This window comes from Lissotriton vulgaris, chromosome 3_1, assembly GCF_964263255.1.
Source record: "Lissotriton vulgaris chromosome 3_1, aLisVul1.2, whole genome shotgun sequence".
In the NCBI taxonomy this organism is placed as follows: Eukaryota; Metazoa; Chordata; class Amphibia; order Caudata; family Salamandridae; genus Lissotriton; species Lissotriton vulgaris.
Genome location: NC_141689.1, coordinates 2021384934 through 2021529112, shown reverse-complemented (window position 1 = coordinate 2021529112; position 144179 = coordinate 2021384934).

Sequence of the window (144179 nt, the reverse complement as noted above, 5' to 3'; positions counted from 1 at the left end):
TTGACCTTTAAATATACATATATAAAAATATATATATTTTTCAGAAAGACACACATTCATTGGATAATGTCATCAGTGATGTCATCAGTGATGTCATTTGAGATGTCACCAGTGATGTCATGAGGGATGTCACTGACCATGTCATGAGTGATGTAATATGTGATGTCATCAGCAGTGCATTGCGGGCGCGCGAGTTATAGTTAGTTGAACTAACTATAACGGGGGAATTTCAATGGTTTTGTATGAGTAAAATGTCCGGCTAACTATAACATGTGTGAAACCTATGGAGTTTTTTAGTGAATCTCTAAGGTTTTTTAAATGCTAATTCCTAACTGCAACGTGGCTGAAACTTATGGTTTTTTCAGTCAATATTGTATATATATATATACACATTAAATACTATTGCTTACTGATATTGCCCATATAAGACCAGGGGAATGTTTTAGCTGCCTTCTGTTGGGACTTTTAAACTTTGCTCACAGCAGGTCCCGTCTTTTGGTTTTATGAATTTTCATGCCTGACTGTGCTCCATGGTCGGATTTAGCCCATTCAGGGTGCAATAATTCTGAGCACTCACACCTGTTTCATATCTCTTTAAATACATTGAGATTATAAGCCATTTTTTCATTAATATTATATAATCTCTTGTCTTGATATTTATCGCGGCAGGTTATGACTAATGGGCACGTAGATGAAGATAGGTATATTATTACCTTGGGTTTTCTATATACTTTTTTTCATTTCGCCAATGCATTATTGATATATTCTTATCATTCTAATGTTTACGTTTTGAAAATACAATAATGTGCCATGATTCAGGTGTATAATGCTTTTAACATGGTGTTCTTAATGAAATTGTGTAACATGTAAAGAACGCCGACTTGAAAGTATTGCTATTGGTATTTACTGAACCTTCCTTCATGTTTACCATTGTTTTTAAATGTGCACGTGCAATTTTTCACTTTTAAATGGTATAACTTTATCAAGGACATTGACAAAGCCAGGGCGCGAAACGTGTCTGTCAACGCTGGAAGGGGGTTTCAATTTTTGAAATAAATAAATTTTGCACCAACTTGCGGTGTGCTCCTGCTTGTGTTGGCTGACACATGATTGCGGACTGTGCTTGTGAAGTTTATGCGGCTCACCAGAGCGTTCACGAAGCACCCGAGGTGCGGTGGTGCGACTGCGATGATCCTACACTTTTGCTTGGACATAAATATATATATATATATACTATAAAATATATGAACAATATTTAAAAATCTTAAACAATTAAATTGAAATATTTACAATAACTTAAATAGGCTTAAAATGACAATTAACAAACATATGAATATAATAAGACCATAAATCAAACATACACTAAAAAAGACAATCAATATAAAAAAATACATTTAAATAAAAAAAAAACCATTCATAAATAAGGTAACCCTAACAAACAACATAAAAATAGAAATAAAACAACAAATAGTGTTGGACTTACAAGCAGCTAGATTTAAGATTCTAACTCTACGTTAAGCAAAAGTAGGGAAAGTGTTGACCATGGAGGGGTTAGATTTGATGTTTACACTCCAACATAAACAAGAACAAGAACATTATTTAACTTCGGTTAGGGTAAATGTACTAATATTCCTTCTCCAACCTGAGCATCCATTGGTAAACTGATATGCTTTGTAGTGGTTTGATTTAACTATTCGAACGCCAATGTTACCAAATTCAGGGAAAGTGTCAGAGTAACAGTAGGGAAAGTGTTGGACTTTGGAGGGATTAGATTTGCTTTTCTTACTCAAACATAAGAAAAATCAGAGAAAGTGTTGGTCTTTGGAGCGGTTTATTTTAGTAGTCCATCTCTAATCTAAGCAACAATAGTAAAAGTGATGGACTTTTGGAGGGGTTAGATTTGATATTCCCACATCAATATACATAGCAGTAGGGAAAGAGTTGGACTTTGGATGGGTTAGATTTACTATTCCCACTCCAATCTAAACAATAGCAGGAAAACTGTTCTACTTTGAAAAGGCTTGAATATACCATTCCAATGCCAAAATGTTTTTTTAAATACATAACAAAAGAAAAATATTTAAACAGATTTAATTTAATAAGTATATGCATTATATAAAAAACTGATTTCACAAAACAAACATCATTAAAAACATACAAAACAAATACAAAATATGTAAAATACATGCACTTCCATACTACTACCCAAAAGAATCCCACCAATAAACAAAAAATACTAAGATTTATATGCATATTTCTTCCTTTTTGCAACTGTCCCTCAGAGCCTCTCCACTATCTCTATATATTTTTTTCTAGGAATATTTTTTTAAGAAACCTGTTTTGACATTTGCATTATTTATTCCCTTCCATCCACCAAGCTTAAAATGGAAAAAAAACCTTGACTGGGATTAATATGCAGTACTAGAGCCCACAGCATTTGGTAGGCATACCAGGAAGTAGTTCCACTCTGGGTGGCCATTTTTAGACAGTCGGCATCCTAGCCTTTCACAAACACGAGGACACTGATGTACGACTGGGTCCCGCAGATTTACTCTGTGCTGGCACCACGCGCCAGCATCCTTGGAATCACAGCGGTGGTGTTCCCTGACCTAGGGAGCAGCCTTGACAGACTAACTACAGTGGAGTCTTTTTCCTAGCTTTTTTAGGTTATGCCTGCACAGCGAAATCTATTGTATTTAATATAAATCTTAAAAGGGACTCACATTAGGCATGGGTGGAGCTCGCAGACTTTTACGCCACGGAATTCCATGGAGTTATCAAAATAATCCACAAGATTCCACGAAGTTCCTCAAGCAGGCGGAGTATCAGACTCCCTCTCGATGAGCATGCTGATACTACACACTTCTAATGCCAAGCACCATTTGTCATATAAATTATGACTTCTATGAGCTGCAACAGGCCAGATCCTTCCCAAGTGCTACACTGAATACCTTGTACAAGCTGCAACATACCAGTAACTTTAAACAAGGCAGCTAACAATAGATGTAATGCGCCTGTTGCCTTCAGTGAGCAAAAGAGAACAGGCACCTTTTTGAGGTCCAAATGGAATCCACCTGAATGGGCTGCTTTTCCGGTGGATTACGTTTCAAGGTGCAATGGTGATGGTTTCATGACCTGGAGTCCAACTGCTTCAGCTACGGCTTTGAAAAACGCGTAGCTGCCTGGGCTTGTATGATGCTTTGCTCAAGGAAGAAGGTTAGCCATGCCGTAGGTCGTGCAGTGTGTGGTGTACAGTATACCGACTGCCCGAGCACGACACTCCCGTGGCCCGGGCTGCTCGTGCGTGGAACTCACCTGATAGTCATAGCAATAGATGCACTCGGAGCGGTGGACATGTAGGTAGGGCCCTAGAACCTCCCCAAGGGCCATGGCCATTTTTGCATGCCTGTGTGCTGTTCACTTGACTGTCCTCGCTGGCAGGCGCGAAGTGCACTGGCGATTGTCCACTCCCAACAAGGCACCAGTCCTGTCCGACTATAGTGTCCTCTTCTCTCATCTGCGGTGCAGCCTTCCGATGTCCACTTTATAGTGCCCTGGGTCACAAGCAGGGACCTACTGGAGTGCTTCTCTATCATGGCATACACTCATTAGTCCCCCTGGGGCACATGCAGGCACCCTCTACAGTGAACAGAGGGAGACCAGATGACTACGCGTCCCTGCCCCATCACGATCACTAAGCCCTGACAGAAGTGACATCACACAGTATCGTAGTCTGTGGGTCAGGGCAGAGTCCTATCTGAATCCGCCTGCAAGAGAGAGGAACAGGAACCAAAGAGTAGAAGGAGTGGAAACTGCTCCTCAGAGCCGTGATGCAGACTCTACTTGCGGCACAACCCTAGGAGGTAGAGGGATTGAGAGAGATTTCCCACTGAAGCAGTCCTGCGCTCCTTCGTGGGCGGCTCTGTGCTTGCATGACCCATAGTGGGTGAGCACTCCGGTGGAGTGCAGAGTCGTGAAAACTCCACAAACTGCGCTGGTGGAGCAGAGTCTACTGCTCAGCCCTAGCTCACATCCCACCCCCTTGCTTTCCTTGCTTGTCATTGGCTTCTGTGCTTGTGACTTACTTTTGCTCCATCCCTATTAGATGTAACATACTGTTTCTCAGTGTTCATCTTCTCTTATCAGTTTCCCGTTGCTGAAGTACTGTTTCCATTCGCTTTTCTGGAACAGTATTTTAAAGGTTTTTAACTATTTTTTCCCCCACAACTGCTGGGAAATAAAAAGTTATTTGCTATATTGAGAATTCCCAGATTCTGTGCAGCGCTGCCTGAGTGCAGTGGTCTCAGTGTACTGCTATTTTTGCTGTACACATCCTCCAACATAGTTTTTTCGCATTGCGGCCCTAGCAAGCGAGCACGACCTGGTGCCCCTAGGGAACAAGCAGACACCTATGTGCGTGCTTTCAGGCTAGAGTGCACTCAGTAGTACCCCAGGGGCCAAAGCGGGCAAACACTTTGGTGCCCTCTTTCCTGGCCCAACATGCAGTGGACATGTTGCCGCAGCTTCGGCGCAAAGACTCTCATTACAATGATGGCATATATATTTTAAATTTGAGACTGAAATAGTCTGATTTCTTAGTCGCTTCAACGTTCTAGTCGACAGGTCGAGTGTTTAAAGGTACAGCGTCGCTTTTAGTCTGTGTACCGTATTGGCTGGGGCTATTGATTTTCCTCAACCTATATACAAATGTTATATATCCTCACCTACCCCTCTTTCGGTTTGCAAATGTGGCTTTTTAGAGTGCTTTGTCCACATTTATCCTCCATACATTCAAATGTTCCGCAATGCCGCTGCCCGCGTCCCACGCAGGGGGACATTGGAAGGGCAGCCACCTTAGTGGCCACTAGTCGCAGCCCCCCTTCCCCCTGTCCAGGGCTTCGTAGGAGGTGCGGTGAGCCTTGTCTGCCCCTCCGCACGGCCAGGGGAGGGCTTACCAGTGGGTCTGTGGGGGCGGGCCAGGTACTTAAGCCCCGGCCGCCCCTAGCTCTGCCTCTTTCCTGCTTCGGTTTCCTGTCCGCTCGCCTGAGCGCTGCACGTTGTCGTCCGGTTAGGGTTCACCGTCTGTGTTAGGTGAGTGCCACTCTCTCTCCTCCACCCCGCCCCGTCCCTGGGTCAAGCCCAGGTTGCACAGGGGCCTGTGGTTGGATACCACGGGGGGGAAGACGTGGCCAAATTGCGGTCTGGACCGCATGGGCAGGCGGGCGGCGGGCGGTGGAGCAATTCGAGTTGCTCCTCGTTTTAAAATCCAATTCCCGTGCGGTACATGTGCCGAGGAACTTCGTTCTCCTCAGCGGCTGTCCTGGGACACACAGGAGGCACGAAACCCCCGCACATACCTAGCTCTGTAAACCGTCTCCCCACGTTTTAACCATGAATGTGGATAGCTCGCTCATAGGGACCCCTGTGCCCGGGAGGCATGAGAGCTCGCACGGAAGCCCCGCACACACACTAGCGGTGTGCACCGTCTTCCTGCCATTGCCTATTTAATGCGGACAGCTTGCTCGAAGGTAGCTGTGTACACCGCCTTCGAAGGGAGCGTGGCTGAGCGGTCTAAGCCACGGAATTAAAGCTCCAGCTATCTGAGGTGTGAGTTTGTGTCTTCACTGTCTGCTATCAATGTCTTTTCCACTGTTCCGCCATTTACTTAGCAATGGCGTGGCTGAGCGGTCTAAGCAACGGAATTAAAGCTCCAGCTATCTGAGGTGTGAGTTTGTGTCTTCACTGTCTGCTACCAATGTCTTTTCCACTGTTCCGCCATTTACCCACAATGGGGATAGCTCGCTAAATACTTATTTACATCCTGCACCACAAAAAAAAAAAATTTCAACCATGAGTAGGATACAATGTCATGTTAACGGTCCTACAGGTTAGATCCGTTTTCTATTTCCTTTATGGCAAACCCACAAATAATAATGATTTTAAGCAACTATTTATTTACATTCTGCCCCACAAAAATAATTTTCAATCATTAGTTTCGAGATCCTCCGATCTCGCCTCCAGGGAACTCAAATGTAAAGCAGGACCACATCAACTTTATATATACAACGAAGTGGAGCAATACATTGCGTCTGTCTTTCAGTTTATGGCAACAACTGCTGCTGTGAGTCTCTTAGTAGGGCGGGTTAATCAATTAGCGTGTCTCAACCGGCATGACTTGTAAAGTGAGAAAAGTTAACAATTTGAGACTTGTGTAAGATTAAGCTGCAAACAGACCCTATAACCAACTTAGAAACGCCATATTGTCAAGGAGAAATGGGGTGTTTCACTCCGCTTACCGATAAAATAGAGGTTTTCAGATAGCGTTTTCGTGGGATACAAATTCAACCCACATGTGTGGGACTTAAAAGGCTGAGAACAGAGAGATCAGAATATTGCGTCAAACTCCGATATAGAGTTGATAAATTAACATAGTAGCATGAAGTAATCTAGTCTACGACCACACTGGAGTATTTTAGAAAAACATAGTGAATCTCAAGCACACACAGACTGACGATATCAATCCTGAGAAGAATCGTTAAGTTTGTGTTGCCAAAGTGAGGAACATACCTCTGTGTATGTTCAAAGCAGTACTCTGGTGTTTGTAGTGACAAGTCCTTCGACGAACGCCCTACCAAGGAAAGAGGAGACCTAACTAGTAGAGAGGTTATGAACAGACAGCTAGTGGCGCCGAAACACAGTTATGACGCTAACTCGAGATAAATACAATAAAGTACCATAGACAGGTAGAAGGTATACTGCTGGAACTAGCAGACCCTCCAACCACAAGCACCACACGGGGACGACATTTCCGTAGTCAAGGGGAGTATAAGTTTCTATATTAAAAAGGGTTCCCGTCAGATATGAAAGGGCACCAAGTAAATTTGGAAGTGTCTTTGACTGATGAGAACTTTGAGGTCAGTTTAAAGGCCTGGAGAGGAGAATAGGGGGATGAGTTCAGGAGCGACCCAAAACCACACACCCCTAGGGCTATGGTCGTTAGCAGAAGGAGCTTGTGGATATTTGACTTAGTTCAAGACACCACTTCTGCAAAGCGCTGGAGGTATGCAAGCGATCCTGCTTCAACATTCTTCGCATGCTCAAAAAAACATTTCGCTGGATCCCCACCGAAACCAGGAAAACAGTCACCCATGCTCTGGTAACGAGCCGACTGGACTACGGAAACACCCTCTACGCAGGTACTACCGCTAAACTCCAGAAGAAACTCCAACGAATCCAAAACGCCTCAGCCAGAATCATATTAGACATCCCGCGCAACGAACACATCTCTGGTCACCTGAAAGACCTCCACTGGCTACCCGTCAATAAGAGAATCACTTTCCGACTGCTAACCCACGCACACAAATCACTCTACGACATCGGACCAGAATGCCTCAACTCACGACTGTCCTTCTACACCCCCTCCCGCCAACTACGATCTTCCAGCCAAGCCCTCGCCACTGTACCTCGCATCAACAAGACCACCATGGGAGGCAGATCCTTCTCATACCTGGCTGCTAAAACATGGAACTCACTCCCTACTTACCTTCGCCTTACCCAGAACCACCTAGCATTCAGAAAGCAACTTAAAACGTGGATATTTGACAAATAATCCTCCTCCCCTTCCTAAGCGCCTTGAGACCCTCTGGGTATGTAGTGCGCTATATAAATTCTTTGACTTGACTTGACTTGACTTCAGATGAATGGGTAGACTCAATGGGGCAATGTGTTAGGGTCGGGGGACCCACGTTCTCCCCAATACTGCCCTGGATGTGGGGCAGGCTGGTTACACTCATGAATCTTGATAAAATTAGTACCGGTGAGTAAACATTAAAAGCAAATTATGATGGTACGGGGTGTTATCCGCTGCTATTGGGTCAGGATTCTGCTACACATGCACAACATCACACATATTGGGCTGTTGGGGCACATGCTATATGTTCACCCTACACTGAGGAGAGGTAACCACACACCTTCAGCACGGCCAACCTTGACTCGTCTAGGGGGGCGGGTAGTGGTTGCAATAAGACACCGTCACCAGTGAGTGCTTCTAGGCGGCAGTAAGAGGAAGGGTGTATAGGTCTGTCACCTCCCACTACCTTCTTCCTGGTATACACGAACAGTGATGTGGCGCAGGGCATCGCACTCCGGAGTTCGGTCAGGAACAAGGTGACCCAGCAGCTATGTACCGCTGGCAGATGGCGAGGGACCACCAGGCTAGGACAATGTTAGGGCGGAGGCTATTTGTGTGTGTTAAATTTCCGAGGGTCTCACCAGCCAAATGCACTGTCATGACAAAGGTAGCGCAATAGGGGTTTCAGCAACCTAGAACTCCATAGTTCCAGGACCATCGGTCATGTGAGGAGGTGTGAGGTTTGCTGACAAATTAAGATAGGAGTGCAGTGCTGGGCTAAAAAGGGAGGCATGCGCGACCACAGCAGAGGGAAGCTGGTGCTCACTACTGAGATAGTTTGGTTGGGATCCCCAGCATGCGCTGGAACAGCTTGCGATAGCAACTGCGACAATCTTTGGGGGGGAGTGTTCCCCTCCACCATCAATTTGGCCAGGCAGGACTCCACTTCCCTGGGTAGGGCGGCACCGCAGTAGGCACATGGTCCTCCTTGGGTACAACGAGCAGCAATTTGTGAGTATTAGTAATGGAACAATAACTAAGGTGTGCAGTGTTCACGAACAATTACACAAGTGGTGACTAGATGGCCTTTTACTCATCAGGTGTCAGGTAGGGCTGCGGGAACACTCGTACGCTGCCAGGTTGACATAGCGCCATTGTATGTGGGCTACCCCAGGACGGGATGGAATAGCAGGCGAACACCAGCTCCCTTTAGAGGACCCCCTCCCTTGTCCCAGTTTCCCATGCATGGGGCAAGGACTAGTAACCATGGGGCAGAGAGCACTTCTGCAGGCTATGCAAAGTTATATAGCGGGCGATCAGCAATAATTGGGGCCATGCAAGCTTGTGTGGTTAGAATTGCCCAAGTAAGGAACGGCGGGGTGCCAAGTCCTCAGCTGCGGTAGAGCATTCATACAAAAGGGCTCAATGTGGCGACGCAGAGGCACTAGTGTAGGCAAGAGTGGAAGGCTATTATCAAAAGATGGCGTGCACTGTCCAAAGTCAGGATGGATATGTTTCTCATATAGTTTGACTTATATGTTTGAGTCTCTATATGATTTTTATCTATGTCTAATTAAATATATATATTTTTTAAAATACACATTAGGTTTCGATAATTCTTTTTCTCCACTGGTCCTAGCCTTTATGGTCACTTATCCTGTGGATGGCCTAGGATTTTTTACTCACATATGTTTCTCCTGGATATATGGACGCACAGTTAGCTGCAAGATGGAAGTAGGGAGCCCGGAGGTGGGGGGCCTGTCATCGACGGTAGCCTCCTCCAGAGCTGTGGCGGAGTTACAGGGCGATCTGGAGGCAGACGGGTACAGTAAGGGTACCTCTGTGGCAGACTGGTACAGTAAGGGTACCTCTGCCTGGCACAGTAAGGGTGCCAGAGCCAAGGACCTGGAGCCGCAGGAGGTTCCGGGAAAACGTGACGACGCCCCGTTAGTCCTTCGGGCGGTCGGGGGGCCTGAACCGACTGGGGTTGTGCCATACCGCTCCTCCCTGACAGGGGGGCGGGAGTATAAGATAAGGATCTACAAGGTGCTGCACTGTCCGAGCGTCGACTCACCGTGCAGGCGGGCTCATTAGGTAGGCGGGACAGTGAGGGGCTGCCTGCCTTGAATCGCCCGTAAGATAACCCATCAAATGTCATACGCTTGTTGTATGAAAATAAACCTGCAGCAGTTCTCACCCAGAAACAATGTGTCCAGTGTAATCATTATATGGGTAAAATGTGTATGATGTTGGGTGGGAGCAGATGACGGTGTGGGTACTATGCATCTCTGTGTTCTGGTGCTTCCTCCCTTCACTTCTAACCCTCTGAATGGGCTCCACTTCCTCCTCTCTGCTTCTTCCTGGGCACGTCCTTCCCACACCCTAGCTCCAGTCTCTGTTATGGTTGGGAATCTGGGAGGAGCCTCCCTCACCAGCACAGCCGAGCTCTGCCTGAGAGGTGTGCGGTTAACAAAGCAGAATAAAAAACAACACCATCTCCAAAGGAATAAAAAAACACACAAACACCACAAATCCATTTTTCTCCATTTGAATGTACTGTTAGTGTTTTTAAAGGGACGGTGCACAGATTTCCCTTCTCTCCGTCCTCCTCGGATTTTAACCCCTCGCTACTTTCTAGGGAACTACAAGCTAAATGGGAAATGCATACTGCAAATAGTTACCTCGATGCTGTGTGCCTACAGTTTGCAGTTTTTTTTAGGTCGAGCCTTAGCCGCGTGCATGCGTTGCATACAAGACCTGCTGTATTCAATCTCCAGAGGGAAATTTCGCCTGCTTCTTACCATTGGGTCACACCTGTGTTGGTCTTCTTTGGTGCGTCCTTATTGGTTGGCACTCCTATACATCACTTCTGTTTTCTACTCAGAAGCACCAGCCAAATACAGTTCCCTTACGCATAGAGCAGGAAGATAAAGGCTGTGTCGCTTACTCACTCTTCGTTTCCTATGAACACTTTCACTTTTAAAAAGGCAGCGTGATGAACGCTTACACTTTTTAAAAAGTCTTGCTTTTTTACACTGCTGTAATTTAGTGTGCTGTGAGTGCCACTGTTGATGTGTACGTGCCAAGAGCTCTACCAGGTTGTGAGCAAAAAATGTGTGCAGGAGACGCCCAGTGCTAGGTGCTTCAAAAAGTGAAAGGAAGGCAATGCTTCTCAACTAAAGAGCCGCTGTTGTGCAGCGAGGAAAACACACTTTTGCTACAAATATGCATTTTGCCGCAAGATAAAAGAATGGATCACAAGTTAACCCTTAGTTAACTGTTCTGGGGGACCAGAGCAAATAATACAGATATACAGTTTGTAAGATTTTTGCAAAGAACGTAGGTTACCACCTATGTTTTGCTTGATGTAGGAGTGCTAGACTAGGGGGCCGATTCCGTCCGCCATCCTTGCCCGTCCGCCACCTATTTCCCCGCCATATTACAATGGAGGGGGGACCGTGGCGGACAGGAAGACCATCCGCCACTTTTCCATTGCGGTCACCTTGCGACCGGGGCGGAAAAGGTCTAATATGGTGGCAGTGTCTATCAGACACCGCCAGCCATATTAGGATGGGCTGAGGGAAATGCCTTTCCGTGGCGGCAATGCATACGGTCCTTGCTTTGGGGGCCCGTTGCGGGCCCCCGGGGTGAAGGAGGGGATGGGGGTGCACATGGCGTTTCACAGTACAACATGGCAGGCACCGCGCGGTGCCTGTCATGTTGTGCTGTGAAACGTACAACATGCATTTTTGACATTGCGGCGGACGGTACTTTCAACACTGTCAGTCGTAATTTTAAAAATGAGGGATGCACCCGCCACTGTGGGGGTGCATCCTAATTCGGGGCACGGTACCTCCTCCCTTGTGGCGGATGGTGCCTGCCCCAAACAGTCTGTCCGCCATCCTAATCGACCCCATTGTAACAGCACTTCTCGTGCAACCAAGATTCCCCCCTTCCATTCAAGACCCCGCCGCACCCACTGCCCTAGACAGGCTTTAAGTGGGATGAAAAAACTGGGGGGCTTCTCAAAGGGGCGTGGCCAATGTAATTAAGGGTGTGGCTTAAAACACATGAGCTAAAAATCTGTGTTTAGCATAGTGTGCCGCTCGATTTGTATTTTTGCTGTTTTTGTCACTGCATCCAGATACATGATATAGCAAGTAAAATCATACCTACAAGTCAGGGCTATTGGCTTTGTTAATGGTTGTTAGTTGCAAAAGATAAATAAGCAGCAACTATGGCTTTTATATATTATTGAAAAAGCTTCCACTTAAAGCCCTGGTGACACTATCACGATGTTGTTGCTCCTGAGTTTCAAAAGGGAAGGGAAATCCAGAAGAAAACGACACTCTTTTAAGGATTTCCCTTCCCCTACAACACTCACCTGGCATGACCGTAACCTCCACCATTGAGAAGTGAGCAGTGTGAGCACGCGCACATCGATGTGCCTGCTCTCACTGCAGTCCGGAAAAAAATGGGCTGCCTGTGCCAGAACACATGAAGGGGCAGTAGCGGCTCCTGGAGGGCGTGCTGCGGGACGTGGGGCTAGGGGGAAGTTGGGCGGGGGACAGTCAGACTGGGCGGTAGTAAACTCCGGCATACAGTCGATCAGAGTTAGGTAAAGAAATAAATAAATAAAACAAATTAAATTGCGTGTGCTGCAACGCCAAATGCGTTGCAGCGTACGCAATTTCATTTGTTTTATTTATTCATTTCTTTACCTAACTCCGATTGGTCATATGCTGGAGTCAGGGCCGGTCCTAGAACTCCTGGGGCCCCGGGCGAAAGAGAAGATGTGAGGCCCCTCTAATTTGCATATATCTTCCAGTCGCAGCCGGCATGACTCGCGGGTGGAGGATCTCGCGGGAGTTCGGAAGGGGGGGCGGAGAACAGGAAGCAGGCAGCCTCCCTCCCCTCCCCTAAGCCAATTATAATGCTGCAATGGCAGCGTTGTGATTGATCAGGACGCCGACCAGCCAGGCGCCTATGGGAGGCCATTTTCCCCATGTAGGCTGCATTGCAGCCTACATAGAGAAAGGCCAGAGTGTGCATGACTGGTTTGGCCGAACAGTCAGCGTCCTTAGCAGTTGGCAAGGGAATCCTCTCCTGCCCTAAAACAGACCCGCCCGCCCCCAACGGAACACTTCTGCTTTCTCGCAGTGCTCGTTTTAGCATTTTGCGTTTCTGCTTTTGCGAGAAAGTAGTGGGGCGTCGCTCCTCCGCCCTAGTAAAGGAGCCGCTCTTGGTAACATCACAAGAAGTGACATCATAAAAAGTGACATCCCAGGACTATTGATCTTATTTGGCATCCCTGAAGAGACCTAACGTGGATATCAGTAACATGGACAAAAAGATAAATATACAAATGAAATAAGTCCATATATTTTAAAACTGTTAAATGGATTACATTTGTCTCATTAGATGGAAAAGCTAGGTGCAGGTCTCACAAAGATGTATATTATTGATCACCGGAGTTTCATGACATTTTTGTTGTTGCTGAAAATTCCTGGAGACCAGGAAGGAGGCAGCAAGTGCTTTTAGAAACATAATATATTCGCAAACATGACCCAAAGTCAGCGCTCAATGCGATCTCACCGTTTGCACCGCCCTAGAGCCTCCCTGCTCAAGGGTCCTGTGACCTCAATAACAGAGTCACTGTTGCTCCAGGGTGTGCTGCTTCGTAGGCCTGCCCAAAAGACTTGCGGAGGGCTTCAATAGGGATTGTGGTAGACAGGCCTTCAAGGTTAACCCACACTTGCCACTGCTAGGGTTAACCTGCTGGTACTAAGACACCAGGGCTTCTAAGGTTGTGAGGGTCCTTCCAAGGTCTAGCATGGAAATGTGCTCCCTCAGGGAGATTGGTCTGGTGGACTGTTTATAAAGGCTGAACCTGGCTCCCCAGTTCCAAATTCGGCAGCTCTGACCATAGTGCCACATCCTCTCTCCACTGAACACCATACTACCCCACTGAGAGAAACTCGCACTGCAACTACAACCCAATTGTGCCCCGCTACTAACACCTAGAGGCGACTCATTTCAAATTACGCACTAGACAAGAGCAATATGCTGCCTAAAAAAAAAGTGACAACATTCTGGAAAAAGCAAACACTCATAAGGAATGTAAGATTAATTAAAGCATGTGAAATGTAAGCAGGAACAACATGGTTACCTTGACGCTTTAGCACTTATTCAGAAATGAATGAGTGCTTTTGCGTGAAAAGTTAAGGCCATGACTACAGGGCAGGAACGGACCTGCTTCAATGCCCATTGAATATATCCTTACAAAACAAAAGCAATATGGTTTAAAAAGACCACATTTGTGAATACATAGCAGTGGTATGCATTTTATTTTCCAGTCCGCCCATCAAGGTGGTATTGCAGTACATCCAGAAATGGTGCTCTTCCCCACCCGGGGAAAACAATGCTGTTTAGAGAAAGACAAGAAAACAAAAGTAGCGCTTCACTGGTAAACTCTGTGTAGTGGCACTAATGTGATTTGGGTGTGAATAAAATCAATCTGGCCCCTTTTCGACCCACTCTGTCTTGCTTTAGTTATTTTTTACAGTTTGAATTTTTTATTTCTCTCTTTCCCAAGGCTGCACTTCGGAAGTGAAAAATGTCACAAAAAAGATGACCTTTCCAGTAAAAAAGTTTTTCTTTTTTGGATTCATTTCACAGGGGAACAAATAAAGGAAAGGAAAAGAAAGAGGGAGTAGTGGCTACAAGGCGCTGGGAAGGGGGCCCTCACACCCTGACCTTGCAGATTTCTATAGTGCTTAGAGGCCCAGGGAAAGGGGGCCCCACACCTGGGCCTGAAGCAGTAACAAGGCCTTTTTTAAAACACTGCCCCAGCACCAGTTGATCTGGCTGCTCCCTCCTCCCCTCACCCACTGCTCCTAACCTGTGTCAGGCTGGTCCTGGAAACAAAGGGGGCCTTCTGTCACCTAGCAACAAAATGCAGACAGGAATGGCGGTACTTAAGAGAGGTGTTGCCTCGCCCCTGACACTCTGAGCATTAATTGATGGCCCTGCTGCTTTGACTTCCCCACTCTGTTTGTCCCTCCCCCCCAGCCCTGCACCCCCAGGAATGCCACCACGCGGTCTTCGACACCAGACATCTCTGATGTGTATTGTAATGTGTGGGGAGGGGGCCCTCAGGGGGCCCCCTGCCTCTCACCTGAGCGCGAGGCCCTGGGCGGCTGCCCATGCTGCCCATGCCTAGCGCCGGCCCTGGCTGGAGTTTACTACACCAACCCTGCCCCTTCCCCGCCCTGCAGCACACCCTCCAAGAGCCGCCACTGCAAAAGGGAGCCTGCTAGAGACCCTTTTCGAGGCCTCCTTTAAAAAACTGCCGTTGCTCAGTACCAGTGAGGACTGGCTCAATTAAAGCCATGAACCTAGCCCCTCAGCTCCTCCGTACCGCGGCTCTTCAGTTCTCATCCTTCTTGGTATGACCTTTCAACTTCAGCGTCTAACATTAGTTGTTTCCATTTTCCAGCTTCTTAATTGCAAACCAACTCTTCCCAGCTATCTCTCGGTAGGAGGAATATGCTTGCCCATTGCCCTCTCATAAAGAAAGAAAAAAACATAAAGCCTCACATGCTGTAAGTGAAATATTTACTTATTTCTTAACTGCCAGGTGCTGAGCCTTGCTTCCTTCCTGTGGCAGTTCGCAGTGCCGTGCTCTTTAGCTTGATCTCAGCTCGCCACCTACTGGTGAAATCCAGCAAGGTCAACACACTTGAATAACAATACAATTCAGTAGTAGTGCTTTATAAGCTGAAGCTGTTAGCATACATCTTCTTTACATGCACCTACATCTTTAGGTATCATATTATTTGCTGCAAACTGTGAACTATTATGCAGTCTTTTCATCCAGACATTATACAACAGCTCTAATATATCATTGAATGTAAACAAAACTTCGGAGATCCTTCTATTAGCATATAACATAAACCAGGACCTTTTTATTACCTAAATGGTACCTATATTGGTGCATAAGGAGGCAATAAAATACCTAACTCTTTCTCTCACACAGCTCACGGCATTAGGTTTGCTCATCAGCTCGTGTAAGTCCACTCACAATAAACACAACCCATCGCATCATCTCTGATATAGTAATGAACTTTTGAAATCATTCATTTCTAAATAAATGTAAAACCATATTGCTCCTGCATATATTTTACATGTTTTACTTAATCCAGCATTTCTCATAAGTATTTATTTTTTTTTCCACAATGTTCTGACTTTTTTTACCAGCCACCATATTACTCTTGTCTCCTCTCCTTCATAACCCATTTCCCATTTTCTGGTTCTCCAGTGCTGCAAAGTCATACAGACGATAATAGGCTACACAAATATCATCACTCCACACCAAACAACAAAATAAAAATATATATCATTTTCAACACCAACAGCTCTAACTTGTACAAATGGGAGACCTATTGCATTGCAAATGCTTGTCTTATATAGCGAACTTGACCCAAAGGTATTGGAGTGCTTTAAATGACCACCAGTTACGTTTCACAAGGACATATTCATTTTTCGCAGGCACTGGGGGCCTCATTTATGAGACTCCTCGCGCCTCCGGAATGCCACTTTTTGTGACGTTCCGTGGCACAGAAGCCTGCGTGATATTTATCAGGCAAAACTAAACCACTTTTTTTGACTTAATGCTGTCCGATAAATATCAGTCCCTTCTCCGTTAATGGGGAATGCAATGGGTGTTCCTGGGGCGTTCCCAGCAACATTCATTGCGTTTTGACACTGCCCCAGATTTACGAGAAATCATAAATCTGAGGCAGCGTCAAAAGCTTACGCTTCCCTAGGGGAGACGAAAGGGAGGCACAACGAGGAGAAATATCTTTATTTCGCCTAGTTTTTTTTCTCTATGTGTGCTGCAGGAAAAAAGCCTCTTGTGATTATTTTTGGGCAGAAAGGTTTCCCTTCCTGTACAAAAACAATCATCCCCTCAACGTAGGCACCCTTGTACCATGGTGCAAAGGTGCCTGCGTTGGCACACGGCAGGCCATTGTGCGCCAGCACAGGGGAAAAGGACAGGAATGAGCTGTATCTTCTAGATACGGCGCATTCCTGCCCTTTTCTTTTGCCGTAGGGAAGCACAGCAGTAAGGCCTGCTGCTCTGTCCTACGGCAAAATCTCATAAATGAGGCCCTGGGAGATTAAGTGACTCATTTGCGCAGACTCGCAGGATGTTGTCAGTCAGTCAATAGCTTTATTCGAAATGTAAAAACAATTCATAAAAGCATGTGCAATACAATCACAGAAACATAAAAGGTAAATTTCGATGTAAAAATTATGAAAAATCATAAAGGCAACAACAGTACATAAATAAAAACAAATACATCAATACGTTTAATTTTGTAAGAAGTGGCGTGTGTTAAAAAAGGATTAAATCAATAAGATAAATCAACTGATCATTGAGAGAGGGGGAGTAAGATAAGTTAATTAAGCGTGGAGATAAAGCGACCACTCAATACACGTCCAGTTCTGCCCGTCCAATGATTGTTATGTTCTTTTTGGCAATGCGACAGAGCGTAAAATGTTCTGGGGTAGAAATCAGTAAGACTCCAGATGGATATAGGCCCATCTCCTAACTGTGGCTGTCGAGATTGAAGGTATGAGACGACATGTTTATTCCTAAATTTAACAAGTACCAGATCGCCCGCATTATGTTTTGGGAGAGGTCCTAACCAGCCCACCCTTCTGACGCTTAGTATGGTACCATCAATGTTGGGTGGGAGAGGTCTATTTTTAGATAGCAAGAACACTACCTTGTTTCTTAAATCCTGGTGGCTTTCGTGTTTCCCCATTGGGAGTTCTGGTACACCTGAGAGGACGCACACAATGGGAGCGGCCTCTGGTGCCAAATGTAGATGATTGTTTTTTTGTGACATATTCTCACAATTGACCACTATTCCCTTTTGAAGTGACATTTCTTTGTTTGGCCCTTCTCTAGGGTGGGAACTCCGTAAAGTTGTGACTGCCTTCGAGGGGTTTATGTTTTTACTATGCAGGGTTACTGATTGATTATGGGTGGTCTTACTATGTATGGTGGTATTGGGCATTTCTGTGGGGGCTGGACACGGTGGATGAGAGGGTCCTGCCTTGGTTCTTAAAAGTAGAGAATTTGCCTTAATTGCTTCCTCGACCCCCGAGAGCCTATCCCCTAAGCTAGTCATTTTGTCAATTAACGGAGAAATTATTGACTTTATCATATTTTCAAGCGAGGCCAGTAAAGAGGCATTGGTAGATACTTTTGATGTTACAGTGCTAGGAGTGTTAGGGAGTGAGGAATTTGTAGTTAGTGTTTGTTGCTTGGCCTGCCTCCCCGTTTGTCTGACCCCTTCTCTCTTCCTTTTAGTAGAAAAGACCTGGGTAGAGGAGACCTGGGTAGCAACAGCGGATTGTGAGTTAACTATTGGGCGTGTTACAGGGGGAGTACCCTGTGAGATTTGGGTAAGTTGAAGTGAGCAGCTAGTCCCAGGGCTAGTCATTGCTATAGGGGAAATAGGAGGACTAGATTGGAGATCTCCTGATTCCACAGGAGCATAAATGGATCTACACATATTATTTAGTTCCTCCAGTATTGATATTGCTTGGGTTGCATCGGCAGTCTGCGGAGACGAACACACACTCGGGGAACTGTCCATAGCTGGCGAACGCTCTATTCTCTCTAATTCGCAGGCAATAGGGAGAACAGAGCTCTTAATGTAATAATGCATTGTTTCCCGAAGCGAATTGCTCTGGTTGAAAGATTTTCTAATGCCCCCCTTACAATTCATAGCAAACTAGCTTTTGATAATGGACACTGAAGCAATATTACCTCCCCAATAAATAGTTCACCGGTTCTGCTACGGTGACACTTGGGAGAGACCTATATGGAAGTAGAGATAGTCAAAGGGTGTCTGTACCTTAGGTCCTTTCCCTTCTTTTCTTAGTTCAGTTCCAAGGGGGGTGCCCCGGCCTGGCCTCCTCTGGCCTACGATGGCCTTAGATGGTCCCCCCCTTGTCCCGGGCTTCTCCCGGCTGCTTCCGCCTGCTCCCGCGCGCGACTCGCGGGACGAGAGGCGTTCCTCTAATTTCAAGCACCTCCGGGCACGTCTGCGGCGTCACAGTCTAGCCGGGGCAGCTGGGAGCTGTGGTTCTCCCGCTGCTGCTGGTGGGTCCGTATTGCAGTATGAGCCGTTCCCCTCACGGCGGTCCTGGGGGCAAGATGAAGGCCGTTGCCCTCACGGCGTGCTGACAGGTAAGTGAGTGGCTGTGTGTCCCCCAGAGCGCTTCGGCGCTCCGCTGATTTCAAGTGCCTCCGGGCGCGTCTGCGGCGTCACAGGCTAGCCGGGGCAGCTGGGAGCCGTGGTTCTCCCGCTGCTGGAGGTGGGTCCGTAGTGCAGTTTGAGCCGTTCCCCTCACGGCGGTCCTGGGGGCAAGATGAAGGCTGTTGCCCTCACGGCATGCTGGCAGGTAAGTGAGTGGCTGTGTGTCCCCCAGAGCGCTTCGGCGCTCCGCTGATTTCAAGCGCCAGGATGTTGAACCGACACTGAGATTAAAACCTGGTCCCCAGCTTTCGAGTCGGCAGATCTAATTGTTATGTTACATCCTCTCCTTTAATTATGTAACAGAAAAATTATGGGGCATATTACCAAGGGCCCTTATCGCCACTTTAGCGGGACTTTTTCCCGCTAAAGCGGCGATAATTTGATCGCCCTATTACCAAGCTGTCGCTAACACCAGTTAGCGACAGCTAATAGGCGATAGCGAGCATCTTGGGGTCCACTTTGCATGTCAGCGATATTTATCGCTAATGACATGCAAAGTGGGCATGCCAAGATGTTAGCGACTGAAACCAGTCGCTAACATCGCTATCTCCTATTACCTACAAAGGTGTAGTTTTGGAAATATTAGCGCTAAGCACGAATATCTCCAAAAGCTAACACCTGCCCAGAGCAGATCTTAGCCATGTTAACCAATGGGAGGTGGATAACATGGCTAAGAGCATTGTCACGATAATGTGTGAATATCGCTGTATTTCCAGTGATATTCACGCATTTCGAATGATTTTTATCATTTCAGAGATAAACCTTGATGATAGCAAGGTACCTCAGCGATAAAAATCGTCGTAGCGCGGCGATAAAATTATTCCCGCTAACCCTGCTTAGCGATATATATCGCTATTTCTAGGTAATATGCCCCTATATTTTTAAGGACCTCATGGACCACTGAATTGCTACTGAGCATTGCTTTAATCTAGTTTTAAAAACCCAGTGCTACCTCTTTCCCATCAGCAATTATTTTTACAACGCTGGAGATATTCTGCTTCTTCTTTATCCTCTAACTCCCTCGCTATCTTGATTACGTTCTTTTTCATCACTATGCCACCTGGGTGCTGAAGGGTCCCGGCTTTGACTTCTGAAATGAATGACAGCAGGTGCCTCCTTTCTTCTCGCATAGGTGCAAACTGCATTGTTAACTTAGTCATTCTTCCAAACCTGTTGCAGGACTCATAATTATACCTCTGCAGTGGACATGTTGCTGCAGCTGGGGCGCGGAGCCTCTGATTACAATGATGGCATGCTGCTACTGTCTTCTGCTATCTATACAGCTGGGATACAATTATGTGTCACAGAACTCTTTTTTTTTTTGCGTTTTCGCTGCATTCTCAAGGATATTTGGGATGAATCAGCCACGATGTCTAATTGCAGAGCCGCGCTGCACCGGTTCATCCCTTCACAAGAATTCCTGAGTATGGTACACCCCTGATTAGAAGCTAGATTAACCGTGCTTGAGTATTCTGCCATGTCATCTGCATACATTAACGCAGGTGAAGAATTTGGAATTTGCTTTTTAATAATTGCTTCTATTTCCTTAACCTGTTAACCGTAAAGTGAAAATATAAGGGAAGGCAAATATTGCAGTTCGAAAAAGAACGAATGTTTATTTTCCTACTATTATCACATGAGCAGACACTGACCCGTAACTTCAGAAACACCACAAACAACAATACCTTTGACCGAAATGCATTTTCTATTACTCTGTATCTGCCTTCTCGATACAGTATTTGTATTTAAATGAGGCCCATCTTATTGTATCGGTGCCCTGACTACCCCTGCCATTTACTTCATTTTCGCTCCCTAAACATTTTCCTTTTAGGTTATGTTGATGCTAGTCAAAACATTTCCGTTTTCATAAAACTATTTACAATGTACTTTCAGTCAGTCCTCTTCATCCATTGGACTGTTGTTGCATCATTCACATTTTCTTCCATTACTACAGGATACAGCATGGTTGGTCAGTGCACTTCAGCGACTGGTTGATTTTAAAACAATGAGAAAAGAAAACGAGCATTAACAACTCCAAAAGGCTTGCAGCCAATGCAAGACCACTTGGCTTTTTAAGTGTTTGTTTATATGTGCTGCCCTAGTGGATACCTGGGGCTCTGGCATGTTCGAAGTCATTGCTGGATGGGGGGGGGGGGTAGGAATGCATGGATGCAGTATTACCTTATCTCAAGGGTGCTTTATTCTCCTTCCTCATCCCTTCTTCTTTGGATTCTGAACAAGCCTTTGTTTCCTAGGCCCTTATCTTGTGAGTCTGGCCTGCAGTTGCACTGCATGACTTATAGCCTAACAATGTGTAATGTTATAGGTTAAACAAATATAAATATTTACTCAACTCACATGACCATAGTCCTTCATTCATGCACCACTCACCCTGCACAGAGAGCACTCACACTATTCTCCCTGTACTCATACACTGCTCCCACACCGCTTAACTTATTATCAATGCCAGAGGCGAAACCTAATGCATTTACCAATGCTTGTTCTCATTCCTTTACCTCTTGGATTTGCCTGAAGGCATAATGCTCAATACGACCTTTCCTTTTCTCACACAGAGTGTGACTAAAGGCGTCCCTCTCTCCCGTATTTGGACTCATAATGCCTTATCAAAGCTTATAACATGTATGCTTTTTTTGTCAGTCGCGACAAACAGAGATATGTGTGTGTTTGTACCTGTGAATATGTTACTGTGCCTCATGGATTTATGGTCTCACTAGAAGTGCTCACTTATTTTAGCAGGAAAGTATATCACATGTTCCACAATGGTGTACTGTTTATAAAGCATAGCAGGTGCAACATGGCAATCGAGCCATTTTTTACTAACTCTTTCCCTTCATGTATTTTTGCTGATTTCGATTAAATAACACCAATTAGGTGCGGTGTGTCTTGATATTTACTCTTTTAGTTTATCAGCAAGCAGTGAACTGCAAGATAACAGGAGTGGTATCAGGAAGTAGATATATTTGGTCATGAAGGGAAGCCTTGGGATAGGTCTTGAAATATGTTGATCAGTGAAAACTAAGGACATTGAGTTTCTTCCCCCCCCCCCCCCCCCCCCACACTTTTTAACCATACCATATAAAGGCGTGAATAAATAGTATTTTTCCTACTTGCCAGGAATTTCAATTTCTCTTAGAACCTCCACTCATATTCTTTCATCTGGATTAGTCTAATATCATCAGTGCTCCCACGTACATGTATGTCACAACACGCCCGTTCTGCAGCGGAACAGGAAGAACCCAATGATGAAGCATGCCACCAAGGGGAAACCCCAGTGGGTGAGGGTTATTTAAAGAAATTGTTCTGCCTCCCAGAACATCTGAAGTGTATTAAAGAAGATTCTAAAGACAGAGTGACTCTCTTTGTTTTTCAGCACAACGATTTGGAGGACGAGTCCCTGTATTTATCTCCTCTACCTCCCCCCTTTGTTGTTTCGTAATGGATAGATCTTCACCAATGTGGTAAAATTGCCTCACTTGCTGTATTTTTACAGCACAATTCCTGAATGCCTGCTGGACAAGCTAGTGACAGGTATAATATGGACCAGGCATATAAATGAGGTGTCTGTTCACTAATTCCAACTCCCCAATCAGGCGGGAGGTCTGGGACTAATGACAAGAAAATCGGTAGTGGTGCTTCCTATGAGGAAAGAACCTCACATACACTAGCTTTCATGGAATTAATAGTAGTACTGGGTTTACAGTGTAAACTGGAGTCTTAAATTGAAGACGGAGTGCTGCACAGATCACTGTCACTCACTACCAAGAGTGACTACTGCCCGTCAAAGACTGGCAAATACAAAGCTATACATAGGGGTCAAGAAGAGCACAATCCTTAGGCACCGATAGGCATTAAATGACTTAATAGTCACAATACACAAACAAATAAGTCCAGTTGAATGTCTTGAGATCTTCCTTGTTAGACAGGATAACAAAACCAAAAGTTCATATTGTAAATTTTCTTTATTTGAAGTTGCGTCATGTAGATTCAACAAAAACAGCCGACACGTGTTTCATCAGTACCATCAGTAGGTACAATGACTTTCTCAAGGCTTAACAGGCAGAATTGCCAAAAGATACGTCGAGGTCTGGTCTATATAAGAGTATAGCTTAAAAGGCAGGAACCTAGCATGAGTATGGTGAGGATGAATGCCAGGAACTGAATATCAGTCGGAACTAGGAGTCCCAGGCAATGGACTTGATAATACAAAGGTTTCACCCTAACCGTTGTAACGTTCCACTATGTAAATCTGCAATGGTGGTCGTCCACACAGTGTAATATATTTGGTATCAATGTGGCGTTCGATATGTAAACCAGAGAACGATAAAGTTAAAACCCCGATCCAGTTAGAAGGGACAGCAGGGTCGTGCGAAGTATCGGAATAGAATGAACTGTGGCAGATTAGCAGATCGCATAACGTCAGCGAGCCAAAGCGCTGTCCCAAAATCTCTAGATGCTGCAATTAAGAAGTAGCGGTACAAAAGGGGGTGGTGATGGACGGAGCATCTGAATCAATCAAACACTCACACCCAGTCAAAAGATCTGGGTTTAATCCATCACCGCTCTTTAGCCCACTCTGCCACCCCAGTTCAGACATGGCTATATGCAAATCAGTCCGACCCTGTGCCTCATGGGAACAGTCCAGCCCGAACTGCCAAGCCATGTCTTCCCTGGACCGGAAACAAGCTTCAGAGGACCGGTTTCTGGCATTCCAGCCCTCTTCAGCCCGGCTTGCTTGAATCCAGTGGCAAAGTGAGCAAGGGACTCACGTCTGAGCATACCCTGCCACACTTATGGCGGCCAAAAGCGGTACAAAAGGGGGTGGTGATGGACGGAGCATCTGAATCAATCAAACACTCACACCCAGTCAAAAGATCTGGGTTTAATCCATCACTGTTCTTTAGCCCACTCTGCCACCCCAGTTCAGACATGGCTATATGCAAATCGATCCGACCCTGTGCCTCATGGGAACAGTCCAGCCCGAACTGCCAAGCCATGTCTTCCCTGGACCCGAAACAAGCTTCCGAGGACCGGTTTCTGGCATTCCACCCGTCTTCAGCCCGGCTTGCTTGAATCCAGTGGCAAAGTGAGCAAGGGACTCACGTCTGAGCATACCCTGCCACACTTATGGCGGCCAAAAGCGGTACAAAAGGGGGTGGTGATGGACGGAGCATCTGAATCAATCAAACACTCACACCCAGACAAAAGATCTGGGTTTAATCCATCACTGTTCTTTAGCCCACTCTGCCACCCCAGTTCAGACATGGCTATATGCAAATCAGTCCGACCCTGTGCCTCATGAGAACAGTCCAGCCCGAACTGCCAAGCCATGTCTTCCCTGGACCGGAAACAAGCTTCCCAGGACCGGTTTCTGGCATTCCAGCCGCCTTCAGCCCGGCTTGCTTGAATCCAGTGGCAAAGTGAGCAAGGGACTCACGTCTGAGCATACCCTGCCACACTTATGGCAGCCAAAAGCAGTACAAAAGTGGGTGGTGATGGACGGAGCATCTGAATCAATCAAACACTCCATCAAACAGTCAAAAGATCTAGGTTTATTCCATCACCGTTCTTTAGCCCACTCTGCCACCCCAGTTCAGACATGGCTATATGCAAATCAGTCCGACCCTGTGCCTCATGGGAACAGTCCAGCCCGAACTGCCAAGCCATGTCTTCCCTGGACCGGAAACAAGCTTCCGAGGACCGGTTTCTGGCATTCCAGACGTCTTCAGCCCGGCTTGCTCGAATCCAGTGGCAAAGTGAGTAAGGGACTCATGTCTGAGCATACCCTGCCACACTTATGACGGCCAAAAGCAGTACAAAAGGGGGTGGTGATGGACGGAGCATCTGAATCAATCAAACACTCAAACCCAGTCAAAAGATCTGGGTTTAATCCATCACCGTTCTTTAGCCCACTCTGCCACCCTAGTTCAGACATGGCTATATGCAAATCAGTCTGACCCTGTGCCTCATGGGAACAGTCCAGCCCGAACTGCCAAGCCATGTCTTCCCTGGACCGGAAACAAGCTTCCGAGGACCAGTAGGGTCCGCATAATGACGAGCCCAAGGAAAATCTTCTGGGAGGTCTGGGACTGCCTAACATGGAGTGCTACTTTCCAATGGGCAACTAGATGGACGCGGACATGAACACCTCAGAAATTCAATATATGCATGAAGTGGAGTATGGAAAAAAGATACTGCTGCATGTTCTTGCTAGAAAACAAAAGCACCAAGATGTGTCCCAGTTACTGCTCAGAGCCAAGCACTGCTGGCTCAGGACCCTGCAGAAACAGGCACAGTGATAGCATAGGCGTTCAGTCTTCCATTGCAGTGCTGCGGAAACCCTGTGAAACTGGCAAATTATGTAACTAACTAGCTGGAAGCAGGTGTGATGTCTCTAGGTACACGTATATGTAGGAGAATCTTTGCACACATTTCAGATGTTGCAGGAGAACTAAACCATTTCAGTGGATCAATTTCTAAAGTTTGATGCCATGGCAAGCATTATCAGATGGAATTTGTCATGTAGTACGAAGGATTTCAAAACACGCTCTGTACGGAAAACATTACTCTAGTCAGTTATGGGTAGAAAATGGTTGCCCAAACTTTATTTAACCTTGATGGCCATGGGGGTATCACCTCCTGAACACTTGAAAAGACATGGCCTGAGGACATAGGGAATACTATAACCGACACAAGACCAAAACATCTACTTGGTATAACTCTGAGTGCAGAAAGGCCAAAACTGACCTCATCACCGCAGTCAAAGAGGGGGAACCCCGGACCAGGGTGTCCGCTTTGGGGCGTCAGTACAAAGACACCATGGCTCGTGTGAGGTCTGATTGGGACTGGGATAGATGGCAGGACCTCTCAGCAGCTCTAACAGCCAAGGACTCAAGAAGATTTTGGTCCCTGGTTACTACCGGCTCAGGGGAACCCAAAGCCGCAGTAGAACCCAATATAGCAGCACAAATATGGGAAGATCACTTCGGGAAACTCTATGCAGATGTCCATGAGAATACTGATGCCACTGTTGCAACACTCCTCTCCCTTCCTGGTGATACTCTGGAGTTCACGCTAGGGGAAGTGGCCAGTGCAATCGATGGCTTAGCATTGGGTAAGGCACCTGGCCTTGATAAATTACCTGGTGACCTTTTCAGGTCCCATTCTGAGATCTGGGCGCCTTACCTCCTTATCCTCTTCAACTCACTTGCATGTGGCATGGCGATCCCCTGTACTTGGCTGGGGGCAGAGATAGTCCCTATCTTCAAGAAGGGCTGTCCTCTGCTCCCATCCAACTACAGGCCGATCAGCCTGATAGATGTCCCCCAGAAGATCTACTCGCGTATCCTACTGGACCACCTGTTGGTCTGGATGGAGGATAATGAAATCCTAAGTCCTCTCCAGGCTGGCTTCAGGAAAAATACGTCCACCATGGACCAAATCTTCCGCCTAGTTCTCCTCTTTTGGAAAACGGTGACCATCGAGGGCGGAAGGTTGTACATGGTGTTTGTGGACCTGAAGTCAGCGTTCGATTTGGTACCGCGAGGAAAGCTCTGGGAGGTCCTTAAGGAGATGGGAGTGCCCACCAATTTACTCCAGGCTTTAATTAGACTTCACCAGGGCAACTTCGCTCAGGTACGCTGCGGACGGGGCGGAGCACTGACAAATAGGTTTCCTGTTTCCCGGGGTGTTAGGCAGGGCTGTGTCCTTACCCCTACTCTTTTCTGTTTATATGTGAATAGCGTCATCTCACACTTAGCTAACGTTGAGGACAATGACGCCCCAGTCTTGGCAGGCAGGCAGGAGGGTACCAGCGATTATGTTTGCTGATGATACCCTCCTGCTTTCCAAATCACCCATGGGAATTCAGAGAATCCTTGATGGCTTCGATCTTTTCTGTAGGCAGCATGGCCTTGAGATAAACGCAGGGAAGACCAAATACATGATTTTTAACCCCTCCTCTACAACTAGACCTAACCCAACCTTAAATTCTACGGTCCTAGAGAGGGTCAAAACATTTCAGTATTTGGGTGTTACCCTTCAAGAGAACCTCTTATGGGGCCCACAGATTGCAAGCTCGCGATTAAGGCTTTCCCAACTGTCTGGGGCTATTTTAAAGGTTACTAACACCTCAACATATAAACCTATAGCTCCTGCAGTTGAGATGTATAAAGTGCAAGCGAAACCGGCCGCACTTTATGGAAGCGAGCTGTGGGGGCACCAAGCGGCAACTGAGTTGGTTAGTGTTGAAAATAACTTTATGAGGCATCTCCTGGCCCTCCCAACTGCAACTCCCCTACTTCCCATACGTCTGGATCTGGGTCTACCTTCCATCAGAGAGGATCTCAAATCTAAACCCATTAGATTTTGGCATAGACTGTGGTCAACAAAGGAGCTTAGTCACTACAGGCAAGATCTGGTAAATGTCATGAATTTGAATCACAATGACAAGATACCCTGGCTAGCCTTTGTAAAAAAAGAATTGTTTAGGCTTGGTTTTAGCGAGCTTTGGGTGACTCCAGAAATAGGCTGTAGCAAGGTACCCCGGAAAAGACTAGTGGAAGTGTACAAGGAACAAAATCTTACATTTCACATGACTGCACTTAGCACTGTTTTATCCAATCCAAAAATTCATACAAGTTTGAAACTTTTTTGGATTTTATATACCCAACCTTGGCAAGGAAGCTGTTTTCACAGTGGCAGTTTGGCTCCCTGCCAATCAAATCCTTTACTAGTAAATGGACCAATGGGGGGGATAAGTTATGCCCTGGCTGCAATCTGTGCGATGAGGACGAAATCCACGTTCTATTCTTCTGCCCCACCTATAAATCCCCAAGGAAATATTGGTTGGTGCCCCTATGCAGGAACATGGCCATAAGGAACTGTCTGTCATCCTATAGAATACTGAAATCCAACTCTTCCCCCCACATTGTATTCGCAGTTTCTAAATATCTCTTTGCCATGTGGCGTATGAGGTCCAAGCTGATTAAGGATAAACTAATATAGATTGAACATTCTGCCACTGTCTTATTGTTATTTACGGCTTCCGTTGTAAATGTCCTTTACCATAATGTCAATTTTACTCTTATGTAATGAATTGTGTTGTTCTCTTTTATGTATTTTATCTATTCGATTTTAAAATGGATAAGTAGTCTCGTAACTTGTATCTGTGTACATTCCTATGATGTCTTTTTATACTGTTGTATGTATTTGAATGTCTCTTTTATGGCCTAAAAGGCCGAAATAAAGATCTTTGGATTTGGATTGGATATAACCGACACAGAATGGAAGTAGATCACAGGATACTCATAGGATACCAAAAGAGGTACCATTTAATGCCACACATGCCTCTTCATCTCACTGATTCCCACACACCAGTTCAAGTACCACCACCAAAACCTCTCCTTGTCATGAAACTGCTTAATTCCATGACCACTCTGAAGCTATATTGTAGTAAGCCTTATTAAAATCCAACAATTTATTCTACCAGGCCAGGCCTGCCACAAATATTAACCTACCCTAGTCACCTCTGCATCCTCCAGAGAATGCTCCACCCACTCGCCTTTTGTGTTGCTACTGTCCATAACCTCCTCCACTCTTACCACCACACAACCATCATCCTCACCTCCTATATATTTTCCATTTTTAAGTGTATCATTATCATAGTGTTTTGGACACCAGGTGCAAAGTCAATCTTGAACACTAATTCTTGTAATCAAAATAACCATTTGTTAACCTCGGGTTGAGTTTGGCCAACTCCCAGGTGGTGCATAGAGGAACCAATGGTGTGCTTCTCTGCTCGCTTTTTCTTTCCTGTGGTGGTTCTCCTTACCAGCTCTAACTCACCCCTGGTGGGACGAGGGTCCCAGGGGCCGTGCTGAGTTGCTGCAACTGCTGCCATCAGTCTCATCCCAAAGCCTTCACACTCTGGGGCGGACTTCAAGCCCCAGAGTGCAACGCTGCTTCCTAAACCTGCTCCACACCTGCCGCGAGTGAGGGGGAGGCGGGGCCAACGCGCGCATAGCGCAGCCTCTCCCCCTGCGGCGTGGGTGCTTCTCTGCTCGCTTTTTGGTTCCTGTGGTGGTTCTCCTTACCAACTCTAACTCACCCCTGGTGGGACGTAGGTCCCAGGTCCGCGCCGAGTTACTGCAACTGCTGCCACCAGTCTCATCCCAAAGCCTTCACACTCTGGGGCGGACTTCAAGCCCCATAGTGCAAAGCTGCCCCCTACACCTACTCAGCACCTGCAGCGAGTGAGGGGGAGGCGGGGCCAATGCGCTCATAGCACAGCCTCTCCCTAGCGGTGCGGGTGCTTCTCTGCTAGCTTTTTGGTTCCTGTGGTGGTTCTCCTTACCAGCTGTAACTCACCCCTGGTGGGACGAGGGTCCCAGGGGCCGCGCTGAGTTGCTGCAACTGCTGCTATCAGTCTCATCCCAAAGCCTTCACACTCTGGGGCGGACTTCAAGCCCCAGAGTGCAACGCTGCTCCACACACCTGCTTAACACCTGCCGCGAGTGAGGGGGAGGCGGGGCCAATGTGATCATAGCACAGCCTCTCCCCCGCGGCACGGGTGCTTCCCTGCTCGCTTTTTGGTTCCTGTGGTGGTTCTCCTTACCAGCTCAAACTCACCCCAGGTGGGACGTGGGTCCCAGGGCCACGCTGAGTTGCTGCAACTGCTGCCATCAGTCTCCTCCCAAAGCCTTCACACTCTGGGGCGGACTTCAAGCCCCATAGTGCAAAGCTGCTCCCTAAACCTGCTCCACACCTGCCACGAGTGACGGGGAGGCGGGGTCAATGCGCTCATAGCGCAGCCTCTCCCCCCGCGGTGTGGGTGCTTCTCTGTTCGCTTTTTGGTTCCTGTGGTGATTCTCCTTACCAGCTCTAACTCACCCCTGGTGGAAGGAGGGTTCCAGGGGCCGCGCTGAGTTGCTGCAACTGCTGCCATCAGTCTCATCCCACAGCCTTCACACTCTGAGGCGTACTTCAAGCCCCAGAGTGCAACGCTGCTCCCTACACCTGCTCAACACCTGCCGCGAGTGAGGGGGAGGCGGGGCCAACGCGCTCATAGCACAGCCTTTCCCCCGCGGCGCGGGTGCTTCTCTGCTCGCTTTTTGGTTCTTTTGGTAGTTCTCCTTACCAGCTGTAACTCACCCCTGGTGGGAGGAGGGTCCCAGGGGCCGCGCTGAGTTGCTGCAACTGCTGCCATCAGTCTCATTCCAAAACCTTCACACTCTGAGGCATACTTCAAGCCCCAGAGTGCAACTCTGCTCCCTACACCTGCTCAACACCTGCCGCGAGTGAGGGGGAGGCGGGGCCAACGCGCTCATAACACAGCCTCTCCCCCACGGCGCGGGTGCTTCTCTGCTTGCTTTTTGGTTCCTGTGGTGGTTCTCCTTACCAGCTGTAACTCACCCCTGGTGGGACGAGGGTCCCAGGGGCCGCGTTGAGTTGCTGCAACTGCTGCCATCAGTCTCATCCCAAAGCCTTCACACTCTGGGGTGGACTTCAAGCCCCAGAGTGCAATGCTGCTCCTACACCTGTTCCACATCTGCCGCAAGTGAGGGGGAGGCAGGGCTAACGCGCTCATAGCGCAGCCTCTCCCCCCGCTGAGCGGATGCTTCTCTGCTCTCTTTTTGGTTCCTGTGGTGGTTCTCCTTACCAGCTCTAACTCACCCCTGGTAGGTCGAAGGTCCCAGGGGCCGCGCTGAGTTGCTGCAACTGCTGCCATCAGTCTCATCCCAAAGCCTTCACACTTTGGGGCGGACTTCAAGCGCCAGAGTGCAATGGTGCTCCCTACACCTGCCGCGAGTGAGAGGGAGGCGGGGCCAACGTGCTCATAGCGCAGCCTCTCCCACTAACCTGAATGAAGCCCGGACCAAGGGCGGACCTGTCTGTGCCCGTCAGGGACCAGCAGAGACTGGACTTGGCCACCCCTCTGATAATTGCACACTGTTAGCCTATGTAGTAAGCTTAAATACTAGCACCAAAGTGTACTCATAGAGTGGGTCTAATGAACCATTGAGAAGGTCCGCCCCTATTCATAACGCTGTGTTGTTGGTTGCAGATAAAATATGAGCAAACACAAGGGCCCTGCTACTACACTGGATGCTTTTATCATCAGGGCAGAGTCTTTACTAAATCATGAGATACACATTTTATTTAGCCTTTATGGCCATGGGGGGTATCACCTCCTGAACACTTGAAAAGACATGGCCTGAGGACATAGGGAATACTATAACCGACACAGAATGGAAGTAGATCACAGGATACCAAAAGAGGTACAGTGTAATGCCAAACATGCCTCTTCATCTCACTGATTACCGCACACCAGTTCAAGTACCACCACCAAAACCTCTCCTTATCATGAAACTGCTTAATTCCATGACCACTCTGAAGCTATATTATAGTAAACCTTATTAACATCCAACAATTTATTCTACCAGGCCAGGCCTGCCACAAATATTAACCTACCCTAGTCACCTCTGCATCCTCCAGAGAATGCCCCACCCACTCGCCCTTTGTGTTGCTACTGTCCATAACCTCCTCCACTCTTACCACCACACAACCATCATCCTCATCTTTTATATATTTTCCATTTTTAAGTGTATCATTATCATAGTGTTTTGGACACCAGGCGCAAAGTCAACCTTGAACACTAATTCTTGTAATCAAAATAACCATATGTTAACCCCGGGTTGAGTTTGGCCAACTCCCAGGTGGTGCATAGAGGAACCAATGGTGTGCTTCTCTGCTCGCTTTTTCTTTCCTGTGCTGGTTCTCCTTACCAGCTCTAACTCACCCCTGGAGGGAGGAGGGTCCCAGGGGCCGCGCTGAGTTGCTGCAATGCTGCCATCAGTCTCATCCCAAAGCCTTCACACTCTGGGGCGGACTTCAAACCCCAGAGTGCAACGCTGCTCCCTACACCTGCTCCCCCCTGCCACGAGTGAGGAGGAGGTGGGGCCAACGCGCTCATAGCACAGCCTCTCCCCCCGCAGCGCGGGTGCTTCTCTGCTCTCTTTTTGGTTCCTGTTGTGGTTCTCCTTACCAGCCCTAACTCACCCCTAGTGGGACGAGGGTCCCAGGGGCCACGCTGAGTTGCTGCAACTCCTGCCATAAGTCTCATCCCAAAGCCTTCACACTCTGGGGCGGACTTCAAGCCCCAGAGTGCAATGCTGCTCCCTACACCTGCTCCACACCTGCAGCGAGTGAGGGGGAGGCGGGGCCAAAGTGCTCATAGAGCAGCCTCTCCCACTAACCCGAATGAAGCCCAGACCAAGGGCGGACCCGTCTTTGCCTGTCAGGGACCGGCAGAGACTGGACTGGGCCACCCCTCTGATATTTGGACACTGTTAGCCTATGTGGTAAGCTTAAATACTAGCACCAAAGTGTACTCATAGAGTGGGTCTCATGAACTATTGAGAAGGTCCGCCCCTATTCATAACGCTGTGTTGTTGGTTGTAGATAAAATATGAGCAAATGCAAGGGCCCTGCTGCTACGCTGGATGCTTTATTCATCAGGGCAGAGTCTTTACTAAATCATGAGATACAAATTGCAGAAAGGCGCTTATCTCTTGATCCCGCCAACCTCCCCGCACTTAGGCAATTGTGTTCTCCAAAATTGAAAGATACCCCGCAACCACCACCATTAAGACCCACAATACCGGTCCTAAATTAGTCATCCCCATCTAATATTTCTGTTGCTTCTTCACCCGTGGGGCAAGATGAAACAAATAATATAACTAGTCTGGGAATGGCACCCAGACTACGGAAACAAAGAATGACAGCGGGGAATAAGGGGGATGATCAAAGGGTAAAAAAGAAAGTTAATCCCCTTACAAGGAAAACCAAGAATAAGAAAGTAGGGGGGCAGTTCAAGGTGCAAGATTAAACGGTAACGCATATGCGCAAATGGTAATCAAAAAAACGGTTTGTACACAGACCGATGTCAATTATGATTCATATGACCTAGAATCAGGGAAAATTACCAGGGACAAGGAATGAATTATAAAAATGTACCTCGAATCAGTGAAGAAGGCCATGCTAACTCAGATTGAGGAGAATATAAATGAGAAATTTAAGTCCTTGGAAGGTCAAATAGAGCAGTTGAACACTACTATAGGGAACTTGCAGGACAGTAGCAACTCTATCTGCCCTACTGCTCAGGAGGGAGGGCTATAACCAACACGACAACATCCACACCCACAATCATTACCACAAGCGGAGGGTCGGGCTCCACCCGACAAAGGCAATGCACGCTTTAGGTGTAAGTATGGGCGGAAAATTAGTTCCGCTCGCGGATTTTGCGGATTTTCAGTAAATTCGCAATCCGCGAGATTCGCGAATTTCCCGCAAAATCCGCAAATCCGGGAGCAGCGGATTTTATGGCTTGCTCGCACTGTTCGCGTGAGTTCGCGGCTTCCCAGTTCAACTTCGCGCCCCGCGAATAAGCACTAAATTGCAGAAATACGATCTTAGCAAAACTGAAACTACTTACCAGGTTCAAAAGTTCAAGCTCATCATTAGTAGCCATTTCCTGTAGTGCTTTTCTGAGGGGCCCCTCCAGAGTTCAGTTGCCTACTTGCAACTATTATGTGACCCTGCTCTGACCCTCAGAATAGTTACACATATGCCACAAAGGTCCTGAATTACAGCTAAGTGAGACAAGCAGGAGCCAGGCTGGAAGTTCAAATCCAGTGACACATTAATCAGCCCCTAATTCATTATTGTCAGTTGGGGCAGGGCAGGTGTTGTAACTAATTTTGCAACAATGAAAGCACTTAGCAAGTGCAAAAGATCACTAAGCAGGAAGCACTAAGGAAGCAGGTGCCAGCTAAAAAAATATTCTGTGACACATTAATCAGCCCCAAATTAATTCAGGTTACTTGAGGCAGGGAAGGTGTGTTTTGCTTTGCCACAATAATGTACACTGGACAACCAGAGGGTGCTGTGATGAAACAGAGGGTGGCATGGGTGAGCCAGAGGGTGGCATGGGTGAACCAGAGAGTGGCAGTGGTGACAGAGGGTGGCAGTGATGAAGAAGAGTGTCCCAAACAGGCTGGACACGTAGAAACAACAAGTTCGCAAAACTTGCGACCCGACAGGTAAGTTCGCGTTTGCGAAATTGTACAAAAACCCTCGCGACCTGTCAGAAACCCGCGCGAACACAAAAAAAAATCCGCAAATTCGCGAGAATTCGCGGATTTTGCGGATTGCGAGTTCGCAAATCCGCAAAATTTGCGAACGCGAGATTCGCAAAATTCGCCCATGCTTATTTAGGTGTAATGTGTCTAAGGACATCCCTACACCAAATTTTAAACAACAGGGTGGATAAAAATTAGGGTGGGTCACGGGCCACTGTTGTGACTCGAGGGAGCCCAGTTGGTAACCAACATGCACAAATAGCCCTGATAGACCTGTTACCCATTCTGGAAGGTAAGTGACACACAGCCCAAAAGGTACAGATTTAATACCGAATAGTGAAGTCTTACAATTACCCCCTACCTCATGCCCTAGTTGATAATTTTAGCTGGAGTTCCTGTTTTAAAAAGAGACCAGAAAGAGACATTGTATACCCTAAGGAACAAAATAGTTGATTGGTTAACAAAATTTAAACACTTGAATCCATTAAAAACTGAAGATATCCTTATGGTTCGTAGGGTAGGGTGGGTGGGAGAATCTAGAAAGAATATAAATGGTGACTGTGTGGTGATACATTTTAGACGCCCCCAGATGGCTCGGGATATACTAGACATTAAAGAGGAGACCTTACTTAGGAATACATGTGATTGTGCCCTTCCATTGGGTTATTTCTATAGACCGTCTCCCAGAAATAATGCCAATGATATAGACATGTCGGTTTCACTCTCAAATAGATATGAGGGATTATCATCCCTAGACGATCTAAAATGACAACAAAAGTTTCTCCATCATAGAGTGAATGTCTTGGCAAACCCCCAGACGAATGACTCTATGGCTCAGCCATTGGGCATAGAAGTGAATAGAGTAGGAGCCCCTCAGAATGTTCTATTGACGGCTGGGACTAATGAACCTTCTAACCAGGAGGGAGTAGGGACCGCCCAGAGCTCATGAGCCTCTAGCATCGAGGTGCACTTAGACATTCCAGTAGAAAGCTACATGTCTACCTTGCCCAATGGAAACATGGGGAAAGGGTCATTGTCAAGTATATAGCTGAGCAGGCACTTGGAAGTACGACTCATCTTCTGGAATATAGCGGGATTGAAAAGGAACTTAATTGATGTGCCATGGAACGAATATATAGAGCAGAGTGACATTTCACTTCTACAGGAGACTTGGTCACTGGAAACACCCCACAGAGTAAGCTTTAAGACATTTAGCGTGGATTCCAGCCCGTCAGCAAAAGGTAGGACGTCAGGGGGCTTGTTTATATGGATAAGGATCCCCCTGGAAATTGACATTGTTCCACTAAATGTACCTTCTCAAGACATGGTGGACCTAAAATTGGTTTCACAGGATGGTGATTCTTTACATGTAATTAACATCTATAATAGGCCAAGTCCCGCTAATAAAGAATCACTACTAATAGAACAGCTTGACTCTTTCTTCGATACATTAGGGCCTAAACCGAGGGTAATTGTTGGTGGCGACTTTAATTGCAATTTTGAACCTGTACTGGGTTTTGGTAATCTCCTTGAGGAGGAATATATGGCAAACAATATTCCTGCCATAGAAAGTGATACATTTTGAAACTTACAATGAGTCACAGTCTGAGAGCATGCAATGGCTGTCTGCCTTCCGATAGACCAAATGCATACACATTTTGTAGAGGCAACTCCCTGAGCAATATAGATTATATATTGGTGACAATAGAGATTTGGCCACACGTTCTTGACCTAAAAATTGATCCCAGAACGGAGAGCGATCACCGCCCTCTACGGCTGATATTAACATCAAAGTTTTGTCTTCCCACTTAAGTGGGCAAAAGAGACATTGGTATTATTGAGGACGATATCATAATAAGTAACAACTGTCGAGCTGTAAAGTGGCCATGCATATTAGGGAATCTCCAATCTATGATAAGTAATTATACTATTTTTACAGATAGTATTACACCTTTCTTAAACCAACCAGTAGATAAAATTCCAATGTTAGAACTACATACCACTATGGTAAATGTTCTAGCTCCGGTTCTAAGCAATACATCCAAAGAAGTAAATGCAGGAGCCAACTACCGGAATTACCTTGGAAATCCCTGGTATAATAAAGATTGTCTGGTAGCTAAGAAAGAGCTTATCCAGCAATTAAAAGTTATAGTCCAACTGCAATAAGGGAAAAAGGGTATAATCATAAGCGAGCCCTGGAAAAAGCAAAGAAATTATGGGATGAGGATATCTGGTCAGGCCTAATTAGTGCATCCAAATCTAAGGATCAGGCAGACTTTTGGAACTTGATAGCTAAAGGGAGAAAAACAGGAAGGAACCCAAAAGACCTATTCCTTGATGAAAATACCTAGGTTGCACATTTTTCCCTCCTCTATTCAGAAACTAATGGTGTGCAATTTGTGATAACTAAAGATATGAAGCTGACTGCAAAGGCTGCTAATCTGCACTTTAGTCTAACAGAAACAATACAGGCAATAGAGGCAGTTAAATCAGGGAAAGCCTGACATCGGAGTCTGTGGACATATATAAACCATCTTTGCAACCCAATAGTCGGATTTGCATCAATACCAGAAACATGGAAAGGGGCAGAAATTGTTACAATTTTTAAAAAGGGCAATTGGCATGATCCAGCAAACTATAGCCCTATTAGTTTGATTGATATCATACAAAAAAGGTCTGCTACGCATATTTCAAGCAGACAAATGGAGTGGATTGAAGAGGTCAAATTATTTTCAAGATATCAAGCTGGGTTCAGGAAAAAACAGTACAATTGACCAAGTTTTTAGATTTACGTGTATATGCTGAAAGTACATAAACATAAGGAAGGGCAGCGTGTACATTGCCTTTGTGGATCTAAAGGCAGCATTCAATCTGGTACCCCGGAACCTGTGTGGAATTCATTGAAATCTTTAGCAGTGCCAGTCAAATTGCTCGTACAAATAATACGGCTCTATGATGGAAACTTTGCCAAAGTAAGATGGGGGCCGAGGGGAGAACCTACTAAGGCAATACCAGTGAGAAGGGGTGTACGCCAGGAGGGGTGTGGACTGACACCTACCCTCTTCTCATTTTATGTAAATGATATCCCCCAATACCTGGAAGGCTGTAATAATGACTCGCCCAAGTTGGGAGGCAAAGTGGTACCAGCATTAATATTTGCTGATGATACCATTTTAATCGTGCAAACCCCTAGGGGATTGCAATGTTTAATGGATTCCTTTTATACGTATTGTACTAAGAAAGGCCTCAAAAATAATTCCAGGCAAATTAAATACATGTCAAAAAACCCACATAGATCCTTTAAAAGGAATTTAGTGCTAAATAACCATAAATTGGAATATGTGCAAAGTTTTAATTAACTAGGTATAACATTAGATACAAAACTGACCTGGAAGCAACAAATGGAAAAAACAGGATAATTTTGCTTCAAAATTCAACCCCCATCCTGAAGAAACATGGGGCAAGTATCTCAAAAGCAGTATCTTCCGCTCTAGAGGTTTTTAAATACAAAGCCCAATCAGCTGCTCTATATGGAGTAGAAATATGGGGGCCATACTACAAAAAGAATTTTGAACTGGGAGAAAATAACTTCTTTCGGAAACTATTAAGCCTCCCAAATAGGGCACCATTGATTCCAGTTGTCATGGATCTTAACATCAAACGAACAGACCACCATGCTTTACTACTTATCATCTTATTTGGGGTGAGGATTTGGTCAACGCCAGAGTTATTACACTATAAAGAAGGTCTTGGGGAGATCATGAAAACTGACCAAAGTAAGGATATCCCATGGCTTAAACATGTTGCACTGTGGATGAAGAAGATAGGTCTATCCCACTTCTGGGGTGAATCATCTCAGTTGACCGTGGCGTGCAGGAAATTGCTAAAGTCATCCTTTTGGGCCTACATTAATAATAATGTGTTACATAGTTCTAGTATGGGATCTTTAACATCAAGATTCCTTCTCTTCAAAGATGCAGCACACTTTGAACCATTTCTAGATGAGGTACGACCCCAACTAGCAAAATCCCTGTTTTTGAAATTTAGATACGGGGTGCTCCAGACAAATGTTAATACATCTAGATGGGGTAATATCCACGGCAATAGGAGTGGTGATTGGTGTATGCTATGTTCAAAAGAGGCCAAGGAAGATGGTTTACATGTATTATTTTTCTGTCCCTCATACGATATCCCCAGGAAAAGATGGATTAAACCAGTCTGTACATATTTAAATGTGAGACATTGCAGAGAGGCAGAACGTATTTTGAAGACAGATACGGCACAACTGGTTGTTTTTAGTGTAAGCAGATTTTTGTTTAATGTGAACATTATAAGAGCTAAAACTGGACTGAAACTATAATAGCCAAGATCATCCAACTATAGTTAACACTCTTATAGATCTTTGCATTTTGCACTTTATTGATCTATGGTCGTTTATTGGAGAATTTCGATTTTGTAAAGTTCCACTCTTAGCGATGATATTAATCAAACTCTGTACAGAATGCATTTATGGTTTGGCGACTCATGGATTTTAAATAATGTGGTATCTTAAAAGCCTAGCTTGTATATGGTTCTTAAATGTTTTATAGTATTTATTGAAGTGGTTAAGTTTTAATGGAATAGCCAGAATGGATCATGTAGATGCACCGAAATGCCCTACTATGTTGTATTAAAAGTAACTGATTGATAAGCTTATATTTAATGGAGAAATTTTAATATGTATCTTTTATGGTTGAAACTGACTGAAATAAAGGTTTTGAACTGATACAAAGAACTTGAAATGTGGCACCCTAGCGGCTCTTTTTCCACCACTCATATATTACTCCAAGTTCCTTGAAAACTTAGCATCAGGATTAATCACCTCTGCTCCATATTCTTTCTTCAGGACAAGCAAGGTACCAAACCCATAATTACTGAACTAAGGGGCATATTTACAAGGGCTTTATCTCCACTTTTTTGGCTTAAAAAGCCAAAAAAGCGAAGATAAAACTATCACCCTATTTACAAGAGGGTGCTAACATGCATAACTGCATGTTAGCACCCTTTTTTCCAATGCCTCCCTTGCACCTCTAATGAGATGCAAAGTGGGAGTCACTGGGCGTACCCCGGATGTACTACCTTGCAAATATCGCTGATGTTCTCCAAAAATTAATGTCTGCTAAAATGCAGACTTACGTATCCCTAACATTGGGGTGGATCATGCTGATACGACCCTGTGGGTCGTAACAGCAAGGTTATGGCTGTTTTGCAGGGAACATCGCTGGAAAACCAGAGATGTTCCCTGCAAAACGTCAATAACCTCGCTATCTCTGGAATTTTTATCGCCCCAGAGAAACACGTTGTTAATAACGCGCTACCAGGGCGATGAATTACAGAGATAGCCTGCGATGACAAAATTATCACTAAGCACGGCCAGCGATAATTATCGCTGGCCGCTGATAATATGCCCCTTAGTTACAATTATAGACACACAGCCCATGTAAAGGGTATTGAGTGCTGGTGCTTTATATTTGTCACTCTTACATCTCATAAACTTGGGTTCTACTCATCAATCCATAGAAACCTTTCAGACTTTTTTTTTACTTCCGTAAATATACGGTGTTCTCTCCAAGTCTGTCATATTGGTATAATATTCTGTAATACATTGGACTAAACATAATTGGTCCTTGTCATAAGACGCTGGTGCTTCGATAGTAGGCAGGAGAAAGCTCTGCTTTGATTTCACACAATTCCCATCTAGATGATGACCCAAATAAACCCCTCTCTTTCCCTGCACAATGCACCTGTATGCTTTGATAGTCATGCTGCTTGTCTCCAAAATCCACAATGCTTTCTGCAATACTGAATCACGCTCCTCCCATTTCTTAACATATACAAAAATATAATCTTGCAAATATATCAAAGTTGTTTCCTCTTTGGAGCACTGGTGATGCCAAAATCAACTCAAAAGGTTTGCATCAGTATATAAATGTTCCTCGGATTATGAATGAGAAGTTATCTTTAAATAATATCTGACGTTAGGCAGAGAATAAATCAATGTGGATAACTTGTCATTAATGTTTGAGTATGGGCGCTGGTCCACTCTTGTCATTAAGATGACAGAGGTAAACACAGATCCAAATATTTCAAGTGGCCTTCCTTGTCAGCACCACATGAGCCGGCCACTTTGAAGCCTCTGGTTCCTCAATTGTTTCTTCTCAGCATTGTTTGTCCAGTTCTTCCTCAAGTTCTTTTCGTAACATCACTAGCAAAAGTCACACGTTGCGCACCTTTGGTATATCACCACTTTTCAGAACAATTTAATGTTTGAATGCTTTCCACTTTCCAGGTTTTTTAATAAACAGATCACAGAAGGCATTTTTTCATGTTGTGAAAATGGCCCTTTCCTCTCCAGCCACACCTCATTAAAGAAAGTCACGCATGCGTAGCTTAATCCAGGGGAATCTAAAATGAAGCTCAATGCCCATTGTTGTGGCTATCCAAGCAGACAAATTACAGTTTTATATTGACCCGAAAGTATCAGAGCACTTTATATGAACACCAGTTGAATTACAGACGGACAGATTTATTTTTAGGCAGGGTAGAATTAAGTGATTTGCCCAAAATCACAGGAGGTTTTAGCCTCTCACCACACTCGAACCCGGTTTCCCAGCTTCAAAGTCGGCTGCCATAGCTGTTACGCCACACCCTCTCCCCTTTTTAACAAATCATGCTAACAGCCATGCTCCTTCCTCAACGTTTCCAAAAAATGATAAAATTTGGGGTGAGGTTTGCCAATTGTGTGGTTGAAGGAGTTGTGCCATCCCTCTATGGCATTGTTTGTCTTTGCTCCTCCTTCTAAGCAGCTCGAGTAGCAGTTCCACCACTCCACATGGAAATGTGGCTTCCTCCTGCGACCCGACCTGCTTAGATGCCCAATCCATGTTGCTTCAAAATAATATAGTAAGGCTGCCAATTTTTCTTTGTGTGTAAAAGTCTGATTCTGTGCTTGCAGTGTAGTACTCGTCTACACTATCAGGAGGAACAAAGCAAAGTGCAGTTAGTTTTTTTAATTCGAATTGCAGTTTGCTATTCGATACGTAATCCCCAACTAAGAATGTTTTTAGTATATTACACCAAAATGCCTGGAAAAAATGGAAAAAACATCCTTGAATTTGGGTATCCGTGTTTGTTTAGTAATAACATTTATCATTGCGAATTCAAAATCAATAATAATTTTCCTAGGACTTTTATTTGATGTTTTGGATTTTAACACTGTTAAAAATTCAGTGTAAGTTCTGGATAGTTTATCAGGTAGCAAACTGTAAACTAAGGGGATTACTGTATTGTTTATTTTAGCATGAATAGTGTATATTTGGGTGAATGGATGGGGCGTGCTTTTAAATGTCCCATCCATCATCCAAACATCACTATTCTCTAACTTTGCTAAATTACGGGGTGTGCTAAAGATAATTATTCGTTTTTGAGGGTTTTTGTTGTCATGCACTACAAAAGTTTTGTTAGATAAAGAAACAAAGAGTTCAGGAGGAATTAGAATATCAGAGTATGTTTGAGGTGTAACTCTTTGAGGGTTACTTGCCTGTTTTTTTGCGTTGTATAATTCCTCTCAGATTAGGTATGATGGGCATAATACTAGCAACATGACTGGGGACATGCTGGGCAACCTCCCTCAAAATGAAACCAGAGGAGTCATTGGAGGTGCTTGCAATATCTTTCATTTCATTTATTGTTTCTCTCACCTCAATCTCTATTGCAGAGGCAGATTGGTTATGCTCTGTTGTTTTTACAACAGTGTCACCCAGAGTAACCGCTCTGCCTGTGCAACAGGTTGAGTAGTATTGCACACACCTCCAATGTATCCTTGGTTCTGTAATTCTCTCCGTGCAATAAATATACCCTGCATGCTTCAGAAGTCTGTTTCCTTTGCTCGATGTAATATAATGGGCTGTCTTATTCGTTGACATTATCTGAAATGATAAGAAATACAAGAAAGATTGTCAGAATTAATATTATATGATTTGTTATCATTTTTATGGTTCTGCTTCTTTTGGAACAGTTGTTTAAAAGCACTTATATATGAAACATTATATGCTTGCTTGGTTTATATTCTGATTTTTTAAATTCTTCCTCTTGATAGAAAAATACATTGTAAAATTTGTTTAAGTTTTTTTCACCTTTTTGGTTGGTTGCTTGTTCGTTAAGATGGATTAGGTTGTTCTGCTTGGTTCGTTGACTTTTCACAATTTTATGCTGTAAGATAATAAGATATTTTTTTGTTACATTTATATTGTGGTTTTGCTATGTTGGTCTATATGGAGAAAAGGGGTTAATTTAAATTTCTTTACTTTTATGTAAAATAATTACCTTTAGTATTTTTTTAGGATATAGTGAAGATGCTGGTGATTTTCTTTAGAAGGTGTTCTAAAGCAGGTGTTTTTTCTTCATTGATAGAGCTCTGTTGTAAATGTTGTTATCTGTAGTAGGATATAATATATATAGAATATTAATTTTGATGTATTAAATCCCTATTTATAGGTTTAAAATATTGCATTATTACAAGGTAACAGGTCATTACTTTATAAAAAAAACTGCAATTTTCACAGCAAACATTTTAAAAACATTTTTTTTAAAAACATAGAGATATCAGTGAAGGAACAGATGCAGAAATGTACACGATTTTATTTTTCAAGTTTTTCACATTGCTTCATTATTGCACATTTTTAATGAGTTTATTATAAATGTATTTACCTTGAACAGAGATGTCCTTCTTTGATATTGGTTTAGTTTGTTGTTTCAATTTAATATTGATATGGTCAGAAATATTTTCTGTGTGCTGGAATTAAGTAGAAATTATAGGAATTAGCTTTTTTTAAAACAAATTATGAGGTGAATTTTTTTAGATCATTCTTTTTTCGGTAAATTAATATGAAACACCTTTTTTTATTATCATACGACTCTGATTCATTCCAACATTTTAAATGTAAACTCATTTTCCTTTTGGGGACGAAAAGTAACTTTTTTTGTAAAACCACTCTAAAATGTATTTAATTAATTCTCTTACTTTCAAGTTTAGGAATCGTTTTCAAGTATTCCGCTCCTTAGATAAATGTCTGTCAAGTTTGCAAAAAACTGAAAAATAATATGTATTCATTACATTCACTTTTTTATGGTTTAATAATTAAAGTTAATATTTAATTAGCAATGTATTATACTTACTTGCTTGTTGAGAATGGTTGAAATTACAATGCCACTGAGTTAGTTTCTGTGGGAGAGTGGGAGGCACTGTTAAAAGCGTGTGCTCTCACTGGTAGTCAGGTGACCACTGAATTCAAATTGGTGGACAACTATTATTTATACCTTTTTTGTGTCTCACCTTTATTTTAGTAAAAATAATAATTTTGAATCTAATTTTTTTTGGGTTCATTTCATGTGAGAGCTGATAATTGAATTAATCTTTAATAAAGTGCCTGTTTATTGGGTTTGTCAGTGTTTACTCCTCCATTTTGTTTGCTGGAGGCTCTATTTCTTGTCATGAAAACTGTTGTAGGACTTGTGTTTGAGCAAACCTCATAAACTGGTGGATCGCTTTGAGCTATTTTGTTTCTTTTCTCCGTTGATTATGTTTTTCAACGATTTGTAAATATATTTATCATATTTCTAAATTAGTTTCTGTATTTTTATTTAAAACTGTTGTATTTTTATCATATTTTCGATGAATGCACGAGTATTAAAATTAATACACGAGTATTATTTCCAAAAAATGTGTCCATTTTTTTAAAATGATGTGCTCAGTCTCATACATAATTTTAATACACTTACCCACCCAAAACCCCTATTTTCCCTGCAACCCGTGCCAGAAATTATTTTACAAATTTAATTGAAAATATATATTTTTTTGCATTTTAATGGTATGTGTAGTATTGTTTTGCGCTGTAATTGCACTTTTAATTCTTTCTCTATATATATTGTGTTGTAATGGTATGCGTTGTTAAAACATTCGTTGTAATAGATTTTGCATTGTAAAGGCATGCGTTGTAAAAGCATGCGTTGTATCATCATACATCCCTTGCTACCTTTGTCGTGGATATGCATGCTTGCACTGTATATTACTTAGCACATGTGCTGTGAAGCCAATAAAATGTTGTTTATAAAAAAAAAGATAATATGGTTCTGAAAGAGGATTCCACATCAATCCATAAAGGATAATGAGGGAATGATTGAGAATGAAGCCAAAAGGTAGCTTGTCTTAAAAAATCAGCAAAGTGATAATTTCTAAAATCAGGGAGCCTACACCGCTTTTCTGTTTAGGGTTTTTAAGACATGGAAGAGCCAATCTGGATTTTTTTAAAGTTCCATAAAAATGCTGATAAGAGTGAATCAATCTTCTTACATTGTTTGAATTGAAACAGGAATCATAGAAATCATATATGAGAATATAGAAGTAAGAACCATTTATATAGAATCTAATCTGCTCGACCATGATAAATAAAGAGAGTGCTATTGTGTAGTAAAAGTAGTTAACTTGTGAAGAGCGTCATCAAAGTTTAATCGTGTGGACTATTTAACCAGATTTATAAACTAGAGACCCAAATATTATATTTTAGAAGAGTTCCATAAAAAGTGCAAAGATTCAAATGGGTGCCTGGTACAAACTTTGTTAAGAGGTAAAACCTTCTGTTTTTCCCGAATCATGTTTGTATCCAAACAATCAGAAAAAGTGCTCCACTACCTCCAAGAAAGAAGGTAATGAAGATTCAGGGTTTGACATAACCAAAATTGTATAATTGGCAAACACTGACATTCTAACATGTCCATTACCTCAAATAAAAACAGAAATAGCATACTTTTGTCTTATTATAGACAGAAAAAGTTCAAGGACAATAATAAAAAGGAAGGAAGGGAAGGGACATCCTGCCTGACTCCTCTTTGTAGTGGGAAATAATCACATTTCGAACCATTCACAAATTTAGCAGCTTTGGGTGAGGAATACAGAATTGAGATAAGAGTAAGCATCATATGACTAAAACCAAACCATTGTAGTATCTTAAATATAAATTGCCAGCCAGTCCTATCATAAAATTTCTCAGCATCTAGGTTCAAAGCCGGCATGGAACAGATCGTTTACAAATCCATTTAGCTTTTTTCCGAAAAGAGCTGGTAAGGGAGGTTCAACATGTGGGGCTACAATTTTAGCAAATATTTTGTAATAGAAATTCACAAGCAAAATTTTTCTAAACATTTCACAAAGTTGTAAAGCTCTATTCTCTTTTGGAATAAGGCAAACTATTAAAAAGGCTTAAGTTGCCTTTCAGGATGTAAAATAGTAAAACAAGGCAAAGAGTTTGCAAAATAAATGTTTTGTAAAGTGGGAGTGAAATTCTACAGTAATCCACATCAGCTTGGGGTTTTAGTCTTTTTTTTGTAAATTAACCACCGTGACAAGTTCAGCATTAGCGATAGGAGTTTAAAAAAAATCTTAATCAATGGCATTCAACTTAGGAGGAGTTATAGAATTCAGATAATTAGTAATAACAGAATCTAAAGGAAAGAATTCTGGTGTATAAAACCTTTTGTAAAATAAAACAAACTCCTGTAAAATATCTGTATCTTTAAAAATGGGAGAACCTTGTTCTGAAATTATGGAGTCAATTTCAGTTCAATCCTTCTGGGTTTTAAGTTAGTTGGCAAGTAACTTCGCAAAAATGTATTTTGACCCCTGTAATATCTGATGTTTTGTTTTAATATTTTAATATATAAGCCAATGTATTCTCTACAGAAGGATTATTAAAGCGCAATTTAGCTTTAATAAGTGTATTTAGAGATTCATAAGATTTTGAATACCATTAAGAATATAAAAACATTTTAATAATTTTAAAAAGTGCATTTGATTGAAAAATATTTTTTTCTGTTTAGTTGAAGTATATTTAATTACAAAATGGTGAGTGACTGCTTTGAAGAAATCCCATACATTAGAAATAGAGGCCCCCTAAGGGTTGTTAAGGTGGAACAATTCTTCTGTGAAAGTATGACATTTGAGGGTAACACTTTAATCTAACAATAAGCACATATTGAATAGCCATCTTTTAGGATGGGGTTAAAAAGTGATTACATTAAAGCCGGTAATTACCAGAGCATGATCAGAAATCAGGAAGGCGCCAATTTCAGCCTTAAGTATGTGCTGTGATAAAGCCTGAGAAGTAAAGAAATAATATGAGATTGAGAATGGTGGGCAGGGAGAAAAAAAGTCTGTTCCCTCAAAGTGGGATTAAATCATCTCCAAGAATCAAAAAGAAAATTTTGAGACATCGCAGAGTGAAACCCCTTTTACATCTTATTTGGAACATAATTAACCTTAGAACTTCCTTCTAGAATAAAATCAAAAACATGGTTGCAATCCCCACCCATTATAAAATAATCAGCATTATAAGTCATTAGTTTCACGGATCGATGCAAAAGGAATGATTAACAAAAGAAGGACCATAAACATTAAAGTTTTGTTTATATGTAAATCAACCACAACCCACCAGCCTTCCTCATCAGATCCTGAGAGTTAACATATGTCTAGCGCTTTATTAAACAATACAGTAACACAGTTTTACTTGTGTTGTGCTGGGGATATAGAAAGCGAGCCCACCCACCATCTTTAAAGTTTCAAAGCTTCAACGTCTGTGAGATTGAATTCTTGTAATAGCACCATTTCAGCTTTGAATTTGTCTAAATGTGAAAAAACTCTTTGCCTTTTCATTTGGTGACCCGATCAAGAAATTAGGTTTTAAACTTTTGCCAATTTAAAGGACTATGAGAGGGTAAAGAAATTCCAGAAAGAGGATCCCGACTCTTCTAGGTTTCACAGATAACTTTTGACCTAGTCGATGAGCTCTCTGATTATTAAGTGTGGTAGTAGAAGGTATGTTCAAAATCTTCAGTATTAATGACTAAAAAAAATGTAACTGAGTCAGAGCCTTCTGTATTTTCTGAGAGACCATAAATTTGTAAATCATCACAATGTTTCTGCTTTCTAAATCTTCTGTGTGTCATATGTAAATGATCAATTAATTAATGCTTGATCCTGCAGATCCCTTACTCTTCTTTTAACGTCCGCTACTTTCTTTTCAAAATATGGCCACTTTATATCCAGATTTTTTAAGGTTTTATTTGGGTCTATCATAAAAGGTGTTACGACTCTGATTTCCTCTTGAAGTAACTCCATGGAGACAGGTGATGAAGATTTAACTGGAGAAGGAAGATCTTTCTTAGGTCTCTTGGTAGCCGGTAACTGTGCATTCAACGTCATAGTTTTTTTTTAATCACCACAGATGGAGGGGTACATTTATTGCCATCCATGACAAGCCCAGGAAATTCAGTAGACTCCTGGGTGAAGATTGGGTCAGAAGTTGGAGACATATGTCATAATTTCAACTTTCTTGTCTTGCCAATAGGAACAAAGACAATGGCAGAGATACAAGCATACATTATATGCCTAAATCCTCAAAAAAGATATGGTCCGTGGAGAAACTGTATAGGTATTTGAAAAAGAAAGCCCAGAAAACCTATCAAACAGCATATTGTTCTGTTGGTAGAACTAATATATGCAGGGTTGCACACTAGGAAAGTCATAAATAGTAGTAATAGGATAAAACTCACAAGAAATCCAGTGTTATAAAGTTAGATGGAGTGCCTACACGCAAAAATGCAATGTAAGGTAAAAAAGCAGGAAAATAGCTGCCACATCTCAAGTCGGTCATATAAAAAGACCTGCAACAAATTAAGAATGCACTCTGAAAAGATTCCCATAAAACTATATAATCAGCTGGTATTATTGTAGCCACAACAATCTGGTAGACATCAGCAGACAAAGCGGCACTTAAAATGGCAGGCGCTTCCCAGAGAACATAGAAGTTGGGAGACAGGAGCTTACAGAAACCCCATTCACACATTCCAAATGGCGAAAAAGCAGGCTGCACAACTCAAGAGAACATCAAGTGCCTGTTTAAATAAAGAGAGTCCTGCGGATAATGAGAAATGCAGCATGCTGCGCCCCACTCACAGCAGAGATCATGGAGTGGCCATCTTGTTTGGCATCCAAACCAAACACCCCTCATGCCAACTTTCAAGGTCTGCAAACTGGATGCCCCTTCTCACTTCGAACGGTGGGTTTACAAAAAACTGAAATTAAAGTATATATAACATTAGAGTTGTGGACATGAGTGAAACGCTGTGGAGTACACAGTTTCTGTGGGTAAGGTCTCTGATATGAGCCAAATGTTTATAGTACAATGATTTGATTGAATTTGTAGTGACCGATGTCTCTCCTTTTCGAGGAATTGGATTAATTACTACGTCGATTAGGCCCTGAAGAAGTCCCTTTAGGTTGGGACGAAATGCGTAGGCTGTACCTTGTTATACATGTACATTGATATGAAGATTCATGAATAAAAGAAAAGAATAAAGATACAGACTCTTCCAAAGAAAGAAGTTGCTGTGTTGTCTTTTCTTATAAAAGAAGTCTCTATTTTGTTTCCTTAAATGTGCTTTCTGCCTTGTAAGATAAAGGTTCTTGTCAAATACAAGTATTACGTATGGTTACTGTACTCTTCTACCCTTGTGTTTTGCACCTCATGCCAACTTCTTACTAGCAGGAATTTTGAAAAGAATAAGAAATGCCCCAATAGTGCCTATCTCTGGGCTACATATTTCCATATGACATGGCAATGTCCTTAGATCAAGGGATTATGATTGGAGGTTTAGAAAAGGGTAAACGATAATGTATCTAAACATTTGGAAAAGATTCTTTAATTATAAGAGTATGCCTGTTGAAACTTAGACCAGTCTATGAATGTTGGTCAAGGGAAAAATAGTAATGCCTTGGAAATCTCCAAAATCACCACACAAGGAAATGTGGGCAGGAAGTCCAAGACTGGGTGGTATCAGAAGTAATAAACATTAGATTTGTAACAAAGATGAGAGACTAATGTTGGATCTAAGGCTCTGCTGAGAATTTGTGACAGCCTTTTACTTAACACTTCACACCGACAGCCTGTATCTTGAGGAGTTACTACCACTTCTTTTCCCTATACTTTAACTGACCAATGAATGTGTATTTTATTCTTTGAAACTGAGAAACCTACAATGGCTGTTTTTTTCATTACTAAAGCATTGTAGTAAGATGCTTAAATAATCTGTTGTTATTCAATGGAAAACGCAGATTGTAACCAAGGAAACAATAAAACCTAAAATACTAACAAACCCTGCAAAGCTCCATGTGAAATTTGTAGCATCAAGCAGCGCATCAGCACAAATACTCTTTAGGTATCAAAATCCTAACAATAGTACTAAGCACCTGGGCGAAGCTGGCGTAGTAGTATACCGGGGAATTTCGCGGAGTTACTACAAAACTCTGTGAAATTCCACACAGAACTGTGGCACATATCCCCCCATACCCTTCCGCATCACCGCTCTAAACCCCTGGCCCCCACCCCCACTTCTGGTAAAACCCCCCAGCACCCCTCCCACTTAACCCCCTGTCCCCCTCCTCCTGTGTATTGTAAGGCCTGCACTGCAGTAGTGCTGGCCAGGCAACTTACCTTAACTTCTTCCTAGTCCCAAGGTGTCTTGCTCCTGCTTCTCCACTTGTCTTCTGCTGTGCTGCTCTGCCACTCTGGAATTCATTAACAGGAAACCAGGAAGAACTGCAGGGCGCATGGCGTACTGCCTGAAGGCATGCCTGACGTCAGGCATGCCTTCATGCAGTACGTCATGCGCATGGCAGTTCTTCCTGGTTTCCTGTTAATTCATTCCAGAGTGGCAGAGCAGTGTAGCAAAAGTCAAGTGGAGCCACAGGAGCAGGCAGGAGCAGGACACCACGGTAAGTGCTATTCCGCTCCGCTGCTATTGCTGATTTATGGAAAACTTCGCACTACAAACAGAGTGCGGAGTTTTAAAAAACTGCAAACTGCGCTGGCGGAGTGTAGGTATCCGTCCAGCCTTAAGCACTGAGAAACAACATGGACAAGTTCAACAGAACAATAACCTTACTTCCAAAGCAACACAGATGTACCTTCTAGTTGGGTATCCCTGTGCTAACAATGGCAATATTAAAAAGCAATAAACACAACATCCAAAGGAACATGTTAGACAGAACAAGTCACACATATCCTAAATAAAACAGATATATAGTTGGCTCACAATGGTTGCCAATTTCTCGACATGCCACACATAAATCTTTAAAACACTTTGGAATAATTCCTAAAGTAACTCCTAACATTTATCCAATAAAGTTCAGATACATCAGGGCATGTCTTTCATAATCTCATGAAAAGTACCCAATACTTTCAATTACCTAACTCAAATGCTCTGCCTGGCAATGTGCATGGCAAATAAGCTAGTCAGGCTTGCATCCATCTAGAACTTTGATCACACACATCAAACATTATGGGTTAGATTAATGAAAGTTTTGCATGGGCGCTTTTATGGTTCAACAAATCGTGGAACATAGCAGCAGTTTACTATACATTATAGAGCAGTGCAAAATTATGTTGCACCAGAAAACTACCCAAGGAAACATTAGTAAATCTACCACTACAACTCACTGAAATATCAATGATTAAGACCTCTTATGGGAAAAAGTAAAAGAACCAACAGTACACACGCATGGTACAGCTTCAAATGACAAAGCAGGCGCTGGTCTGTGATGGAATATGCAAAATCAAGGTTGTAAGGCCCCTAGGCTCCCTTTGTGCATCAAAGGATCAATAATGGAAGAAAATGAGATATACAAATATTCTAACGTAACTTAATACATACATGAGGACACCAATTAACAGAGTTAGGGGCATGTTTACAAGCCCATATCACCACCACAATGTCACTATCAGTGACGTGATGGGTATAGGGGCCTCGCCTTATTTACAGGGCAGTGTTAAGCAACTTAATGTGGCTTAACGCTGCCATGTATTTAAGGTACCCTTTAATGCTGTATTTAGCGTGAAAGGGGAAGGTAATAGGTGTTGCGGTGGGCATTCCACCGCAACACCCATTGATTTTGACGCTGCCCCATATTTACAAGCGCAGCATAAGTAGGAGGCAGCACCAAAATTAAGACCAGTGAAAACCTGATCTTAAACAGGTTAAACGAGGAGAAATGTTTAATTTCTCCTCGTTTTTGCTCTTTCCATGGGTCAGAAAATTGACAATGATTGTTGATGTGCAGGAAGTTCCCCATTACTGCACAGTGTTTGGGGCCTGGGACACTAGGAATGCCAATGCATCAAGAGACACAGCAGATGGTGTACAACAAGATGAGGTTCCCACAGAACCCCCTTGAAAAGATATACTTCTTAATTTGGGAATACAGGATTTGTAGGGAGCAACTATTACAGAACCCTCACTCCCTGCCTGGCCCTAGCGAAGTAATCAGAATGTTATCGACACTTCTAGAGCCACTTTATTCAAAGCAGGCTCAACTACAATTTCCTGCTTTATCTGATTTGGGCCCCCGGGATAACTTTAGTGTCAAACTTTGGTTTTTTTGAAACAGTATTTCTTTGGCTAATATAACTGTTGTTTCAGGAATTTGTTAGACTGCTGCTACAACTCTCAATTGTTGATACATTCATGGAGCATCGAAGTGTTTTACCTAAATAGAATTGCCATAAGAAATTATTGAAGTGAGATAAGATTTAAGACTGTATACGATTTGAAACCCACTGTTAGACCTGGCTTTTCAGCGGGTTTATCCCAATACTTTTTGCTTTTTGGCTTTCTGTTTTTGACTCTGGTTTGGTTGTTTTTGTGACTCTGAGCCCTTTACCACTGCTAATCAGTGCTAAAGGGTAAACATTGTTTACAACGAAGTCGATACAATGCATGCCATTACAACACGGCCATTACAACAACCCCATTGTTACATCGCATTCCATTAAAATGCGAGTCGTTAAAATGACTTGCTGTAGGGGGGGGCAGAAGGTGTTCAATTTTAATTTCAACAACTTCTCTACTGTTACACAGACTGGAGTTGGAATAGTAAATTATACTATTCCAAACTCCAGGGCCCCCCTACAGCAAGTCTTTGTAATGATTTGCGTTGTTATAGTATGCGTCGTAACAACGCAGCCATTGTAATGACCGTGCTGTAATTGCATGTGTTGTAAACGTGTGCGTTGTAACATGTCCTATTCATGCTACTGTGCATATGCTCTCTATGTAAATTGTTATTATGGATGGGTTTTTTCATGATTGGCTTATTTGACTTACTACTAAGTCCCTAGTACCATGCACTGTGTGTGCTAAGGGCCTGTAAGTCAAATGCTGCTAGTGGGATTTCAGCACTGATTATGCCACCCACACAAGCAGCCTTGCAAAATGTGCTCAGTACTGCCATGTCGACCTGGCAAGTGCACATGCCAGGCCCTAACCTTCCCTTTTCTTACATGTCACCCCTAAGGCAGGCCCAAGGTATCCCTGTGGACATGGTGCAGTGTATGTGAAAGGTTAGACATGCCCTGATGTGTGTGGCATGTCCTGGTAGTGAAATACTGCCAATTTCGTTTTTTACTATTGAAAGGCTATCTGTCCCATAGGATAGACTGGGAGTTCATTCATAATATCTTATAAATATAACTACCTATTTGGACAAGATAGGAAGGTGAAGTTTAGGATGACTGAACTCAGAATCTAAAGATGCATATTTTAGTAAAGATGTTTTTTACATTCTGTGCTTGAAAATACAACTTTTACAAAGTAGGTATTTTCCTGCTTAGCCATCCTGTGTGCCTCTGCTGGTTTGTGTATTGACTGTCTGGCTTTGGAGTGGCTGGGTATGTGCATTCACTGTAGACAGCCAATGGGGGGGTTGAGGTGTGTCCTGCCTTTCCTGGATGAGTTAGGGCTTGGCTAAATAGACCTGGACAGCATTTAGAGTAGGGGGAGGAGATTTCCTTTCACCTGAACAGGTCTGGTCTGCCTTACACAATGCTGTCTCCACCTCCTGCCGGGAAGCTGCACCAGAGAGGACAGAACTGGTTTGGACTGAGCACAAAGGAACCTATGCCAAGACGAAAAGCAGGAGAAACTGAAGAAGTACCACCCCTTTCCTGTGTGCTGTTTGGAGTTGGCCTGCGGTAGCTGTTTCTGCCAAGTAGAGGATAAAGACTTTGCTGTGTGCTGTGTCTCCTGCTTGAGAAAGAGCTTCAATGGCTTGAAGTAGAGCTTGCCTCCTGTTTTGGAGTCACGGAATACAAAGACTTCACCACCAGCTCCCCTGAACTTCCTTGCTGGGAGTTCAGACCTGCCAAGATGTGCCTGTTGCTGAATTGGGCCTCTGGAGGTTATTCCTGCAGTTGGGAGCAGAGAAAGAAACGTAACTTCAAGATGCGGAAAGCATCTGCATCTGTTTCCGATGCATCGCTGAAGAAACCAACCCAGCGCCTGCCCACGGCTGGAGAAATTGCCACATTGAGTGCACCGATCTCCGAATTCCAAGATCATCGCACCAATTCCGGCGCAGGCCCTGCTGTGAGGCTGCAAGAACCAACGTATTGTGGGCCCACAGCTAGAGAAACTAATACAGCACTGTTGCCGGCACTGCATCGAGAACCAACGCATCCCTGATCCTCATGCATCATGCCAGGGCGCCAAGTCTACGAGAATGCCGGGACCGCAGTAATAAACCGACGCATCACCTCCACACACAGTAAGAAACCGATGCATCACCTCCCCTGCATGACAGTAAGGAACCAACGCATTACCTCCACTGAAGTACGGAATCAATGCCTCGCCTTCCGTGGACATAAGGAACCGACTCATCACCTTCCCTGCGGCAGTTTTTTTTATGATTTTGACGCATCCAAAGTACTTTTTGTTGAAAGTGTTACAACTATAGTTTGCTATGGACAGAACTGTTTCTATCTTTTAAAAGTCATATTTTGATTACTGTATCATGGATTTTTGTCATTTTGCTCTTGTTTGGTTTAGATAAATATTACGTATTTGTCTAAACTGGTGTGTTGTCCAGTTGTAGTGTTTTCACTGTATTACTGTATGTGTACACAAATGCTTTACACACTACCTCTGAGATAAGCCTATCTTGTGCGTAGCTACCAACGGGGGAGCAGCGGTTATTTTAGAAGTGTATCCCCCTTACCCTGACTTGGAACAAGGGTCCCTACTTGGAAAAATGTGCAAACCATTGTCAACTAGAGACCCCCATTTCTAACACCCACTATAACCAAAGTATCTATGTGATTGTTTTGTTACCCTGACATGGTCACTGACTTTAGAAAACCTAGCATATGCTACTGGTATTTCTTCAGGGATGGTAGACGGAACAAAGTGTAAATAATGTTTCTGGTGTGGTCCACACTGACTGCTATGTGTCGAACTTTGTCCTTATATATATGTCTGTATCATTGTTATTTAAATGCCAATAACAATTTTTCCAAACAAGGACATCGACTGAAATGAAAGCATAGCTTTCTCCATATTGAACTAGAAGTGAAATATTTCAGTATAACCACAGGAACAAATTTCATGCTTTATTGAGAAAAATCCCCTGACATTTGTCCCAGAAAGGCAGAGTAGGAAACGTTGCCATTTTTACATGTACACAGATCTTTCCTAAAGTTGCCTTCACTTTTTTCACATGGACTTTTGACACACAGTTGCATTTGTGACATTGGGTTAGTTTCTTGGAAAGACTAACCTTGCTTACACAAATAAACTTTGTGATAACACTATCATACTGACTTGAAATTGTGTACAAGGCCTATATGTACGATTGCGAAAATGTGCTTGTTATTTACATCTATATGGCGAGTGGCAACACAGCTATCTGTAGAATACAAAAAATGGCATCCTGATCATAATCACACCCCAAGGATGTCTTTTTCTATATATAAACATCTGTTTGATTCACCAAATGCCCTTCAGCTTTAGGGATGCACACAACGAGCAGACAAAACCAAACGGCTTCATTTTCAGTAAGGAAACTTGCATCTTTATTCTGGGTAATTATTTGAAGACCTGACGCGTTTCGAGGTTTGAATCCTCTTTTTCAAAGGTCACTGACGAAATGCAGGGCTCGCAGGGAGTTTAGGCATCTCTATTTGTGGTTCGTTTTAAAGTGTTGCCCCCAGTGGGCGTGGCTTAACGCACTTGTTTCTCCCGGCATGCTGGGACCGGTAGTCCCGTTCCGGACAACTCTGTAACCTTAAGTAGGTATTGCTTGCACCAACATTAAAAATAAAGTCATTGTGAAACCCTCAGTGGCATATAAAGGCATATAAAGACAGGCACTGATTTTTTAATTGACTCCTGAACTCACTGAGAGGTAATGACATTCACGCATGAGAGGACTTCAAGCCCCAGCAATCCTAGTGTGCGCTGCACTTAGCTTACGCCCACTATGGGGCTTGAAATAAAAGAAGCCTTCTCAAACTCATGCGCATCAGGTGTCATTAGTGTGTAGCCCTGGAAGAAGGGGTCCTTACCCTGAAACGCGTCGGCAAACCCAAGAAAAGTGGAGCGAAACGGCAATGCTGAATAGAGAAGCCCGGAGGGCAGGGAACTGTCGAGTGGCTCCCTAATGCTTAGGGCATTTTGTTTGAAAAATTACTGCGCACGGCGGCCCGGCCGTGAGGGAAGCACCATGGGCAGCTTGAAGACAAACAATGCATCAGCTGTCTGAGGCCGGAGCACCAAACGGATTGCCAGCGATGTCGGCACAGTTTCCCTTTCAAATTACAGCATTCCTGATTGCAACACAGCCTACTTAATGCATATAAAGACAGGCACGGATTTTTTAATGAACTCCTGAACTCACTGAGAGGTAATGACATTCACGCAAGAGAGGACTTCAAGTCCCAGCAATCCTAGTGTGCGCTGCACTTAGCTTACGCCCACTATGGGGCTTGAAATAAAAGAAGCCTTCTCAAACTCATGCGCATCAGGTGTCAATATTGTGCAGCCCTGGAAGAAGGGGTCCTTACCCTGAAACGCGTCGGCAAACCCAAGAAAAGTGGAGCGAAACGGCAATGCTGAACAGAGAGCCCGGAGGGCAGGGAACTGTTGAGTGGCCCCCTAATACTTCGGGCATTTTGTTTGAAAAAATAAACATCTGTTTCTAGCCATAGTCAGAGGAGGCACTTCTGCTGACTTCTAGCGGTCTCTACATGCTGAAGCTTTCACCCAGCAGCTGACTCTGAGGGGTTTGTGACCCAGATGGGGTCCTACATCCTTACCCACCAGGTAACTTGGTTGGATCATCCAGTAGGGAGTTTATTCGCAGAACATACACATACACCATAGACACGCAGGTTCGGATTTTGCATTGTAGCAGCGCACTAGATTGTTATATTATTTCAAATGCTTGCATATATATGTTGCTTCAGCACAATGGTGCTGAAGCTTGAACTTTTCATTCTGTTCACTGTCCTAACTCGTAATATAACTTTCATCTGCTTCTGTCTATTGGTCGTTGCAGCACATATTTTCTATGTAAAAATCACTTCACTTCAATAAACATTGAAAATGTCCCTTTGTGTATTCTTTGTATATTTCTCTGAACAAATGAGAGCACAAGTGTATGAGCAAAAGGTTCTAGGTCTGTCACCACGGTTCCTGGGGGAACAGGGTTGTCATATTCAGTAGTTGCCAGAACTGTTCCCACCCTGTCTAGGTTAGGGGGGCTTATGGTGGTACTGTGAGGTAACTAGTTGTTCTGGCCGAGTTTTTGCCCCTTTTTTTGAGTGAAGATGACTGAAGGTGACTTTAGCCTGCTATCATTCTAATAGGAGGACTAGAGCCTTAGACTGGGCCTATTTATAAGTAACTTGATGCAATTCCCTACCCTTTTCTTTATACTAGGGCTTATAAACCTATGTTAAGGGATAGATTCCTTAGTATTAGTATTAATCTGTCCTTTTGTAAGAGTGCTAGTATACTTATAATGGAGTTATGCTCATTTTGGGCCTTGTAGGCCTCGAACGGGAGAGACTCCATCTTTCTTTCTGCCTCGGCAGCTTGAGATGCTTTTAGGTCAAATGTAATGTTTTAGTTATGAGGTGTTGTTCGCTTGGAGAGAACCGGCTCAGGCTTGCCCTTATCGAAGAACTGTATTTTTCATCGTATCGAAGACATAACATCAGGCCGGACGGCTGAGAACGTGTCCTTGGTACGGGGAGGTACAAGAATTTGGTGGGCGGCAGGTTACTGGCCGTAACTTTCCATGCATGAACAAGGTTCCATATTAGCGAATGCATGAGGCAGTCAGAAGTCAGTTCGTAGGCAGCAGCTAGCCGTTAGAATCGTTGCAATTAATCATCTTAAGGCAGACAATCGCCATTTTGAAGTCCGAGAAAGACCGAAAGCTAATACTCTCTTAGAAAGATTGAAGTTATTTTAGTTGGAGCAGCTGGCGAGCTTTGACATTAAGATCAGAGCATGCAGAGTGAAGCAGTTAGTGGAGAGAACGACTACCAGAGTGGTAGAAACTGATTTATAAGATCGAAGCTGGAAGGTGAAGACAGTCTGCGATTGAGAGGAGAGAGGAGTAGTGCAGAACAGCGAGAGTGCAGCTGACGAGACAGAGAATAAGAGGAAGGTTCCAGTGACTTGGAGAGAAACGGAGGAAACAGAGCATAGCGGTGCAGACGTGTATTCGTGACTGCAGGGGTGATCCTAAGACGAGCCAAGGCACAGACGAGAAGGGAACCCAGATGACTACCGACTCCAGACTTCATACTCATAAGGTGACGTCGACCCTTTCTTATTAGTGTACACACACACATTCTAATCTTTCCTTTTGCTTTTCAGGCTATGTGTGATATTGTAGTGTTATATTGTTGATGTTATTAATGAATAAAGATACCCCAGTTCTTAGCGAACTAGTGCGTGATAGTTGTTTCCTTATGATAAAGTTAACCTTTCTTCTAGTCAGATGCTGTTATGTGAACGGATGCGACTCCCGTCCAGGTAAATGGTAACTGAGCAAGGGGGTAGAGGAGCACTCAAAATAGGGAATAACCTTTACACAGTGTAATTTGGCCGTTTTTGTGAGGGAGAGGATTTACCTGTCTATCTATCCCATAATCTATAATATTGTATTATTCCTAGTAGATGAAGAGAGAGTTCCCAATATGGAGAAGGTATTCATAGGAAAGTGATCGTCGTTGTGTAGCGGCGTTAATGAGAGCACTGATTGTGGTCAGTGTGTATACCCACAGGATTGTGGCTTGTGTATGTATGAAATAATGAGAGCACTGATTGTGGTCAGTGTATATACCCACAGGATTGTGGCTTGTGTATGTATGAAATAGTGAGAGCACTGGGAGGACACAGTGCGTATACCCACAGGATTGTGGCTTGAGCGAGCACTGATTGTGGTCAGTGTGTAATGGTAAGTAATCGGAACTGCCTCAGGATAGTCTAGTCTGGGCCTATGTTGCCGCGAGACTATAAGGTATGAGTGTGGTGTGGAATAGTCAGTGAGTATTGCTAGTAATCCCTATAGATTTAGTGGTGTTTTTGATGATATGAGCTTGTATTTTGCTAATTCCCCATCCTCAGGTAGGTACCCAGGTGCCTGGATAAATAGGTCCTGAGGAGGGAGATGGTTACCTTTTGGCTGGGTTAGTGGTGTTCTAGTCTGATTCTATCTGGTCCGAAAATCCGGTCGTTACATCTGGCGTCACGAACCGTTTACGAAAGCCTGTTTGCGCTGTGTTGTTTCTATCTTGTTGGTTTGCGCTCGGCACGTACGGTATTAATTTTGTATATTATTTGTTTATAGTTGTATATATCTTTTTCTCTTGTCACAATGTTTTTGAGAAGGTCTAAATCTACTTTTAAATTGCCTATTGAAGTTCCCGGCTGGGAATCAACGCCTTACGAGGCTTTGGCCCGTGAGTGGGCCGATTCTACTGGTCTAAGTGAAAATTGGAGTTCCTGTTTGGAACTGGCAGAGCCGTCTAACGTGATTGCTTGTCTACAGAAAGCGCCAGTTGTGAAGGATGAGGAGCTTACTATTTTGGGACTCAGAGGTTGGATTGTTTTATTTGCGTACAGGATTGTACATGAGAAATTTTTGAAATTACAAAGACAATATGCGGATATGGAAGAAAAGTTTGTTGAAGTGCAGAATGCTCACACTCTTTTGCGATGTCAAAATAAATTGCTTGCCGACAAACTTGAGACTTATCAGACAATAGCCGAAAGGGCTGCTGTTCGTATTGCTAAATACAAATATAAGAATCGTCGTGGTCGAGTTTGTAAACGGAAAGTGCGTCTGGTCGTGGCGAAAGCCGGACTGGATTGGAATCCTGATGAATGGGATGGTAATATCTGGGACTCGAATGATTCTGGCTCCTCGGCTGAGGAGTCTGACAAGCGCGAGTCTTCTCGCACCGGAAGTGATTGTAAATCTAATACTTGTGACAAATATGATGATTCCAGCGACCGCGGTCGCTATTTTACTTCTGATAATGTTTTTCAATCTGACTGTCCCACTAAGTCTGTTGATCGAGCTTCTTCTGATGCTCGTCCTGAGGTTTCTGCGCATCCGGTTTTTCGACGTAAATTACAACAGGCTCCTGGTAACCCGAACGGTATTCCTTTAGATAGTTTGGAGGATTTTACGCAACAGGAGATTAGTGACATTTTGCAACGATTTCGACAACGCCCCGGTGAGGCCTTGCTTCCATGGATGGTACGCCTTTACGAATTTGGTGCTGCGGGCATCATGTTAGATGCAGGAGATGCCTTGAAATTTTGTTCGTTGAGTTCTGATTCTACTGTTCAGGATCATTTCCGTAACTATAATGTTCCTGGTCAAATTAGTCTGCTTCAGTTGGCGACTGAAGGTTGTAATAACAAATACCCTACTGAATCTGATTGGCCCCCGAATGACAAGCCATGGTACACATTGCGCGATGTGGCGCAAAGGCTGAAAGAGGAAGTGATGAAAACTGCAATTTTTCTGGGTACACATGACAGATTGTTGGATGGTTTATTGACATCTTCTGTGCGGAATCGCATTATCCGTTCTTCCCCTGTTGCTTATAAACAGGTTATGATGACTTTGTTGATTAATCAAACTGGCAATGCATTGTCTATGGTGCTTGAATCTGTACGTCAGCTTGGAGAGCTGGGCGAATGGCTTAAACCTGAGAGACAATCCAGATCTGAGGATCGTACTGCTGGGAATTATAGGTTCACTAGACGTGATATGTTTCTTGCTCTGTTGGATGATGGTGTGAAAAGGGAAGACATTGATGGTGAACCTAATAATCGCTTGTGGGATTTGTTTCGCAAACGTGGTTTGGATCGGAAGGAGGGTGCCCGACGTGTGCGAAAGAATGAATGTGATCGTGAATATCCTGATAACAGTGGGGATGATGGACGTCGTGATGATTCAGATTGACGTGATGGATGACGGTATGAGCGACATGTGTCCCCTCGGCGTGAAAGACAGAGAGGGCGTGAGGGGGAAAGAGAAAGGGGGAGAGATGACCGTGTTAACAGCAGATATAAAGATGAAAGGGATCAATCCTCCGAAATAAGGAAAAGGGAGGATCGACACAGATTTTCTGAACGAAACTCACAATACCATGCAGATGACAAGAATCCATTTCGTAATAGGAATGGATATGAACAGGACATTATATCGTCCCAAAAATTTGAGAGCATTTATCCTGATTTGTCTTGGTTGTCAGAACGAAATAAAAATGATTAGGAAATTGGTCAAGCTCCAGTACGCAGGTGGGCTCACAAAGACAATAGACCCTATGCAGATATTGAAATTTTTTGGAAACATCGTAATATCCAAAGGGCCCGAGCATTGGTAGATACAGGAGCGGAGGCCGCTCTAATTCATGGAAAATCGAAGAAATTTAAAGGACACATTTTCACAATTACTGGTTTAGGTGGAAAGGAAACCCCGCAGTACAAACAAAAATTGAAATGAAAATAGGTAGAATTCCTCGAAAAGAATATTCTGTTTTAGTTGTGCCACTTTTGGAATACATAATTGGAATTGATATTTTAAAAGGTATGACATTGCATTTGGATGATGGTTGTTATCAATTTGGGAGTAAAAGTTATATATCATCCAGACATGTACGAGTTGGTCGTTTGAGAATGCCCCCTATAAAAATTCCTCAGGCTACAAAAGTTGTTTCCCAAAAGCAGTATCGTATCCCAGGTGGTCACGAAGAGATTAGTTCTACAATTCAGGATTTAGTGGATGCAGGAGTTATAACTCCAGTTACTTCTGCTTGGAATAATCCCGTTTGGCATGTACATAAAAGTGATAATTCTTGGCGCATGACTGTTGATTAGCGCGAATTTAATAAACATACACCCCCTTTGACTGTTGCAGTACCAGACATGATTACTTTAATTGAGAGAATTCAGAAGCATCCAGGAATATGGTATGCATCTATTGATATTGCTAATGCTTTCTTTTCAATCCCAATTGCCCCTGAGTGTCAGAAACAGTTCAGTTTTACGTGGAATGGACGTTAAATGACGTTTAGAAGTCTTCCCCAAGGCTATGTACACAGTCCTACGATTTGTCACCGGCTGGTGGCGGAACATTTATCTGAAATACCCCTAAACCCACAAATTCAGATGTGTCATTATATTGACGACATTTTGATTCAAGGTGAGACACAGGATCAAGTTCAGACTCAGTTGGATCAGGTCATTGATCATTTACGTGAAAAAGGTTGGGAAATCAATCCCTAAAAGTTGCAAGGTCCGTCACAAAGTGTGAAATTCTTAGGCATCAATTGGCATAAAGGTAACAGAGAAGTGATTCCACAAGTAAAGCAGAAAATTCTTGATTTTGCGGTTCCTCGAAACCGAAAAGAAGCCCAAAGCTTTATTGGTTTATTTGGTTTTTGGCGTCAACATATCCCACATTTGAATCAGATATTGGCCCCTTTATACAGAGTTACTCGTAAAAAGGATGCGTTTGATGGATTAAATCACAGCAGGATGCGTTTGATTTGGCGAAAGAAGCAATTCAGTATGCTTTGGATTTGTGGCCCGTGCGCGATGGTGATGTGGATCTGAATGTGTCCGTGCAAGGTCTTTATGCAAATTGGAGTTTGTGGCAAAAACAAGGCAGAAATAAAGTACCATTAGGTTTTTGGACTAAAAAGTTACCTGATGCTGGTGAGCGTTATACACCTTTTGAGAAACAGTTACTTGCATGTTATGGGCTCTGGTGGATACCGAGCAATTGACTTTGGGGCATAATGTGGTATTGAGACCTGAAATTCCTAATATGCAATGGGTTTTGAGTTCGCCGAAAACTCATTGAATCGGACATGCTCAAGAAGCGAGTGTGATTAAGTGGAAATGGTACATACAAGACAGGGCACGCGTGGGACCGAAAGGTGTTGCGTCGTTACATGAGCAAGTGGCGCAGGCGCCATCGAATGAGACTGGGAGTGATTACTCCATACCTATAGTACAGGAATCCCCTGTTAAGTGGGGTAAGCCATTTGATGATCTGTCCGCAGAGGACAGAAACCATGTGTGGTTTACGGATGGTTCAGCGAGGTACATAGGAGAGAAGAGGCATTGGAAGGCAGTGTCCCATAATCCCGTCACACAAAAATTACTGAGTACAACTGGTGAAGGAAAGAGTAGTCAATTTGCTGAATTATATGCTGTTTACCAAGTTTTAAAACAAGAGTTACCCGGTACATGCCATCTTTTTACTGATTCCTGGTCTACCGCTAAAGGACTGGCGGTTTGGTTACCAACCTGGCATTCTCATAACTGGGAATTGCATTCTAAAGAACTTTGGGGTAAAGAATTATGGCAAGAAATTTGGGAGCTACTCCCACAAAGTACTGTTACAATCTTTCATGTGGATGCTCATACATCAATAGACTCCCTTGACAAATTTTTTCACAACATTGCAGATGAGAAATCTAAAATTGCTGAGGCAGTGGTGGACATGCAAGATTCTGATTTGGCGGGATTGGCGAAATGGGCCCACCAGAAAGCAGGACATTTTGGAGAGACAGCCACTAGCAGGTGGGCTGCTGACCGAGGAATTTTTATTCCTTTAAATTTGATTAAAGATACTATACTGCATTGTCCTATCTGTCAACATTCTAGACAGCGAAAAGTGCCTCAAATTGTTAAAGGACATTTACACCGAGGAAAATTGCCGGCTCAAATTTGGCAGATTGATTATATTGGTCCACTACCTATGAGTAAAAATTGCCAATATATTTGCACCATCATTGATACGTACAGTGGCCTTTTAGTGGCCTTTCCTTGCAAACGAGCTACCCAAGTAAACACCATTAAAACCTTGGAATTGATTATGCTGTACTATGGTGTTCCGTTTCAAATTCAATCTGATAATGCATCCCATTTTAAAGGAAGATTGGTGCAGGAATTTTGTGTGGAGAACAACATTGAATGGGTGTTTCATATACCATATTATCCACAGGCAGCAGGCCTTATTGAAAGAATGAATGGTTTGTTAAAAGATCAATTACGTAAATTAACTGACAATAAATATAAGAATTGGAGAGAATATTTGTTTCAGGCACTGTTGATTTTGAATAATTGTCCCTTTTTAAATGCTGAATCACCATTAATGTGTTTATTTCCCCCAGCTGTTGAAGCCAAACCGAATACAGTTAGTAATACTGTAATGTATTGGGAGATTTCCCCTGGAGCCCTGGCTCCATGCAGAGCAACCCCAGGTTCCGCAGGCTTAGACCTGCATGCCATGAATGACATTACTGTAAAAAGCAGAGATCGAGTTATCATTGAACCTGGCATTGGTGTCTGTAAACCAACTGGAAATTTTGGCCTGATTGCTCCTAGATCGGGCCTGGCCTTAAAAGGCATTCAAGTGCTTGGAGGAGTCATTGACAATGATTATCAGGGAGAGGTTAAGGTACTCCTGCTAAATAGCAGTGAGGTTGATTTACCGATTCAAAAGACTGACCGAATTGCTCAATTGCTAATCATGCCTGTTTTCAGTGGTGAGATTCAGAAAGGCACTGCCCCAACTTTGTTAACTGTTCGAGGACAAAAAGGTTTTGGCTCCACTGATAATCCAGGAGCGAGAGTATGGGTGCAATCGCCTAAAAACCCCCCTGAGCTGAAATTATTGCAACCGGTCATGATAACACAGTACTCGTTATGAGACCAGGGAAAGATAGCTGGGAACCTGTCCCAGCTGACAAATGTTATTTACGAGAATGAATAATGCCTGTATTTGATTTTCTTACAGATCATTCTTTGGACTGCTGTTGCAGGATGTGCCGGCGTTGGACTCCTTTTGGCCTGCTACGTTGGGAAAGGAGGGAACCCTCAGACTTTGGTTGATTCGATAACCCGAGTACCGCGTTCCTTTGCTGCGTGGGATTCATCATCTAACTTTTGGACTACCCTGGCACGAAGGGTGACAAATTCCCCACATTTCTGTTTAACACCGATGCGTTCGGTGACTGACATATTAGCGACCTGTTTGGTTGCCGTCCCCGCTTCGTTGGAGACCCTGGCCCATATTTTCAATATATCGAATGCCCGTCCTAATATTATTCTTGGTGATTTCGCGACACATGAATATTGCCCTCTATGTACTGTACTTTCAGATCCAGTACCCCCAATTCATTCCCAAATAACTACATATAATAACACGCAGGGTGATTTATGTTTTTTCCTTACTTGTGATCCAAATGCTATAACTGAATGTGTGCGATTGAAATTGAAAGGTGCTACTTCATTCACAATTCATGAAAAAACGTTATGTTCCCGGAGATCACCGAAGTCGTGTATTTCAGTCAAAAATAATACGACCTGTAAAAGTCTTGTAGTTACCCCTAGTCACTATCGTACAATGCTATTACCTTCTGGATGGCTTTTCTCTTGTGGCAATACATCTTGGCCTTATATTCCTGCAAATATTACTGAAGGACCTTGTGCCATTACCAGATTGAGTTTATTAATATTTTCTTCACATCCTAATATGCATTCCCGTGTTGTCCGTGATGCAGTGATGTTAAAAGACAATTGTGACTCTACACTGCATTTATTTTCTGAATCTGAATATCTTAGTTTAGCTTTTTCCATTCTGGGTGTCCCTGCTTTAGCGGTCTATAATGCTAAATCCATCGGGAAAATGGCCTGTTGGATGGTTAAATCTATTAATCACACTTCTACAATTCTATCTGACATGTTACTGGACGCCCAGGGTGAACGTAGAGCTATTTTGCAAAACAGGGCTGCAATTGACTATCTTTTGCTTAAACATGGGCATGACTGTTCTGACTTTGAGGGCCTTTGTTGTTTCAATTTATCAGATCATACTAGATCCATTCAGGCTCATATCGACAAACTTCATGACTTAACCACAGAAGTTAGAAAACACATTGATCAGGGCTGGTTTGACTGGCTCTTTCATTGGTTACCAGATTTGCATTCTTTACGTCAGATATTAGGGGGTATCCTGATTACTATTTGCATTTTAGTTGCTTTTTGCTGTTTTATTCAGTGCATTCCTTCTTTACTCCAAACCTGTAGATGTGGTACTAGAAATAGATCAGTTAGTTTTGTTTCATAATATTCCTCAACAGATGTTAGTTCCATTTAGCGAATGATTAGTAGCCTAAAGTCAAGGGTGAAGTGTTCTGACCGAGTTTTTGCCCCTTTTCTTGAGTGAAGATGACTGAAGGTGACTTTAGCCTGCTATCATTCTAATAGGAGGACCACAGCCTTAGACCGGGCCTATTTATAAGGAACTTGATGCAATTCCCTACCCTTTTCTTTATACTAGGGCTTATAAACCTATGTTAAGGGATAGATTCCTTAGTATTAGTATTAATCCGTCCTTTTGTAAGAGTGCTATTATACTTATAATGGAGTTATGCTCAATTCGGGCCTTGTAGGCCTCGAACGGGAGAGACTCCATCTTTCTTTCTGCCTCAGCAGCTTGAGATGCTTTTAGGTCAAATGTAATCTTTTAGTTATGAGGTGTTGTTCGCTTGGAGAGAACCGGCTCAGGCTGGCCCTTATCGAAGAACTGTATTTTTCTTCGTATCGAAGACATAACATCAGGCCGGCCGGCTGAGAACGTGTCCTTGGTACGGGGAGGTACAAGAATTTGGTGGGCGGCAGGTTACTGGCCGTAACTTTCCATGCATGAACAAGGTTCCATATTAGCGAAAGCATGAGGCAGTCAGAAGTCAGTTCGTAGGCAGCAGCTAGCCGTTAGCATCATTGCAATTAATCATCTTAAGGCAGACAATCGCCATTTTGAAGTCCGAGAAAGACCGAAAGCTAATACTCTCTTAGAAAGATTGAAGGTATTTTAGTTGGAGCAGCTGAGTGAAGCAGTTAGTGGAGAGAACGACTACCAGAGTGGTAGAAACTGATTTATAAGATCGAAGCTGGAAGGTGAAGACAGTCCGCGATTGAGAGGAGAGAGGAGTAGTGCAGAACAGCGAGAGTGCAGCTGACAAGACAGAGAATAAGAGAAATGGTTCCAGTGACTTGGAGAGAAACGGAGGAAACAGAGCATAGCGGTGCAGACGTGTATCCGTGACTGCAGGGGTGATCCTAAGACGAGCCAAGGCACAGACAAGAAGGGAACCCAGATGACTACCGAGTCTAGACTTCATACTCACAAGGTGACGTCGACCCTTTCTTATTAGTGTACACACACACATTCTAATCTTTCCTTTTGCTTTTCAGGCTATGTGTGATATTGTAGTGTTATATTGTTGATGTTATTAATGAATAAAGATACCCCAGTTCTTAGCGAACTAGTGCGTGATGGTTGTTTCCTTATGATAAAGTTAACCTTTCTTCTAGTCAGATGCTGTTATGTGAACGGATGCGACTCCCGTCCAGGTAAATGGTAACTGAGCAAGGGGGTAGAGGAGCACTCAAAATAGGGAATAACCTTTACACAGTGTAATTTGGCCGTTTTTGTGAGGGAGAGGATTGACCTGTCTATCTATCCCATAATCTATAATATTGTATTATTCCTAGTAGATGAAGAGAGAGTTCCCAATATGGAGAAGGTATTCATAGGAAAGTGATCGTCGTTGTGTAGCGGTGTTAATGAGAGCACTGATTGTGGTCAGTGTGTATACCCACAGGATTGTGGCTTGTGTATGTATGAAATAATGAGAGCACTGATAGTGGTCAGTGTGTATACCCACAGGATTGTGGCTTGTGTATGTATGAAATAGTGAGAGCACTGGAAGGACACAGTGCGTATACCCACAAGATTGTGGCTTGAGCGAGCACTGATTGTGGTCAGTGTGTAATGGTAAGTAATCGGAACTGCCTCAGGGTAGTCTAGTCTGGGCCTATGTTGCCGCTAGACTATAAGGTATGAGTGTGGTGTGGAATAATCAGTGAGTATTCCTAGTAATCCCTATAGATTTAGTGGTGTTTTTGATGATATGAGCTTGTATATTGCTAATTCCCCATCCTCAGGTAGGTACCAAGGTGCCTGGATAAATAGGTCCTGAGGAGGGAGATGGTTACATTTCGGCTGGGTTAGTGGTGTTCTAGTCTGATTCTATCTGGTCCAAAAATCGGGTCGTTACACTAGTCCAAGGGACAACATATTCTGCAGGGGTGTATGGAATCAGACTGGCATCATCCCAAAGTTTATGTCATCCACAAATGTGCAGTTCCTACTGATAAGTGGAAACTACACAACACCGCCTTCTGCCCTCGCTCAACAAACAGCTATCAGCAAACTCAGCACCTGAATAAAATGCTGTTCAGGAGGAGAAATTACCCTAAAGCCAAAATTCTGCAATCATACAAACTTCATCAGTGATACATACTGGCACACTTACAACAAAAACCTACATCTCCATATAGGACCACATCAACATTTATATCACTTGGTAAAATAGTATACAAAATAACTTTGCTATGACGGATTGACACCATATAATTTCACTGTTGGCCTACAGATGCCTGCAGAAAGATTGGTTTTCTTGTTTTTACTTGGTTAACTCTTATAAATTCACTGTTGTCTTAAAAATAATTGCAGAAAGGTTCACCTCACCCTCTTGTTGCTAATTGGCTGGCTCTGTTTAAATTCAAACCTGGATTAACAATGCCTGCAGAAACGTTGGTTGTAATGTTGCTACTTGCTTGGCTCCATATCATTTCATTGTTGACTTAACATTTGCCAGCAGGAGTGTTCAGTCTATGGTTCTTTCTGTGTTGACTCCGTATAGTATCCATGTTGGATCAATGATGCCTGCAGAAGACTGTTTTAACAGTGCCTCCAATATGTTGGTATGGAGTTTACACTGTTGAGAGGACCCATAAACAGTAGTGGACACTACTGGCCTTCGTGCTCTCTCTATATACAATATGTCCACCCTAAAGATGCTAAGTATTGCCAAGGGAAGCTGTGTCTATTTATCACAAAAACTCAACAGCCAGATACATTTTTGTGTCTTGTTTTTCCAGGCTACTTGCATCGCATATGTGGATACGGGCAGCGGCAGGCAGAGGCTCCAGATTTAGCTAGTCATAACAGGAGAGCATCCTATTCACAAGTGCCCTAAGGGACCCTGACAAACAAGGACATGGGTCATAAGCTGGAGAAGATGTAACCTCTAATTTATGGTATGAAACAATCCACAAAGTAAATTGACCATTTTTTTAAGAGGCATATGTTAACTAGTTTCTCAATGTTATATCCCTAACTGAATAGATTAGGTTTACAGAGCAAGTTCCTGATTGTCACCTATTCCTCTCAGGCATTGTATGTAAGAAATATTTTGACCATACGCTGGAACTCTGGGGCCATTGCTAGCCCATTAGTTCCACAGATTGTTTTTAACCTTAACATGGACATCTGCTTAGAATAAAATCAATTTGGTTGTCCAAACTTAATCATACAAATCACCATCCCAATCTATCATCCTTAATCACCTTCAAAGGCTTAAGGACAGTTATCTCCTGTCTTGGAAAAAAAGACAAAAAAAGATCTATGGGAAACCGCCCCTCCACTGGGTCTGTATGGTTTGCAGCATCCACTGAATGAGGAGCACAACCCGATGATGAAGCATGCCACCTCGGTGGGTGAAGGTCCATGCATCCTAAAAGTATTTTCTTATTTACTAGAAAGGGCCCATTGACTATGCACGAGTAAGGTTGGACCTACACCACAGAACTGCACACCTTTTTCTGATAGATTATTCATCTTAGGGAGCACACGTGCTTCACCGATAATGCTGCTTACTTCAACCTTATACCATTTTTGCAGGATTCAATAAACACCAGTGGACCTGCCAATGTACACCAATAGCACTCGCTGCATACAATTTGTCCACTCTAAAGATGAAAGGTACATGGAAGGGCAACTGTGTCTATTTCTGTTGGGCACGCTCACAGGACGCACCCTGGTATCTTAACGGCGCGCATGCGCCCTGAACACATACAGCTGCTGACTTCGAACGCATCGGACAGATGTGCCCACACTTACCTTGTATTGCTGGCCCTAGTGGCAGTCCCTCCTCTATGTTGGCTATTCGGGGTTAGACTGGTGTCCTGGCAAATGCTATGCTTCCCATGGAAAGCATTCTAACTGGAACTGACAACGCCATATTGGGGTGGTGCTTACTTATTATCTACCAATCCATCATGGCCACTGTCCTATTCATTTCCATGGGGATTGCACAGCCTAAGCGGAAAGCAATTACCTCTCTTGACACCTGACTTCTTCCAGGTAATTCCTTCCTATTTAATCCCTCTGGAAGATTTATCAGTGTGTCACAACGCTCCCGAATTTCCTATCCTGGTATTTCATTGTCCTTTAATCGTGAACTGTTTGCTGTTGTGGTGATGAATATAGCGCGCTTTTTCTACTTTTTAGGTGTCGCCTGCACAGTGGAGGCTCTTATCAGTTCCCAAACCTGAATTACTGTATTCATGCGATTTTTTGTAGAACTTTTTTTTGTGAACATCCCCTGGATGTGTGCATTAATGATACTTCTACTAAAGCTATTCACACTGTGACAACTTTAACAATATGCTGGAATGCTTTCTTTTTATGACTTGTGTAAAGCAGATGCTCAGCCTGAGAACATTGGTGGCATTTCCTATTCATGCCTCAGTACCTTTCTTTGCACTTTATAGGCATTATCAGATTGATTTTTTCAACTTAATCTATTTGGTAATTAAGATCAAATTCTAAATGGTGTAATAATCATTGCACGTTAAAAATAAAGTTAATATACAAGAGCTATGCTATATTGTACTACTAAACAGGCAGCCAAAACTTTAGTTATCTTGCAGACAGCAGCCTCATAATTTGAATGGTGCAGCAGGTGCAGTCGCACCTTGCCCAAAAGTTGCCAGAATTACTTTAAATACATACTATTGCTGTATTTGGATTAAGGGTGGGCAGCCAGCTACGTTCCGTGCACGGAGTGCGCATAGTGCCGTCTCCTACGCATTTTGCGTAGCGGGCGTAGCCAGGCGGCACTACGCGCGCTCCGCAGACGGTGCGTAGCCGGCCGCCACCCGGCTCCCTCCCACCCTCCCTAAATACTTAAATAAAAGGATAGAAAGCTTTTAAAAATACTTACCTTGTCCGCCGCGTCCCCGGGGCTCCCTCTCGCCGTCCCTGGATTCGCGCCGCCATTTCGGATACTAATGCGCATGCGCGGGCGGCCGCGCATGCGCATTTCTCATGAGAAATGCGCATGCGCGGGCGCCCGCGCATGCGCATTAGTATCTGAATCGGTGGCGGCGCAAATCGCGGGACGGCGAGAGGGAGCCCCGGGGACGCGGCGGACAAGGTAAGTGTTTTTAAAAGCTTTCTATCCTTTTATTTAAGTATTTAGGGAGGGCGGGAGGGAGGCGGGCGGTGCGTAGTGGGGCTACGCAGAGTGCGCGGGTGGGCGTAGTTTTGTGCCCACTTCGCGTAGCTCCGCGTAGCTCCGCGTAGCCCCACTCCGCACACTACGCCCAGGGTTAATTTGGATACAAAATAGGCAGTCACAATTGCATTTACCTTGCAGTTAGATGGGACTTGCTTTGAATGGTGCAGCATGTGCAGTGGCACTGGGGACAAAAGCTCTAGGCACCCCTCTAAACACCAAATATTGCAATAGTTTACTACTAAACAGGCAGTCACAAGTGCAGTTACCTTACATGCAATAGGTTCATGATTTGAATGGTGCAGCAGGTGCAGTAGTACCAGTACAAAAAGATCTTGCCACTCAAAATTGCTATATGTTACTATTAAACAGGCAGTCATAAGCGCAGTTACCTTGCAGACAACAGGGTCATGATTTAAATGGTGCAGCTGGTGCAATGGGCCTGGGCCAAAAAATTGTCAGAACTCCTCTAACTTCCTAAAAATATTGCTATATTTTATATCTGAACAGGCAGACATAAGTGCCGTTAACTAGCAAGCACTAAGGTCATGAATTTAATAGTGCATCAGGTGAAGTGGCACAGGGAACAAAAACTCTCAGCACACGACTAAACACTTAATATTGCTATATGTCACTACTAAACAGGCAGTAATGAGTGCAGTTACCTTGCAGACAACAGGGTCATGATTTGAATGGTGCAGCAGGTGCAGTAGCACCAAGCCCAACAGTTGTCAGAACTTCTCTAAACACATAATATTGCTATAGTTGACTACTAAACAGGCAGTCACAATTGCAGTTACCTTGCAGTTAAAAGGGGCTTGATTTGAATGGTGCAGCAGGTGCAGTGGCACCAGGGCCAAAAGCTCTAGGACCCCACTAAATACCAAATATTGCTATATTTAACTACTAAATAAGCTGTCACAAGTATAGTTACCTTTCAGGAACTAGGGCCATCATTTCAATGGTGCAGCAGGTGCAGCGACACTGGGGCCCAAAGCTCTAGGACCCACTCTAAGCACCAAATATTGCAATATTTTACTACTAAACAGGCAGTCACAAGTGCTGTTACCTTACAGGTTCATGATTTGAATGGTGCAGCAGGTGCAGTTGCACAGGGGCCAAAAGTTGTCATAATTCCTCCTAACCCAAAACAGTGCTATATTTCACTACTAAACAGGCAGTCACATGTGCAGTTACCTTACAGGCTATAGGGTCAGAATTTGAATGGTGCAGCAGGTGCAGTAGCACCAGGACCAAAAGTTGTCAAAACTCCTCTAAACACATAATATGTTTATTTCATAAATTCATTCTATCACTTCCCTCTTTCATTTCATTTTTCAAAATGTTGCTATTACTCAGTGGTGTCTTCTCTGCTAAGGCGGAGGACGTCTCCCCACGGGAAAAATAAAATGATAATAATGCAAGGTTATTATCATTTTGTTTTTCCCTAGTGGATCTCGAGGTGTGGGGCGGGCTGGGCTGCGTTGCCCAAGGAGCAGGGGAGGAGCAATAGGAACTCCTCAAGTACGCATAACTGCTTGGCCGGCCCTCTCAGGCCAGCCAAACAGTCATGCACACTATGCATGTTCCTCACCAGGCTGCAATGCACACTCTGGAGAGGAACATGCCCAGGCCCCCAGGCCCAATCTGAGCGTTGTGGATCAGCGCTCAGGCCAATCACGACGCTGCTATCACCAGCGTAGTGAATTGGCGAGAGAACTCTGGAAACCTAGGTGCTTCCTGTTCCTGCCATCAAGGGAGAAGAATGGAGAAGAGGCGGCGGCCGGCAAGGTACGTTATTTTTTTTCTTTTAGTTTTTCTTTTTTAATTCTTCCCATGCCCCCACATCCTCCATGCCCACCCCTCCACTGATGTGCAGTAGCAGCGAAAAATGCTATTACTTACCCACAGTATACCACTAGAAACAGCACAATATATTGCCTTTTTGTACATAAAGTCATAACATTTTAACAGACTTTCTGTAACTTATATTGTTCAACTACTCAGCAAGCTACAACTTACAACAAAAACAGCTTATTATTAATCACATAGGTAAAGCCTAATGAACTTAACAATGCTTATTACTTTTTCCTTCTGGTGGTTTCCTTAGAGGGCTCATTCCAGCTTCATATCTCCTTCACTGGTTGGTGAGGTGGCTTCCGAAGGCGATCATCCAAGCTTCAGATCCAGAACCATCAAATTAAGGTGACTATTCTTGCATCTAGTTCATGAGAATTTCTCACAAGAACTCTGAAGTTCAACACATAATACATTTTTTTGTCCAGTTTTCATGCCAATTTAGCTTTTTGGGTAAGGTTAAAGCATGCTGTTACAAACTGATTTTTGGGCCTGTTTTGTGCCAATTATTTTAGTGTTTAATGCCCATTTTACCACCAGCTAATAGTAAAAGAGAGTTAAAACTGACAAATCTAAACTAGTGTTCACGACTAATTGCCATTAGTGATAGATTAGTGCCAGAAATCGCATGCCCTCATCATACCTGCCAACTCACTCAGTGCCACCGTGTGACACATGATATCGGCTCCCATCACACGGTCTCCCGGTGAGGAGCCAATATCACACGGTGGCAGGGAAAACCAGCCTTTGAACTGCAGACGTACATTATGGGGTGTGAAAACACCCCGGGATATCGACACCAGCTCAAGCATTCTTTTTTGGTTTCGCCTGCACAGCGCTTGCGCTGGGCTTGAGAAATCTATTGTTTTTCATATGAAATTAAAAGGGACTAACATCCTGCCGCCTATCTTTCCAGGCTTCTCATTGGTTCCTGTGTGTGCCACTTACCTTTCCTCCATTTCTATTGACTGTAACATATTTTCCTGCATTTACCAATGCTTTTTCCTGGTGTGCTTATCTTACATTTTCCTGCCACTGAAATACTGTTACGATCCGCTTTAGTCGAACCAAATTTTCATAAAGTTTTGCCTTTTCCTGTAGCAGCATATTTATATAACAATTTATAACTCAGAGAGATTATGTGATTTGCATAGAATCAGAGGATATTGCCAGTAGGATCTCCAGCTCTTGAGTCAGCAGCTCTGGCCCCTGTGCCACATCCTCTCCATTAGCCATGTTAACTGTCAGGGAGATCTTTCTTTCTTCCAGACGATGATTGATAAAAACAGCTCTTTATTCATTTCATAGGCAAAACCGATGCATTTCCTATGATTGTTTTTTTAATTTCTGGAAAGGCGGGGGTTTGGGGCGGAGTGGGGTTCATCAATAGTAGCTTATAGATACTTCTCAGCAGAAGCCTTGCCCTTCCTCACACGTTGAGTGTGTTCTTCAAATTAGCAGGTATGCCACATTTTTGCATAAGCGTACACTCGACGTCTTGCTTTTACTCAGAAAAGTTCAAACATGTTTCAAGTAAAGAAAATGTCCTACACCACAACGATGAACTTCCTTATGAACTGCATCGGCACAATTGCACAACCGCACTGACCTCAAGGTAGTGAGATTCTGCAGGTGTATTAAGCAACCAAACTGTTTTGCCAGATATAAATCCGCAGAGTCACAACGTTAGTCTTCATAAGTAGTGTTGGACTTGGCCCTTGTTGCAGGGTCGTCCCTGAACTTTTTGCCTTCATAGTGTATTTTTTTCTGACCTGTTGTTGGCTGTTTAATAACTATGGGCACTTTAACACTGCTGATCAGTGCTGAAGTGCATATACTCTCCCTATTGTAAATTGATGTATGGATTAGTGACTCCATGATTGGCTTATTTGGTTTACTTGTCAGACCCTAGTACAGTGCACTGCTTGTGCCCAGGTCTTGTAAACCAAATGCTGCTGTTGGGCTTGCAGCACTGGTTGTGCCACCCACAGAAGAAGCCTGTAAAAGTGTGTCTCAGGTCTGCCATTGCAGAGCTTGTGTGCAGTCTGGTACTGCCATGTTGACTGGGCAAGTGCACCCACTTGCCAGTCCCTAAGCCTTCCCTTTTCTGCATATTAGTCCCCCCTATGGTAGGCCCATTGGCAGGGTGCATTGTAGGTAAAAGGTAGGACATGCCCTGGTATGTGTGGCATGTCCTAATAGTGAATTACAGCCATTTTCGTTTTTCACGATTGCAAGTCTACCTGTTCCCCATAGGCAAGAATGGGCAGTTTGATTATTACTTCTTGTAATCCTAACTGACTCAGGGAACTAGGTAGGAATTCGAGTTTAGTATGCCTGAACTCAGAATGAGAAAATACATCTTTTAGTGAAGTTGATTTTAACATTATGTGTTTGAAAATACCACTTTTAGAAAGTAGGTATTTTCTTGCCTAACCATCCAAACCTGCCTCTACTAGGTTGTGCATTCCTTGTCTGGAGTTTGAGTGACAGGTGATGGTGGATTCCAGGAGACAGAGTGAGTCAGCACAGGGCTGAATATAGAGATATGCATTCTGATGGGAGGAGGAGTTGCACCTAGGACCTGAATAGGGCTGTGCCTTCCCTCCACAATGCTCACTCCACCTCCTGTGGTGCGTCTGATGTCCCTGGCCTGCACTGTGAAAGGAAAGAAGGAGTCTTGTCAACAAAGTGCTTCAGGACTGACAAGAACCGGTTTGGACTAGGCAAAGGCCTCTCTGACTTCAGAGAACAAAGAGAATAGGTGTATTAAGGGGGGGGGCCCAAACACCAGAACTTTAGGTCACTTTTGGGAAACAAGAAGAAATCTTTGCTGAGGAGAGGAACCAGAGAGACTGAGGAGAGACTATCCCTAAGCATGAGGGATTGGCCTGCAGTGGTTGCCTGACTGCCAAAGAGAGGAGAAACGACTTTGTGCTACTTCCATTCAACTTGTGAAGTATTTCCAAGGGCTTGAGATAGAGCTTGCCTCCTCCTGAAGTCTCAGGGACAACAGACTTCACCCACCAGCTCCCCAAGAGTTCTTTGGAAGTGGCTGCAGTTGTGTTGGGCTTTCTGAGGGACTGCTTGTCGCAAGGAGCTGGAAGCGCGACTCCCGAAGAAGAAGAATGTCGTCGCCGAAGCCACAGCCCGTGGAGGGAGTTCCGTGGGGCAGAAAGGCGGGGCGGTGGAGGGGCAGGTTGGGGCATGCTAAACACTGGAATATGGATAATGTGAGGTAAGTAAACAATTTAATAAATAAAAGAAATTTCGTAGCGCGCCCTGCATCTCAAAATGCAATGCGGGGCGTGCTACGAAATTCGTTTTATTTATTAAATTGTTCACTTACCTCACATTAGCCATATTCCGGTGTTTAGCAACCCCCACCCTGCCCCTCACCCGCCCTGCCTTTCTGCCCCACGGAACTCCCTTCACGGGCTGCGGCTGCGATGTCGTTGTTGCTTCACAACGTGGAAGTGCCTCGCATCGCCGGAGAAGAGGATCGACGCCGCACCAGACGCCACCGCATCATCGGAGAAGTGTGTTGCTGCCACAGCCGCCGTTGTCGCATCACTGGGAAAGGTTGCCACCGCTGCAGCTGTCGCATTGTTGCCGAAGCAACTCGCATCGCCGGAGAAGAGGATCGAAGTCACATCACACGTAGCAGAATCACCGGGATGCGTGTCACAGGGCCTGTCGCGGCGTTACGCATCCAAAGGTACATTGAACTTAAAGTGTTGCATTTGACATTTAAAGAGAACTAAGCTATTTCTACCCTTTTTAAAGTACAGTATTTTGGGTTTTTGTTGTTTGTGGTCTTGTGTTTAGTCTATATAAAAATACTTATTTTTATACTACAACTTGTGTGGTGTCCATCTGTAGTGTTGTCACTGGGTTACTGTATGTGTTCACAAATGCTTTACAGACTGCCTCTGAGATAAGCCTATCTGCTCGTGTCAGGCTGCCAAGGGGGTGAGCAGGGGTTATTTTATGAGTGTACCCCCTTACCCTGACTAGACGCAAGGGTCCTATTTGGTCAAAGGTGCCTACCTCTGCCAACTAGAAATCCCCAAATCTAACAAGTAGCACTACAAAAAAGATGTTCTTTAAAGTATCTTCTGATTTAGACACAAGTTTAACGCTTATTAGATGGGTTCCGATTTTTGCCCAATATTTTAAAGATTGAAATTATAACAAATGCGGGTGCTGCTGACAGTGGAATTGGCTTTTTTAAAGTAAATTAACAGAATGTATAACACATAATACAGAAACAGTGAAATAGAACTATAATTCCCAGCAGGCAACAGTGCATTGTATGCGCTATTCCAACCAAACAGAACACAGAAGAATGAACATTCCTCCATCGGAACCTCACCTTCTGTGATGCAGAGGCCCATAACTAAGGTATTTTCTTTCTCGGGTGCATTTCCATATCTAAGTAATTGAATGCGTTAGCCTATTGTCTTTGATATAATAATTTGCAGGTGACAGCTAGTATGTCGATATCTACACTGATGAAGGTTTAGTTTGCTTAGCTGCTCTCTCAGGGGCCTGGATCTACCACTGGTCTCAGAAGGTAACCATGACAGCGAGGCCTCAGAAGCAGCTGCAGAGAGTCTGAGTGATTACGAGGATAAACCTATGGCGACCCTGTTACTGACTCTCTCACGAGGTGCTTCTTGACTTTAGGGGTCTAGCTACGAAGGTTTCAGAAATGATACGTTTTTGGAGGCTGTTTTGTTTTAATGAAGAGATGTGTTGTCTAATGGTGGACAGGTATAATGAACCAGTTCTGTCAGCTACTATCTTGGCTTGCAAATGGAATGCCTTCGTTTTTTACTGCAGTTATTCCGTCACAGCAAGTTGATTTGGGTTGAATGGAGGGCTGGACTTCAGGCTGTCAAATAGGGGTTTCTCACCCTGGCTTGCGTTCTGGCGCCCCATGGAACTGTCCTTGCATTCTACGGTCAAATTGTTCATGAATAAATCAGCAAGCAACAAAAAGTTAAGAGGGATTCCGGTCATTTTCCTTCCCTTAGGTCATCGTCAGTATCAAATAGAAATGTTGTGAGGGTCGGGATAGAGGTAAACTGAGGGTCGTGGTAGAGCGAAAACTCTGGAATGTCACTTCCGCTATCGCTTCTGTTTGGTTATTCGGCCTCAGTAAGTGAAGGTGTTGAAATAAAAAAAATTCTTTCATTTTGTTGTTTGAGGATTTTATGGATTTTGTTGGGGTGCCTTTGAGGGGTCTGGCCGAGGGCTTTGGAGGTGACCCCAAGGTAGCTTGAAACTGAGACAGAAAGGCTCAACATCTGCTTAGCAGGAAATACGTCTGGTCCAGCATGATCCTTTTTACATTGAAAGTCCACATATGTGCGAAAATTAAAGGGCACTACAAATACAGATGTGATATCCTGCATGGCAACGTATTTTTTGCAAAACACTCTATACCAAATGTTTAGGTTCGCCATATTTGAGTATCCTCACACTTCAATGTGGGATCTGAGTATTTTAAAATGGTATTCTATCCCGTGATCCACCGTAACAAGATGCTAGAACACTCGCAGGTATTCTAGAAGGGGAAGGGAAGAGCAGGCGAAGATGTACAACAGATGACCTACCTGGCCTAACAAATAATTCCCGCCTATGTAGAAAATAATTGATTAGCACCTAAAAGGCATGAACAAGAGGAAAAACGATTACAAACATTACCTGTGGTCATTGTTTCCCAAATCCAAATGATACTGGACATGCAGTCAACAGCAGTGACAATTAGACATTAGTCTCCAGTGTTCTGTGCATTGACAACTGTTAATTGCAATGCCCATGAATTATGATCTGAGCAAAAGGAATGGGTGCATAGGGGGGAAAAGGCAGAGTGCAGCTAATGTGATCCAAAAGATATACTCTTGGGCCCAGATTAACTAAGGGCTTGCATTGCTGATGTATCATACAAGGCGACGGAAGGAAAATAATGCCCTTATGTCAGATTTACTAAGCCACACAAAGCCACCTTGCATGGCTCTGCGTGGCTTAGTAAATCTAGAATAACACCAGGCAGCTCAAATCATCACCTTGCATTACTATGTTTTGTGAACATGCTCAATGGGTGGACTGTGGGAATTCTCACGTATCAATTTATGGATTTTGGCACAATTCCAAATTTACTAAGGGTAGTATACCTGGGATTGCATCCAAATGCACTGTTATCCCGACAGAGGCGAGTAACAATGAGAAATATCTTTATTTCTCCTCATTTTTTCTTATTTCTACTTGTGCTGCCCTTTGCAGCACAGGTAGCACGAGGAAAATGCCTCTGAGGATTGTGTTTGTGCAGGATTGTGTCCCTTCCTACACAAATATATCCCTTCTGCTTTGGCGCTAAGTGGCTCGCAGTGCACCAGCACAATGAGAGGCCTGGAATGTGCCATATCATAGTAAATATGGCACATACTTGCTCTCTCCCTTTGCCGCAGTTCAGCAAGTTGTCTTGCTGCATTGCGTTGCATCAAATGTTAATAAATCTGGAAAATGATACTTAAAAATATGACAGTGACATGTAATCTCAGAATGTTTCTGTGATGCATTATTGTGGGGGCAGTAGGCTTCAGAAGCACAGTTTTACAAATTAGTTTCTCAGCGTGTAATTTACATAAAGTGCCTGTCACAGTTAGTGTCGTGTAGTTCCTATATTCCCAATAGGCTCTGCGCATTGGAATAATATATCCTATAGATTAGACGTAGGACTGAGGTAGACTAGGTCTCTATCGAATATAGTCAACTTAATAGTGAATGCCAGCTAGCTCAGAGGTCACTAGAAACTTTCTCAAATTCACAAGAAGGGGTTAGATTCTGACAACCGCATAAACATGACAACTTTGTTTCCCAAGGATAAGAAATATATTTCTAGAGTCGGGGAAACAATAGATACGTTTTCACTCAGTCACTCGTGCATGCTTCGTTTCTACAGAGGTGCCGAGAAATAGAGAGACGGGCGTTTTCAATAAAAGGTTTTATTGAACAGTCTTCTTTCTCATGCAAGTAAAGTGAACTGCTACAATCGTAATGCAGACTGCAAAGTTTGATGCGTACAGCGAGAACAATATTATAAAATAATATTGTAAGAGCAAAGTATGGTTTCTAAACCATATATAAATACATACATAAATAACAATGGCTAAAGGTAATCAACTGGTGCTTCTAAACTACGCCTACCCCAATGTACCTAACCTATGAGTGGTACGCGGAAGGAGTAAGTGTGGTGTAGCATAGGTTTAGTTTTTCTTTGCCAAGAATCTATCCCAGGTTTCTCTAGGTTCTAATCTGCTTTATACCTTTAGTTTAAAATGAAGAAGGTCTGGTATTTCAGTCTCGGGACTCGATTTCCCAACACCCCCCAAGGGGAGCTTGGAAACACTGGAGCTGGATTCTCGCCAAGAGAAATGCAGCCTCTCGATCAGTGCGTCAGCTGGAGGACAAGTAGATAGTCGAACTGCTCCGAACCACTGTGTCGTGCTAGAGCAAGTGAAGGCATATTTATACCTCTGTCTAATTTGACGTAAAGTCAGGCATATTAACATCAGGAAAGAACCCCCAGGGAATAGTATTTCTTTGTAAAGTACATTAGTTCTTGGACAAATCAATATTCAAGCAAAGGAAGGTCCCTGATTGCTTAAACCGATTTTCCAAGAAATCGTTGTGACGTTTTGGTAGGGGTGGAAGTAGCCATGCCTGTATTTGGTCTGCATGGGCTATGTCTAAATAAGGGAATGATTTCTATGCCTATATTAAGGCAGTGTGAATTGTACCTATATAAGGGCATGAATCAGGAAAATTCACTCAGATCCTGAAGCGCCATACAACATTAGTGGATTCATGGAAGTCCTCCTGCACTAGCTAGTAAATGGTGTTAGCCTGTCTGGAACAGAGATCATGCATGGAGGCTCAGTACATGCACAGGTGACACTAGCAAATTTATTGATGGTATACTTCAGATGCTTCAAATCTTTTTTATTGGTTTTTACAACGATACACAACATTTGTGGCTCAAACACGGTCTGATCCCATGCCTAGATCATCAGTTATCTAAAGACAATACACAGCTGTTTCACAAGTTTTAGGCATGGCTATTAGCGTTTTTTAGGCGCATAAGTGCCATCATTACAGCCCCTTGCATACACAGGCTGCATGTCTCATGTTGCGCCCGGACTATATAATCGGGAGCTAACAAATTAAGCACAACTTAAAACAATTAAACATTTCCGTGGCACCCCATGTATATGACCGTAAAGTGATTGAGGGGAGTGGAGAGCGGGTGCTATCCAGGACCCAGAGGACCCACGGGGCCCGCTGCTTCAAGCTCGGGGAGGGGGAAAAGGACCACTCTCGAAAGGGTCAGTGGAAGACCTAGGGAGTCTGGCCTTCAGGAAGATAAAGGCTGGGGCCAAAAATGTTATGTCTGAAAAAGGTGGAAGGCCCACAACCTGGACCCACAGCACATATCAGTTTTATCATGCATATACACTTAGAAAGAGGTATTCTAGTGTCCTCAACAATTTAGTACGGTGAGCCTCACATTGAGTGCCACAGGAAATCAGCAGGTAACTCACTAGGGTATGGTAACTCTTGGGGCTGGAGTTACTGGGTGATTATAAGTAGAAGCCTGTAGGTTGCCATAGAAATGAGGACATATCTCGAGAATTGGCAAAACTAATTCTGATACCCCAAGGAGATTTCCTTGTAACCAGTAATCAAAACCCTTTGTGGTGATTTAATCTGAGCAGTCGACCTGCCAGGGTCATTGAGTTCATGGCCTCTGCTACCTCTACAGAGGACTGTCCACCTAGAGAACAGACCTCTGCTTACGCAGCAGGGATTTCTGAGCTGTGAAAGGAGCTGCTGCTGTGGTGGCTTCCTTCACACCTCTGAAGAATTTCAAAATAGGCACTGTTATTAAAATGGTTTTATGTCAGAATATCCTTTGCAAAATTGTTCTCCAATTTGGTGTAGATTTTGTATTTTCAACTTCAAAGGGGCACTGTTTATCTAAACGCTATTTAGGGCACTATATTTATGCCAAACGGTATTTAGGTTTCAATATTCTGATGAACTACTCAAAAGAAGATGAAAGGCTGCTTGCAATGAGTCAAACCACTAGCAGTAGCTCGGGGTATCACTCAAACCCATCCTTCTTTTGCTCACCATGCCACCTCAGCTTGTAGCCAAACATATGCAAATTAATCTGACCCTGCTCCTCAAGGGAACAGTGCAGCCCGAACTCCCAAGCCAAGTCCTTGCTGAACCGGAAAACAAACAACCCAGGACAGGTTTCACACTAGCAAAGGGCTCAAAAGCCGGGTACAACTTGGTCTCAGTGACATAGTGAACACAAGACCCACGTCTGGGCTGCCCATGCCACTTAGGGCAGTGCATGAAACACACAAAAGGTGATGGGAGGCTGCTTGCAGTAAGTCTAACTACTGATAATAACTCAGGGCAGCACTCCAACCCATTGTTCTTTTGCTCATCTTGCCACCTCAGTTAGGACTCACAAATATGCAAATTAGTCTTGACCCTGTTCCTCCTGGGAATGGTCCAGCATAAACTACCAAGCTGGTTCCTCCATGCATTGGAAAAACAAACAACCAAAGACCAGTTTCACCCTAGTTATGGGCGCATCAGCAGGATACAGATTGATTCCAGTGACACAGTGAGCATGGGACCCATATCTGGGTATACCCATGCCACTTAGGGAGGTACATGAAACACACAAAAGGTCATATTAGACCCAGCCATATGCAAATCAGTCTTGACCCTGCTCCTAATGGGAACAGTCCAGCCCAAACTGCCAAGCCATGTCTTCTCTGAAATGGAACACAGCAAACACAGAACCTGGTTCACTCAAGTTATGGGCTCATCAGCCCGGTACACCTTGGTTCCAGCAACACCGTAAGCATGGGACCCAAGTCTGGGCATACCCATGCCACTTACGGCAGTATATTAAACACACAAAAGATGATGGGAGGCTACTTAAGCAAATCTAATGACTGGCAGTAGCTCAGGGTAGCACTCCAACCCATTGTTCTTTTGCTCACCATGCCACCTCAGATGGGACCTAGCCATATGCAAATCAGTCATGACCCTGCTTCTCATGGGAACAGTCCGGCCCGAACTGCCAAGCCAAGTCCTCCCTGAATTAGAACACAAGCAACTAGGTTTTGCCCTAGTTATGGGCTCAACAGCTGGGTCCAGATTGGTGACACACTGAGCATGGGCCCAATGACTGGGCATACCCATGCCACTTAGGTACATGAAACATACAAATTGTGATGGGAGGCTGCTTGTAATAAGTCTAACTACAGGCAATAGCTCAGAGAAGCACTTCAACCAATCATTCTTTTGCTCACCATGCCACCTCAGTTTGGACCCACCCATGTGCAAATCACTCTTGAGAACTGTCCAGCCTGAACTCCCAAGCAAGCCAGGTCCTCCCTGACTTCGAAGAAAACCAGCCCATGACCTTTTTCTTCCTAGTTTGGGGCTTAGCAGCTAGATACCGCTTGGTTCCAGTGGCACAGTGAACATGGGACCCACGCCTGGGCATACACATGCCACTTAAGGCAGTACATGAAGCACACAAAAGGTGATGGAAGGTTGCTTGCAATAAGTCTGGCATTAGCCTGGGGTAGCACTTTGACCAATCATTATGTTGCTCACCACGCCACCAAATGTGTACCCAACCACATGCAAATCAATCTTGACCCTGCTCCCCATGGGAACAGTCCAGCCCGAACGCCCAAGCCAGGTCCTCCCTGAATAAGAACACAAGTAGTCCAGGACTGGGGTCGCCTTATTTATGTGCTCATCAGCTGGGTACACAGTGAGCATAGGACCCACGTCTGGGCATACCAATGCTACAAAGGGTGATATAGGAAGCATACACAAGGTGATGGGAGGCTGCTTGCAATAAGTCTAACCACTTACATTAGCTTGGGGAAGCACTCCAACCCACCGTAACCTAAGTTTGGACCAAGCCATATGTAAATCAGTCTTGACCCTGCTCCTCATGGGATCAGTCTAGACTGAACAGCCTAGACAGGCCCTCCCTGAACCAGAACACAAGCAACCCAGGACCGGTTTCACCCTAGTTATGGGCTCATCCGTGGGGTACAACTTGGTTCCAGTGACACAGTGAGCATGGGACCCACATCTGGGTATACCCTTGCCACTTAGGGAGGTACATGAACCACACAAAATATCATGGGACGCTACTTGCTATATGTGTAATCACTGGCAGTAACTCAGGGTAGCACTCTAACCCACCATTCTTTTGCTTACCCTGCTACCTCAACTTGAACCCAGCCATATGCAAATCATTTGCGACCCTGCTCCTCATGGGAACTGTCTAGCCCAAACTACCAAGCTGAGCCCTCCCTGAATCGGAACACAAGCAACCCAGGATTGGTTTTGCCCTAGTTATGGGCTATTAGCAGGGTACAGCTTGGTTCCAGTGACACAGTGAGCATGGGACCCAGTAATATTACAATGAACTATAAATCCCACCATCAGAATGGCAATCTCAAGTGAAAACCTGTGATAAAATAATGCAGATGTTAACTACACTGTTCAACAGTGATAACAGGCCCCTGACTAAATGATCTATACAATGCTTGCTAAGCTCTAATGTTAGCAAACCTTTAGTGTTCACCATACTCTAATGCTTGTGAAGCTCAAAAGGAACCTGGGATGGACAGACAAGGTACCAATATAATAGTGTTTCTGGACTTTTGTCACTCCAGAAGGACTCTGTTACAATATTTGTTATGTGCATCATTGATCACTGTTGACAATCAGTTTTCTGCCTGCCATTTAATAATGCTGCAAACCTGATCGTGATTTAACCTGTATTGATGATGCTGTTGTTGCACCTCAACACATGGAGTAAAGAGGAAAAGAAAGACAGGGAGGAAGAAAAACTACAGATGGGATGAAGTAAGAGAAACAAGACAGAAGAAAGAAACAAATGCACCAAGGGTAAGTTTGTGGATGAATGTCTTGGGTGACCCTACTTCCCAAGCCACTATGGGTACCAAATACCCCATATCCAGGGCCTTTTTTTATAAAATTGAGGAGGGTGTGTGTAGTTTTTATGGCCACAAAGACTTATGTGGGAGCCCACCCAGGGCCCCCAAAGAAAACTATTCTGGAGGCCAACATTGGTACTTCCTGGAGGGAGTAGCCATTTTTGCTTGCTCCCACCGGCAGGACCAATCTGAGTTTCCCTGCCCACAGGAGCATGGCAGGGAAACAAAGTCTGCTATCACCCGACAGGAGCATTTTCAAAGCTTGCACAAGTGGGAGCAGACAAGTGTCCCTGCCTGCCCTCTCACGGGCAGGAAAACGATGTCCCTGGAGTGGGCTGCCTGGGACACCACAGTAAAGCTGTCCGCACAGGGATGGGGTCCCAGGGCCTTTAGAGGCTCTGGGAGTGAGGCTGCATGCTCCCATCCCCTATATTAGATGTTAGCCATGGGGGATGGGGTCCAGAGGACCTTTGCAGGCTTGATTTGTGGGCCCACATACCCAACTCCCTTTCTATTTTTAATCGATCCCTAGAGGATGGGGTCCCAAGGGCCATACCATTTGATATTGTAGAGACCCTGGGGGATTCATAGCAGCCACTGACCACCCTTTCATTTTCCTGGGTCTCGCTCGGGTTTGCAGCTTTAAAAAAATATATATATATATTAGGTAGGTAGGTCCATCAAGATCTAAGGGGGCTGAGTATCCCTAACCTGTGTGTGTGTGTATATATATACTAGCAGCCCGTCCCGACGTTGTCCGGGTATGAATTGCTGCTGGCCAGTAGTATATTGCTTTGTAGGATTTCGTTTTGATAGCATTTCTTATCTGTGACAGGCCTGTGAAGCGCTCCGATTCACAGTGCACTGCTGATGCACTTAAGAGTGCGCGTTCAGTAGTGTGTGAACTCGAGTTTCCCTTCTTTATTTTTCCTTGCTATATTATATAGCGCGAACTCAACAACATGGCATGAGCACAATTTACATTACAGAAGAACACATTTATTTGTGGTATGCACGGGGAGACAAAGCGATTTGCCTGGAATCACAGGATGTTGAGCTGATGCCGAGATTCGAACGTAGCTCCCCAGCTCTAAAGTTCGCAATTCTAGAACTTGTGGCGGGAGGTATGTCTAAAAGTGTATGTCGGTGCTGGCCATCAATGAGAGAGACCTGTGCATTTTTCAAATGGGTGGTGAAAAAATATGAGTATGTTGCTGGAGACGTGGGCCGCTGTGCCACCAATGTACTTACCGGGGGAGGGTAAACACCCATTATTCCGCAACTTTCTTTCCGCATACCATCACTCTGCATACTTTCATTACGAAAGTACCATGACTCTGCAATGCCATTGAAACGCATGGCATTACATTTTATATGCTTTTACCACGCATATCTTTACACCGAAATTCGTTGTAAATGCATGAATGGTAAAAGCATGTTTTTTTGTTAATGTTTGGATAAGGTAAGTATGGGTATAGGGGTATATGTTTTGGGGTACTGAGGTATATGTTTTGGGGTGTTTGGGTATTTTAAGGGGTCAGATATAGTTTTGGGTTATGGGGTACAGGGGTAGTTTTAGGGTTTAGGGATAGGTATGGGATTTTGGGTACAGGGGTATTTTAGGGTTCAGGGGTAGGTTTTGGGGTACAGTGGTATTTTTAGGGTTCAAGGCTAGGTTTGGGTTTTGGAGTACAGGGGTATTATTAGGGTTCAGAGGTAGGTTTGGGGTTTGAGGTACAGGGGTATATATAGGGTTTAGGGCTAGGTTTGGGTTTTGGGGTAGAGGGGTATTTTTAGGGTTTAGGGATAGGTTTGGGTTTTGGGGTACAGGGTATATTTATAGGGTTAAGATGGGTTAGTGTTTAAGGGTCTTGGGGTATTTTAAGGAGTAAGGGTGGGTTATGATTATGGGGTGCAGGGGTATTTAAAAGGATCAGGACGGGTTTAGCACACAATATGAGACATGGCATGAAGGGCGGAACGTACCAGACGCCCCCAGCGCATGTCACGCCCCCAGCACACGCCCACAGCACAATGCAGACACGCCCACAAGGGACGACTTTGCTGGCACGGTTCTTTCACCTTTTAAATGTATATGGTGCGCGTCTGCATAGCCTATGTCCTTCTGCTGCAACTGCTCTTTCCAAAGCTGTATTGGGTGTTGTGATTGGTGCTTCTGTGGTTCCTGAGATTACCCGCCTCAAAGGTTTGGGCTCTCTCTTTATTATATTAGTATGGATATATATATATATATATATATATATATATATATATATATATATATATATATATATATATATATATATATATATATATATTACCTACTGGCGGTCGCCAGTAGGTATATAAAGTTAGGATTTTTTCTCTATTGGATTTTTGAAAATTCTATGTCTAATAACTTTGGCGTTTGTGGACGGAATTGGCTGAAATTTTCAGGAAAATGGAACATTTTGTTTCTGAGCAGCCCCTGAAAATTTGGGGGGGCCGAGAAAAAAGGGGGGTCCCAAAACGCGTTTTTCCCATGTTAATTTCCATAGGGCGGTTGGCCTCACTTTTAGCTCGAACGGCTGAATGGATTTGCACGAAACTTGGCAAAATTGTAGGGACTGTTAGCTCGATGTGCCTTTGCTAGGTCTCAATATATGTGCTCCAGTGGATTTTGATAAATTAACGTTCAAAAAAATATATATATCTGTGACAGCGCTCCGGGTAGCGCTCCGGTTTGATAAATTAACGTTCAAAAAAATATATATATCTGTGACAGCGCTCCGGGTAGCGCTCCGGTTCGCGTACTTGACGCGTAACGGAACTTTGCGAAGCTGATTGGCTCTCCGGTGTCTGTCAACATTCTAAACAGTCCGGAGCAGCCGCCATCTTGTCTCTCGGTAGGATCGAGAGACAAGAGGAGGCCAAAACAAAGGGGGAAATGACCATAAGGGGGCATAGTAGATCCTCCCTGACCCCCTAGGTTTGATGTGGAGGCTTTAAAAGGGCCCCGCGAGGCAAAAAAAAAAAAAAATGTTTTTTTTGCGTAGGGAGCGCCCGGTATGCTTTTGTGCAATGGGCGGTGGTAATCTAAATGATGAGGAGGGGGGAGAGGGGGAGGGGGGGGGGCAGCGATCAAAGCACATCAATGTGCATAAACACGAAAATGTTTTTATCAACCACGTACTTGACTTATCTCTCTGAGATGCATTCCCTTGTGTTTCAGCAATGGTAGTATGTTCATTACATAGATCGCCCGAGGGCGGTAGTACAGACCGCGCGTAGGAAAGGGTCAAAAGCCAGGGGTATAGGAGTTTGTAACAAGCTAGCCATTTAATTGAAAAAACTAAATGTGGCAAACGGCTGCAGGATCAGTAAAGGTTGATTTTATAATATATCTGTAAAAGCGCTCCGGGTAGCGCTCCGGTTCGCGTACTTGACGCGTAACGGAACTTCGCGAAGCGAAGCTGTTTGGCTCTCCGGTGTCTGTCAACATTCTAAACAGTCCGGAGCGGCCACCATCTTGTCCCTCGGTAGGATCGAGAGACAAGAGGAGGCCAAAACAAAGGGGGAAATGACCATAAGGGGGCATAGTAAATCCTCCCTGACCCCCTAGGTTTGATGTAGAGGCTTTAAAAGCGCCCGCGGGGCAAAAAAAGAATCTTTTTTTTTTTGCGTGGGGAGCGCCCGGTACGCTTTTGTGCAATGGGCGGTGGAAATCTAAATGATGAAGAGGGGGGGGGGCAGCGTTCAAAGCACATCAGCGTGCATAAACACGAAAATGTTTTTATCTACCACGTACTTGACTTATCTCTCTGAGATGCATTCCCTTGTGTTTCAGCAATGGTAGTCTGTTCATAACATAGATCGGCCGAGGGCGGTAGTACAGACCGCGCGTAGGAAAGGGTCAAAAGCCAGGGGTATAGGAGTATGTAACAAGCGAGCCATTTAATTGAAAAAACTAAACGTGACAAACGGTTGCAGGATCAGTGAAGGTTGATTTTATAATTGAAAGTATAACAGGATCAGTTACAATGAAATCGTCCATACGCACACCATGGACGAGTATCATGGGTAACATTATTTTGAAGATTTATTAATACAATAATCAATAATGAAAAATCGACATCAATAGGGTTGTCCGTATTCCCAGTCAGTACCCTTCCCCGCCCGCCATGTGAACAAAGACCGCATACATCCCCCATAACGTCAAGGCTAAGTAACTAGAACGTCATAAGGAGTTGCAAGTCGCTCCCATACTGGCGCCATTTTGGTCGAGGCCAGGCAGGTCCAGAGTATAGTTCAATGTCTCCAATAAGTAGCGGCAGGACCAGAATCCCTTTCGGTAGTTCTGGCTTCGTCATTACGAGCACTAGAAAACAAGACATTCTGGGCAATACCACCCTTGACGCAGCCCTTTATTCTACAAGATGGTGTCTTTCAAAAGCCAGGGGTATAGGAGTATGTAACAAGCAAGCCATTTAATTGAAAAAACTAAACGTGACAAACGGTTGCAGGATCAGTGAAGGTTGATTTTTTAATTGAAAGTATAACAGGATCAGTTACAATAAAATCGTCCATACGCACACCATTGGCGAGTATCATGGGTAACATTACTTCAAAGCTTTATTAATACAATAATCAATAATGAAAAATCGACATCAATAGGGTTGTCCGTATTCCCAGTCAGTACCCTTCCCCGCCCGCCATGTGCACAAATACCGCATACATCCCCCATAACGTCAAGGCTAAGTAACTAGAACGTCATAAAGAGTTGCAAGTCGCTCCCATACTGGCGCCATTTTGGTCGAGGCCAGGCAGGTCCAGAGTATAGTTCAATATCTCCAATAAGTAGCGGCAGGACCAGAATCCCTTTCGGCAGTTCTGGCTTCGTCATTACGAGCACTAGAAAACAAGACATTCTGGGCAATACCACCCTTGACACAGCCCTTTATGCTACAAGATGGTGTCTTCCATTCAGAAAATATTGTTGGCAGCATTTTGAAAGGAAAGATAAATGGCCGTTCTCCTAGTGAGTCTCACATTGTAACATTTATGAAGAATGTTGAAGAGTAGTATGTTGAAAATCTGAAGCCATCGTTCTACAAACTCTCAACCAGCCTTGGAATGGAAGAGTCACCAAAAGGCAAAAAGTTCCGCCGGACCCCGGGAGCCGGCCGCCTATGTCGGGGGCGATCTCAGGCCACACCAGGGCAACAAGACTTGGGGAGGGGGCAGGAGCCAAGCGCCCCCTCCCAGTCCGCGCTACCACACCGCCCCTCGGGGGCCTCCGTCAAGCGGTTCAGGGAGGCACCGCAGGCAGCGGTTCTTCAGATCAGTGGCTCTCACCGGCAAGGCTCCCCTCCGTTAGCAGCGATCGTTGGCGCTGTGGTTGCGGCCGGAGGCCCCGCCTAGTCAACGCCCCGGCCTCTCCATGTCATAGGCCGCAAGAGTGGGCGCAACTCAGCTGGCCGAGCGAGGAATACCGTCCCCCTGCACACATTCAGGGACCAGGCCGCATTGCGAGGGCACCGCAGGACGTGTCTTCAGGTCAAACGGATTGTGGGACAAGGTGCAGAATGGAAGAGTCACCAAAAGGCAAAAAGTTCAGCCAGACCCCGGGAGCCGGCCGCCTATGTCGGGGGCGATCTTAGGCCACACCAGGGCAACAAGACTTGGGGAGGGGGCAGGGGCCAAGCGCCCCCTCCCAGTCCGCGCCACCCCACCGCCCCTCGGGGGCCTCCGTCAAGTGGTTCAGGGAGGCACCGCAGGCAGCGGTTCTTCAGATCAGTGCCTCTCAACGGCAAGGCTCCCCTCCGTCAGCAGCGATCGTTGGCGCTGTGGTTGCGGCCGGAGGCCCCGCCTAGTCAATGCCCCGGCCGCTCCATGTCGTAGGCCGCATGAGTGGCCGCAACTCAGCTGGGTGAGCAAGACTTGGGGAGGGGGCAGGAGCCAAGAGCCCCTTCCCAGTCCGTGCCACCACACCGCCCCTCAGGGGCCTCAGTCAAGCGGCTCAGGGAGGCACCGCAGGCAGCGGTTCTTCTGATCAGTGGCTCTCACCGGCTAGGCTCCCCTCCGTCAGCAGCGATCGTTGGCGCTGTGGTTGCGGCCGGAGGCCCCGCCTAGTCAACGCCCCGGCCTCTCAATGTCGTAGGCCGCAAGAGTGGGCGCAACTCAGCTGGCCGAGCGAGACTTGGGGAGGCGGCAGGAGCTAAGCGCCCCCTCCCAGTCCGCGCCACCACACCGCCCCTCGGGGGCCTCCGTCAAGCGGTTCAGGGAGGCACCGCAGGCAGCGGTTCTTCAGATCAGTGGCTCTCACCGGCAAGGCTCCCCTCCATCAGCAGCGATCGTTGGCGCTGTGGTTGCGGCCGGAGGCCCCGCCTAGTCAACGCCCCGGCCTCTCCATGTCATAGGCCGCAAGAGTGGGCGCAACTCAGCTGGCCGAGCGAGACTTGGGGAGGGGGCAGGAGCTAAGCGCCCCCTCCCAGTCCGCGCCACCACACCGCCCCTCGGGGGCCTCCGTCAAGCGGTTCAGGGAGGCACCGCAGGCAGCGGTTCTTCAGATCAGTGGCTCTCACCGGCAAGGCTCCCCTCCGTCAGCAGCGATCGTTGGCACTGTGGTTGCGGCCGGAGGCCCCGCCTAGTCAACGCCCCGGCCTCTCCATGTCGTAGGCCGCATGAGTGGCCGCAACTCAGCTGGCCGAGCAAGACTTGGGGAGGGGGCAGGAGCCAAGCGCCCCTTCCCAGTCCGTGCCACCACACCGCCCCTCGGGGGCCTCCGTCAAGCGGCTCAGGGAGGCATCGCAGGGAGCGGTTCTTCTGATCAGTGGCTCTCACCGGCAAGGCTCCCCTCCGTCAGCAGCGATCGCTGGCGCTGTGGTTGCGGCCGGAGGCCCCGCCTAGTCAACGCCCCGGCCTCTCCATGTCGTAGGCCGCAAGAGTGGGCGCAACTCAGCTGGCCGAGCGAGACTTGGGGAGGGGGCTGGAGCTAAGCGCCCCCTCCCAGTCCGTGCCACCACACCGCCCCTCGGGGGCCTCCATCAAGCGGTTCAGGGGGCACCGCAGGCAGCCGTTCTTCAGATCAGTGGCTCTCACCGGCAAGGCTCCCCTCCGTCAGCAGCGATCGTTGGCGCTGTGGTTGCGGCCGGAGGCCCCGCCTAGTCAACGCCCTGGCCTCTCCATGTCGTAGGCCGCAAGAGTGGCCGCAACTCAGCTGGCCGAGCGAGACTTGGGGAGGTGGCAGGAGCCAAGCGCCCCTTCCCAGTCCGCGCCACCACACCGCCCCTCGGGGGCCTCCGTCAAGCGGCTCAGGGAGGCACCGCAGGCAGTGGTTCTTCAGATCACAACAGAGTCTCATGCTCGATTGATTGAGCTGGCCGAATCAGGCAACAAGAAGGTGTGGGGGGGAGGGGCACCTCTTGCTCAACCACCACCTGAGGAGGTGGTACTCTCTTCCTAGGAGGTGGTGGTGGTGGTGGGGATGCACCAGCTGAAGCTACAACACTTGCTATTGCTAAGTGATGAAAAAAGGTCTTCCTCTCACAGAGATGAAAGTCAGAGTGAGGAAACAAGGAGGGGTTTTCATCATTTGGGACTAAAAATAGTTCTAAACCAATGAAAAGTGTTATTTTTAGGTCACATGACCTAGCCTTACATCATTAGGAACCCAAAAGTGAAATGAACCAATGAAAAGTTTTATTAACAAGTCACATGACCTGTTATGCTTACGTTACGCGCTCCGCGCCGCGCCCCGGATCGCTTCCGGGAAGCTGCGCTTCGCGCCTCGCGCACCGGAGCACTTCCGGGTGCGCTAACGCGGCGCGTCATATGACGCATTACGCGACAACGCGATACGTCGCGGTTATGCGACGCGTCACGGTGTTGTTTTCTAACGCGGCAGTTGCGCAAACAGAACGTTTATCGGCCGGGCATATGGAATACATACACATTCATACCATACAATCAGGGCATGTACGCACAGTCACACCATACAATTTTTCACGTTCCCAGTGATGGTCTGCACTCCATGCAATATCTCACAGCGCTTGTCTATGTCTTTCCTTACATGGAGCAGGGTGCGGTCCATGTCCACTCCATTCTTCAGTCGGAACTCCGATGTAACCTACAGAGGAGAAAAGAAAGGGGGGGGATACAGCATTCAGAGGATGTCAGCGCGCGCAAACACGAAAAAGCTTCTACTTACCATGTATCAGACTAGCTGCAGGAACGTGTGATACAACAGATCTTGGCTATCCCTTTCGAATTATTTTTCTGTGTAACATATCCTCCCCTTCTTATGATGTCAAAAAATGTTTCATTTTGTTTGTCTCTAAATTCGAGTTCCCTCTTCGTGTATTTTTTTCTCAATTAGTCTTATTTTATGGGACAAAATACCACACCTTACATTCAGCAGATACCTTAAGCTATGGTCGACCATTTTCTAACAATTCTGGAAAAAGGGCAGGTGTGACGGATACAAATTTCAATCAATCCTAAATTCAGGCAAAGGGTCTGCATTATCTGTCTTCTATTGTTTGGGAATAACAGCCATTATTCTAAAACCTTACCAACCTAGACGATTGTTATGATGCTGATTCCATACTTCCTTCGAAAACTCTTTTTTGCAAAAATGTCAGTATACAAATACGGGCCTACAACCACGTGGGCCGGCCACGGAGCAGACTGGAATCGTATATGATGAGGGGACCTTTACACTGTAGAAAATCATAACGGGCGGGCCATTAGGTTGCAGGAATTAAGGTGTCTAACAGTTACAATGAAATTATCTAGATATACATTTGCGGGCAAGTACCATGAGTTAATTCGAACTTTCAATAGTACAGTAATGAATAATACATCAGAACTTAATATCAATAGGGATGTCCAAATGTTCAATCAGTACCCGTCCCCGCCCGCCATGTGCTCCAAAACTGCATACATATCTCGTGATATCAAGGCTGAGCAACCAGTACACATCAAGGAGTTGCGAGTCTCATTTATACCAACGCCATTTTGGGCGAGGCCGGGCAGGTCCAGAATATAGTCAAAATGTCTCCACCAACCAGCGGTCGGAACAGAACCCCTTTCAGCAGTCCAAAAAGTTCCGTTAAATGACAACAGAAGGGACAGGTAACAAGAACCATCAGTCAAAGAGGGGAGGGCAAGTTCTTCTCTACCGGGTCACATTGGGGCTCCACCGGAACTGATCGAATTGGTAGTCTACAGTGTTTCTGGATTTTTCAGACTGAAGCTGGCGTCAGCATGAGAGCACCCCGTGGCTACGTCGTGGCCATTCCGCGAGCAATCATGGCAGTCGCTCCCCACCGGAAGTCTGCGGGAGTCATGGGCCCCGGTGACTCTTGTAGAATCTTCAAGGCTGAGGGGACGCTTTTGGGAATGGGGCCCATGCCCTAGCAGTCAAGCGTCCGAGTTCCAGGGTTGCCCAGAGACATCCTTGCAGGCCAGGCCCAAGTCTGTGGAGCCGACCGCCATTTCCTGAGCTCCGTGGCAGCCGCCTGTCGCTGTACCGCAAGAGTGGGTGCAATTCAGTCGGATGGCGGGTGAGACGCTGTAATAGCAAGAGCAGGCGCAATTCAGCTGGCCGAGCGAGGCACTGTGCTGCAGGAGCGGGCGCAACTCAGCTGGCCGGGTGAAGCGCTGGGGTGTAGCTGAGAAACCTCCACCTGGGGAGGTGGGGGAGGCTCGTTCGCGCCGCCTCTCCCTTCCAGTGCACCCCACGCCGTCTCCTGGCGCAGGTATATGTGATGGTTGGACCAGGGCACCGCAGGACGTGTCTTCAGGTCAAACGGATTGTGGGACAAGGTCCAGAATGGAAGAGTCACCAAAAGGCAACAAGTTCCGCCTGACCCCGGGAGCCGGCTGCCTATGTCGGGGTCGATCTCAGGCCACACCAGGGCAACAAGACTTGGGGAGGGGGCAGGAGCCAAGCGCCCCCTCCGAGTCCGCGCCACCACACCGCCCCTCGGGGGCCTCCGTCAAGCGGCTCAGGGAGGCATCGCAGGCAGCTGTTCTTCAGATCAGTGGCTCTCACCGGCAAGGCTCCCCTCCGTCAGCAGCGATCGTTGGCGCTGTGGTTGCGGCCGGAGGCCCCGCCTAGTCAACGCCCCGGCCTCTCCATCTCGTAGGCCGCAGAGTAGTCGGGGAGAAATCCCGGGAACGGCGGCATGCATTTGGATCGATGTTGCAGCAGGCTGCCATGTAAATAGTTATTTAATAAAACGTTTTACCCTGTTACTTTGCTGGTGTGTTGTATATATTTATAATATTTGCATAGGGTTTGTCGTTATTTTGGGCGGGGTGGGCGGCAGAGCCGAGCTGTCTTGCAGCCATCATGGCGTCGAGCTCAGTTCCTCTCACTAGTTTCATATTTCTCATGAGGGGTTGTTCCTAATGTTCTATTTTAGCGAGGTCAAAGAGAGATCCCATTAGTGGCCTACTGATTTTGCTTGATTCCTTTTGTTTTTTCTAATGATTTTTCACTATCTGCAAAGACTAAACAGAGTATTGCGACTCTGTGCTTGTTTGTAAATAGAGAATGAACCAAAGAGAACCAATTCCAAAACAGTAAATGCTTGGATAACAATCAATCAAATGGAGAGGGAAGCAGGCACGACGGATTACAACGGGGGCAAAGGCCTGCGTTACCTACCCTTCACTATCTGCAAAGAGAGAATACTCCTAAAAGAAAAGAGGGGGGGGCAGCGTTCAAAGCACATCAGTGTGCATAAACACGAAAATGTTTTTACCTACCACGTACTTGACATTTTAAAGCTTTTGATATTTGCTATTAAAAAACCATTGAAATTCACTGAAAAAACCATAGGTTATAGACCATATATAGTTAGGAATTAGCATTTACAAAACCTTGAAAATTCACTGAAAAAACCATGGGTTATAGACCATATATAGTTAGGAATTAGCATTTACAAAACCTTATTTTACTCACACAAAACCATTGAAATTCCATATATAGTTAGTTGCACTAACTATATATCGCGCACCCGCAATCCACTGCTGATGATGTCACATATTACATCATTCATGACATGGTCAGTGACATCACTAATGACATCACTGATGACATCTCAAATGACATCACTGATGACATCACTGATGACATCATCCAGTGACTGTGTGTTTCTGTAAAGTTTAAATATGTTTTACATATTGAAGAATAAGTAGATGTAGAAGTGTCTGGATGAAGGATTTAGTAGGTGCGTGACTGACTGTATGAGTGAGTGATTAAATGTGTCTCACTGAGTGCATGGGTTAGTGACTAAACTGTCTTAATTTGTGCATCAATATGTCTGTTGTTCTGTAAACTGCTGTATGTGTTGATCAGTAGCTATATGAGTAACTATATGGGTTATTGATTGATTGTCGAAGTATTTGTATGGGAGACTGAGTGTGTGTGTGGCTGGCTGGGAGATGTGTGACTCTGTGCAGATCAATGTGTTCTTGTATCAATGATTGTATAAGAGAGTAAGTATGTGTTAGTATATGTTTGAAAATGTAAGGTACTCTATGTTTAACTGTATTGATTAGAAAATGGAAGTGTGATTGATTCTTTACTGGACTGACTAGGTGTGTGAGTAACTCCATGGATGAGTGGCAGAGTGTGAGTGTCTGTATAGGTGTATGAGTGCATATGATAGTGTTGTAAAGATGAGTGATTGTATGTATGAATGATTGTATGGGTGAATGAGTGAATCTGTGTGTAGACATAAGAATCAGTGAGTGCGTATGTAGTAACTAGTATTGGTGTGTCAATGGTTTAAAAAATTATATTCTGTATTTTACACTGGATGTAACAGAGGTTATATTAAAGTGTGAGGAGATGCATTGTATTGTCACATGAATGATATCATCAGTGATTTCATCAGTGATGTCATTTGAGATGTCATCAGTGATGTCATTTGAGATGTTATCAGTGATGTCATTTGAGATGTCATCAGTGATGTCATCAGTGATGTCATTTGAGATGTCATCAGTGATGTTGTCAGTGATGTCATTTGAGATGTCATCAGTGATGTCATCAGTGATGTCACTGACCATGTCATGAATGATGTAATATGTGACATCATCAGCAGTGGATTGCGGGTGCGCGATATATAGTTAGTGCAACTAACTATATATGGAATTTCAATGGTTTTGTGTGAGTAAAATAAGGTTTTGTAAATGCTAATTCCTAACTATATATGGTCTATAACCCATGTTTTTTTCAGTGAATTTTCAAGGTTTTGTAAATGCTAATTCCTAACTATATATGGTCTATAACCTATGGTTTTTTCAGTGAATATATATATATATATGTATAATCCCAATCCTGGCTTAGATTTCGAGAAGAACAGGTACCGACTCCGTGGATCCAAATCAAAGGTTTTTTATTCAACAATACATGCGATCAGACGCGTTTCGTCGGACAAGTCCGCCTTGTTCACTTCATCTGCTTTACATCATGTTTGTGACTCATTTATATAGTAGTGCATAATTGATAGGTGAAAAAACAACCATGTGACATCATTAGGTATGTAACTATGAACATAGAAGAATTCAACACGTTCCAAACATGCAAGTCATTCTGTCAAATTAAGCATAGTTGTTTAAAACATTGAAAATATGTTTTGACAATTGTCGGGTAATGCTACTGTGTATACTGTTGCCAACAATTGTTAATTTGTAGCCTTTGCTGTGAGAGATATGAGCGTATTGGTACACACGACTGCTGCCAGATTTATGCCGGTTTAAACATGGAAGAGTTCCTCTCCCCGCGTGTATATGTGTCCTACCGCCAAGTGTTCTGTAACCTTGTTGGTATGATCCGGCCATGCCATTTGTTTGGTGCATCTCTTGCCTGAGCGCGTACGGAGGTGAGTGGAATTTGCACCTTTTAGGTATAATTATATACCGAGTGAAGCTGTGAGGTTACAGTGTGCGCGGGTTGATGAACGCATATACGAGTAAATATGCATTTGCCCCAAATTTTTAACGTCTTTTAGCTGTCTCAGAACAACTAGATGAAGCCAGGACATCATTGCGCATATATTAGGACGTGTTGGCTCTGTTGAATATTTGTTTGATTTAGGTGTCTCAATCTGTTCATGCGAGACCTAAAATGTAACAAAAATATATAGTAATGTATTACGCATGTGCGTGAATGTGAGAGGCGATGGCCGTAAGAGCGTCAATGATCAGTGATGTCATGAGTGATGTCACTGACCATGTCATGAGTGATGTAATATGTGACGTCATCAGCAGTGCATTGCAGGCGCGCAAGTTATAGTGAGTCCAACTAACTATAACGTGGGAATTTCAATGGTTTTATGTCAGTAAAATTTCAAACTAACTATAACTGGTGTCAAACCTATGGTTTTTTCAGTGAATTTAATAGGTTTTTTAAATGCTAATTCCTAACTATAACTGGTGTGAAACCTATGGTTTTTTCAGTGAATTTCATAGGTTTTTTAAATGCTAATTCCTAACTATATAAGGCCTGAAACCTATGTTTTTTTCAGTGAATTTCAAAGGTTTTTTTAATGCTAATTCCTAACTATATAAGACCTGAAAGCCCACCAGGAATCTTCAGTATGCGCCAGGGGACTGCATTGCAGAGAGGTGTAATGAAGCCACGCCCCTTTTTACACCTCTCTGCAACGCAGCCCCCGTGCATGTTTGAAGAGGGGCAACTAATTCCCCTTGCATTCTTGGGGCCCCTGGGGGCCAACTAGCCCAGCTGGAACCTCCAATATGTGCCAGGGGGCTGCATTGCAAAGGTGTATTGAGGCTATGCCCCTTGTTACACCTCTCTGCAACGCAGCCCCCTGCTGCGTTTGCAGAGGGGGAACTAATTCCCCTTGCATACTGGGGGTCCCTGGGGCCAACTAGCCCACCAGGAGCCTCCAGTATGCGCCAGGGGGCTGCATTGCAGAGAGGTGTAATGAGGCCACACCCTTTTTTACACCTCTCTGCAACGCAGCCCCCGTGCATGTTTGAAGAGGGGAACTAATTCCCCTTCCATACTAGTGGTCCCTGGGGGCCAACTAGCCCACCTGCAACCTCCAGTATGCGCCAGGGGGCTGCATTGCACACAGGTGTAATGAGCTATGCCCCTTTTTACACCTCTCTGCAACGCAGGCCACTGGCGCGTTTGCAGAGGGGGGACTAATTCCCCTTGAATACTGGGGGTCCCTGGGTCATATCTGCCCAAACACCGATATTCCGAACGATTGAAAATTACTTTTCTTGAGAAACATTTGGATTTGGATTATCATGTCCTATACTTTGGAATTTTTGAAAGACTGACTTTGAGGATGCTATAAATTACTCAAGTCTGCCCGAATTGTGTGGGTAAAATTGATAACAATTAGTAATGGGAGAGGCACTCCTATAGTTTTAACAAATCAATACTCAAATTTACACTTCTAGACATTAATCCACTACGCGTGCTGTGGAGGGAGACGCTATGTCCATATTGCGCCAATGAAATAAACTAACAAACGATCAAGCGAAACCGCTTGCCCTCTACGCACTGTTGCGATTCCAAAATTGGAAGTTGCTTACTGCATGAATTTAAATAAAACACATATATACCACATTTTGTATGAAAACACTTAAAACTTTCTGGTTTATCAAATTAGTATCTTTTACTGACACGTCATTTGTATCAAACATGGTATACATTTGATATGGGTAGATACCGTGAGTTCATGATTCTTTCAAAAAAACTTTTTTCTATACAACATAAATTTTTGCATCACATCAAGGTGAAAATAATTAACAAACAAGTTTTCCCTGCCCAATGCATTTCGGGCCACCTGGCCCTTCATCAGGGGCAGTACCTAAAAAAACAAAACAAAAATAGGTTCTATCACTCAAATGAATTGGGTTCTTCAAAATGCAAAGTTCATAGAATGTCACAATGTAAGGTTTTATCAACTATTAACTGTTTACTTGGAGATTCCTATGAATCAAAAACCTCTTGATCAATCTGTTTGTAAATGTATCTCACTCACTTGAATGGGTGAAAGAACAGTAATATGAATGACCGTTTTCAAGTGTGCCAGTGTAAAGGAACTTGATCCGTCGCTCTAGGGAAGAGACAAGTTACCTAAATCATATGTTCAACACTATTTCATTGAATGGAGAAGCAAGAACTAAACGTCAATAACAAACGCCACAACTTACTGGGCAGACGTCAACACTACTGCATAGAACTATCCTTATGTATACGACGTGGCTAACTCTTGAATGATGATCATAAACGAGCTGTCGTCTCATTCGTCAAAAATGGAAAACACGCCTAAAATGATCCAAAAAACAAACGCAAACTGTGATGAGCAATTGTATCCAGATACAGGGCTGATCTGACGAGTCACTAGCACTCATGTTTACATGCTCAAAAACTAAAACAGTTTCGAAAAGATAAACGATGGACACACCTCATTAATGTTGCTGAATGCAATGATAGTCGACGTGTTCACAAGGTAACTGTACCATGCCAGTGTGCTGAAGCAACTGTAAACGACCACAAAAGTACCAACATTAGTCTATCTGAACGCTATATTTTAAAGAGACTCCTAAGCCATATCTCAATAGTTAATACCTTTTGCTGCCCAAGGCTATGACTCCAATGATACGGTCCTCCCTCTCTCTTTCCTCGCGGTCCCGAGTGTCCGGTGTACGAGTAGATCAGAACGCCAAGCTAGATGCGACGGCCTACTTAAATGGCGTGAAACTATGCGAAACGGATATGGAAATAAATGACAGACTTCCGACACGGAAAAGCATCGCGTGAAAGCAAAACGAAGGCGCCATATTAGTGTGGTGAAATGTAGAATGAGTATGTTCAAATAGATGCATTTTTACACTGACAGTGATCATTGATAGTGAAAATATAATACATTATCATGCAATGAAATTCATCTTATCATAATACAAACAGAATTAATCGTAGCAGCAGTCCTCGAGCGTACTCGTTTGTGCAAATATCAGAGGAAACAAATTAGATCAACTCGATCATTGATCCCTTTGGGATCTTGTGTCTGTAACTTTCTTATCCAATGTATTTCTCTCTGCAATAAAGTTTTTGTGAGACTCTTTCCTGGTGATGGGATGACCACTTCGAGTAGCTGGAATTTTATTTGGGCAATTGTGTGTCTGTTTTTGTCCCAGTGTACTGCCAAACTGCTATTAAAGTTTTTGTTGCGAATAGTACACTTGTGTTCTGATATTCGTGTTTTGATTTTTCTTTCTGTTTCGCCCACATACAACAATCCGCAGGGACATTTGATGGCATATATCACGTTCATGGAGTTGCAATCTGCATTAATCCTAGTGGGAATGGTTTCCCCAGTATGTCGGTTTAATACTCATTGGGAACTGCTCAGCAATGAGACGGACTTCAAAGAACTGTTTATTCACAAACCTATTTTTGCTTACAAAAGGTCTCGCAACATCAAAGAACTACTGAAACCCAATACTATGAAAACTCCAGGAAATTACAAAGGAATGAAAAAGTGTCAAAACTGCGTACACTGTAACAACGTGATAGTATCTGATACAGTGAAACACCCACATACTGAGGCATATATCACGTTCATGGAGTTGCAATCTGCATTAATCCTAGTGGGAATGGTTTCCCCAGTATGTGTTTCACTTTGTGTATAAGTGGCTGCATGGGTTGGTGAGTAGCTACATGTGTGTGTATATGGGTTATTATATTTTTTTAGTATTAGTATGAGTGTCTGTATGGTTTGGTGGGGGTATTACTTAGCAAATAGATGCATCAATGACTGACTCACTGTTTGTATGTGTTTTGAAGACAGCATATGTGCAGGACTGTATGGGTGGATGAGTGTGTATATGTTTGTGTTAGTGAGTGAATGACTGTCTCACTAGTGTCTTTAACAGTAACGACATATGTTTTAATCTAGTATATGTGAGTATTGATATATATAAGTGAGTATATGTGAGAGTGAGAGATTGTAAGAGTTCCTGTTTAAATAAGTATGTGTTTCTATAAGTGATTGTTTAAGACAGTAAGTATGTGTAAGTTTCCCTAGAAGTAAGGTGGTAGTGTGTGTATAGTTGTATATGCAAATAAATGGATGTTCAATAGTTTATTTCCATGTGTGAGTATGTGTGTGAGTAACTTTTGGATGACTGTCGGTGTGTAATAGGATGTATAGGTGTATCACTACATATGATGAGTGAGTATATGTATGAGTGACTATATAGAACTGTTGATGAATGAGTGGATGTGTATATAGATGGTGGAATTACTGAATTGGTTGTTGTAACTGGTATGGGTATCTCTATTTTTTTGAAAATGTTAGTTTCTATTTTTGAATATGTGTTTCAAGGGTTACATTACACTGAAAGGAGGTCTGTCACTCTGTCACAAGGATGGTGTCATCAGTGATGTCATGAGTGATGTCACTGACCATGTCATGAGTGATGTAATATGTGACGTCATCAGCAGTGCATTGCAGGCGCGCAAGTTATAGTGAGTCCAACTAACTATAACGTGGGAATTTCAATGGTTTTATGTCAGTAAAATTTCCAGCTAACTATAACTGGTGTCAAACCTATGGTTTTTTCAGTGAATTTAATAGGTTTTTTAAATGCTAATTCCTACCTATAACTGGTGTGAAACCTATGGTTTTTTCAGTGAATTTCAAAGGTTTTTTAAATGCTAATTCCTAACTATAACTGGTGTGAAACCTATGGTTTTTTCAGTGAATTTCATAGGTTTTTTTAAATGCTAATGCCTAACTAAAGATAGGGCCTCAAACCTATGTTTTTTTCAGTGAATTTCAAAGGTTTTTTAATAGCAAATTTCTACAGCTATGAAATTTAATATTTTTAATAATGAATCCTATATTGTATATTTATGTAATACTATTTTTTTTATGTATATTGTTCATGTTTTTTTTGTTTTTTTTTCCCTGGAGCGCTCCCGGTGCGCGTACCGGTGAGCGCACCGGGAAGAGCAGTCATGCGGCGCGCCCCGGTGCGCGTACCGGTGAGCGTCCCGTTAGCGCTATTGCCGCGAACGAAAACATCATTGTGACGTATCGCGTAGCCACGTCCGCGTGATGCGCACGGCGTAAGCGCACCCGGAAGCACTCGAGCGCATACGATCGTGCTACGTAAGCGCCCCGGGGCGGGTAGCGTAAGCGTGTCGGGTCATGTGACCTGAAAATAACACTTTTCATTGGTTCAGGACAGTTTTGGTTTCCAAATGATAAAGCCAGTGTCATAAGACCTGAAAATAACACTTTTCAATTGTGCAGGACAGTTCTGTTTTCCAAAAGATGAAAGCCCCCACCTTTTTTCCTCATTCTCACTTTTTACTTTGACTGACGAAGACCTGTTTGCAGACCTATTTGTACCTATTTGTACTGAGAAATGGCTACAGTAGCAGCAGCAGCAGGAGCATCTCAACCACCACCACCACAACACCACAGTGGTGGAGAAGAAGAAGAGAAGGAGGAGGAGGAGAGGCGGTACCTGCCTGAAGATACTACCACCTATTAGCCAAAGGAGCACATTGTCTGGGAGTTTTTTAAAAACCCAAGGGGATTTAAGAAAGTTAATGCGCCAAAGGTTACTTGTCTGATCTGTGGCACTGTACTTTCCACGGGGAACCCTGCCAAAAAGTATTCTTTTGGCAACAACACCATGATTCGCCACATGCAACGCCGGCACCCAAACAACTATGCTGTGGCAGAGGTCAGAGAACTGACCAGAAAACCTCCCCAATCTTCACCCAGCACCTCCCAAAGTAAGCAACCCACTCCATCTGGTCCAGAGACAAGTGAGATGGTCCCAAACATCCAAACCCAGTTTGGAGATTTCAAAATTGTTTGCAAATTTTGTGGAAGGACAATTTGCTATGGAGAGCAAAGTATTAAACTGATTAACCACGCCCCTTTTTACACCTCTGCGCAACGCAGCCCCCGTGCATGTTTGAAGAGGGGGAACTAATTCCCCTTGCATACTGGGGGCCCCTGGGAGCCAACTAGCCCACCAGGAGCCTCCAGTATGCGCCAGGGGGCTGCATTGCAGAGAGGTGTAATGAGGCCACACCCTTTTTTACACCTCTCTGCAACGCAGCCCCCGTGCATGTTTGAAGAGGGGGAACTAATTCCCCCTGCATACTAGGGGTCCCTGGGGGCCATCTAGCCCACCTGGAACCTCCAGTATGCGCCAGGGGGCTGCATTGCACAAAGGTGTAATGAGGCTAGGCCCTTTTTTACACCTCTCTGCAACGCAGGCCACTGGCGCGTTTGCAGAGGGGGGACTAATTCCCCTTGCATACTGGGCGTCCCTGGGTCATATCTGCCCAAACACCGATATTCCGAACGATTGAAAATGACTTTTTTGAGAAACATTCGGATTTGGATTATCAAGCCCGATACTTTGGAATTTTTGAAAGACTGACTTTGAGGATGCTATAAATTACTCAAGTCTGCCCGAATTGTGTGGGTAAAATTGATACCTAGTCACTTTGAATAAGAATGTACTTACGTCTCATCTAACATTTGGAATAAATATCTAGTTATATGACAACAGGATACCGACATAATTTGAAGGAAATAAGAACGCCCTGAAGAAGTTCTGTTGTACAGAACGAAACGTTTCGGCTGGCTGTGGTACATAAACTTAAGGAAAATAAAAGCATTTGAACATACACCAAAATTCAGCGCTTCAATAAGGACTCTAAGTGATATGATTTGATTGGACTTATTGGGCAAGTAGTGCTGTGCCAAACTTTGGAATATTCTCCACTACTCTCTACTACTTACTCTCTCCTACTCCACTACTCTCAAATACTCACTCTCTACTACTCATTCTCTACTACTCTACTACTCTCTACTACTCTCTCTCTACTACTCACTCCCTACTACTCACTATCTACTACTCTCTACTACTCACTCTCTACTACTCTCTCTCTATTACTCTCTCTCTACTACTCACTCTTTACTACTCACTCTCTACTACTCTCTACTACTCACTCTCTACTTCTCACTCTCTACTACTCTCTACTACTCACTCTCTACTACTCACTCTAGTACTCACTCTCTACTACTCTCTACTGCTCACTCTCTACTACTCTCTCTCTACTAGTCTCTACTACTCACTCTACTACTCACTCTCTACTACTCTCTACTATTCTCTCTCTGCTACTCACTCTCTACTACTCTCTACTACTCACTCCCTACTACTCACTCTCTACTACTCTCTACTACTCACTCTTTACTACTCTCTACTACTCACTCTCTACTGCTCTCTACTACTCACTCTACTACTTACTCTCTACTACTCACACTCTACTACTCACTCTCTACTACTCTCTACTAACTCTACTATTCACCCTACTACTCACTCTCTGCTACTCTCTCTACTGCTCTCTACTACTCTCTACTACTCACTCTCTACTCTCTATTACTCACTCTCTACTCTCTTCCTCTCTACCTCTCTCTACTTCTCTCTCTACTAGTCTCTACCTCTCTACCGCTACCTCTCTACCTCTACCTCTCTACCTCTACACCTCTACCTCTCTACCTCTCTCTAAACGCACACATATACACATATATATATTCATATATATGCATATGCATTTATATATATATGTATGTGTATGTATATATATATATATATATATATATATATATACATACATATATAAACATATATAATCTGTATATCTGTATAAATACAAATATAAATGCATGCATACATATACATATATGCATACAGATGCATGTTATTTACATGAAAGTTTAAAAAACACTAATAAAAGCAAAGCTAAAAAGCCACCTCATTACAAACAGAATGGATTTAACTTAAACGAGGGCGAGATCTATTGCATTTTCAATGCGTGTTTACTTTGGTTCCATCAAGAAGGCATTTAGATGTGTCACACATTTGCCATGAATTCTGAATGTTAGCACTCTAGTTGCTCTTTAGATCACTGTAGTAAAGCTACTGCTCACCAGGGAAGTCTGCTGCTGGTATTCAAAGTGCATGTTTCAGTCTGCATGTCAGAATCTTTTAATGAAATTGAAGAGGATTTGAGAAGTCACTCAAAATGTGCCTAATTTTTCTTTCTGCAGCACTAATCATACTTTCTATGGCAAAATATACCCCCTCATTTTGTTCCTTTTTAAATTAAATGTTATAAGAGTTACCATTTTATTCCAATCAAGATGGCTTCAGGTGTGCCATACCTTTGTAATAAGTAGGACTGTTAGCGCTCTAGTTGTTCTTTAGAACACTCTGGGACATTCTGTCATTGGGCTATACTTGGGCTACATCTGGGTGATATCTGGGCTACATTTGGGCTCTTTTGTCTCTGGTGGCCATCTTGGGAGACTGCATGTCAGAATTTTTTAATGAAATAGAAGAGGATTTGAGAGGTCACTCAAAATGTGCCCTAATTTTTCTTTCTGCAGCACTAATAATACTTTCTATGGCATAATATACCCCCTCATTTTTTTCCTTTTTAAATTAAATGTTTTAAGAGTTACCACTTTATTCCCATCACGATGGCTTCAGGTGTGCTATACCTTTGTAATAAGTAGGACTGTTAGCGCTCTAGTTGTTCTTTAGAACACTCTAGAAGGCTGCAGTAGAACACAAAGGAATCAACTGACAGTCTCTGTCCTTGTTGGATGTACATGTTTTACTGAGATTGTCAGACTTCATTCTCACATGACTGAGAAAGATAATGTGAATTTACAGAAAATATGCTTTCAGTTTAGCTTACAGATCCCCTTCCAAACCACTGTGGGAAAATCATGAGATATTAGTTTTCTTTAAAACATGTTTCCTGATATCACAGCAGAAATCTTTTTCACATGGTAAAATTACCTTAGAACACACCACAATTCCTAAAATGAGTATGGTACCATCAACAAATGATTTATAATGTAACTAAAGTCCGAAAACCCTCTATTAACTACAATGCTTTTTAATGAGGTGCTATCATGTATATTGGTCCCACGATGGCTGCCAACACTTCTTGGATGAAGTGCTGACAGCCAATCAGATCAGATGTGTGGTTAAGCTCCGCCCAGATATATATATATTTTTTAACCTAAATTACTCAAAATCCACTGGAGAACATATCTTGAGACATAGCAAAGGCACACCGGGCTACCAGTCCCTACAATTTTGCCAAGTTTTGTGAAAATCCATTCAGCCGTTTGGGCTAAAAGTGAGTCCAACCGCCCTATGGAAATGAACATGGGGAAAACATGTTTGGAACCCCCCTTTTATCTCGGCCCCCGCTTGATGAATCCCCCCCAAACTTTCAGGGAAGGAGCGGAGCACAGCAAGGCAAATTTAAGGAAAATTACAGGCAGATTCCTCAACCGGCGCCTTGAAATTTGCATGTGTGAGTATGTGTGTGAGTAACTTGTGGATGACTGTCAGTGTGTAACAGGATGTGTAGGTGCATCAGTACATATGATGAGTGCGTATATGTATGAGTGACTATATAAAACTATTGGTGAATGAGTGGATGTGTATATAGATGGTGGAATTACTGATTTGGTTGTTGTAACTGGTATGGGTATCTCCATTTTTTTGAAAATGTTACTTTCACTTTTTGAATATGTGTTTCAAGGGTTACATTACACTGAAAGGAGGTCTGTCACTTTCTCACAAGGATGGTGTCATCAGTGATGTCATGAGTGATGTCACTGACCATGCATTGAGTGATGTAATATGTGACGTCATCTGCATTGCATTGCAGGCGCGCAAGTTATAGTGAGTCCAACTAACTATAACATGGGAATTTCAATGGTTTTATGTCAGTAAAATTTCCAGCTAACTATAACTGGTGTGAAACCTCTGTTTTTTTCAGTGAATATATATGTATATATATATATATATATATATATATATATATATATATATATATATATATATATATATATATTACCTACTGGCGGTCGCCAGTAGGTAGTTATAGTTAGGATTTTCTTCAATGTTAAATCTCAAAATTCTATGCGGAATAACTTTGGAGCCGGTTGACGAATCTGCCTGAAAATTTCCTCAAAATGGCCTTGTCAAGCTCCGGTCCTTCCCTGAAAGTGTGGGGGGGATGTGTCAAGCGGGGGCCGAGATAAAAGGGGGGTCCCAAAACGGCTGAATGGATTTACACCAAATTTGGCAAAATTGTAGGGACTGGTAGCCAGATGTGCCTTTGCTATGTCTCAAGATATGTGCTACAGTGGATTTTGAGTAACTTAGGTTCAAAAAAATATATATATCTATAAGCGCGCCCCGGTACGTGCTCCGGGGAGCGCTCCGGGCGCGCCACGCGACTTGCGCGCAGAAAGCTGATTGGTTCTTGGGTGTCTGTAAACATTCTAAACAGTCCGGAGCGGCCGCCATCTTGTGTCTCGGTAGGATCAAGACACAAGAGGTGGCCAAAACAAAGGGGGAATTGACCATAAGGGGGCAGAGTAGACCCCCCCTGACCCCCTAGGTTTGATGTGGGGGCTATAAAAGGGTCCCGCTGGGCAAAAAAAAAAAAAAAAAAATTCGATTTGCGCAGGGGTAGCGCCCGGTACGCGCACCGGGGAGCGCACTGGGAGAAAAGAGAATGGCAGACTTAAAAAATGTAGGTCATTTTATATAAATGGGAGGTAGTTCTGAAAAGAACTGTTTTTTTTCTTTTTGTTGTTTTATATTTTTTGTTTTTGTTTTTTGGAACATTTTTTGGGGGGGGATTTTCAGAACAATTTTATATTTTTTGTAGTTTTTCTGGGGTGAAACAAAAGACAGGGAATTGCAAACAGCTCAACTGGAGCAAAAAAATAGAAAAAAATTAAGGTTGCTTGCTGCAGTGATGGTTTTCTGCAGCTCGATTAAGTAAAGTGATGCTCTGCTCACCATATGATATAGTTTTGTTGCAATATATGCAAACAAATTTTAATTTAGAAAATTTGGGGGCATATTATCAAGGAGGTTTATCTCCGCTTTTTTGGCTTTAAAAGCCAAGAAAGTGGAGATAACATTATCTCCCTATTACCTAGCTGTCGCTAACACCAGTTAGCGACAGCAAGTAGGGGATAGCGACCATCTTGTGCCCCACTTTGCATGTCAGTGATATTTATCACTAATGACATGCAAAGTGGGCGTGCCAAGATGTTAGCGACTGGAAACAGTCGCTAACATCGCTATCTCCTATTACCAACTTTTGGAGATATTCGCGCTAAACGCGAATATCTCCAAAAGCTAATACCTGCCCTGAGCAGTTCTTAGCCATGTTATCCAATGGGAGGTGGATAACATGGCTAAGAGCATTAGCTCGGTAATGCATGAATATCGCTGACTTTTCAGCGATATTCATGCATTGCGGCCGATTTTTATCGCATTTGCAATAAACCTTGGTAATACCAAGGTTTATCTGCGATAAAAATCGCCGCAGCTTAGCGGTAAATTTTTGCCTCTAACCAAGCAATAGCGATAATTATCGCTATTGCTTGGTAATATGCCCCCTGGTTTGGACATTAGGGACCATCTCCCTAGCCTCTGCACCCGATGGAGTGGGTTGGTTGGAGGTGCCTGAAGTTGAAGGATGGGGAGGGTTCTTGGTCATTTGCCTGACTTCTGCTCTTGAATAATTGTTTGGGTGCTTCCTCTGCATATGCCTTATCATCGTGTGGTTCCCAAACGAATATTTCCTGTTTGGGTTCCCTCTTGACAGTTCTTGTTCACAGATGAGGCAAGTGACCTTTGCTGCATTTACTTTTTTGGCACCCCTTGGCATTTTGAAAAACTCCCAAATAAAATGTTCTTTGGGTTTGTATGGGGGATTGTCCTCAGGCAGATATTGCCTCTCCTCCTGCTCGTCTTCGTCCTCCTCTTCTTCATGACCACCAATGTGGTCTTGTGGTGGTCTTTGTGGTGGTGGTGGTGGTGTAGATGCACCTGCAGCTGCTACCAGTGAAGCCATTTCTTACAGAATGCAGGTCTTCTTCACTCAAACAACAAAGTGAAAATGAGGGAAAAAGGTGGGGTCTTTCATCATTTGGAAAACAAAACTGTTGTGAACCAATCAAAAGTGTTATTTTCAGGTCACATGACCCGACGCGCTTTCGCTACGCGCCCCGGGGCGCATCCCGGGGCGCGCCCAGGGGCGCGTCGCGTAAGCGCATCGAATGCTTCCGGGTGCGTTTACGCCGTGCGTATCACGCGGACGCGGCTACGCGATACGTCACAATCATGTTTTCGTTCGCGACATTGGCGCTAACGGGACGTTTCCCGGTTCGCGCACCGGGGCACTTCAAATGAGTACGCTCTCCGGGGTGCTCACCAGGGTGCGCACCGGGAGCGCTCCAAGGCAAAAAAATTTTTTTTTAAATAAATAAATAAAAAAAATGGGAAAAATTGTAGGGACTGGTAGCCCGATGTGCCTTTGCTATACTCAAGTGGTTTTTACGAAAATTAACTTTGAAAAAAATATATATTGTGCTACATTGGGCTATATATATGTTATATGGTGACCATGTCATGAGTGATGTAATATGTGACATCATCAGCAGTGCATTGCAGGCGCGCAAGTTATAGTGAGTCCAACTAACTATAACGTGTAATTTCAATGGTTTTATGTCGGTAAAATTTCCAGGTAACTATAACTGGTGTGAAACCTATGTTTTTTTCAGTGAATTTAGTAGGTTTTTTAAATGCTAATTGCTAATTCCTAACTATAACTGGTGTGAAACCTATGGTTTTTTCAGTGAACATATATATATATATATATATATAATATATAATACATATATATATATATATATATATATATATATATATATATAATATTCACTGAAAAAACCATAGGTTATAGACCATATATAGTTAGGGATTAGCATTTACAAAACCTTACTTTACTCGCACAAAACCATTGAAATTCGCATATATAGTTAGTTGCACTAACTCTATATCGCGCAGCCGCAATCCACTGCTGATGATGTCACATATTACATCATTCATGGCATGGTCAGTGAAATCACTGATGACATCACTGATGACATCTCATCTCATAACGCTGCCGGTTCGTGTACCGGGGAGCGCACCGGTAAGCGCTCGATAAAAAAAGGTGGGAAAGTAATTTACAGAAAAACCACTACAGACACTTTCATCAAATATAGAATAGGCCCTACTACATAGCAGTCCCTACCATTTACCCAAATTTGATGGAATTCCATTGAGAAAATTATGCTGTAAGCTTGACTAAATATCCTGAGGTAAATTACCTAACAAAAACACTTATGAAGTGTTAGAATTAACAACCAATCAAAATGCTACTTTCAATATCTTCTATTATTTCATGACATTTGGTTATGTACCTGAATATATATAAAGAAAGAGAGAGAAACACAGCCATTTTGACTACTACTTCCTGAAGTACATATCAAGTGCATTTCAACTGAGAACTTAAACTTCTTTTTGAAAGGTAAGATGTTATTTTAAAAACTGAAGTATCTTCTGCACTTTAAGTTAATTAGGAAAACATTTTCTGATAGTCATATACTATCCCTCTGTAATACTTATAGAATAAGATAGACTTCTCTGTTTTAGTTATGGATGGAGTTAGGCTTGTCTTGTATAATTAAGAATTGACTTAGGCTTTATTACATACATTTTTTTATATTTCTACTTCCAGTCTGATACCATACACTGCCCAAAGATAAAATCACTGTTTAAAAAACTAAACTACCTGTCTGTGCTTAAACCCAACAGTGCCCTATCTGTACTGATATATTTTTTTTAAATTCATTTTACAGCACAAAAATGGAAGGAGAGAGAAAAAATACCTTTGAAATTGTTCTAGAAAGCAACAAAAATACAGAAATTGAACCCAATGACTCTGAATTCTTTGATGAATCACAGGACTTTGAATTTCTGCAATGTGTAGAATCAGTAGATTACCTCATTGAAAATGAGAAAATTTCTGACAATGAATTATTAGAAGTTCTTTTTAATTTTGAAAACGAATCAGAGAAATAAATTTATATTTAATAATTCAAAAATTGTTTGAGACATTATTCATTTTTATATGTATTTTTTAAACTAGTACCAAATTGATTATAATGTAAAATCAGACTTTAAATATACTGTGCAACTTTTTTGTGTTACATAGTAAGTTTGCTCATAGTTACTTCCTTTCTTCCACTATATTATCTCCAATGTGTATTTGACATCTCTTTATCATCTCCTGCCTCCATGGTGTTTCTGCTTTCCTGACAGACTATGGTATGAATTCCATATACCACAATAACTTCTGAAACAACATGCAAGATATCTACAAAGAAAACGGTGTATTTTTATTTTTAGACTCTGCATTGGTACCTACATGTTGGTACTTAAATAAAAAAAATAAAAAAAACAAAGAGAACAATCAATATACATACTTTATTTGAACATTCTTTCATCCTATTTATCCTATATTACGCTTCCCGGACCGCTTCCCGGTGCGCGTACCGAGCACTCCCCCCGCAAAAAAAACGAAAATAATTTTTTTTTCCCGTGGGGCCCTTTTAAAGCCCCCTCATCAAACCTAGGGGGTCAGGGAGGATGTACTCTGCCCCCTTATGCTAATTTCCCCCTTTGTTTTTGCCACATCTTGTGTCTCGATCCTACCGAGACACAAGATGGCGGCCGCTCCGGACTGTTTAGAATGTTCACAGTCACCGGGGAGCCAATCCGCTTCTCCTAGCGAAGTTCCGTTACGCGTCAGGTACGCGAACCGGAGCGCTAACCGGAGCGCTGTTACAGATATATCTGTTTTTTGAAACGTTAATTTCTCAAAATCCACTGGAGCACATATATTGAGACATAGCAAAGGCACGTCGGGCAAACCATATCTACAATTTTGCAAAGTTTCGTGTAAATCCATTCAGCCGTTTGAGCTAAAAGTGACTCCAACCGCTCTATGGAAAAATTAATGGGAAAAACGCGTTTTGGGACCCCCTTTTTTTTTGGCCCGCCCTTGACGAAACCCCCCCAAATTTTCAGGGGCTGCTCAGAAACAAAATGTGCCATGTGCCATTTTCCTGAAAATTTCAGCCAATTCCGTCTACAAACACCAAAGTTATTCGACATAGAATTTTCAGAAATCCCATAAAAAAAAAATCCTAACTATATATACCTACTGGCGACCGCCAGTAGGTAATATATATATATATATATATATGACTGAGCAAAGCCCTCGAGCTTTGAGAGGGAACACTGCTCACCACCTGCCCTCCGGCTCTGGACGCCTGTAGCTGCTCACATTCTTGTGCTTCTTTATTTAAAATTAAATTCCGACGCCTTTCATATATATATATATATATATATATATATATATATATATATTACCTACTGGTGATAGCCAATAGGTAAATGTAGTTAGGACCTAGCTACCATAGGAAATCCGCAACATTCTATTGGGAATAACTTTGGCGCCGGTTGAGGAATTTGCGTGTACTTTTCCAAAATTTTGGCCAGCTCCACTTCGCTCCTTCCCTGAAAGTTTTGGGGGGATTCGTGAAGTGGGGGCTGAGAAAAAAGGGGGGTCCCAAAACGTGTTTTCCCCATGTTCATTTCCATAGGACGTTCTGACACGGCAACATCCCGAACCGTTGAACGGAATTACGCCAAACTTTGCAAAATTGTAGGGACTGGTACGCAGATGTGCCTTTGCTATATTTTGTTAAAATTGCTCCAGTGGTTTTTTTTGAAAATTAACTTCAAAAACACATATATATCTGGGCGGAGCCTAACCACACATCTCATTGTGAGATCTGATAGGCTGTCAGCACTTCATCCAAGAAGTGTTGGCAGCCATCTTGGGACCAATATACATGATAGCACCTCATTAAAAACCATTGTAGTTAATAAAGCGTTTTAGGACTTTAGTTACATTATAAATCATTTGTTGATGGTACCATACTCATTTTAGGAATTGTGGTGTGTTCTAAGGTGATTTTACCATGTGAAAAAGCCTTCTGCTGGGATATCATGAATCATGTTTGAAAGAAAACTATTAACTCATGCTTTTCCTACAGTGGTTTGAAAGGGGATCTATAAGCTAAACTGAAAGCATATTTTCTGTAAATTCATATTATCTTTCTCAGTCATGTGAGAATGAAGTCTGACATTCTCAGTAAAACATGTACATCCAACAAGGACAGAGACTGTCAGTTGATTCCTTTGTGTTCTACTGCAGCCTCCCAGAGTGTTCTAAAGAACAGCTAGAGCGCTAACAGTCCTACTTATTACAAAGGTATGGCACACCTGAAGCCATCTTGATTGGAATAAAGTGGTAACTCTTAAAACATTTAATTTAAAAAAGAACAAAACGACGGGGTTACTTTTGCCATAGAAAGTATGATTAGTGCTGCAGAAAGAAAAATTAGGGCACAGTTTGAGTGACTTCTCAAATCCTCTTCAATTTCATTAAAAGATTCTGACATGCAGTCTCCCAAGATGGCCACCAGAGACAAAAGAGCCCAAATGTAGCCCAAATATCACCCAGATGTAGCCCAAGTATAGCCCAATGACAGAATGTCCCAGAGTGTTCTAAAGAACAACTAGAGCTCTAACAGTCTTACTTATGACAAAAGTATGGCACACCAGAAGCCATCATGATTGGAATGAAGTGGTAAGTCTGAAAACATTTAATTTAAAAAGGAACATAATTAGGGGGTTCATTATGCCATAGAAAGTATGATTAGTGCTTCAGAAAGAAAACATAGGGCACATTTTGAGTGACTTCTCAAATCCTCTTCTATTTCATTAAAAAAATTCTGACATGCAGACTGAAACATGCACTTTGAATACCAGCAGCAGACTTCCCTGGTGAGCAGTAGCTTTACTACAGTGATCTAATGAGCAACTAGTGTGCTAACATTCAGAATTTATGGCAAATGTATGACACATCTGAATGCCTTCTTGATGTAACCAAGGTAAACAAGCATTGAAAATGCAATAGATCGCGCCCTCGTTTAAGTTAAAGCCATTCTGTTTGTAATGAGGTGGCTTTTTAGCTTTGCTTTTATTAGTGTTTTTAAAACTTTCATGTAAATAACATGCATATGTATGCATATATGTATATGTATGCATGCATTTATATTTGTATTTATATAGATATGCAGATTATATATGTTTAGATATGTATGTATATATACACATACATATAAATAAATGCATATGCATATATATGCATATATATATGTGTATATGTGTGCGTGTAGAGAGAGGTAGAGAGGTGGAGGTAGAGAGGTAGAGGTAGAGAGGTAGAGACTAGTAGAGAGAGAAGTAGAGAGAGGTAGAGAGGTAGAGAGTAGAGAGTGAGTAATAGAGTTGAGAGTGAGTAGTAGAGAGTAGTAGAGAGCAGTAGAGAGAGTAGCAGAGAGAGTAGTAGAGAGTGAGTAGTAGAGAGTGAGTAGTAGAGACTAGTAGAGAGTAAGTAGTAGAGTGAGTAGTAGAGAGCAGTAGAGAGTGAGTAGTAGAGAGTATTAAAGAGTGAGTAGTAGAGAGTAGTAGAGAGTGAGTAGTAGAGAGTGAGTAGTAGAGAGTGAGTAGCAGAGAGAGAGAGAATAGTAGAGAGTAGAGATTGAGTAGTAGAGAGTAGTAGAGAGAGAGTAGTAGAGAGTGAGTAGTAGAGAGAGTAGTAGAGAGTGAGTAGTAGAGAGAGAGTAGTAGAGAGTGAGTAGTAGAGAGTAGTAGAGAGTGACAAGTAGAGAGTGAGTAGTAGAGAGTAGTAGAGAGTGAGTAGTAAAGAGTGAGTAGTAGAGAGAGAGTAGTAGAGAGTGAGTAGTAGAGAGTAGAGAGTAGTAGAGAGTGAGTAGTAGAGACTAGTAGATAGTGAGTAGTAGGGAGTGAGTAGAGAGGGAGAGTAGTAGAGTAGTAGAGAATGAGTAGTAGAGAGTGAGTATTAGAGAGTAGTGGAGTAGTAGAGAGTAAGTAGTAGGGAGTAGTGGAGAATATTCCAAAGTTTGGCACAGCACCACTTGCACAATAAGTCCAATCAAATCATATCACTTAGAGTCCTTATTGAAGCGCTGAATCTTGGTGTATATTCAAATGCTTTTATTTTCCTTAAGTTTATGTACCACAGCCAGCCGACGCGTTTCGTTCTGTACAACAGAACTTCTTCTGGGCGTTCTTATTTCCTTCAAGTTATGTTGGTATCCTGTTGTCATATAACTAGATATTTCTTCCAAATGGTAGACGAGACGTAAGTACATTCTTATTCAAAGTGACTAGGTATCAATTTTACCCACACAATTCAGGCAGACTTGAGTAATTTATAGCATCCTCAAAGTCAGTCTTTCAAAAATTCCAAAGTATAGGACATGATAATCCAAATCCAAATGTTTCTCAAGAAAAGTCATTTTCAATCGTTCCGAATATCGGCGTTTGGGCGATATGACCCAGGGACCCCCAGTATGCAAACGCGCCAGTGGCCTGCATTGCATAGAGGTGTAACAAGGGGCATAGCCTCATTACACCTCTGCAATGCAGCCCCCTGGCGCATACTGGAGGTTCGAGGTGGGCTAGTTGGCCCCCAGTATGCAAGGGGAATTAGTTCCCCCTCTTCAAACATGCACGGGGGCTGAGTTGCAGAGGTGTAAAAAGGGGCGTTGCTCCATTACACCTCTCTCCAATGCAGTCCCCTGGCGCATACTGGAGATTCCTGGTGGGCTTTCAGGTCTTATATAGTTAGGAATTAGCAATTAAAAAACCTTTGAAATTCACTGAAAAAAACATAGGTTTCAGGCCTTATATAGTTAGGAGTTAGCATTTAAAAAACCTTTGAAATTCACTGAAAAAAACATAGGTTTCAGGCCTTATATAGTTAGGAATTAGCATTTAAAAAACCTTTAAAATTCACTCAAAAAACTATAAGTTTTAGGGGTGTTAGAGTTAGCTGGACATTTCACTCATACAAAACCATTGAAATTGCTCCTATATAGTTAGTTGTACTAACTATATTTCGCCCACCCGCAATCCACTGCTGATGATGTCACATATTACATCATTCATGACATGGTCAGTGGCATCACTGATGACATCTCAAATGACATCACTGATGACATCACTGATGAGGTGGATTGTTTGGTTCATATATATATATATGTGTGTGTGTGTGTGATACACCCAGTGTTAAATACAGACTGGGCACTCACTGATTCCTAGGTCTACACACACATTCACTCATTCACCCATAGAATCTCTCATGCATACAGTCACTCATCAATACAACACTATCATATACACCTATACAGACACTCACACACTGCCACTCATCTATGGAGTTACTCACACACCTAGTCAGTCATGCAAAGAATCAAGCACACTTCCATTTCCTCAACTATACAGTTATACACACAACACCTTACTTATTTAAATATATACTAACACATACTTACTCTCTTATACAATCACTGATACAAGTACACAATGATCCATATAGACACTCGCACATTCACTGGCTCTCATGTATACTCATTTATATATGCCAACTCTCAGATGCACTGTGTTTTACATATGTACTTACTTGCACATGTAGCACTGAGATATCCATTCACTCACCAACACACCCATGCACACAGTCAACCGCCCATATAGCTGTTTCCACATGCACTCTTGAACTCATACACCTAGTGAATCAACTGCTCACACATCTATGCACAGAGTCACACACCTCCCAGCCACCCACCAACACACACACTCAGTCTCCCATTCAAATACTTGGGCAACCAATAAATAACCCATATAGCCACTCATATAGCTACTGATCAACACATGCAGCAGCTTACACAACAACAGACATACTGATGCACACATGCAGACAGTTTAGTCACTAACCCATGCATTTAGTAAGACACATTTAATCACTCACTCATACAGTCAGTCACGCACCTACTAAATCCTTCATCCAGACACTTTTACATCCACTCCTTCTTCAATATGTAAAACATATTTAAACTTTACAGAAACACACAGTCACTGGAGGATGTCATCAGTGATGTCAAATGAGATGTCATCAGTGATGTCATCAGTGATGTCATTTGAGATGTCATCAGTGATGTCATCAGTGATGTCATTGAACATGTCATGAATGATGTAACATGTGACATCATCAGCAGTGGATAGCGGGTGCGTGAAATATAGTTAGTACAACTAACTATATAGGAGCAATTTCAATGATTTTTTGAATGCTAATTCCTAACTATATAAGGCCTGAAACCTATGTTTTTTTAAGTGAATATATATATAAGCATAACTTATTGGCGGTTGCCAGTAGATAATCATAGTTAGGACCTAGTTTCCACAGGAAAAGTGTTTTTTGATTTGCCAATTTCTTTTGCACCGTTTGACGAATCTTTGAGAAATTTTTTAAACTGATGGGGCGCTCAGGTCAGCTTCTGTCTTGAACTTTTCGGGCTGATTCGTCAAGCGAGAGCTGAGAAAAAAGGTAATCTCAAACGCATTTTTTCCATGTTCATTTCCATAGGGAAACTTTAGACAAGGCTACAACCCAAACTGCTGAATGGAATTACACCAAATTCGGCAAAAATGTAGCTCTTGGTTCAGAAAGCGTTCTTTTGGTTAAATGGTGTATATCCATTTGGTAGTTTTTGAGAAATTTAAATATTTACAGACATACAATTAGGGATGCGAAGGATCCGTGAACCCTCCCGATTTCGAGCCCGAAATCTGATTGGCTGCCAACACTTCAAACCAAGAAGTGTTGGTAGCCATCTTGTGACTCGGTTGAACCGAGTCACAAGAAAAAAGGTCAGAAAAAAGAAAAATGGGCAGGGTAGCAACACCCTGAACCCCTAGGCATGCTCCTAGAGTCCCTTTGGGACTCCAGAGGGACTTACATTTCATTTTTTTTTTTAAAACAAATCGGTGGGAGTCACATAGGGTGCGCGAATCCCGCGGAAACATTTTTTTAAAATGAAGCGTGGTCTCCCACGCTTCCTTTCTATTAAGCTCACCAGGGCGATACTGATTAGATGCGGGGACCACCACCTCCTGAGGGCTATTAAAAAGATGGGCGGGCCATGCTGCCCCCCTTACGGAGCCCTCCATGGCCTTGGGGACCATCTCCCCCAGGGCTGGCTCCAGCAATGTCCCGGGGTGCAAACCCCGGGACATTGCAGTCTGCTATGGCATGGGGGAGTACTGGCCCACCAAGCCATAGCAAACTTGTGCTTTGCTTCATGGAAGTCAGAAAAGGACAACTGCTCTTGCTTTCATGCAGCAAAGCAGAATTGCTTTTGGGCAAAGGGAGCTGCATGTTAGCAGCTCCTCCTGCCCAAAAGCAATGCCAGATCCCACAGGGACCGTGGGGGCATTGGGGCTTCCTCCCTGGTCCCCAACACAAAAGCCAAGCCCCGGGGGATGGGGTCCCCAGGGCCGAAAATGGCCTGGGAGTGGGACCAAGCAGCCCCCTCCCTTTTTTTACATTTTTTAAAGAAATGGCCAAGCCTTGAGTGATGGGGTCCCTGGGGCTGAAATTGGCCTGGGGAGGAGGCCCGGCCCCCTCCCTTAGAGAAATAAAAATAATTTTTAAAATGTCCGGGCCTCATGGGATGGGGTCCAAATTTGGCCTGGGGAGGGGGGCTTGTTGGCCCCCAACCTTTTTGATTTCTTTTTTTAAAACCAATGGCCGGGTCTTTGGGAATGGGGTCCCCGGGGTTGAAATGGAACCATGGAACTGGGGGGGGGTAATAATTATAATTTATTTTCTCTTGTGATAGTAGTCGCGCCACTAACGCGACTCTCAGAGCGGCCCCCCGTGTAACTTCGCAGTTGATTCAAGGATCCATCTTAAATAAATAATTAAATAGTATACAATTCAGAAGGTAGTGTTGCAGTTGTGAAGGTTGTTGTAGCTCTAGTGAGATTGAAGTTCATAATAACTTTAAAAATGGGAGAGTTAGAAATATTATAAAAAAATATAAATAAAAAGTTGAAATTGAAGAGTGAAATTTGTTGTAGTACTTTGAATTCGTGCGTGTGTTTTGCAGATTCGAAACAGGTTTGTGAATCCGGGAAATATTTAGAAAGAGTATATATGCATACAAATATATATCTTTCACTGTTGGGTTATAGGCTGGCTCTAGGAAGAGCTGTTCTGTTCATTATGACTCTGTTCCAGCTACATGTAAGTTCGGATGCATAGCTTAAGGTTGTGGTGAACTTGTTGCCTGCTGGTACAGTTGAATGTTGCAGAAAGTGTTGCTATGGAAACTAGGATTAAACAGAATAGGGAAGGATTGAAACTTAACTGTGGTTTTAAAATATGAATTGCTCAGCTATATATAAGTGATATACCACTAAAATAAGATTTCCCAAATCAGTACTCTGTTAGAAGTGGTATGTTCTTAACCCCTTCGCTGCTAGGCCTTTTTTTTGTACTATTTGGGGTAGTTCGCGCTTAGGCCCCTGTAAATTTTTGACCACATAAGGTATCCACACCAAATTTTCAACCTTTTCTTCCAACATCATGGGGCTTCTAAAGGTACCTAGAAATTTGCCAAAATACATCTAGATTTTTGATTTTTGGGACAAATAGGAAAAAGTGCTGCAAATGAAAGTATCTGTTTTTTCCCTGAAAATGGTATCAACAAAGGGTTTGAGGGACTGAAATTACTGTTTTCCCAGCTTTCAGGGACTGACAGACTTTTGTCAGAAAACCAATTTTTTTTAAACAGTTTTGGCATTTTACTGGGACAAACCCTATTTTTGCTATTTTTTGTGCTTTTAAACTTTGTGCCAGTTAATGGTAGAAATGGGTGTGAAATCAATAATGGATCCTGGAAAGCTATACATTTTAGAAATGTAGACACAATTCTGAATTCAGCAAGGGGTCATTTGTGAAGATCCTTCAAGGTTTCTTTATGGAAACTCAGAGTTGAAAATAGGAACAATTGAAAATGAGTTGAAAAAACAGCCATTTATGCCAACGTTTTCACCTCCTGTAACTTCTTCTAATTATGACAGATATTTTGAAGCAATATATCGTTACATCCGCTGGACCTTTCTGGTTGTGTGGATATATAGGACTTGTAGGTTCACCAAGAACCCAACGAACCCAGAGCCAATAACTGAGCAGCGCCTTACAATGGTTTTTTATTATGTACCTATTATATATCAATTCATTTGGGAAAATATATACAGTTAAAAATCGGGATGAAAGACACCTATGTAATTGGAATGAAATATAGAGTTTAGAAACAATAGCTATTTGTACATTTCCGAAATTGTGGGTACCCATACTAGCATGAGAATTATAGGAAATTTTTCAAAGTGACTTCTTTTTTACACATTGTCTTTCATTTGGAAGGACCAAATGTATTGAAAGCCAATAGGTAATAACAGTTGATCTACAATTCTGTATTACCCTAAGTCTCCAGATAAAAATGGTACCTCACTTGTGTGGGTAGGTCTAATGACCAGGACAGCAAACGGCCCAAAATGCAACGTGGACACACTCTATTTCTACAGTGAAAACTGACCCTTTTTTTTGCAAAGTGCCTAGCTGTAGATTTTGAACTCTAGCTCTGTTGGCACCTAGGGAAACCTAGCAAACCTATACATTTTTTAAAACTAGACACTCCGGTAAATCCAGAATGGGGTAACTTGTCTGGCTCTCACCAGGTTCGCTTACCCAGAATCCCTTGCAAACCTCATACTTTGTAAAACAAAACACATTTTCCTCACATTTCGGTGGTGGAAAGTTCTGGAATCTGCGTGGACCCACAAAATTCCACGCACTCCGCATTCCCAAAGTCTTTTGAGAAAAATGGTACTTCACTTGTGTGGGTAGGCCTAGTGGCTGCGACAGGAAACCACATTTTCACAGTGAAAACTGACCCTTTTTTTGCAAAGTGCCTGGCTGTAGATTTTGAACCCTAGCACTGACGGCACCTAGGGAAAAATAGCCAACCTATATATTTTTGAAAACTAGACACCCAGGGGAATCCAGTATTGGGTGACTTGTCTGGCTCTTACCAGGTTCTGTTACCCAGAATCCCTTGCAAACCTTAAATATAGCTTCAAAAAACAAATTTTCTACATATTGTTGGGTGGAATCACTGTTCCGGCACAAATGTCCTACCCCACAGCGTTCCCCTCAGTCTCCCGAGTAAAATGATACCTCACTTGTGTGGGCGGGCAAGGGCTTGTGACTGGGAAGAGCCCAAAACATAGGGATTAAGGGTATAGCACCGACAATTCTTAGCGCTATGGTTTTTAAAAATAAATATTTTGCCAATTCTGCATTGGACACCCACACAAGTGATGTATCATTTTACGCGGGAGACTGAGGGGAATGCTGTAGGGTAGGGCATTTTTGCCGGCTCACTGTCTTCTTTCTGCACCTCTCTTGCCTATTTCTGTACCTCACTCTCTTCTTTCTGTACTTCACTCTCTTCTTCATGTACCTCTCTTCCCTCTTGCCGTACCTCACTCTTGTCTTTCTGCACCTCTCTTGCCTCTTTCTACACCTCTCTTGCCTGTTTCTGCACTTCACTCTCTACTTTCTGCACCTCTCTTGCCTCTTTATGTACCTTTCTTGCCTCTTTCCATACCTCACTGTCTTCTTTCTGCACCTCTTTTGCCTCTTTCTGCACCTCACTCTCTTCTTTCTGTACCTCATTCTCTTTTTTCTGGAATTCACTCTCTTCTTTATGCACCTTTCTTGCTTCTTTCTGTACCTCTCTTATACCTTTCTGTACCTATCCCTGTTATTTCTGCAACTGTTTTTGCTCTTTCTGCAACTGTGTTTGCTCTTTCTGCACCTCACTCTCTTCTTTTTGTACCTCTCTTGCCTCTTTCTGTACCTCTCTTACCTCTTTCTGCACCCCACTCTTCTTTCTACACCTCTCTTGCCTCTTTCTGCTCCTCACTCTTCTTTCTGTACCTCTCTAGCCACTTTCTGAATCCCCCTTTCTTTTTTCTTTACCTCTCTTGCCTCTTTCTGTGCCTCACTCTTCTTTCTGCACCTCCCTTGCCTCTTTTTGCACTTGTCTTGCTTCTTTCCGCACCTCTATTGCTTTTTTCTGTACTACTTTTGCTTCTTTTTGAACCTCTCTTACAAATTACATCCTGAGCACTTGGTGAATAGTGAAGCGGCAAGATAAAAGTGATGTTTAAGACATGTTGGTAGAGGAATTACTGATTAGGCTATTTCTAATGAGTCTGTGTAAAGGTACATTTGAAATAGGCAGTATTTAGGTGTGTGCTTGAATTGGTAAGTGTAGTCTGTGCAGTTTAAAGTTCTGCATGCTCTTATGACTGAGGTATGTGTCTACTTGTACATGTATTCTCGTACATGTTATGCATCTGAAGATGCTAGCTTAAAAAGCTAATAGCTTGTTTTACAGGTGGAGAAATTATCTCAGTGCACCTTTCTTTCTCTTTCTGCATCTCTCTTCCTCTTTCCTTTCTAAGTTCTCTTGGTTCTTTCTGTATTTTTCTTGCCTCTTTCTCCATCTCTCTTGCCTCTTTCTGCACTTCTGTTGCTTTTTTCAGTCCCCTCTTACTTTTTTCTGCACCCCTCTTCCCTCTTTCTGTACTTGTATTACCTCTTTCTGCACCTCTCTTGCCTCTTTTGCACTTCTCTTCACCCTTTCTGTACCTATGTTGCTTGTTTCTGCACTTGTGGTGTTTCTTTCTGCACCTCTGTTGCATCTTTCTGCAGTTCCCTTGCCTGTATATGCAGCTATGTTGCTTCTTCCAGTTATTGTGTTTCTTGTTCTCTTTCTGCACCCCTATATCCTCTTTTTGGACCTCGTTTGCCTCTTTGTGCATCTCTCTTGCCTCTTTATCTACTTCTCTTGCCTCTTTCTGTACTTCTCTTACTTCTTTCTGCTCTCTTTCTTCTCTTTATGCACCCTCCTACCTCTTTCTGCACCTCTTTCTGCACCTCTTTCTTGTCTCTTTCTGAACCCCTTTCTGTACCTCTCTTGCTTCTTTCTGTACCTCATTCTTTTCTTTCTGCACCTCTTTAGCCTCATTTAGCAGCTCTGTTGCCACTTTGTCCACCTCTGTTGCTTCTTTCTGCACTTCTTTGGCTTCTTTATGCACTTGTCTTGCTTCTTTCTGTACCTCTCTTCCCTCATTCTTCACCTCTCTTGCCTTTTTTGCACTTGCCTTGCTTCTTCCTGCACCTCTGTTGCTTCTTTCTGTACTTCTCTTGCTTCTTTCTGTGCTTCTCTCGTCTCTTTCTTTAGTCAAATGGGAAGTGCAAGCTGTCAAGTTTTAAGGTCTGCATGCTATCATGACTGAGATATGTGTCTACTGTAAGTGTATTCTCACATGTGTTATGCATCTGAAAATGCTAGCTTAAAAAGCTGATATATTCTCCTACAGGTTGATAAATCTTCTTAGTTCTGTTATTTGGTTGCATAGGTAGACATGTCTTACATACGAAGGTGTTATAGAGCCCCTCAAATGGACTATTAACTACCCATGTGTACTGTTTTATGAGTAGAAAGGAATACATACACTCTCTTGTACATACATTTAGAGAGCATGAAGTCTTTAACACAGGTATTCAATTATTTGTATGTTTCTTTTTATGTATCATGGCACTAGCAAAAGGTACAGACACACACATTAAGGTGTTCAGGAATATGGTGAGACTTACAAGAGTGATATGGGAAAGATTTCTGTTTTACATTTCGCTAGGCCCAACATTCATAGTTGTCAGTGAATACTGATGCTACATAACAAAAGTAAGGTGTAAGACATGTTGCCAGAAGTATTAGTGAGTAGGCTAATTCATATGAGTGTATGGAAATGTACAAAGTAGTCCATGTAAATTTAGGTGTCTGCTTGTAATGGGAACTGTAGTCTGTTAAACTTAAAGGTCTGAGTGCTCTTGTGACTGAGGTATGTGTCTACTTGTACATGTATTCTCGTACGAGTTATACATCAGAAGATGATAGCTTTAAAAGCTGGTATCTTCGTTTATAGGTGGAGAAATCTTCTCAGTGTACTTTTCATTCTCTTTCTGAAACCCTCTTCCTCTTTCTCCACGTACTTTGCCTCTTTCTGCAATTTACTTGCTTTTATATGCTCTTCTGTTTCTTTTTTCTGCACTGCTCTGCTTTTTCCTGTACCCTCTATCTGTACCTCTATTGCTTCTTCCTGCACCTCTCTTGCCTTCTTTTGCACTTCTCTTCCCTCTTTCAGCAGTTGTGTTGCCTGTTTCTTCACTTGTCTTGTTTCTTACGCTACCTATGTTGCTTCTTTCTGCATCCCTCTTGCCTCTTTTTGCACCTCTCTTCCCTCTTTTTGTTCCTCACTTGGTTCTTTCTGCACCTCTCTTGCCTCTTTCTGCAGTTCTCTTGCCTATTTCTGTAGCTCTGTTGCTTCTTTCAGAAATTGTGTTGCTTCTTTCTGCACACTTCTTGTCTCTTTCTGAACCCCTCTTCTCTCTTTCTGCAGCTCTGTTGCTTCTTTCAGAAGTTTTGTTGCTTCTTTTTGTAGCCCTCTTTCCTGCCTCTTTCTGCACCTCGCTTGCCTCTTTCTCCAGTTTTCTTGCCTCTTTCTGCACTTCTCTTACTTCTTTCAGCACCCCTTTTTTCTCTTTCTGCACCTCTTTTACCTCTTTCAGCACCCCTTTGCACCTCTTTTACCTCTTTCTGCACCTCTATTGCCTCTTTCGGCACCTCACTCTTTTCTTTCTGCACCTCTCTTGCCTCTTTTAGCAGCTTTGTTGCCACTTTGGGAACTTTTGTTGCTTCTCTCTGCACTTCTTGTGCTTCTTTCTGCATCTCTTGTGTCTCTTTTTGCACCCCTCTTCCCTCTTTCTGCTCCTCTTTTGCCTCCTTGTGCATGTCTCCTGCCTCTTTCCTCACTTCTCCTGCTTCCTTCTGCACTTCTCTTACTTCTCTCTGCACCCCTTTTTTCTCTTTCTGCACCCCTCTTATAACTTTCTCCACCTCTGTTGCCTTTTTCTCCATCTGTCTTCCCTCTTTCTGCACCTCACTCTTTTCTTTCTGTACCTCTGTAACTTTTTTCAGCACCTGTCTTGCTTCTTTCTGTGGCCCTCTTGCATGTTTGTGTACCCCTCTTCCTGCACCTTTCTTGCCTATTTATACACTACTCTTGCCTCTTTCTGTAACTCTCTTGCCTCTTTCTGCTCCTCACTCTCTTCTTTCTGCACCTCTGTAGCCTCTTTCTGCTCCTCACGCCCTTAAAAGAATCCGCATGGGGATGCCTTACCTGTTGTTAGTGTTGCTTTTCAGCAACTGCCACTGCTCCACAGTTGTTGCGTCAGTGACACTGACACTTTCTCCGGCGGCCACGGGCAGATTTTTTACTTTAAAAGTCACGAGCCTCCTGCTTGGGTCAGGCTTTGGCACAGTTAAAACCAACAGTATTTCTGCATCATTAGATTCATTCTGTAGGTCGTTGCAGCCAAGTGAATCCCCACTGCCTGCATGTTTAATGTCACAAGTAACTCGAAGCTGATTTAGATTGGTGAATGGCAACAGACCCTTGTTCTGTTCACTTTTCAATAGCTTTTCTCCAATTACCATCATAAATGTATCAAAGGCTGATTCACCCAATAAATGGACAAGTCACATCTTAAAGAAGCAGCCAAGACACCCAATGAATGAGTGCCTGCCTGCCCTGTGTTACTGAGCACTTCAGTCAGGCAGTCTATCTCCGGTTAGCGCCCCTCCACTTCTGGACCTTTGTAGTAATTTAAAAATCTTCTAAATGTATCTTCCTCAAAGTGGTGTAATTTCTGATATTTATATGTTTTCCACGTCTTCATTGCTTGATTTTCCTTGCGAGAAAGTGTCACTCATAGTCGTTGAAATATCACTCATAATTACACTGAAATTTTTAACATGTCTCACATAGCAATCTGAAACCTTGGCAGCAATGCACTCTTCTTTCTGCACCTCTGTTGCCTCTTTCCATACCTCTCTTTCCTCTTTCTGCCCCTCACTCTCTTCTTTCTGTTCCTCTCTAGCCTCTTTCTATACCACACTTTATTCTTTCTGCATCTCACTTTCTTCTTTCTGCACGTCTCTTGCCTCTTTTTGCACTTGTCTTGCTTCTTTCTGTACCTCTTTTTGCACTTTTCTTGCTTCTTTCTGCACCTCTATTGCTTCTTTCTGAACTTCTTGTGCTTCTTTCTGCCCCTCTCTTATAAATTACATTCTGAGCAGTTGGTGAATAGTGAAGATGCAAGATAAAAGTGATATTTAAGACATGTTGGCAGAGGAATTACTGATTAGGCTATTTCTTATCTGTGGAACGGTACACTTGAAGAAGGCAGTATAAATGTAGGTGCTGCACCTCGGTTGGTTCTTTGTGCACCCCTTTTGCCTCTTTCTGCACTCCTCTGTCCTCTTTCTTCTTTCTGCACTTGTCTTGCTTCTTTCTGCACTTCTATTGCTTCTTTCTGTATCCCTCATGCCTCTTTCTGCATCCCTTTTGCTTCTTTTGGCAACTCCCATGCTTCTTACTAGCCTCCTATTGCTTCTTTATGCAGCTTTCTTGCTTCTTTCTGGTGTTTGCTTGAATTGGGACCTGTAGGAGAAGATACTATATTTTGAAGCTTGCATGTTCACATGCATAATTCATGAAACGAGTATGGCAAGAGGCGAAAGACTTTGTGTGCAATGGCCCATCTCTGCATGCTGCTGCCTATCTAATAAATAAGGTGAAAGCATACTGTGGGGTGAGGTGTCCCCATTGGGCAAGAAGTTTCGTTTGGTATAATAGGTGGCCCGCTCTGGCCACGAGAACTACTCCTCTGCGATCTCAGCAGATCTAAGTGCCTTTTTGGAGAGGCACTCATTTGGAACCACGTACCCATAAGAAGGTTGATTGGGGATATGTAAATGTACGCGGAATAGTGCCTGATGCATAACAACATATAAATGTCTTACCAATAACATTTTCATGTTTGAAGGTACCATCCATAAACAGACACTTGGCACGGCTATGGGCACATGTTTTGCCCCTAGTTTTGCCAACCTCTTTCTAGGCAAATGGGAGGAGGACATTAGTGATGACAGAACTCTTCTTTAATCTTTTGGCAAAGAACAGACTTATAACACCTGCATCAAGGAAATGCACCAACGCTTCCGAGACCGAGGCTACCCTGAAAACATCCTCAACGCAGCAGAAACACGAGTAGCCAACATCACTAGACAACAAAGCCTCTCAAAGAGCTCAAAACCATCTAATGAACGCATGGTCCTGGTGTCCAAATTTTCCACGGCCAGTAACAAATTCAAGAAAATTATCCTCAAACATTGGCCCGTGCTTAAACTGCAGTAACTGCAATTGTATCATTAGAGGCAACCACATTAAACACCCTATGAAAGGCCATCCCATCAAATTACAAGTCAACGCGACATGTGACTCTATGAACCTGGTCTATGCTTTAAAATGCCCCTGCGGAAAACTGTATGTCGGTAAAACCGAAAGAAAAATCAAAGTTCGTATAAATGAACATAAATCTAACATTCGCACCAAGCAAGAAAAATCAAACGTTGCCATGCACTTCCAGGAATTTCAACACACCATAGCACAACTTCAATTCATAGTTCTGGAAACCATCACTCGTACTGGAGGCATAGACAATCGTAAATTTTTACTTCAAAAAGAACTGGAATGGATATATCGCCTGCAGACACTCATACCTCATGGTTTGAATGATCGTGTGGAATATAGTTGTTATCTTTAATTGTGAATTGTCAGATATAACTGCATTGTTCTTTATTTCCTTGCACACCCCAGCTCTTTATTTATTTTTTTTGCACACCTCAGCCCTTTGTGTTTACATCCTTTAACCCACCCTTAGATGGCATCCGCGCTTACTGTTTATTTAGTCCTTTCTTTACTCTCCTCCTTCACCTCCTCCACCCACTCCAAGATGGCCCCCGCGTGCACGTCCGAACGAGTCCTTCCTCTATCCCTTGATTGTCAGTTTCCTTATTTACACACCCCCACGTTGGCCGCATGAATCAACTCCCAACACTCGGACCGCCGCTTTGACGCAGCGATTCACACGGCTGTTGCCATGAAGTAAGTGCTGTAACCGCACGCAGGTTCTCATTAGGGAACCGCGACTTTATAACCTCACTACCCGCTTAATCTACCTCGTTCACTCACGGCGACTCCCGTCGTTCACTTACGTTTATCCGGTTTCACGACCCGCATGCTGTATATTTCATTTTTTAATCTTGGGACATGACCCCTTAATCTTGGGACACGACCTCTTCTCGCAACTTTGGCACACCTTCATCATTTTTTCCGGCACATGACCTCATCTCTTTTTTATTCCGGCACACGACCTCAGTACCATATTGATCGGCACTTTAAAAATAGTTACCTCATTTATACCTAAGTATTTGTTATCAAAATATTCGCACATTTCCTCCTTCCCTGATTTGGGCTCGTTTCTTCTTTTTTCTAGCTCTCCTTGACAAAAGGCGTGCAGCCCGAAATGCATTGGAGTTCGCATTTACCATGTACATGTTACACTGTTTGCCTATCGCAGTGATATGATGATAATATCATTGAAATACTTACCTTCTTGAATGAAGATTGACTAATAAATCTTTATATTTGAACTTTGGAATCATTTCGATGAATACTTAAGGAGTGCCTCAAACAGGGGATGTATTTGCAAATCTTTGCGTACACCTACTAGTCTCATATCTCTAGGCGCTAGACGGAAACGCCACCCTGGAGTGCACCCATCCTTGTCTCAAACAAACATTCAACATCACTTTCTACTGTGTTGTGCACCTCCCCCCGCTTCATTTTTGAAAAAAGTATAACTCTCATAAACACAGCTTATGAAAATCATAAATGTTCAAAACGGCCCCGAAAGTAAATTATCTTTTTTTTTTGTTGCTCCTGTTGAGCCCTTCTTAATGACTGTTTTTCGTTCCCCCCCCCCCCAAAAAATCCAAAAAATATAAAACCGTTCTTAAAATACAAAAAAGTCAAAAAATGTTCATAAAAATAATAAAAAAATTGAAAACATCAAAAACAATAAAAAAAAAGTTCTTTTCAGAACTATCTCCCATTTATAAAAAAATGCTAGAATGTTTAGCACTCTGGCAACCTCGTTTTATAAAAAGTTTGCTTCCTGGTTCGCGCCCCGGTATGGGAACCGGAAGCGAAACAAAAAAAAAATTTTAAAAAAGGAAGAGTGAGTATAAGGGAAGAAGACAGACAGAATAATGTTAAAAGATAGCTAGAGGGAGTAACACAGAGACACTGTATAATAGATAATAGAAAAGGAATGAGGGAAGTAGTAAAGGCAGGAAACTGAGGGTTAAAGAAATGAAGCAGTGGAACTAATAAAAGTTAAATGAGAAAGAGATGTAACGGAATGAGTACTAAACACTTACCTTATAATTATCGTTAACTTAGTCACTTGTTATTTTTATACTTTCAATCTGTGAATGAAAGAACAAACACTTTAAAATTGATAGAAGGTAGTAAAAGATGAGTGAGCATGAGACAAGATGAGTACATATTAAAAATCACAATTCAAAGTACAGAATTAATTATACATATTAAATGGTTTATTTTTGCTGTTCTCAGAATATATCAAATTTCACTAAAAACAGTGAGTTGAAGGTATTCATCATATAACAGCGGGGAAAAAAACCACAATCAAAATGATTGTGTTTAAAAACCCCATATAATATAACCAATCAAAAATCAGAACTCCTCAAAAGTAACTTACTTTCCATGACGTAAAAGGATGTCCTATGAACAGCTTATACTCTGTTGTGCTGTTATTATTTTCTGCCCGCCACTTTCTGAAAGATAAGCTCTATCGTTTTAAGAAAAATGAGACATACAAAGCAATTTAAAACAGCACACTAAATTACAGCAACACCTAGAATCATTATAGTCCAGTTACCTACCCTAAATTCTCATTTCTGAAAACAAGTCAAAAGGCAACATTGCTTAACAGTCAAGTAGTAATCATTGCCAAAAGACCAGCCTTTTTTACATTTCAAATAAGCTGTGTAATATCCTGATGTTGTCAAAGGACCATCTTATCATATAATAGCTGCAGTTACAAATGTTCTTCCTGAAATCGACGACTGTGTAGCCAAAACATTTTTAATTAGACTTGACAACTTATTTACATCCGGTTTACATAGTTGGAATTGTAAAATGACATTTTACACATAAGTTCCTATAAATAATGTGGACAGCATTGCAGACTTACATTACCTCTACTCCTTCTTTTGATCTGCTGCTTGAATTAGCTTATTAAAACAAACAATTTTCGCTCTGTGCTACACTTATCCACAAGGCTATATAGTGTAGGAGCCATTAGAACCTCTTGAAATTCCTCAGAACAAATCCCGAGATTCCTTCCCTAAAATATTGGTTGTAAGAACACCAGGTAAGAATTTTTAAGGTGAAAAGGCAATCTTTTTTTGAAAGTTAAAACAGAATCATTGCAGAATGACCAGCCGTTTCCAGACTTCAAATAAGTTGTGTAATGTCCTGATGTTGTTGAAGGACCCTCATGATATATAATTGCTGCAGTTAGAAAAGTCCTTCCTGATATTGACAACTGAGAAGCCACAACATTTTTAATTAAAGTTGTCAATTTTGTTCCATCAGGCCTACATCGTTGGAACATTAAAATGGCATACTGGCCATATCTTCGTATAAATAATGTGGACAGCATTGCAGACTTACATTGGCTACACTCCATGTTTTGATCGGCTGCTTTTACTAGCTTATTAAAGGATACTGATTTACTGTCTGGCAAAGTTAAATATATAAATCTTTCTGAGTCTACACTAGTAGTACTTGATAACGTACAATTCTCGCAGTCATGCTGCCATTGATAAGAAAGGCCAAACAGATGATTTACATCTACACCTTAATCTTGCAATACATTAAGCATATACATTAAAAACTCCTGACAATCTTGCTGAATATTTTGAGAGAATTGTGTTTGACCTGAACATTTGTCTAACAGATTTCGAATTTCAGACACACTTTCTACTCTTGTTCTATCAGCGCTACATTTCTCCAACACAGAATTCAACAAACAGCCAAAACTTTGATCCGAATTGATCACAATCTGTTCTTTTAAAGTTTCTAGAGAAAAGACAACATTAACCACTACATTAGCATAGCAGTTCACACCAGAACTATTTTCAAATTGAAAACCAACAACATCTTCAACAGAATTCATTTTCTTTCTGCTTACAATTTTGGGTTCATCGACTTTTGGTCTTTTTGCTACAACCTCCCTACTATTACTGATATTTCTTTGTTTCCGGCCTACCACACGTTTCTCAAACAAAGGATATTGAGGAAAATGTGGCGCATACTCTCTTCTTAACCTATTGTATTCCATAACACAATCTAGATCCGCACAAATGTTTGTGACATCACCCTCAATCAAGTACAAACCCGATAAAGTTCTGACTCGTGACAATGCTAATAAGCCATACCCTCCTTGAACACAGAACTGCCAATATTCACCAAAGCACTGTCTACACTTAAACCTTGTGATTTATGGATTGTCACCGCATATGCCAAGCAAACAGGAAATTGCTTACGGCGAACATATAAGTCTTTTACAAGCAAAAACCTAGCTGTGCAACAACCAATTAGCTGTACTTCCTCAATGTCATCAAATTTAATTTTTAAAAATTCAATTCCATATCTATTTCTGTATTTCTCAAAATCAACAATATTACCCATTGATCCATTTACCAGACCTCTTTCAACATGTAAATTCCTTCTCAGAATGATACGGCAATTTAAGCACACATTCAGAGTCTTTTCAAAACCAGCAGTTTTAGATATAGTCTTCTCTAATGAATCCAATTTAGGTTTCAAATTCTCATACAAAACAATTGTTGCACCCATATGCTCTATTCTGTCAATAGCTTCCAGTTTCACAATCTCTTGGTTTTCTAAATTCAACATTTTGTTGTTGAAGATGGACATTCTGCAAGAGTTGGCATCAAACATATTCCCGATTTCTTCTCAGTAATTTTATGAAAAATATTCTCTGGTAGAACGTCTTCTTCTGGATACAAATTTGACAGATCACTTTCAAACAATAGATGAAACAAATAGGGAATGCATTGACGAAACCTAGGATCTTCTGCATACAATCGTAAAGTCCGCTATTCAGAAGCAGGAATTTGATCAGGTTGCTCATCATATCGTCCTCCTCGACCTGTGGGAAATAACTGTGGAAAACACCGAGCTTCCAAACTTTCCTCCCAAACACTAATGGGACTCCCTTTGGTTTGTTTCATTTGAAACAACTCAATAGCATTCCCCATGACTTCCTTGGAATGCAAAGGATGAACACTATAATGTTCATATATTTCTTCATTTTTAGAGGCTTCTACTTTCTCAATTTGTCCAGCACACAATTCGCTGTCTTCTTCTTCCCTTACTCCCTCTTCTGCAACACATATATTATTGTAGTAGTCATTGTTTTTGATCAAATACAATGTTGCCTTTTTGACTTTCCTAACATCCACTAAATCTTGCCAGATTTTCTTACTCTTTGTCGGAACACCATTAACTAGGATAACCAGAGGTTCCTCTTCCACTTTTTCTACTCCAATTGTATTAATGTTTTTCTTCAAATCTAAAGGCAAATAAACAACTCTTCCCTTTAATCCTCTCTGTAAATCTGATGGAGGCAATTTCCCTGTCTTTGGCTCCATTCATACAATAGCCTTAAAGGGATGCACACTTTAAATCAAAATAGATTCATAAGTATTTAAATCCTTCAATTCAGAAGGAATGTCAACCAATTCCAGAATATTATGAACCGCTCTAGCAGGCATCCGGTTTTGGTTTAATTTGTTAAAACAATAAGTACACATACGTTGGTCCGATCCCAAATCAAAAAAAATTCTACCATCAAGTATGTAGCAAAATCCTTCCATTCACTATTGTTTTCCATTTCACTTTTTGCATATAAATCCACTAACTTAGTCTGATTCTTATAATAAGTCCGTCGACAACACACACAAGTGAAATTAGGCCTCTCACTTGATTTCACCTGAAAGATGAAAATTTCCTTGTGAAACTTATCTATATTAGAAATCTGTTCACTCTCTTCCACATTACCTTCTTCTACTGGGTCAATTTCAACATTGTTCTCTTTACTAGCAAAGTAACAGAACTCAATTTCTTCACAAATATTCTTCACATGTAGCTCTGAACCATGCAAAAGAGCACTGCTCAATTGTTTAAGCATAATTGCTGGACTCTTAGCATAATACAACATTCTCACTAATTTCCTCACTTTATTATGATGCACTGCTAGCATCCTGAAATGATGAAAAACACTCTGGCATACTCTTCTGGAAAGACAAGCCAGTGAATGCCCTTGCAAACCTGTTACTTCTCTCACTCTGCAAGGATCTAATTCTTGCAACAACTTCATTTTCTGTTTTAAACTTTTCTTATTAAATGTACGAACAAAATCACAAAGCAAATTGATGGAATCCTGTCGCACACTACAAATACTACTACATTTCCAGGTGTAGACTGGTCCCTTAGGACGTCTTCCTAAAACCTCATCACCTAACACCTCTTCTGCATCTGCAGACACAAGTTTTTCTTTTTCAACCGGACAACCATCTTTTACCTCATATGCTCGACCACTGGTGTCAACTGCATGCACCAAATCATTGTCCTGAAAGTAACTCTCCTCATTGAAAAATGCCTCACAACTTGAACTACGCATCCATTCTCCTGAGAAAACTTCACAAAAATTACTACGATTAACTACTCTCTTCCATCTACTATTTGATTTGAAATCAGAAATTACCTTGTTTAGTTTCCTAATTCTATTGATTACCAAAATAAATAACTTTCGCTTAATTTCGAAAGCCTGATCAATAATTTTCTCTACATTTTTCTTTTTCTTATAAAATGCCACTTTCTGTTGGCCTTTCTTAACATTTTTTAACAAATTGACAATTATCCTGTTGCGGAACATTCGCCTACGAATGTCCCTGAATTGATTTTCCCTTCTACTGCCATGCACAGACTTATCTCCTGCTCTAGCAGAAACTTTTTTGACGGGCCTTTCCTTTTCCTTTAAATTGTCTCTCTTCTTATGCACTAAAACATGTTCAATACTGGTATTTTTTTGTCTGCAAATTCTTTTTAAAAATGATTTCATTTTCTTACCCGGAGCTTTTTTGGCGACTTGATACGATTTAATAGTAGAGGACTGCAAATCTTTACCAAGGTGGAGTGTAAGTCGCTTTGCTTCTTTTTGTTTTCTCTGCCTTGAGGGCATTTTTAAAGTTTTCTAAAGATCTTCAGTTAAATCTGTGGAATTTTTTTTAAAAAATTGATATTAACCACTATTACCAAACAGTAAACAAATAACAGTAGGCAAACAATTAACACACTAGTTGTCAATTCTACCTACAGTAATTTAACAACATAGACAAAGGGGGCGTATTTACAAGGCACTTGCACCATGGGGGAAGTGAGTTAAAATTCCAAGAACACATAGGGTCGTATTTACAAGGCCCTTGCACCAGGGGAAAGTGACTTAAAATTGCCAAGCAGACATGAGGGCATATTTACCACACCCATGCACCAGAGGGAAGTGAGTTAAATTTGCCAAGCCCACATGAGGGCGTATTTATAAGGCCATTGCACCAGGAGGAAGTGACTTGAAATGGCCAAGCACACATGAGGGTGTATTTACAAGACCCTTGCACCAGGGGGAAGTGACTTAAAATTACCAAGCAGACATGAGGGCATATTTACCACACCCATGTACCAGGGGGAAGTGAGTTAAAATTGCCAAGCACACACGAGGGCGTATTTACAATGCCCTTGCACCAGCAGGAAGTGACTTAAAATTGCCAAGCAGATATGAGGGCGTATTTACCACACCCATGCACCAGGGGGAAGTGACTTAAAATTGCCAAGCAGACATGAGGGCGTATTTACCACACCCATGCACCAGGGGGAAGTGAGTTAAAATTGCCAAGCACACATGAGGGCGTATTTACAAGGCCCTTGCACCAGGAGGAAGTGACTTGAAATGGCCAAGCACACATGAGGGTGTATTTACAAGACCCTTGCACCAGGGGGAAGTGACTTAAACTTACCAAGCACACATGAGGGCGTATTTACAAGGCCCTTGCACCACCATAAGGTGTGGCCTATCCAGAGGTATGCTGGATTGTCTGTCTGCCATGGTAAAACCAAGAAATATCTAGGAGCAAAAAGGCAGGTCTTGCAGTCACAAAAGTTTGTTTGAGGTGAGGCTTACTCAGGGTTGCAGATTAAATTTTGGCTTGTTGAAGAGTACAGAGGACATAATACATGTGCAGGCCAACAGATGAAGTGAGTCATGTCCACTGCACACTTCAACAAAGGCCAGACCTTCTCTGTCTCCCTGGACAGGCCTAAACCTCATCTGCACAATGTGATTAGTAATGTTAGGAAACACAGGTGATGTAATTGAAAAACGTGCAAATATTTTAGCTCATTTCACAATCACATCACCTGTGTTTTCTCAGCTTATGTATCTCATTGAGCAGATATAGTCTAGCATATCCAAGAGTACGCAGAAGGTGAGGACCGTATGCAGCAGTGCAATGTACATAATTCTCCTCCTTTGACAATTACAGAAGCCTCAGCATATCCATGCCCCCTAAACAGTTCTAAATGTAGATCATTATTATCATAGTGACTATGAAACTCTAGCAGTACATATTGTGAAACCTAAATGACTTCAAGAAACGAGTTTTTAAACCGTCAAACAAGCAAATTTTTCTCCCATATTCATGTTGGGAAATGAAATATTTATTTAAAAAAGCAGACCCCATGTTGTCCTTCTTAAAAATGTGAAAAGTATTTCTTTTTTTAAAAAAACGATTTTCTGGTCATAATTTGAAAACACAGCACAGCTCCTATGTACAAGCACACCCTAGCTGGCTTCCTTATTTTCTCCAAAAAGCATACTAATCTCTTTCTAAATTAAATAAATCTTTTTTCACCTTAGCACGATTTTTAAACACATCATGTAAGCAAATTAGTCTCCCAGATTCATGGAAGAAGTACCTTAAAATTGTCTAGCACACATAGGGGTGTATTTATAAGGCACATACACCAGGGGAAAATGATTTAAATTTGTAAAGCACTCATGAGGGTGTATTTACAAGGACCTTGCACCACCTTTAGAGTCACTTTTAAAATGGGGAAAATGACGTGAATGTGTCTCATAAGCCTTGTAAATATGCTCCCATGTTGACTATGTAACTCTTGCAGAACATATTGTGAAACCTAAATGACTTCAAGAAACGAGTTTTTAAACCAACAAACAAGCAAATTATTCTCCCATATTCATGTTGGGAAGTGAAATATTTATTTAAAAAAGCACACCCCATGTTATCCTTCTCATAAATGTAAAAAGCATGTCTTTTTGTTAAAAAAACGATTTTCTGGTCATAATTTGAAAACACAGCACACCTCCTATGTACCAGCACACCCTGTCAGTACTAATACTTCACATTATCTATAATTATAATTTGTCAAAGAAGCAAAATCTTTTTGGAAAAAATAATGAAAACACTTGACACAAAACAACATTTTAAATGCACAGCTGGCTTCCTTATTTTCTCCACAAACTATACTAGTCTCTATCTAAATTAAATGAATTTTTTTCTCACCTTAGCAAATGCTTTTTGAATTTCAAAACAGTCTCAGACACACACCAATTTTTCTTTAGCAGAGCAAAGGGTATGCACTCCAGAGGCTGCAACCAACAAAGGTACAGAAATGCTGTTTTTCATCACACATATCTATCATGTCACCCAATCAAAACTCTTCCCTCACTTTTTTCAAATCAACACCCTTCCCCCATCTACCCTTTCTGCCATTTTTCCATAGCAACTACCTCCTGAAAGACCTCTCATGTTTACAAGCTCACACAACAATGTTTCAAATGAACTCTGAACTCTCAGTACACCTGCTAATCCACTGCAATGTTTCTTAAAATAATTTTTTCTTAACCATTCAAATTACATCTTTCAAAGAACACATCCATGCACCCTAACTTTCTGTTTTCAGAAATGGAAATCCACCAATCACTGCTAGTGAATCATTAGCACTGAAACTCCACAGTTTTTTTTCTTTACAAACTCCTACTGTTTCAACTGCCATTTCATTCCCACACTTCATCTGACTGCAGCAGAACCTCCTCTCACCATGTTTTCTGTCTGGATTCTTGGACATAGCTACATCCACTGGGCTCACAGGTATGCTGATAACAGAAATTTACACAACCTCAATTTACAAAATGTGGAAATCAAATGGATTGGCCAAAGAGGATTGAGATGTCACCAATTGATACCATTGGTGAAAACCTTTTTACATTTGCCAAACCCTGACCTCATAATAGGGCACTGTGGAGGAAATGATTTGGGCACTTTGACTGGGATAGGTCTGGAAATGCTTTTAAAGGACACCTTTGAGCAATTGATGGCACTTTTTCCTCAAACTGCCTTGGTATATTCCAATATATGCCAAAGACAGAAATGGAGGTGGTCCAATCAAATTTGTCCACAAATTGAGAAAGCGAGGAAACATGTAAATAAGTCTGTTTCAGCTTATATGAGAGACCATGGAATGGGCGCCATCTACAACAATAACTTGCGTTACTACATGCAAGATATCTACAGAGGAGATGGTGTGCACTTCTCAGATGAGGGAAACAGAGTTTTCATACAAAATTTAAGACTGTGTATTGGTACCTACTTATAAGTACCTATAACTTACACAGAACCCAAAAGCTCTTTTCAGAGCTACCTTAACTATAATTACTCTTTTTAAATTTCGAATGTACATTTTTTCACTAATTTTCACTTATGTTCGCTTCCCGGTTCACTACCCGGTTCGCGTACCGGCAGCTAACTGCGCAAAAAAAAAAATTCTGACATATATGAGCCTCCTCAGACACCCTCAGAAAACCTAGGGGGTCAGGATACGTCTCCCGTGCCCCCTTATACCCATTTCCCACATTTTTTTCCCTCCATCTTGTGATTTATTTCATCCAAAACACAAAATGGCGAACTCCCGTTACGCTACCGGTGAGCTACCCGGTTCGCGTACCGGGAAGCGCTTCTACCGCGAAAAATCGATATTTTTTTTATTTGCCCCACGGGCCCCTTTAATAACCCCCACATCATTCGTAGGGGGTCAGGAGGGGTCTAACTTGCCCCCTTTCATTAAAGTCCCCCTTCGTTTTTCTCCACCTCTTGTCTCTCAATCCTACTGAGAGACAAGATGGCGGCCGGTCTGGACTGTTTAGAATGTTGACAGACACCGGAGAGCCAATCAGCTTCGTTTCGCGAAGTTCCGTTACGTGTCGGGTACGCGAACCCGAGCGCTAACCGGAGCGCTGTCACAGATATATCTGTTTTTTAAAACGTTAATTTCTCAAAATCCACTAGAGCACATATATTGAGACATAGCAAAGGCACGTCGGGCAAACCATATCTACAATTTTGCCAAGTTTTGTGTAAATCCATTCAGCCGTTCGAGCTAAAAGTGATTCCAACCGCCCTATGGAAAAATGAATGGGAAAAACGCGTTTTGGGACCCCCCTTTTTTCTCGGCCCCCCCTTGACAGAATTTTCAGGGGCTGCTCAGAAACAAAGTGTGCCATTTTTCTGAAATTTTCAGCCAATTCCGTCCACAAACACCAAAGTTATTTGACATAGAATTTTCAGAAATCCCATAGGAAAAAAATCCTAACTATATATACCTACTGGCGACCGCCAGTAGGTAATACATATATATTTTGTACTACAAAATAGCACCTGCATGAATATATATATATATATATATATATATATATATATATATATATATATATATATATATATATATATATATATATATATATATGTGTATGTATATATATATATATATATATATATATATATATATATATATATATATATATATATATATATATATATATATATATATATATATATATATATATATATATATATATATATGTGTCCTGAGCAACTCAAACCACTTCCTGATTTTCCGCAACAGCAGGCAGGCGAGGAAAGAGACACAGACCTCCGAGGTTTTTCCAGTGGGCAAGATAATTTTATTGCAAGTGACCCAAACACAACGCGTTTCAAGCCCGTAAGCCCTTGATCACGTGTCACAAGTGAAAACACCATCTACTAATTTAGAGTGAGTTATGCCCCTCCCAGATCTTAACATCACAGGTCATCTCCATCTTTGGACAGTTATACATAGAGGCAGATTGATATGGTATGACACACACAGAGAATATTATATATTTACATGCTCAATAAATAATTTAAAAAACATGCAAAGTGCTAAGTGTCACAAATATTTGTAAAATAATAAATACAAATCTTTTTAAAAGGTCTCATTGGATAAATCCAAGACTGCGAGCATGGTGATAGCCATGACATTTTCATATTACCGGTTAAATCCGATTGTTCTTTCAACCAAAAAGGAAGAACTGCCTGTGAATTGCGAGTACTTAAAAATATATGTATAATATTGTCTCTATTCTAACATCATTTAGTCTTAGTACACGTATATTCTACCAGAGAAGAGGCATTGTGCAAAAGTGCATATCTTAACAACTAAAGTGCAAGTGTAGATAGTATAAACTTCTCAATGTATCAAATGTATATTGTAGGTCCAACCATCTGTCCCATTAGAAAATTGACTGTATTTCTAATATATCCAGAGATAATAATCATATTAAGATCCTAAAAACATTTGAGTATGTATAAAAATATAAAAATACATTTAGAGAAATTCATACGAGAGAAAGACAAGTGCATATACATTTTAACAATAAATGTTACTACAAAGTATTTACAAGTGGACGTATTTCATAATGTTATTTACAGGTAACTCAACTAGTAGTCAGGGAAAGACACAATGTAGCAGCTATATGTAATTTATAAATATATATATATATATCCAGTAACCACAGTTCCACTCGTGCAAACTCACTCGCAGTTCACAGGTAAAACAATGCACGGACCAGATTTTCGCGGTGCTTTCAAGCTTCTTTTATTCGCATGCCGGCATCATAACGTTTCGGCACACAGGTGCCTTGCTCACATTATATGTATATAATACCTACTGGCGGTAGGGGGGGCCAAATCCTGGGGGTATTTGTAAAAAATAGTGTGGGGGGTCCCAATCCCCCCCACACTGCCCCGGGGACCGCCACCCCCGGGCTTATTTAAATTACATGGGGGGCTCTCAGGCCCCCCAGCCCCGTGGACCGCCACCCCCTGGGGCTTTTTAGAATTGGGTGGGGGGGCTCTCAGGCCACCCAGCCCCAGGGACCTCCACCCCCTGGGGCTTCTTAGAATTGGGTGGGAGTCTCTAAGGCCCCCCCAGCCTCGGGACAGACACCCCCGGGGCTTATTTAAATTACATAGGGGGCTCTCAGGCCCCCCAGCCCCGGACACCGCCACCCCAGGTTTTTTTACAATTGGTGGGGGGCTCTCAGGTCTCCCAGCCCCGGACACCGCCACCTCCTGGGGCTTCTTAGAATTGGTTGGGGGGCTCCCAGGCCTCCCCAGGGACCGCCACCCCCGATGCTTGAAACAAATGTGGTAGCTCCCCTCCTGGAGCCCTGTCTAGGCCCTGGGGACCGCCACCCCTCAGGGCCGGCTCTTGCAGTATCCCGGGGTGCCCACCCCCGGGACACTGCTGTTTGCAATGGCAGGGCGTGAGCCTCGCGGCTCCCACCTTGCCATTGCAAACTGCTTTGCTTCATTGAAGCGAGAGCAGGGAAACCTGCTCTTGCTTCAATGAAGCAATGCAGATTGCTTTTCCATATGGGGAGCAGCATGTTAGCTGCTCCCCAAATGGAAAAGCAATGCCAGCTCCCGCAGGAGGCGGGGAGCCGGCGGGACCATGGGGGGATTGGGGATCCCCCCCATGGTCCCCAACGGTGAGGGCCAGCCCTGGGGGATGGGGTCCCCAGGGCTACCAGTGGCCCGGGAGGGGGGCGACGCGGCCCCCCTCCCCTTTAAAATGAAAAAAAAGGAAAAACAAAAATGGCCAGCCCCTGGGGATGGGGTCCTGGGGGCCTGGAATTAGCCACAGAAGGGGGGCCACGCAGCCCCTTGAGGTTCCGTGACAATTGTAAGTGGTGTTTTCGACTCGCATGAATATAGTCGAGTCTGGTATCTATGAACCGCAAATGACGAGTTTAGTAAGTGTGCGCAGTTTCGCTGTGCTAACTTAAACCGTTCGTTTGTTATGTGGGTTTTTCATCTGTACCCACGGGTTCCATCTTAGATACGGCATCCATTTTGTCTCTTGCCCTCAAGTAGCCAGCGAACGGACGCTGTCCGCTTCGCGACCCTGGGACTCCCAAGATATTTGCGGAAAGACACATGTTCTTTGTAAGTGTGTTTATGACGAGGGGGTTGCTACTGTAAGGCAGATGGCGCCGCTCGAGGCTCATCTTGCCGCACGGACTTATTGTCTCAGCCGTGCATCTCATTAGGCACGTCCCTTTGATGCCTGTATCTCGTGTTTCTCGATACCTCCCCTTTGACACCCTTTCCGATCTCCCCACTGTCTCCGTCTTCCTCTGCACCTGTCCTTGTTCCTATTTCGATCTGTTTTATTGCTGATTGGAATTTGTTAATGGTGGGAAGATGGGTTTTTACAGTTGGGAACCGCCAAATGTTTCCGCACTTATGTTCCGGACCTCATGTGTTTCAAAGTGACCAAAGCGACCCCTCTGGGGGATAATGATGAGAACCGGGTTGTAAACTTTTGTGTACCATGTTGTTCTATGGGTAAAAACTGTATAAAAGGAGCGATCCACAGAACCAATTTGAAGCAGTCTCCCCAAGTTGCACGTGGTGTACTTGTCGTGACTTCTGTGTTCCCTGCAGCAAATAAACCTTGAATCTTTGACGTCCAAGGAAGTGTCCCGTGTCTCTGTGATTCGTACGCCGGAGCAGGTTACCCACGAAGGTTTCAGGTGTTGTGCCCTGGCACCGCTGGGTCTTAAAGAACCCAGTCCTTCAGTTGGCGCCCAACGTAGGGCTGCATCAGTGGTGCCGGTCCAAGCCCGACGATCGTGAGGAACTTCGTGTGAAATCTCCGAGGGAAGGTGCACTCCGCTTCATCGATCCTGTTGTCGAAATAAGTGGCCCGAAGACTTTTCCCGCGAAGATTCCCGCCTCCAGACGGCTGCGACGGACTGCTGCCCTGACTGTAGACCTGTTTTGGCGCCTGGCGTAGACCTTGGTATAGCGAGACGATTGACGGGCCTTCCTGGTGACGCCATCGATCTTTGAGTTAAGTATTTGTGGGTCGCTCCCAGAGTTCTTGGTTGTTGACACTTTAGCGAGTGTTTTTTTGTTGTTAACGCTGTGTGAGTGTTTTTTTCGGTGACACTTTGCTAGCGTACTTTGTTGTGTTGTTTGACGACTGCAGCCGCCAAAAACCGAGGGTTTTGTTCTTTGCTGGGACTTGGTAAATCCCGTAACCCTTGAAGTTTGTGAAACTCGGCTAGTGTGCAAGATGCCTGGTCGCAGTACTTTGTTTAGTTGTTTCAGACCTTGTGGTATGGATTCCCGACTGGAGGACTCGTGTCCGATACCTCCGGTTGGAACTCCCACTTATGAGCTCTATAGTAAGCATGGGCTAGGCCCAGTTACTTTTAACGATTACTGGATTAAATATACGAAGAAGGACGGCGACCTTCGTTGGCCACCTCATGGTAGCTTCGAGGCCCCGATCTTAGATAATCTAGAGATTAAATTGTTCGAAAGAAAGTCAAGGCCGGCCATGTTTGATGCCTTTCGGTTGTGGCGCAAAGAAGCCCGACAGAAAGAAATCAGACTGACTAAACGTAATCAGCGAGATAATGTTGCTACCATAGTGAAGAAAGCAGAGCAATTTCAGCATGATAAGGAGGTTAAGGATAAGGAAGTGTTTGATAGATTACAGCGTATGACTGTAGATAAATGTTATCCCGCTTTGCCTACGGAGTCGGAAAAGAAGGAAGAGCCAGTTGAGGATCCTTTAATGTCTTATCTTATGAAGTCGCCACCTCCGTACGTACAGGGTACCGCAACTCCTGTGGTCCCTGCCGTACC